The sequence below is a fragment of the Cervus elaphus genome, chromosome 33 (assembly GCF_910594005.1).
Source record: "Cervus elaphus chromosome 33, mCerEla1.1, whole genome shotgun sequence".
In the NCBI taxonomy this organism is placed as follows: Eukaryota; Metazoa; Chordata; class Mammalia; order Artiodactyla; family Cervidae; genus Cervus; species Cervus elaphus.
The window spans coordinates 30,277,630-30,421,808 of NC_057847.1; the positions used below are offsets into that span (position 1 = coordinate 30,277,630).

The 144,179-nt window shown below is 38.8% G+C and overlaps 3 protein-coding genes and 1 non-coding gene across 8 annotated transcripts in view; 2 read left to right on the forward strand and 2 right to left on the reverse strand.

Annotated features, from left to right (window-relative positions):
* Window positions 1-1,678: 1,678 nt before the first annotated feature.
* Window positions 1,679-104,252, forward strand: ABCB11 (ATP binding cassette subfamily B member 11). Of its 3 annotated transcripts, XM_043894849.1 has the most exons (28): window positions 1,683-1,765; window positions 21,870-21,977; window positions 23,440-23,461; window positions 24,315-24,366; window positions 25,144-25,382; window positions 36,341-36,428; window positions 37,685-37,818; window positions 40,774-40,945; window positions 44,591-44,715; window positions 46,678-46,852; window positions 54,617-54,730; window positions 57,225-57,335; window positions 59,622-59,747; window positions 61,470-61,673; window positions 63,521-63,691; window positions 64,182-64,383; window positions 65,613-65,688; window positions 70,102-70,204; window positions 77,363-77,527; window positions 84,390-84,494; window positions 84,582-84,743; window positions 87,952-88,155; window positions 89,871-90,112; window positions 93,912-94,068; window positions 95,209-95,406; window positions 98,845-99,051; window positions 100,823-100,969; window positions 101,799-104,252. In XM_043894849.1, exons 2-28 carry the CDS (start codon window positions 21,902-21,904, stop codon window positions 101,997-101,999), a joined length of 3,978 nt encoding a protein of 1,325 aa, XP_043750784.1. In that variant the 5' UTR covers window positions 1,683-1,765; window positions 21,870-21,901; the 3' UTR covers window positions 102,000-104,252. The 3 variants fall into 3 exon arrangements, with proteins under 3 accessions (XP_043750786.1, XP_043750784.1, XP_043750787.1); XM_043894851.1 differs by lacking the exon at window positions 54,617-54,730 and having other exon boundaries at window positions 1,679-1,765; window positions 21,871-21,977; XM_043894852.1 differs by lacking the exon at window positions 1,683-1,765 and having other exon boundaries at window positions 21,913-21,977; window positions 25,116-25,382.
* Window positions 104,253-115,275: 11,023 nt separating this feature from the next.
* LOC122688826 lies at window positions 115,276-115,382 on the reverse strand. The gene has a single exon (XR_006339572.1). It is a non-coding gene; the product is annotated as a U6 spliceosomal RNA (small nuclear RNA).
* G6PC2 (glucose-6-phosphatase catalytic subunit 2) lies at window positions 115,358-121,943 on the reverse strand. 2 transcript variants are annotated; one of them, XM_043894364.1, is made up of 5 exons: window positions 121,655-121,943; window positions 120,970-121,079; window positions 118,931-119,042; window positions 116,828-116,943; window positions 115,358-116,025 (listed from the first exon to the last, which is right to left on the reverse strand). In XM_043894364.1, the coding sequence occupies exons 1-5, from the start codon at window positions 121,870-121,872 to the stop codon at window positions 115,514-115,516; spliced, it is 1,068 nt and encodes a 355-aa protein (XP_043750299.1). In that variant the 5' UTR covers window positions 121,873-121,943; the 3' UTR covers window positions 115,358-115,513. The 2 variants fall into 2 exon arrangements, with proteins under 2 accessions (XP_043750299.1, XP_043750300.1); XM_043894365.1 differs by lacking the exon at window positions 116,828-116,943 and having other exon boundaries at window positions 121,655-121,913.
* Window positions 121,944-135,653: 13,710 nt separating this feature from the next.
* The window catches only part of SPC25 (SPC25 component of NDC80 kinetochore complex), a 14,988-nt gene continuing 6,462 nt past the window's right edge, over window positions 135,654-144,179 (forward strand). Inside the window, exons 1-5 of one of the 2 annotated variants that reach the window (XM_043894366.1) lie at window positions 135,654-135,797; window positions 136,805-136,957; window positions 137,060-137,125; window positions 142,105-142,251; window positions 143,700-143,804. In XM_043894366.1, the coding sequence (XP_043750301.1) occupies window positions 136,819-136,957; window positions 137,060-137,125; window positions 142,105-142,251; window positions 143,700-143,804 (457 nt within the window). In that variant the 5' untranslated portion in view covers window positions 135,654-135,797; window positions 136,805-136,818. Of the gene's footprint in view, window positions 135,836-136,804; window positions 136,958-137,059; window positions 137,126-142,104; window positions 142,252-143,699; window positions 143,805-144,179 lie in introns of both variants that reach the window. The other variant, XM_043894367.1, reaches the window with a different exon arrangement.

A 144,179-nucleotide genomic window follows, 5' to 3' on the forward strand; every position in this document is an offset into this window, starting at 1 on the left:
TCCTTACTTCTCATCTACGGGATGAGGGACTTGACTAAAGTATCTGTGATCTTGTTTCCTGCTCTAAAACTCCAGACTTTATCTTCCTCCAGTCTACATGCCCCACAAAGGGAAGTTTAGGACAGTAGGACCAGTGAGAAACTCTGCCCAGTTTTCTCCTTAGCATTTTCCTCCTTTGGCTATTGCCAACAATTTCACCAAAACAAAGCTAGCAAAATTCTGCTGAGAATCTTCTCCCAATCAAAAGCATGATCCCACAGCAGGGCTGCCATTTTGGTTTTGTGTCAAGTATTTTTTCCTGTGTCCTAACTGATGCCACACCCAACATTATTCTATCTTCATTGCCTCAGAAGTCAACCCACTCCTGGGATTTTCAAACCAGTTCAGATAGGGGAACATCAAGAAATCTTTCTCATCTTTGCTGACCTTGATATATTGAGATTTTAACACCTAAATATAATAACCCACAAAATTTGGGGCTAAATCACAAACTGTCTTATGTATAGAATCCAGTAGAGACAAACAGTAGTGGAAACTGAATTTCAAAGGAAGCCTTATGGCAGAAAAATTTGTAATTTAAAAATGTTGATATTATCATTTAATTTGATCTTACTTTCTGCAAACTGAGAAGCACTGGTTGGTCCACAGCATTTCAGAGTATGGGGTGGAAGAGGGTTAGCTTAGAAGGGTGAGGAGCATAGGTTCTGAATCCACTGGTTATAAGAACTTGTGTGGATTATTCACTTCTCTGAGTTTCAGTTTCCTCCACTATGAAATGGGGATGGTGATGACAGCACCTAACTCCTATGATTGTGGAGAAGTCCAAATAAGGTGGTACTCTTAAACTCTTAAACCAAGCCAGGTACTCAATAAGGGGATGACTAACGTTGGCTATTACTATTCATTGCTGAAGGTCATAGTGAGACGTGTTTAGGAAAGTGTTTGCTCAGGAGAGGGAGAGAGAAGACATAAGAGCCTTTGAGAAGATGGAAGGACCAACAGGAAGGGAAAGGAACAGATATGGGTGGCAGCACAAAGCTGTTGGAGAAGCTATATGTATTGATTTGGCTTGGTTTTCCATTCATTTGAAACTTTAAAAAAGAAAGCCTTACACAGGGCTTCATTTGGAAGGTAGAGCCTGAGGTTATTGACTGTTCAGACCAGGGTGCAAGGGTCATCTGAGCACTCAGTTGAGCAAAAGTCTGTTTCAGGTGTTCTTTGAGATTATCTGTTTCCATGAAACTCTGGGGTTGGCGGACAGTAATATCAGGGCCCTGCACAAGGATTTTCCAAGAGTGATCTTTCCAACTGCGGAGGAAAATTTCAAGGTGTTGTTTTTTTTTTTTTTTTTTTCCTGCCTTGTTATGTTTTTAAGTAACTTTTCAAAAATAATGGTCTATAAGAGAAGAGTTGGACACAGCCAGAATCACAGTGCTCTCCCCGGGCACTCCAGCTCCCTTCCTTCGAAGCCAAGTCAACACAGTCCAAAGCCAGTTGACACTGTCAGAGAGCTTCCCAAGAGCGTTGTGTTTGCGGTTATTATTTTAAATGCGCTCAACTTTTCCTCAGGTGTCACTGAACTCTGCTCAGTCTGGCCTTCGGGGCATTCACCCTTAAGCAAATAGATAGTGTTTTCAAAAAAGCTTGAATTCTGTTCAGTGCTTCAAATGAGGAAAACTGGAGTTGGAACAGGTTGGAAAACCTTTTGACTCTCTACTGTGGAGTCCATTGTTCCTTCTGGCTTCTTCAAGTTAATGTTCCCAGGTAAGTGACTTATATGGTCTAAAGGATTTGCAGACTATGTTCTGCGAGTCCATTTCCTTTAAGTCTTGCTTTGTGGCATGTTGTGTTTCTGACTCATAAAGGCTGGCATCTTGGTATACAATAACAATGCTACAAGGCTTGGATAGGAACTTGCAGAATACATTAATGATTTCATAATATATATAATACAGATGACTATTGTTTTCTATCTCATTTATAGTAATGCTTTGTAATGCATCAATTCTCTTGAGAATATGTGTGTGTGTATGTGTGTGTGTGTGTGTGTGTGTGTGTGTTGGGGGGTGGTGTATGGGAGCATATGGTGCAAATGGGTGAACAGATTGAACAATCTGTCCAAATTATAAATGCTAGCAAAATTTTTAAACTTGCCTTTATGAAAGTGCAGTTCTGTTTTGCCCTGACCACCACAAAATCTTACCCCAGAAAGTTGCTGCTGCTTTAGTACAGAACTATACCAACTCCATTCTCCTAGTTTTCAATAATTTAGATACTGAACTCTGGATTCATGGCTAGCAGTGGAAAAGTTGGATTCTAAAGTCTAATTTCCATTTTTCAGTTTCCTGAGCCAGTAGAAATCACATGCTGCTGCTGATTTGATCAAATATCATTTACTTTAAGACTGAGTATGAAGTGAGGCATTTCTAAATATTTTGAGGGGGGAAGAGCCTTCTAGACATTTCAGAGGCAAATTATAATGATTGTCCTTAGAAATTTTAATATTGGAAACTGATAGTGGTTATTATTAAGCTTTAAAAGTATTGACTTATTTATAGGCTTATGCTTAATAGACGTTCTTTCTGTGTGCATCCATCCTCACCCCTACTCCCCAAACTCCAGACTTATACTCTGCCCTGTAACACTCCTGTTGTTATCTGTTTTAAGCTTCCATCTCCCTGCCTAGGGAATTATACTCCCCTCCCCACCCCACTCAATTGTAAGCCCTTGAATAATTTGTGTATCCTACTACGAAGAGTGACGGTGACAAATATTTGCTGATGAATGCTGGAAGTGGACTTGGAAGCAATTTAGGAAGAAAACATTGCCCGCTTTGTGGTTTTAGAAGACCTTGAAATTGCTAGAAAATGCCAAGTCCCATTTTGGTAATCAAGTATTAGGGTTATGTTGCTTTATGAAGGTGAAAGAACTACACATGTAGAGTTGAAGTGCTAGGAGGAACTTTGGCGTTAAATCCTATTTTCCTCAAGAGCAGTTCATTAGTTCTCCATCTGAACTGTGACTCCATGAAGCAGGGTTACCCATGTGCACCTCAAGAATCCCTGTGTATTTCTTTCCTTTCTCCATGGGCTGTAGCCTCCAGGGCTGAAGGGCCTCAGTTTCATTATCCCTGGACAGTGTCTTTACTTTATTGACACACACTGTCACCCCACAACCTTTTTATCCGCAAGGCAGTATTTTTCTATTTTTCTTGCTTTTTAGTATAAATCAGTATTTCTTTCCTCCTCTAATGATCCTTGGGAGAAAGAAATCACTGGCTGGGTTTGATAATAACAAAGGGTGACCTTCCTAAATCACTACATGTCAGCAGTGAAAGACATTTCAAGGGCTCTTTAAAAAAACTGGAATTTGTGGTTTCAAAAGGGACTTGAAAATTCACCAGGAGCAGGAGCAGCTCTGGTCTCTGAGCAGCTCAGGGGAGGGGAGAGCGTGGTGCCAGTGGCCTTGAATGGTCTTACAGAAGGGAGGACTTTATAGGAGAAAAGCCAAGGCCAATATTCATACTGGGATATGGGGTGAAGGAAGCATGTCTCACATCTCTTCTCTCCCCATCACCCCACACCTCAGCTCTCTAGTAGATGCAAGTGTGTTTAGATCTTCCTAATCATTGAGGCCTAAATGTGGAAAAACCTTTGCTTTTTCCTCCTGAACTCAGTCTAGGCAAGATCAACATGTTTTAAAAATAGCATTCTAAAGAAAATGAACGCAGAACAAATCTCCCTGAAGAAAATTTGAAGCCAAGCAGAGTGGTAGAGTTGAAAAGCCATGTCCTAAATTGACAAGAGCCAGGCCCTGTTAGCCTGGCTGTCCCATTACACAACCTGTTTCCTTTGGTCACCTCACGCCAGGTTGCCCGGGAATGAGGTGACCTATGTATGCTCTTGGCCTTGGTAAATGAGGGGGCAGCTCTGCTGGGTCTCGGGGATTTCTATCCTTCCCAGCCTTATGTCTTACTCTAAGAGTATGGATTTATCAGAGTGTTGTGGGTTTTTTTTAAAGTATAAATATAATTATATTCTTTCTTTGCCTAAAAGTCCTTATTAAAGACCCAAGTCCTCAGCATTATTAAGGATTATGATGTCCTGAGGAAAGAGGCAGCCACATTCTCCAGAGCTGTTCCATCCACCGTCCTTCAGACTCACTCTACACCCTTGGGTCCTTGTGTATTGTCTCTCAAGTCCAGGCCTTTGCATGAGCCTGGAACACTCCTCTTATCCTGTTTCCTTGGCTAACTTGCCCCATGTTCAAGGCGTCATCTTAAAAGCACTAGTTGCAGAGCCTTCCCCAGCTCTCCAGGTGGGGACAGGGGCCTGCTTGAGGGTCTTGGAGATGCCCACACTTTTTCTTTACTCCCTGTCATTGGGCTTATTTCTCATGTGTCATCTGTCTTCCTTACACAACGTGAGCTCTTTGAGGACAGGCAGGTTGGAGGGCCTGTGCTCTGTTAGATTTTTAGGTTGGTTAAATCAGGTTCTCAAAGGTTTCTCCCCAGGCTTCAGGCTGTTCTGAACTGACCTAATAATGCAGGGATCTGCAAATATATCTGTGAAGGGCTAGACAGTGGATATTTGGGGCATCAGTGGGAGAGTGGGAATCATCTCTGTCACAGTAGCTCTGATCTGCCATTGTAGCCCCAAAGCAGCCAAGGACAAAGCAAAAACAAGTGGGCATGACCGAGTTCCAATAAAACTTTATGTATAAAAACAGGCAGTGGGTTGAAGGCCTCTATTATTGTCATATCCTTCAGCCTGGAAGGATTCCAGCTCCCAGGAGAACTGTTTTTACCTTGACATTTCTCTTCCCTCCCTCCCTCCTTCCTTCCTTGCGCCCTCCCTTTCTTTCTCCCTTTCTCTCTTGCCTTCTTCTTTCCTCCCTCCTTCCCTTCTTTCCTTCCTTCCTTTCTTCCCCATTTTTCCTACACTGTCAATAGCCAGTTGCTAGTGTTGACCCAGTCTTTGGTGAAGGTCAGCCCACTCATCTATTGCTCCAGACTGGTGTCTTGAATTCACACCAGCAGCCTTGTTGGGCACTTAGGATCTTTGATTAGCTCCTGGCATGGCCTGTGGAAACTTGGATCTCCTCCAGTTTTGACAGCCTCAACCCCTGGGTCCACTGCCCCCTTAGCCCTCTCTCTGAGCTCTATCAATGTCCCAGGTTCTCTCGGGTGACCCATCCAGGTGCTTCCGTCTGCTTCCTCCCTCTCCTCCCTGGCAGTGGTCTTCCAGAATGTTGTTGCTAAAGTTCTAAGGTAGAAAAATCCTTGATGTGTATACCAAAGGGTTTCCCTTGTGGCTCAGGCAGTAGAGAATCCTCCTGCAAGGCACGAGACCTGGGTTTGATCCCTGAGTTGGGAAGATCCCCTGGAGAGAGTATTCTTTCCTGGAGAATCCCATGAGCATAGAGGCCAGGCAGGCTATAGTCCATGGGATTGCAAAGTGTCAAACTTGACTGAGCAACTAACAGTATGTCTACCAATAAAGATCAGGAGACAGTTCTCTAATGTGAATTTCTGGGTTGATAAGATTACACATTTTATCAAAGAAAAAGAAACTTCAACCCTGAATAGTTAAACAGAAGCACATTGTAGTATATGAGTCATAGACCACATGCCATTTGGCAGAGGGGGAAATTGGCATTGGCATGAGCAATTCAGAATTGTTGGAGGATTCCATGATTAGGTGGCCAAAATCTGCTGACCAGTGCTTAGAAATCTTGATTTCCCACTTTTAGCATCTAGAGTCTCTTAAGTTTATCAGAAGATCATATTTTTTTCTGGAAGACATTAAATACTCAGTCTGTTTTCAAAGAGATTTTTCAGAGATGAGGATAATTTACTACATAAGAAGGTGGAGAAAGGGACCTCCCTGGTGGCCCAGTGGTTAAAACTTTGCCTTCTGGTGCAAGGCGTACAGGTTTGCTCCTGTCAGGGAGCTAAGATTCCTCCATACCTAGTGGCCAAAAAACCAAAATTTAAGTAAAAGAAGCTGTATTGTAACAAATTCAATAAAGACTTTAAAGATGGCCCACATCAAAAGAAAAAAAAAATCTTTAAAAAAAAAAAAAGGTGGCGTGAAAAGGAAATAGCTTGGTACCTTTTAACTCTGAGTTCTTTGGTGTGAGTTAAAGTACAATTTTGTTATTACAAATTAAGAAACCCTAATTAAAGCTTCCTGTAATGTATGATACCCAAGTACCTTTCCCACACTTCAGGAAGCTCAAGAACCGATTGTTAGCTTAGATGCTATAGATAGTAGCTGAGAGAGTACAATTAGATGACTTGACATCAGTTTGCACTCTTAAATCATAAACCTTAAATCATGTGAGGAGGAGGCATATTCTCATTACCCTGTATAACAAATGTGTTTGTCACTGAAATCTAGGTTCCTGCTCTTTCCAGGGTTCAGAGACAAGCAGAGATGTGCTCCAGCATCAGCTATACGAGATTCCCAGAATCTAATCGAATAAAAAGGGAATTAATCAGTGGGAAAAAACATGATCTAATGATACATCAGAGTACACTTACAGTGATATGAGACCATTCATCTAATATCTAATTTTGGAAACATTGTTCCTTTTTTTTCTGGAAAATACCAGGGGCAAAGCCTTCATTTATTCTTTCTAGTCATTTTGATATCTCCTTGCACTTTTCCCCAAAAGTAGTGTTAGAAAACTGCCACTGTCTTTGTAGATGTATGCAAGTAATTAATAGTTTCTACACAGTGGCTTTTAAAAGCTAGCTCTCATTTCTTTTTTTTTTTTAATTTTTTTTAATTTTTTTTAATTTTTTTATTAGTTGGAGGCTAATTACTTCACAACATTTCAGTGGGTTTTGTCATACATTGATATGAATCAGCCATAGATTTACACTTATTCCCCATCCCGATCCCCCCTCCCACCTCCCTCTTCACCCGACTCCTCTGGGTCTTCCCAGTGCACCAGGCCCGAGCACTTGTCTCATGCATCCCACCTGGGCTGGTGATCTGTTTCACCATAGATAGTATACATGCTGTTCTTTTGAAACATCCCACCCTCACATTCTCCCACAGAGTTCAAAAGTCTGTTCTGTATTTCTGTGTCTCTTTTTCTGTTTTGCATATAGGGTTATCATTACCATCTTTCTAAATTCCATATATATGTGTTAGTATGCTGTAATGTTCTTTATCTTTCTGGCTTACTTCACTCTGTATAATGGGCTCCAGTTTCATCCATCTCATTAGGACTGATTCAAATGAATTCTTTTTGACAGCTGAGTAATATTCCATGGTGTATATGTACCACAGCTTCCTTATCCATTCATCTGCTGATGGGCATCTAGGTTGCTTCCATGTCCTGGCTATTATAAACAGTGCTGCAATGAACATTGGGGTGCACGTGTCTCTTTCAGATCTGGTTTCCTCAGTGTGTATGCCCAAAAGTGGGATTGCTGGGTCATATGGCAGTTCTATTTCCAGTTTTTTAAGGAATCTCCACACTGTTTTCCATAGTGGCTGTACTAGTTTGCATTCCCACCAACAGTGTAAGAGGGTTCCCTTTTCTCCACACCCTCTCCAGCATTTATTGCTTGTAGTCTTTTGGATAGCAGCCATCCTGACTGGCGTGTAATGGTACCTCATTGTGGTTTTGATTTGCATTTCTCTAATAATGAGTGATGTTGAGCACCTTTTCATGTGTTTGTTAGCCATCTGTATGTCTTCTTTGGAGAAATGTCTGTTTAGTTCTTTGGCCCATTTTTTGATTGGGTCATTTATTTTTCTGGAATTGAGCTTCAGGAGTTGCTTGTATATTTTTGAGATTAATCCTTTGTCTGTTTCTTCATTTGCTATTATTTTCTCCCAATCTGACGGCTGTCTTTTCACCTTACTTATAGTTTCCTTTGTAGTGCAAAAGCTTTTAAGTTTCATTAGATCCCATTTGTTTAGTTTTGCTTTTATTTCCAATATTCTGGGAGGTGGGTCATAGAGGATCTTGCTGTGATTTATGTCGGAGAGTGTTTTGCCTATCAATGGAACAGAATAGAAAGCCCAGAGATAAATCCACGAACCTATGGACACCTTATCTTTGACAAAGGAGGCAAGGATATACAATGGAAAAAAGACAACCTCTTTAACAAGTGGTGCTGGGAAAACTGGTCAACCACTTGTAAAAGAATGAAACTAGAACACTTTCTAACACCATACACAAAAATAAACTCAAAATGGATTAAAGATCTAAATGTAAGACCAGAAACTATAAAACTCCTAGAGGAGAACATAGGCTAGCTCTCATTTCTGACTGAGCAACTGAGGCATGTCTTATAGCACTGGAGTGTGTGTGTCTTTTAAAGTATAGCTCCTTAGAGTGGACTACCAAAGTTCAGAGTGATGCACTGAACACTTAGAAAGAAAACAAACAGAAGAACAGCTCCAGATATTTGGTAGCTGGCCTGGAACTCAGAGCTAAACTGTGTCATTCCCTTATTAGAAATAAACAATCTCTGTACATAATGTACATTGGAATGCTCCTATACATGTCATACAAACAAGTTGTACCTTCTTGCTTTTTTCCTCTGTGCTATACAGTGTTCTCATTAGCCATGTCTTCCATACGAGTAGTGTATATATGGCAACCTCAATGTCCCCACTCATCCCTTGGTATGCACATCCCATGTTCTCCACATGTGCTTTGCAACATCCCATGTTCTCCACCTCTGCTTTGCAAGCAGGTTCATCTGTACTATTTCTCTAGATTCCACATATATATATTAACATACAATATTTGTTTTTCTCTTTCTGCCTTATTTCACTCTGTATGACAATTCCATCCATGTCTCTGAATATGGCACACTTTGTTCTTTTTATGTCTGAATAATATTCCATTGTATGGGTGTACCACATCTTTATCTGTTCTTTTGCTGAGAGGGAGTTAGTGTTTAATGGGGACAAAGTTTCTGGGGATGGACGATGGTGAGAGTTACACAAAACTATAAATGTACTTACTGCCTCTGAACTGTACAGTGAATTATGGTTAAAATAGTATGTTTTATATTATGTGACTTTTTACCACACACACACACACACACACACAAAACATTAAAAAACAAAAGCATCAGGACCAAAAAAAGAAATAATTTCATAGAATACTCACTGTATCATTCAATGTGCTCTAAGGTAACAGAAACAGTAGGATTATATATAGATACATAGAAAAAAATTTATTGTGAGGGATTGAGTCACATAAATACAGAGGCTGAGGAGTTCTTGATCTGCCATCTGCAAGATGCAGGCCCAGGGAAGTCGGGGGTATAGTTCCAGTTCAAATCTAAAGGTCTAAGAACCAAGGGAGCTGTTGGCATAAGTCTCAGTTTGAATCTGAAGACCCAAGAACCAGGAGAGCAAATGTTGGAGAGCAGGAAAAGTTGGATGTCCCAGCTAAAGCAAATGGGCAAATTCACCCTTCTTCAGCCTTAAAAAATTAAGGCTGACATATAACATATGCTGCTGCTGCTGCTAAGTCACGTCAGTCATGTCTGACTCTGCGCGACCCCATACATGGCAGCCCACCAGGCTCCTGTCCCTGGGATTCTCCAGGCAAGAACACTGGAGTGGGTTGCCATTTCCTTCTCCAGTGCATGAAAGTGAGAAGGGAAAGGGAAGTCGCTCAGTCGTGTCCGACTCTTCATGACCCCATGCACTGTAGCCTACCAGGCTCCTCCGTCCATGGGATTTCCCAGGCAAGAGTACTGGAGTGGGTTGCCATAGCCTTCTCCCATATAACATATATGTTGGCATATAATATTATGTCAGTTTAAGGTGTATATATAATAACATGTTGATTTGACACATTTATATTTATTACAATATAATTACCACTATACTTTTAGCCAGTAACTTTATCACATCACATAATTATTATCATTATTTGTTTTGTGGTGAGAGCATTTAAAATCTAGTCCCCTAGCAATTTTGAAGCATACAGTACAGTATTATTGACTGCCACCACTGTGCTGTACATTAAATCTCCAGATTGTAAAATGGAGATCACAAAAATCACTATATTCAGAAGGAAGTAAAAGGCAAGCAGACCTCATATGAACCCGAATGTATAGAATAGCTGGGGAAATAGGGAGAATGAGAGACCAGATTGGTTTATTAGCTTCTGCTTAACAGATGATCTGAGGAGGGCAGGTGGTGATGGGGTGGGGGAACTTGGTTGCCAAGCCTGAAGGGCAAAGGGAGCTTTCTCTGCCTTCTCCTTTTGGGACAGCTGATGTACAGACTCAGTTTCCTGTCCTTTTCATACCTGTCCTGCAAGGTGAATTTTACCACCATCACCATCATTGCCTGACTTAAAAGGTGAAGTCAGGGCCCAGAGAAAGGTTAAAAAGCATATCCAACAACACAGAGTGAAGCTGTAGGCAGTAACAGAATCTGTGAAACTCCAAAATCCACAGACAAGACACTACACCAATGGCCTCTAAACACTGCCAAATATTTGCACACCACTGGAAAGAAATCTTTCTAAATGAAGCCAGGAAAAAAAATTAGAGACTGGATTTTTTCATAAAAGTCTTATTTTAAAATTAGGAAATGAAATCTTATAACCATTGTTAAAGTTTTTACATTGTCCCCTTATCAAAGAGTATCTTAGCCTCTTGAAAAAGTTTTTGGTCAAAATTTTGAAAATGGTGTGACCAGAAAACATTGCAGACTGAATGTATTATTGCTGTAAGTAAAGAAATTTTGTTGTTGGATAAAAGAATTTTGAATTAGGTATTTTTTTTAGTATTTTTTTTTACTGACCTGATAAACTAGGTAATTAATGTTTCTCACTCTACTTCTTAATATTGAGTTTATTTTTAATTTTTTTTATAAATCATGCTGAAAGGTACTATTATCTTGATAGTACTTTTGATATGATGTAATGAGGATACTTTGCCTCCGTGATCTTCCTCTCCAAAACACACAACCCTTGTCTAATCATGAGAAAAACAGCAGATAAATCCCAATTTAAGGAACATTCTACAAAACAACTCCTCAGTACATCTCAAAACTGTCAAGATCATCAAAAACAAGAGATTTGTAAGAAATTGTCATGGTTAAGAGAAGCTTACAGAGATTTCACAACTTAATGGAATGTGTTTATAGCTTCACAATGCTTTGTACTATTGGATATTTAATCTTTGCCAGTATTTCAGTGAGCTTTTTTAGTATTTGTCATTGATCTGTATCCAAATTTATTCATTGGATTACAATATAATGATTTTTTTCTAATTTTATGAGCTTTTAAATTTCAGGAAAGGATATTAATTCTGATTAAATATCTTTTTCATCTATCAAAATGATAGATCAAAATGTTTACATCAAATGTTTACATGTTTAGATCAAATGTTTACATCAAATGTTTCTATCATTGCATTCCGGGTATCAACATTTCTCACTATATTTTTTTCATAAACTGCTAAATTATACTGAACATATTTAGTATTTTTAAATCTATTTTCAAAAGTAATTATAATCCTGTTTTTTTTCCTTATAACATTTTTGTTTGTTTTGATATCAAGGTTATACTTGTGTTACAAAATGAATTAGGTAGCAGATTCCCTGGTCCACGCTGAATTTGCCATATTCTGCATCTAGTGGCTGCATTTACAAAGGAGCACTGACGCCTACCCACAGTATTTGACAGTATTTGGCTGTCATTGGCCAGCTTCACTGACCCAAGAATGTCACCAGTGGGTTGTGCCCATCTACTGGTTTTTAGTTTTACTCACTTGAAAAATCAATCAAATAAACAAGCAAGCACAGATAAGAAGAAAGAACAAATAAAAAACAGCTATCCACCTATCAACCAGAGAAACCCATAGTCAATGGCTTGGGATTATTATTTCCTAATAATTAGACTCTTTCATGGGATTATCAACTAACTAAAAAGCCTGTTTTTGTCTGAGATTGTTAGTTAAGGACATTTCTTGAACCCAATTGTTCTTCTGTTTGGCTGCATTGATTAAAGATGAGAAAATAAATAATAATTGCAATGATTCTTTTTTTAAAAAATTTATTTTTAATTGAAGGATAATTACTTTACAGTATTGTGTTGGTTTCTGCCATACATCAACATGAATCGGCCATAGGTATACATATGTCCCTCCCTCCCATCTCCACCTGATCGCGGCCCTCCAGGTTTTTACAGAGCACTGGTTTGAGCTCCCTGAGCCATATAGCAAATTCACACTGGCTATTTATTGTACATGTGGTAGTGTGTATGCTTCCATGCTACTCTCTCCATTTGTCCCACCCCTGCCTTCCCCCACTGCTATGTGCACAAGTCTGTTCTCTATGTCTGTATCTCCATTGCTGCCATGCAAATAAGTTCATCAGGACCATCTTTCTAGATTTCATATATATGCATTAATATGTGATATTTGTTTTTCTCTTTCTGACTTACTTCAGTCTGTATAAGTAGACTCTAGGTTCATCTTCTTTTTAGAACTGACTCAAATGCATTCCTTTTTATGGCTGAGTAATATTTCATTGTATATATGTACTACAGCTTCTTTATTCCATTCTTCTGTTGATGGACATCTAGGTTGCTTCCTTGTTCTAGCTATTGTAAATAGTGCTGCAATGAATATTGGGATACATGTCTCTTTTTCAGTTGTGGTTTTCTCAGGGTATATTTCTCAGGGTACTGGTCTTCCAGTAGTGGGGCTGTTGGGTCATATGGTAGTTTTATTCCTAGTTTTTTAAAGGAATCGCCATACTGTTCTCCATAGTAGCTGTATCAATTTACATTCCCTTCAACATTGCAAGAGAGTTCCCTTTTTCTTACACTCCAGCATTTATTGTTTATAGATTTTTGGATGATGGCCATTCTGACTGGTATTAGGTGATATCTCATTATAGTTTTGATTTGCATTTCTCTAATAATGAGTGATGTTGAGCATCTTTCCATATGCTTATTAGCCTTCTGTATGTCTTCTTCATTGAAATGTCTGTTTAGGTCTTCTGCCCCTTTTTTGATTGGGTTGTTTGTTTTTCTGGTATTGAGTTGCATGAGCTGCTTGTATATTTTGGAAATTAATCCTTTGTCAGTTGTTTCATTTGCTATTATTTTCTCCCATTCTGAGGGTTGTCTTTTCACCATCTTTATAGTTTCCTTTGCAGTACAAAAGTTCTTAAGTTTAATTAGGTCTCATTTGTTTATTTTTGATTTTATTTCCATTACTCTGGAAAGCGGGCCATAGAAGATCTTGCTGTGATTTATGGCATAGACTGTTCTGCCTATGTTTTTCTCTAAGAGTTTCTGGTCTTACATTTAGGTCTTTAATCCATTTTGAGTTCAGCTTTGTGTCTGGTGTTAGGAAGTGTTTTAATTTCATTCATTAACATGTAGCTGTCCAGTTTTCCCAGAAGCACTTATTGAAGAGACCATCTTTTCTCCATTGTATATTCTTGCCTCCTTTGTCAAAGATAAGGTGTCCATAGATGTATGGGTTTATCTTTGGGCTTTCTACCTTATTCCTTTGCTCTATATTTCTGCTTTTGTGAAAGTACCATACAGTCTTTATGACTGTAGCTTTGTAGTATAGTCTGAATCAGGCAGGTTGACTCCTCCAGTTTCGTTCTTCTTTCTCAAGATTGCTTTGGCTATTCAGGGTCTTTTGTATTTCCATACAAACTGTGAAATTTCTTGTTCCAATTCTGTGAAAAATGCCATTGGTGATTTGACAGGGATTGCACTGAATCTGTACTCCAGTATTCTTGCCTGGAGAATCCCAGGGACGGGGGAGCCTGATGGGCTGCTGTCTATGGGGCCACACAGAGTCGGACACGACTGAAGTGACTTAGCAGCAGCAGCAGCAGCAGCACTGAATCTGTAGATTGCTTTTAGTAGTATAGTCATTTTCACAATACTGATTCTTCCAACCCAGGAACATGGACTATCTCTCCATCTGTTTATGCTGTCTTTGACTGCTTTCATCAGTTTCTTATAGTTTTCTGTATACAGTTCTTTTGTCTCCTTAGGTAGGTTTATTCCTAGGTATTTTATTCTTTTTTTTTTTTTTTGCAAGGGTAAATGAGATTGATTTCTTAATTTCTCTTCCTGATTTTTCATTGTTAGTGTATAGGAATGCAAGTGATTTCTGTATATTGATTTTGTATCCTGCAACTTTACTAAATTGACTAGTTAGCTCTAGTAATTTTCTGATAGTATTTTTAGGGTTTCTATGTATAGTATCATGTCTTCTGCAAGCAGTGAGAGTTTTACTTCTTCTTTTCCAATCTGGATTTCTTTTATTTCTTGATAATCTTTCTCTGATTGCCATGGTTAGGTCTTTGAAAACTGTGTTGAATAATAGTTGTGAGAGAGGGCACCCTTGTCTTATGCCTGATCTTAGGGGAAATGTTTTCAGTTTTTCACCATTGAGAATAATGTTTGCACTGGGTTTATCATATATGGCCTTTGTTATGCTGAGGTAGGTTTTTTCTATGCCCATTTTTGGATGAGTTTTTATCATAAATGGGTGCTGAATTTATTCAAAAGCTTTTTATTCATCTATTGAGATTATCATGGTTAATCATATGATTTTTATCTTTCAGTTTGTTAATACAGTGTATCATAATGATTGATTTGTGTATATTGAAGAAGTCTTATATCCCTGGAATAAACCCAACTTGTTAATGGTGTATGACCTTTTTAATATGCTGTTGAATTCTGTTTGCTAGAATTTTTTTGAGGATTTTTGCATCTATGTTCATCAGTGATATTGGCATATAATTTTATTTTTTGTGTGATGTCTTTATCTGGTTTGGTATCAGGGTGATAGTGGCCTTGTAGAATGAGTTTGAAAGTGTTCTTTCCTCTGCAATTTTTTGGAAGAGTTTGAGAAAGATAGGCATTAGCTTGTCTCTAAATGTCTGATAGAATTCACCTGTGGAGTCAATTGGCCCTGTGCTTTTGTTTTTTGAGAGGTTTTTTTTTTAATCAGTTTTGATTTCAGTGTTTATAGTTGGTTTATTCATAGTTTCTATTTCTTCCTGGCTCAGTTTTGGAAGGTTGAACTTTTCTAAGAATCCTGGGGTGGTCTTCCTCCAGCTTCACTGTCACCATCATAGGGCCCTGCTGACCCCATGGGGCTTGGAACAGCTGACCAGCAGACTTTCTTGTGTCCACAACCATCATGCCTGGAGTTTCAATTGAAGGCTTCTGAGGGCACCCTGGGGAATAAGAATTAAGTGATAAAGGGATACATGGCAAATATTTTGAAGAACCCACACAAGAAAGAAGATGACCTGTAACCAAGATAACTAATTTTATTAATTCACTAAATCCACAAATATTTTTTAGAAGCCTACCTTGCACAGAAACTGTTCAAGGTGTTTGAAACGCATTAGCAAAGTGTCCATTCTAGTTGAAACAGTCAAATAAACACAACCAGAAAAAAAAAGAATCTGTCCATTTCTTCCAGGTTGTCCATTGTATTGGCATATAAAGTTGCTCATAATAGTCTCTTATGATCTTTTGTATGTCTGCATTGTCTATCATAACTTCTCCTTTTTCATCTCTAATTTTGTTGATTTGATTCTTCTCCCCCTTTTCCTTGTTGAGTCTGGCTAATAGTTTGTAAATTTTGTTTATCTTCTCAAAGAACCAACTTTCAGTTTTATGAGTCTTTACTATTGTTTCCTTTCTTTCTTTTTCATTTATTTCTACTCTGATCTTTATGATTTATTTCCTTCTATTAACCTCGAGGGGTTTTGTTCTTTACCAGTTGTTTTAGGTGTAAAATTAGGTTGTCTATTTGATGTTTTTCTTGTTTCTTAAGGTAGGATTGTATTGCTATAAGCTTCTCTCTTAGAACAGCTTTTGCTGCATCCCATAGGTTTTGAGTCATCATGCTTTCATTGCATTCATTTCTAGGAATTTTTTTATTTCCCTTTTAATTTCTTCAGTAACCTATTCATTATTTAGAAATGTATTGTGTAATCTCCATGTATTTATGCTTTTTTACAGTTTTTTTTCCTTGTAATTGATATCTAGTTTCATAGCATTGTGGTCATAAAAGATGCTTGATACAATTTCAATTTTCTTAAATTTACTGAGGCTTGATTTATGACCCAAGATGTGGTCTATGCTTGAGAATATTCCATGTGCACTTGAGAAGAAAGTGTGTTGTTCTGCATTTAGATGAAATGTCCTGAAGAGGTCAATTAGGTCCCACCTGGCCTAATGTGTCATTTAACACCTTGTTTCCTTATTAATTTTCTGTTTTGATGATCTGTCCATTGGTGCAAGTGGAATGTCAAGTCCCCTACTACTATTGTGTTACTGTCAATTTCCCCTTTTATGTCTGTTAGTGTTTGCTTTATGTATTGTGGTGCTCCTATGTTGGGTGCATAAATACTTAACAATTGTTATGTCTTCTTCTTGGATTGACCCCTTGATCATTATGTAGTGACCTTCATTATTTCTTTTAATTTTCTTTATTTTAAGGTCTATTTTGTCTGATTTGAAAATTGCTACTCTGGCTTTCCTTTGATTTCCATTTGCATGGAATATCTTTTTTCATCTTCTCACTTTCAGTCTGTGTGTGCCTCTGGGTCTGAAGTGGGTCTCTTGTAGACAGAATATATGTGGGTCTTGTTTTTGTATCCATTTAGCCTGTCTGTGTGTTTTGGTTGGAGCATTTAATCCTTATGCATTTAAAGTAATTATGGATATATACTTTCCTATTGGCATTCTTCAAAATTGTTTTTTTTTTTTTTTTTAATTTTTTTATTAGTTGGAGGCTAATTACTTCACAACATTTCAGTGGGTTTTGTCATACATTGATATGAATCAGCCATAGATTTACACTTATTCCCCATCCCGATCCCCCCTCCCACCTCCCTCTTCACCCGACTCCTCTGGGTCTTCCCAGTGCACCAGGCCCGAGCACTTGTCTCATGCATCCCACCTGGGCTGGTGATCTGTTTCACCATAGATAGTATACATGCTGTTCTTTTGAAACATCCCACCCTCACATTCTCCCACAGAGTTCAAAAGTCTGTTCTGTATTTCTGTGTCTCTTTTTCTGTTTTGCATATAGGGTTATCATTACCATCTTTCTAAATTCCATATATATGTGTTAGTATGCTGTAATGTTCTTTATCTTTCTGGCTTACTTCACTCTGTATAATGGGCTCCAGTTTCATCCATCTCATTAGGACTGATTCAAATGAATTCTTTTTGACAGCTGAGTAATATTCCATGGTGTATATGTACCACAGCTTCCTTATCCATTCATCTGCTGATGGGCATCTAGGTTGCTTCCATGTCCTGGCTATTATAAACAGTGCTGCAATGAACATTGGGATGCACGTGTCTCTTTCAGATCTGGTTTCCTCAGTGTGTATGCCCAAAAGTGGGATTGCTGGGTCATATGGCAGTTCTATTTCCAGTTTTTTAAGGAATCTCCACACTGTTTTCCATAGTGGCTGTACTAGTTTGCATTCCCACCAACAGTGTAAGAGGGTTCCCTTTTCTCCACACCCTCTCCAGCATTTATTGCTTGTAGTCTTTTGGATAGCAGCCATCCTGACTGGCGTGTAATGGTACCTCATTGTGGTTTTGACTTGCATTTCTCTAATAATGAGTGATGTTGAGCACCTTTTCATGTGTTTGTTAGCCATCTGTATGTCTTCTTTGGAGAAATGTCTGTTTAGTTCTTTGGCCCATTTTTTGATTGGGTCATTTATTTTTCTGGAATTGAGCTTCAGGAGTTGCTTGTATATTTTTGAGATTAATCCTTTGTCTGTTTCTTCATTTGCTATTATTTTCTCCCAATCTGACGGCTGTCTTTTCACCTTACTTATAGTTTCCTTTGTAGTGCAAAAGCTTTTAAGTTTCATTAGATCCCATTTGTTTAGTTTTGCTTTTATTTCCAATATTCTGGGAGGTGGGTCATAGAGGATCTTGCTGTGATTTATGTCAGAGAGTGTTTTGCCTATGTTCTCCTCTAGGAGTTTTATAGTTTCTGGTCTTACATTTAGATCTTTAATCCATTTTGAGTTTATTTTTGTGTATGGTGTTAGAAAGTGTTCTAGTTTCATTCTTTTACAAGTGGTTGACCAGTTTTCCCAGCACCACTTGTTAAAGAGGTTGTCTTTTTTCCATTGTATATCCTTGCCTCCTTTGTCAAAGATAAGGTGTCCATAGGTTCGTGGATTTATCTCTGGGCTTTCTATTCTGTTCCATTGATCTATATTTCTGTCTTTGTGCCAGTACCATACTGTCTTGATGACTGTGGCTTTGTAGTAGAGTCTGAAGTCAGGCAGGTTGATTCCTCCAGTTCCATTCTTCTTTCTCAAGATTACTTTGGCTATTCGAGGTTTTTTGTATTTCCATACAAATTGTGAAATTCTTTGGTCTAGTTCTGTGAAAAATACCGTTGGTAGCTTGATATTCAAAATTGTTTTTGTAGGTCTTTTCCTTCTCTTGTGTTTCCTGCCTATAGGTCTCTTTAACATAGTTGTAAACTGGTTTGGGGGGCTATATTCTCTCAACTTTTGTTTATCTGTAAAACTTTTGATTTTTCCATCAACTTTGAGTGAGATCCTTGCCAGGTAGAGTAATCTTGGTTGTATATTTTCCCCTTTCAGTACTTTAAATACATCCTGCCATTTCCTCTGGTCTTCAGAGTGTCTGCTGAAAGATCAATTGTTAATCTTATGGGGTTCCTTTTGTATGTTACTTGCTGCTTTTCCCTTGCTGTTTTTACTATTCTTTCTCTGTGTTTAATCTTTGTTAGCTTGATTAGTATGTGTCTCGGCATATTTCTCCTTGGGTTTATCCTCTATGGGACTCTGTGCTTCTTGGATCAATTGACTATTTCTTTTCCCATGATAGGGAAGTTTTCAACTATAATCTTTTCAAAAATTTTCTCAGACCCTTTGTTTTTCTCATCTTTTTCTAGGACCCCTATAATTCAAATGTTAGTACCTTTAATATTGTCCCAGAGGTCTCTGAGACTATCCTCAATTCTTCTCATTCTCCTTTTATTCTGTTCTCCAGTTATTTCCACTATTCTATCTTCCAGCTCATTTATCTGTTTTTCTGCCTCAGTTATTCTGCTACTGATTTCTTCTAGAGTATTTTTAATTTCAGTAATTGTATTGTTTGTCTCTGTTTATTCTTAATTTTTTCTAGATCTTTGTTAAATGTGTTAATTGATCCTTGCATTTTCTCCATTCTGTTTTTGAGGTTTGGGGTCATCTTTACTATCATTACCTTGAATTCTTTTTCATGTAGTTTGCATATTTCCTCTTCATTTATTTGGTCTTGTGAATTTTTACCTTGTTCCTTCATTTGTGTAATATTTCTCTGTCTTTTCATTTTTTTCTAACTTACTTTGTCTGAAGTCTTCTTTCCCCAGGCTTTAGGGTCATATACCTTTTTCCTTCTGGTTACTGCCCTCGGTGGGTGCGGTTGGTCCAGTGGTTGTGTAGGCTTTGTGTCGGGAGGGACTTGAGTCTGCATTCTGGTAGGAGGAGGTGAGTTTGATGGACAGGATTGTGTGAGGTGGTAGGTTTTGGGGTGTCCGTGGCAAGCCTCTCCACTAGGTTGGGTCTGTGTTCTGTCTTACTTGTTGGCTGGCTGAGGCGTCTTGCACTGGGTGCTGCTGCCAGTTGGGTGATTCCAGGTCTTAGAATCAGGTGGCGGTCTTCATGGGAGTTCTCAATAATCAATACTCCCTGGTGTCAGTAGGTCTCTGGCAGCCACTGCCCTGGATTCAAAGCTTCCACTCCAAAGGCTCAGGCCCAGTCTTTGCCTGGGGAACTGACTCTCCACAAGCCATTTGTTATGCCATTAAAGTGGATTAAAACAAAAACACAAAAATAGCAAAACAAAATAAGAAACAAAAGAGGAGCCCCAGACAAATGGTAAATACAAAATCAAGCAAATAATAACAAAAACAAAGGAACACACATACATACACACACAAAACCCAAAATAGTCCAAAGACAAGAAAGTACAAGAGTGACTTGGCAAGCAAAGGAAACCAAAAATGATACCAACTGATTAAAAACAAAACTAACTAAAACACAAATCAGTAAACAAGACAAAAGCAGTGTGTCAACTGGAGAATAAGCAAAGAAAACAAAACAGACTAACAAACATGGTGAAATAAAGAAAGAAAAGGAAGAAAAGGAAAAAATAGAAAAGAAATAAAAGATTTATATATATTAAAGAATAACTATAGCAGGAAAAGAACAGTAAGAAAAACAAACAAAATTTAAAAAAGAAAAAAGCCCCACAGAATCACAAAAAACCAACGAAGAGGTGGAAGTATATAAAGGAAATCAAAAAGTGTGATGCTCTCAAAAACTTAGTTAATAGTAATAATAAAATAAACAACCATAGCAACAAAGAAAAACAATGAAGATAAAAAAACTAGGATCAACTACAGAACAAATTAAAATATATGAATAATAATAAATGTTTTTCTTGGATCTCAGCTGCCAGTGTCCTTTCCTTCACTGTGAGTCACAGTCCACCTTTGCCTCCCTAGGATGCCCTCCAATACTGGGCTAATGTCTGGGGCTGATGTCTGGACCTGCTGTGGGAACAGCTCAGACTAATCTGGCCCTATTCTTGCCTGCAATATCCACAGCTACCAGAGCTAGTGTGTTTTTTTGTGTGTGGGATAGCTCTCATTGTCTTTTTATATATTCCATAGACACAGTCTTCCTAATTGATCATGTGGTTTTAATCTGCACCTAGTACAGCTGGTGAAAAGGTTTTTGATCCTCTTCCTTAGCCACACTACCCTTGGAGTTCAACTGTGGTTGTATCCCCACCTCCGCATGTGGGTCATCCACAGGAGTTTGCTCCTGAGGCAGCCCTGGCAGACTTAGGTCTGCCTTAGTGAGGGCCTGGTGTGGAGGTGGCACAGTTGCTTGGATCACAGGGACCTTGGTGGTGCCAAGTGTGCAGAGATGCTGGTGGCCTCAGGCGCAGGAGCTAGGGCACTATTACAGTCTTTTTCTAGCCTCTGGCAGCTGGCATTAAAAGGCCTCTCTGGCTGGTTCTTCTCTGCTGTTTGGTGCAGCAGGCACTCAAAGGTCTCCACTGGCTGGGGTCCTCTCTGTTGCTCTGTGCATCAGACACTCAAAGGGTGACCCTCTCTGGAGTCTTTCTCTATTGGTCAGCTGCCAGCACTAGCATGTGAGGGAGAGAAGCTACAGTGATGGCTCCTCCCCCTGCACATGACTCAGCAGTATCGCTTTGCTTCAGTGGCTACTCAGCATTGCTCCAAAGGCATTCTCCACCATGATCTCCTCCCTCACGTCCTGTTGGGCTGTCTCCCAACAGTCAACAGCAACCCTCACCCTGGGATTGCTCTCCAGTCCCTATGCTCCAGCTCCCAGCCACTGTGTGTTTCAGGAGACTTGGGACCCTGACCAGGGTACATGGGGCTGCAGCAAGGATTGTCTGGTTCTCACTCCATTCAGACAGTCACAGATCAGCTAGCTTCATTCTCCAACAGCCTCAACTACTTCCCCTGTGTCTCATACAATTGCCTCAATTTGGGGATCTGACCCCTGCTTCAGTTCCCCAAACCCCAAGTGCAGGTCCAGTCCTGCTCATTCTCCTCTTTTCCCCTTCCTTCCTTTGTCCTACTGAGTTTTGGATCTATATATTCCTTTCCAGTGGTCAGGGACCCCTGTCTGCTCTCAGATGGTGTTCTGCAAGATCTTCTGCATCTGAAGGTGTATTCCTGATGTATCTATGGAGAGAGATGTACTGCACATCTGGCTAATCCTTCGAAATCTTGTCTTCCTCTGCAATCACTCTTTTCTTTTATTTTCTAGGTTTTTTTTTTTTTTTTTTTTTTTTTTTGCTGTGAACTGCAGTTGTTATGTCTGACTCAGTAATTCTTCGCAGTGTGAAGAAATTTGGAGAGGACAATCATGGTTTTGAGTCAGACAGCTCATGTAAGTGGCCTTTTTATCTTACTGTCTCTTGTACAAAAAAAGGTGAAAACAAAAGTGGAACAAACTAGTGAAGATATTCAAGGAGCAGAGAAAATTAAGCAATAATAAGTAGAACTATTACCTCATATTCTTCTTACACAACCTGGGTATTTCTCTCGAGAATACATGTAATATAATTGCTAAGAGTGCTAGGTAAGAATGCATAAATCCTGGGAGAGTGAAAGCATCTCACTATAAATATTTTTTCCCTGGATAGACTTGGGTTGTTTTAGCACTGGCTCAGATGGTAAAGAATCTGCCTGCAATGCAGGAGATCTGGGTTTAATTCCTGGGTCAAGAAGATCCCCTGGAGAAGGGAATTGCTACCCACTTCAGTATTCTTGCCTGGAGAATTCCATGGACAGAGGAGTCTGGTGGGCTACAGTCCATGGGGTTGCAAAAAGTCAGACATGACTGAGTGACTAACACTTTCAATACTTTCATTATTATTACCTTTATTCATATATTGTTATAATTGATTATAGTAATATGCATTTAGTGAGCATTGCTCTCTGAGAGGAATGGTACAAAGACACTGCTGGCCAGAGTGAGGTAAAGTGGATGGGGATCCATAGCACAAGTAACTAGAGTGTGCTAAGGGCAGATGATTCTATGCTATTATTATCTTCAAAAGTCCTATGATTTTACATTTTATAGAAAAGGAAACTGAGACTTAGATACATTGTCTTAAGCTTGACAAAGATTGCATGATTAATGATTAAAGGAGCTGTAATCCTAACCCAGTTCTGATTCCCAAATATGAGAGGTTAATCTTTATCTACACTATAATGCCTCTTACTCTGAATGAAATGAAATGAAAATGCCAGGGGAACCAGGCTGTGCTGTCCCATGATGATGGTTGACATTAAAATCCTGGGTTCCTTTCGCTATGGCTTCCGTATACCCATGACCCTGAACCCCCACTTTCACCTCTTCCCTTCCATCTGCTCTGACCTGTGCTGGGGAAAGTAATATGTGGCTCAATTCTATGGCTTCTAAGGCACAGGGGTGTCAGTGACATCTTATTGTCTGGTTGATTTATGGTCTGTATTTTAGGTAGATAAATTCTGATGTTTCTAAAAAACCAAACAATAAATAAGTATTCATTTTATTTGGTAGTTCAAAAAAATCAGATTTTTCTGTAACTAATTTACAAATTTTGGTCTTTAGTTAGCATTCAGAAGATAAAAAGATCTCATTTTCTGGAGAAAATGAAGTCAAGGCAGCAGTCCTATATGTGAAAGAGTGTTTTCTTCTATAATATAGAGGAAGAGAGAGAAAGGTGGAAAAGCAAATGATTATTTTGTATTGTTCCATGAATAAAATAATCATAGAAATGTTTTTCCAGAGCAAAATTGTTAATGATTATGTTTCATTTTGTCATTATTATTAACTGCTTTATGTATTGTTTTTATCCTGACAGATAACAATGATAAAAAATCAAAGTAAGTGACTGCTTCAACAATGCAACACATTTTGCAAATAATTCCCTAATATTCACATAAAAGACACAAAGCAGAAACAATATTTTCATATACATTGCACTGCCTACAAAATGGTATATATAATCCATTCTTTTTCTCTTTAAAACATTACTATAATTTGATTTCAAAAATCTTTGGGAATATTCCTTCTGGATTAGGTTCAAATATCCCCTATATGTCCAAGAACCCCACAGAATTTCTGACTTAAACAAGCAGAGGAAAAGTTGGACATGTAAGATTTCATGGTCGCAGAGGAGTTTTCTGAGGATATAGAAAAGAAAAAAAAATAGGTAAAAATCTCTGTCTTGAGGAACTTAACATGCCTTTAAGAATTCTCTCCTTTAGTGAGGGAGACATAGTAAACACCATAGATAAATAAAATATATAGCATGGTAGATAATGATAATTTATCATCCCCTTTCTAAGAAAAAACAATAAACATGGAAATGGAGATTTGAAATGATGTGGGGGGAGAGTTGAAATTTTAAAGACTTTGACCATGGATGGCCCATTGAAAAGGCAACTTTTGAGAGAAGGTATGAAGGAGGTGAGGGTGTTCTCCACTCTGTTATCTGAAGAAAGAACACTTCGGTGAGAGGAAATAGCAAGTGCAAACACCCAGGGGTGGGAACAGATTTGGTGCAGATGAAAGTCAGCAGAAAGGCCAGGCGGCTCGGGTAGAGTGAAGTAGAATTTCGCAGCCAGTGGGAGCTTTCATTCTTACTAAAGAATGACTCATGAAATCACAATTTAGGGAGAATTTCTCATTGTTTTAGAAAGGATGGTCTGTAAATCCCCATGTTTTTCTCCTTAGGTTACAAGATGAGAAGAAAGGTGGTAGCAGTCAAGTTGGCTTCTTTCGATTGGTAATAAAACTATGCTGATTAATGGCATAGGTTTTGCAACTGTGAGTTGTTCAGATCGTGGGGAAAATGTTAATTTTTTAGTCGTATTGGCAGATGATTAACTATAGTGATCAATTTTTCAGTACTAAACTTTGTCTATGTGACAACATGTGGATTAGTAATTAGAAATCTATTGCTGATTAAACACACAAATTCTATCTGGTAGATCAGAAAAGTGTTCTATAGAATTTGTGTGCCTAGTGATCATTTTAGTAAAAAAAAATTGTCACAGTAATCATGTTATGCATATTTATTCTTATGATGCCTTTAGAAGTTCCATACTGTAGGTATTTTCTTCAAATTTGCAAAATGGAGACATTTCTGGGCACAAGCAGATACTCTTCATTATCAATATCAGTTCTGGGAGACAATTTCTACTATTGCTGAATAAGCCATATGGAGAATCTACATGGCAACAGCATCAGGGTCAGTGATTGTTTCCCCCTTAAGTTGGGGATGAAAAGCTAAGAACTAAAGTCAGCTCTTGAGGTAAAGAGAATGAATTAAGAGGCTAGGAAAGAAAGAACATGAGTTAACAATGTAAGAGTTTAATAACTTAGATAATTGATGCACCGTTTATTTCAGTGTTAGTGAGAACTCTCCATTTCAATTAAAACGATTCCCTTAAGACTTGGTGTTGAATACTATTTATCAGAATCTAGTAACTAAAATTAAATAGTCCTCCTACCTCTCCTGCTTTTCACCCATAGATGATCTCTGAATCCTTTGTTTTTCAAGTTTCGATTTTCTTCAAAGACTGACATTTGCCTGATGTCTGTGGGAAGTTTATGTGCACTTCTCCATGGAGTAGCCTATCCAGGCGTGCTACTCATTTTTGGCACAATGACAGATGTTTTTATTGAGTATGACATGGAATTACAAGAACTCAGTATCCCTGGAAAAGCATGTGTGAATAACACCGTAGTGTGGACAAACGACTCCCTCAACCAGAACATGACAAATGGGACACGCTGCGGGTAGGCTGCTATTTGTTTTTACTTTTTTTGCTCATATCTTAGATTGTAATTCAAAATGTGTAAAGAGAACCTTATGGAAGGACCTGGAGTGGTATCTAGCGTGGAGTGAACAGAAACATAAATTTACACATGATTCTATAAATTACTCTGCCCTGAAGTTCTTCTTATTCCAGTGAGTTTTAAAATCCCAACAACAGCAACAAAATACAGAATTGGAAATTGCTCATTAAATACATACCCAAATTTCACACTTTGTAGACCGTAGGCTTGAGGATGACACTATTGATACTTAATATTGTTGGAAGGTGACTCATAAATTTTACTTGGGTCCTTGTCATTTCTCATATCTGAGACTTCCTTTTCCCTTCCTCCCTTTTTCTTTCCTCCTCCCCTCTTTCCTTCCTTCCTCTCTTCTCTTTTGTCCCTCAGCTTCTGTGGCTGTGGCTGATGACCCACTTGACCGCCAGTCTTCTCTCTACAATGGGAATTTCATCATTCCTGTGCTCTCGGACTTGGAGTAGGGGTCACTGGCCTCAATTAGCAGTTGAGCTGCTGTGAAAGAGTGACGTGGTGCTATGAACAGAAGACAGCCATGCAGAATTAGCCAGAGCTCACTGTGCTCCTGTTCTGTCTGTGATAAGCCCGACAGGCTGCCACGTAATCAGTGAGTCTGTAGTATACCCAGGGTTGACTCACTGTCATAGCATGGACTTTGCAGCCTGCCTCATGCTGCCTCAGGGCCAGAACAAGATCATTTTCACATATAAACTCACTCAGGTTCAAGAATCAAGAGCAGGGCCCATCCTGGCTAGAGAGACACTTGGAATGGCTCCCTCAAGTGATTCATATTTTTCTCCAGCATTTAAAAATTTTTCTATAGGCTTGATTCCAGATTATGACAAATCCTTCTAAATTACTGATGTTCTTCCATAATATTTGTTGCTAGCATCTTTCATTCATCTACTCATTCAACCAAAATTTTTGGAACACCAATTATGTACGAGGAAAATGTGTAAGCATAAAGGCTACAGTGGTATCTTATGAGTGATCGTCCTTATCTTTGTGGAGCTCATGTCTAATTGGGGAGACCATCATGAAATCAGTGACCATGCAGATATGTATATAGTTATAAACTGGTTAGCACTTGACAGAAAAGTACAGGACAACATACAATGTACAGAATTATCCTTAAAAAATAAGCCTACTCATAAGAAATAAATTTCCAACATATAATGTGTATATTTCTCTTCTAAATTTGGAAGTAACATAACAATTTGTATAAAAGAGAGGCTGTCTTCAATGATAGTCTTTAAAATATTTTTACTTGCACCATGTAGCTTACGAGATCTTAGTTCCCCAACCAGGGATTGAAACTGAGTCCTCTGCAGTGTAACTGCAGAGTCCTAACCACTGGACACCCAGGGAATTCACAATGACAATCTTTTATTTTCTTTCATTTATGTTGGAGAACAGAAGACCTGAACTGATATTTACAGAGTGATACGACTATAAAATGTGAACTAATCACTTTCCCCTTTGGGAAAAAAATCCATTCAGACTTACATATGTAAAAAGACCCCAGTTGTTAATAACATCAGTCAATCCTAAAGGAAACCAACCCTGAATATCCATTGGAAGGACTGATGTTGAAGCTGAAACTCCAAAACTTTGGCCATCCTATGAGGAGAGTTGACTCATTGGAAAAGACCCCGATACTGGGAATATTGAGGGCAGAAGAGAAGAGGGTGATGAAAGGTGAGATAGTTGGATGGCATCATCAACTCAATAGACGTGAGTTTGAGCAAACTTTGGGAGATAGTGAAGGAGAGGGAAACCTGACATGCTGCAGTCCATGGGGTTGCAAAGAGTCAGACACAAATGAGTGACTGGAAAACAATAAATCAATAACACTCATGAAAGTAAACTCTTCAAGTGAAAGATCCTGAAGTATATCCTATAATGCCTTGAAAATTGGAAATAAATGTTAGAGGGACCAGTATTTGAGACATATTCAAGATAACAAGTGCTCATAAATATTTATTAGATAAACTGAAGAATGAATATGCCCTTAATGTCTGCATTACTGGCATCCGATAGAAAGGATGGCTACCCATTACTCACTGGGCTTCCCAGGTGGCACTAGTAGTAAAGAACCCACCTGTCTCCTATGCTAAAGACATAGATCTTATGGAGGAGGGAGTGGCAACCCACTCCAGTATTCTTGCCCGAAGAAAAGCTCATGGATAGAGGAACCTGATTGGCTCGCAAAGAGTCAGACACAACTGGGGCAACTTAGCACATACCCATTATTCACACTTTATTGATTCTTACTGGGTCATATACTTGAAGGTGAGCAAATCATTCAAAGTAAATAAGGGCTTTCAGAAATTCCTTGGCTTTGGCTGAATTCACATGATACCAAGCATGTAAATAGATATCTGTCCTTTTTAAAAAATTTTTTTCATATGGCTATTTGAAATTGTGTAGACCACACCTTTCTTAGGCCTTTACCAGGAGCTCAAACTGAAGAAAATGTGAGTTATTATGGTCACTAACAAGAATACTGCTAACTGAATAAATGTTTGTTTAGCTTTCATGTGATAAGATCACTGTGAAAATGAACTTGGGTGGGACAGAAGAGAGGCAGGGGATGTTTTCTTACCAGTAAGTAGTGAATGTGCCTCCAAAATTACCCAACTCTTTCACAGATTTCTTTCTTGGAAAAAGTACAACATTAAAAGTACAATGTCTCCACCTACTATAATCAGTGTGCTAGTCTTAGACTATACAAGAAACTCAATGATCTTATCAACATAAACATGCATGTACAATGTAGGAACTGATTTTTCTCTTTCATTATATTGATTTCAACATATCAGTTATCATCCATTTGATGGAATTTTAGGCTGGAGCCTTCCAAATGGCTGAGTGAATAAGACTGAGAAGGATGGCAGAACATTAGGCTTTCTGACTAGCTTCTCAGAATTTATTTGCTCCAAGTAGTCAAATAATAAGGTAATAGAATGAAAGAAGAAAAAAAAAATCACAGTGCAGTTTACTTAAAAAAAAAAAATTCAATTAAAGTGTAAAAACTCAAATGGAAGCTACAAAGCCCTATAACTTAATTGTGGAAGTGACATACCATCATTTCTGCTATTTTCTGTTGGTCACACAGACCAACTCTGGTGTAATTTGGGAGAGGACTACACAGGAGTGTGAATACCAGGAGGCAAAAATAATAAGGGGCTCCTTGGAGGCCGACCCACAGCCATTGGGAAGTTTGTCCTTACCTGCTTGACGTGGATGTGTTGATGCAGAAATCTAAGTCTGTATTTCCTCTTGGATTTCAGTCTATTTTCTTAGCAATATACATTTATCTTATGCACTCAAGTACTATTTTGAAGTTAGACACTGAAGACCAGGTACTTTGAAAAACAGTTTTATCAGGATTTAATTCATATATCATAAAATTCACCCACTTAAATACCATAAAATTCACCCACTTAAAGTATCCAGCTCAGTGGCTTTTAGTATATTCACAGAGCCAATTTTAGAACATTTTTGTTATTTTACTATCACCTAAATTTCACTCCCCAGTTCCCCATCCTCCCCTCAGCCCTAGACAACCACTAATCTACTTTCCATCTCTGTAGATTTGCTTATTCTGGACATTTCATGTAAATAGATTCATACAATATGTGGGCCTTTGTGACCAGCTTCTTTAACTTAGCTTAATGTTTCCAAGGTTCATCCATGTGGTATTAATAGCATAAATTAATACTTCATTTATTTTAATTGCTGAATAATATTTCATTGTATGAATATAATACATTTATTGTGTGGATATAATGTGTGGGTTTATCCATTCATCAGTTGATGGACATTTGAGTTGTTTCCTCTTTTCAGTTATTACAAATGCTGCTACGAACGTTTGTGTACATGGTTTCCTTTGGACATATGTTTTCATTTCTCTTGAGTAGATACCTAGGAAGGGGATTACTGGGTCAGATGTTAATTATACATTTAACCACTTGCAGAATTTCCAGACTGTTTTTCAAAGTGGCTGTACCATTTTATGAGCTTCCCGAGTGGCTCAGACGGTAAAGAATTTGCCTGTAATGCAGGAGACCTGGGTTCGATTCCTGGGTTGGGAAGATCCCCTGGAGAAGGAAATGGCAATCCATTCCAGTATTCTTGTGTGGAGAATTCCATGGACAGAGGAGCCTGGTGGGCTACAGTCCATGGGGTCACAAACAGCCGGACATGACTGGGTGACTAACACTTAACAGGTGTGAGGGTTCAAGTTTCTTCACATTCTCACCAACACTTGTTATTATCTATGTCTTGACTGTAGCTCCATGCATGCATGCGTGCTCAGTTGTGTCTGACTCTTTGCCACCCTATGAGCTGAGATTTCCAGGCAAGGATACCAGAGTGGGTTGCCATTTCCTCCTCCAGGGGATCTTCATGACCCAGGGGTTGAATCTGAATCTCCTGCACCTCCATGCATCGGCAGGTGGATTCTTTACCACTGAGCCACCTGGGAAGCGCTGACTGTAGCTCCAGTAGGCTGAATAATGGCCCCCAAAGAGATCTACAATATTCCTGTGAATGTTACCTTGTATGGGAAAAAGAGTCTATGCAGATATAATTAACTAAAATATCTTGGGATTGGGGAGATTATACTGGATTACCCAGGTAAGCCCTAACTGCAATCACGAGTATTTTTTAAAGAGACGGTTACTAAAAAGAGGCAGAAGGAGATCTGACTTTAGAGAAAAAAAGAGACAAAAGGTGCCTGTAAGGGACTGAAGTGAGGTCCCAAGCTCAGGAACCCCTGTAGCTACCTGAAGCTGGAAGAGGAAGAAACAGATTCTCCTCTAGAGTCTTTGGAGAAAGTGCATCCCCACCAGCGCCTTAATTTCAATCCTGTGAAACTGATTTCAGACTTCTGGTCTCCAGAAATGTGAGAAAGATGGAAATATGTGTAGACATCAAAGGGTGACATAAGGAACCTTTGAATGAAGAAAATATTCTGCTCTTTATTGTATCAAAGTCAACATCCTGGTTGTGATAATGTCCGATAGTTTTGCAAGATGTTACCACTGGGAGAAAACTAGATAAAGGGCATGCATAATCTCTCTATAATATATCTCACAATTGCATTAGCCATTCTGGCAACGTGCTAGCATAGTGTGAGGGTATTCTATAAAGCAGCTTTACCTAGTAATAAATCATTTGTCCATAGGTCAATGTCCCACACATTGAGGAATATGGACCCTTTGATATTTTGGAAGTAGGATATGCATGCATTTCTACCAGTTGGGTTGCCACTGATATTCACTCTAATGCAACAGTTCTCAACCTTCTTGGCACCAGGGACTGATTTTGTGGAAGACATTTTTTCCCCATGGATTGGGTGTGGGGAGGATGGTTTCGAGATGATTCAAGTGTATTACATTTATTTTACACTTTGTTTCTAACCTAATGCTACCACTGAGCTAATGGGAGGTACCCGTATGTGGCCCAGAGGTTGGGGACCTGCTCTAAGGTGTCAGTGCTACTGAGTCTACAGTCCATTAGAACCCCTATGAACCCCTACAGTTCATAAAAACCCTAGTGAAAGGAGAGCTTCTGGCGAGTCAATGGATCTTGTCATAAAGATCTCCTAGGTATCTTCAATGAGAAACCTAAGGCTTTAGTACATCTGAAACCTTGGTATACATTGCTGTTGTTCAGTTGCTAAGTCGTGTCTGATTTTTTGTGACCCCATGGACTACAGTGCACCAGCCTTCCCTGTCTTTCACTATTGCCTGGAGTTTGCTCAAACTCATATCCATTGAGTTGGTGATGCTATCTAACCATCTCATCCTCTATTTCCCCCTTCTCCTCCTGCCCTCAGTCTTTCCCAGCATCAGGGTCATTGAGTGATTCAATTTTATTTATCTTATTTTTCATAAAAAGCAAGTCAAGAATCCTCATATCATCCTAAAATCCTCAAGAATCCTCATATCATCTATTTTACCTTTTCCCTCTAATTGATATTTTTCTCCCCTCTTCTCTCTTTGACAAATGTGTCAGGGCAATCTTAATTTACTCAAGTAGGCATATGTCAGTTTTGCTGTTAAAAAGAAAGACACTCAAATCACCTATAAACTTTATAGAATACTTTCTAGGATTTTATAGTCATGATAGTTTTCCACCATGCAGATGACAAAGAGTCTGATGTGCAGTCAAAGGATCCAAGTCAATCTCCTGTTTTCCTTCCTAACAGTTTTTCTGATAGGCTTGCCCTGTTGTCCCAGAAATATTCCAAAATAGTCTTTAAAACTCTAATGACTCTTCCCAGAATAAATAAAACTGAGTTAATGATTCATCTCTGGGGTGCCTCACGAGTGAGAAGAACCACAAACCACACATGTTCCTATCCACACCCCCCAACAGTGATGCAATTCTCCTGAACTTTGCTCCAGTAAATCCCACAGCTGGGTCAATGCTCGGCGCCCTTTGTCCATGACTGGCAGCTGCATTTTTCATGACAGGCACTCTCTCACCTCTGCTTACATAGTCTGTAGAATAAGTGCATCCCAGGGAATCTAAGTAAAACTTTTTGACAAATGCTCATAGTTTTCTGTTTTGGGGACACACAAATTTTATTTCACAAACAGAAAACTAAGAGCATGCACTCATTTATACATTAGAAATCTTTACTCATCAGTTCCGTTCAGTCTCTAAGTCGTGTCTGACTCTTTGTGACCCCATGACACCAGGCCTCCCTGTCCATCTCCAACTCCCAGAGTCCACCCAAACCCATGTCCATTGAGTCGGTGATGCCATCCAACCATCTCATCCTCTGTCATCCCCTTCTCCTTCTGCCCTCAATCTTTCCCAGCATCAGGGTCTTTTCAAATGAGTCAGCTCTTCATATCAGGTGGCCAAAGTATTGGAGTTTCAGCTTCAACATCAGTCCTTCCAATGAACACCCAGGACTGATTTCCTTTAGGATGGACTGGTTGGATCTCCTTGCATTCCAAGGGACTCTCAAGAGTCTTCTCAACACCACAGTTCAAAAGCATCAATTCTTTGGCACTCAGCTTTCTTTATAGTCCAACTCTCACATTCATACATGACCTCTGGAAAAACCATAGCCTTGACTAGACGGACCTTTGTTGACAAAGTGATGTCTCTGCTTTTTAATATGCTGTCTAGGTTGGTCATAACTTTCCTTCCCAGGAGTAAGTGTCTTTTAATTTCATGGCTGCAATCACCATCTGCAGTGATTTTGGAGCCCCCCAAAATAAAGTCAGCCACTGATTCCACTGTTTCCCCATCTATTTGCCATGAAGTGATGGGACCAGATGCCATGATCTTAGTTTTCTGAATGTTAAGCTTTAAGCCAACTTTTTCACTCTCTTCTTTCACTTTCATCAAGAGACCCTTTAGTTCTTCTTCACTCTCTGCCATAAGGGTGGTGTCATCTGCATATCTGAGATTATTGATATTTCTCCTGGCAATCTTTTTTTTTTTTTAATTAGTTGGAGGCTAATTACTTCACAACATTTCAGTGGGTTTTGTCATACATTGACATGAATCAGCCATGGAGTTACATGTATTCCCCATCCCGATCCCCCCTCCCACCTCCCTCTCCACCCGATTCCTCTGGGTCTTCCCAGTGCACCAGGCGTGAGCACTTGTCTCATGCATCCCACCTGGGCTGGTGATCTGTTTCACCATAGATAATATACATGCTGTTCTTTTGAAACATCCCACCCTCACCTTCTCCCACAGAGTCCAAAAGTCTGTTCTGTACTTCTGTGTCTCTTTTTCTGTTTTGCATATAGGGTTATCATTATCATCTTTCTAAATTCCATATATATGTGTTAGTATGCTGTAATGTTCTTTATCTTTCTCGCTTACTTCACTCTGTATAATGGGCTCCAGTTTCATCCATCCCATTAGAACTGATTCAAATGAATTCTTTTTAACGGCTTAGTAATATTCCATGGTGTATATGTACCACAGCTTCCTTATCCATTCGTCTGCTGATGGGCATCTAGGTTGCTTCCATGTCCTGGCTACTATAAACAGTGCTGCGATGAACACTGGGGTGCACGTGTCTCTTTCAGATCTGATTTCCTCAGTGTGTATGCCCAGAAGTGGGATTGCTGGGTCATATGGCAGTTCTATTTCCAGTTTTTTAAGAAATCTCCACACTGTTTTCCATAGTGGCTGTACTAGTTTGCATTCCCACCAACAGTGTAAGAGGGTTCCCTTTTCTCCACACCCTCTCCAGCATTTATTGCTTGTAGACTTTTGGATAGCAGCCATCCTGACTGGCGTGTAATGGTACCTCACTGTGGTTTTGATTTGCATTTCTCTGATAATGAGTGATGTGGAGCATCTCTTCATGTGTTTGTTAGCCATCTGTATGTCTTCTTTGGAGAAATGTCTGTTTAGTTCTTTGGCCCATTTTTTGATTGGGTCATTTATTTTTCTGGAATTGAGCTTCAGGAGTTGCTTGTATATTTTTGAGATTAATCCTTTGTCTGTTTCTTCATTTGCTATTATTTTGTCCCAATCTGAGGGCTGTCTTTTCACCTTACTTATAGTTTCCTTTGTTGTGCAAAAGCTTTTAAGTTTCATTAGATCCCATTTGTTTAGTTTTGCTTTTATTTCCAATATTCTGGGAGGTGGGTCATAGAGGATCTTGCTGTGATTTATGTCAGAGAGTGTTTTGCCTATGTTCTTCTCTAGGAGTTTTATAGTTTCTGGTCTTACATTTAGATCTTTAATCCATTTTGAGTTTATTTTTGTGTATGGTGTTAAAAAGTGTTCTAGTTTCATTCTTTTACAAGTGGTTGACCAGTTTTCCCAGCACCACTTGTTAAAGAGGTTGTCTTTTTTCCATTGTATATCCTTGCCTCCTTTGTCAAAGATAAGGTGTCCCTAGGTTCGTGGATTTATCTCTGGGCTTTCTATTCTGTTCCATTGATCTATATTTCTGTCTTTGTGCCAGTACCATACTGTCTTGATGGCTGTGGCTTTGTAGTAGAGTCTGAAGTCAGGCAGGTTGATTCCTCCAGTTCCATTCTTCTTTCTCAAGATTACTTTGGCTATCCGAGGTTTTTGTATTTCCATACAAATTGTGAAATTATTTGTTCTAGTTCTGTGAAAAATACCGTTGGTAGCTTGATAGGGATTGCATTGAATCTATAGACTGCTTTGTCTCCCGGCAATCTTGATTCCAGCTTGTTCTTCTTCCAGCCCAGCATTTCTCATGATGAACTCATATGCATGTATGTTAAATAAGCATATTTCTTTGCTTATTTAAGCAAATAAGTTAAATGTTTGCTTTTAACTTATATAAGTTAAAAGCATATATGTTAAATAAGCATATAAGTTAAATAAGCAGGGTGACAATACACATAATACTCATAATACTACATTATACACTGTATCTTTGTAGGTATTTAGTTTTTGAAGAGGCCTCTGATTGTGGATACTTGTATATAAGTTTATGATTTTCTAGATCTTGTTCACTCTGGGGGTCCCCTTAAATCATCATGAAAAATTAGGAATGTGGTAAACACAGACATATTAGTTGGTTTGGAGACTGTCAGAAGGTAGACTAAGGCAGTTGTTTCCTTCCTTTTTAGTATTTTTCAAGTGAAAGAAAAATCTAGAAACAATTGAGTACCTACTATGTGTAAGGTATTGTATCAGGCCTCAGCAGTGAAAGCAAGCAGTCTTTTCTCTCAAGTCACTTGCAGTTTACTAGCAAAAGAAACATGAATATACTCAAAATAAATATATTCAATAAAAATATTGAATAATAGTGCAAAATGGCAATAAAATCTGCCATGGAATAATAGTTTGTTGTGAATTAATAAACTATAATTAAATACTTTGTCTGAATTCAGTAGAGGGAGAGAACAATTCAAACTTGGGTCAAAAGGGAAGGCTGATAGATAGCAGAAAGCTGGTAGAATAAGAACATCTAGGCTAAAGATGCTACTTTCTGATTCTCTAAAGAAATGCACATCTAGTTTGTCTCCATGGCTCAGATGTATCATCAACCAATGTGTTAATTTTCCAGTGACAAAACTTATTTCCCAAAAACAATTTCAGAATCATTTTTTTCTCCTCTTCCTGCCCCTGCCAATTCCAAACCCTGTGTCACAATATGATAGCTGTGATGGAAAATGCTGTATAGCTTTTTTGCCTCCTCACAAGTTCTTTGACTTCAACCTTAGAGATTGTCCTAGAGAGCAAAGCTTTCTGGGCTGTGGTCAGCAGAAAGACTTGGAGAAGAAATTGTTTTTCTCTCCCTATGGGAAGATGTGGCTCAGCAGTAAAGAATCTGCCTGCCAACACAGGAGACGTGGGCCCACCAGGCTCTTTTGACCATGAAATTTTCCAGGCAGGAATACTGGAAGGGGTTGCCATTTCCTTCTCCAAGGGATCTTCCTAACCAAGGGATTGAACCCACGTCTCCTGCATGCTGATTTACAGCACATATCTCTCTACCAGTGCCTTTGCAGACACTGGTCTGGCTTTTTGAAATCCTTCTACAGCTGTGACTGTGCTTTCACTAGTAATGACCACGAGTGAAAGGGGCCTCAGTGGACAGAGCTCTAGGCTGCCATCTAGGGTCCCTTGTCTTCCCACAACTGCCTATTAGTTACTACGCAACCCTCACATCTCTACCTGTAAACACGAAGGAGGTAGGCATGTTTGCTATGATGGGTACCGTGAGGTCTGTTTGGGGATTTGGATTGATTGTAATTCTACACAGATAAAATGCTTTATCCATTTTATTTGCAATATGTACATAACATACAATGCATATATTTTAAATATATAATATGTGTATTTTAAAATCCTCTGTATGCACAAAGCCAGTCTTTGGTAGCTAGATCCTACCTGTAAATCTTACCATTTTTTCCCCTCTTTTGAAGGTTTCTGGACATTGAAGCTGAAATGGTCAACTTTGCCAGTTACTATGCTGGCGTCGCTGTTGGAGTGCTTGTCACAGGATATTTTCAAGTTAGTGACACCTGCCTTTTATTTATAGATCAACATCTGGGTTCAAAGACATGACAGTGAAATGCAAAATGTGTTCTTTAAAGTTATTCAGAAGCCCCAAGGGCTACAGTTTTATTTCAGGGGGATGAAGAGGATGGGAAAGAATTTTTCCTCTCAGCTGGGGAGGAGGATATGGGCACTTGCGTAGAGAGGTAGAGAATAGACATTCAGCTTCAGTGTCTTGTCCTCCCCTGCCCTCCCTGCTTCACTCTCTCTTCTAAACTCAGAAATAGTGGAGGATGTTTTCAGAAAGGGAGGCTGAGTCCCTGTGGAAAGCAGATGTGGGGAATTGGACGAAAGCAAGCTTGACTTTCTTTTTTCTCTTGAATTCCAACCCAAATTCTGTAAACCAAACCCATATTCTAGATTTCAGTTATGGGAGGGCTTGGTGTTATTTAACTCTTACTAAGGAAGAAAAACATTTTATCTTTTGCCTTTTCATGTAGAGAAAATAATAAATTTCCCCTACTCTCCATTCACTTATGAATTCCAGGAAGTTAGTTTTAGTTATAAAGAGAAATGAGTTAATCCTCACCCCCCCACCCCTCCCCACTATCCTGGCACTAAAGCTTTAATGACAGGCTTCTTTTGCTTGGGAGGGAAACTGTAGGCAAGATTCCCTGCTTATGTCATAATTTTTGTCTTACATTTTTCTGAAAATCATTGTCCAAGAGCTTGAAAACTGCAGCATTCATATTAAGTCATTTCAGTCATGTCTGACTCTTTGTGACCCTTTGAACCATAGCCCACCAGGCTCCTCTGTCCATGGGATTCTCCAGGCAAGAGTACCGGAGTGGATTGCCATGCCCTCCCCCAGGGTTGAAAACTTGGCATGCATGCTTATTGGCAGGCCTCTCAGGAGAAAACTTTACTTGGAAGTGGCATGCAAAATTAGTGATTTAAGAGCAATAATTTACTTTTGGTGTGATAAGCCTTCTTTTACACATGAGGAGAGTGATAGTTAATAAGGTTAACTCTGGAAGTGGTCAAGCTGGATTCAAACTCAAGTCTCTGGCTTCCCTGTTCACAGGGTTCCACTTGTCTCCACTCTCAGCTGCAGATGTCAGAGCTTACACCTTAGTTCTGAACAAGAGGCATGTTGTGAATTACTTTCCTTTTTTTTACAGCTGTTCTAGTGAAAGTATTTTCTAATGAAAAGAGAAGGAATTAATGCCTGTTCTTATCACAATGCTAAACATTCCTTGCTCCATTTCCAGATATGCTTTTGGGTAATTGCTGCAGCTCGTCAGATACAGAAAATGAGAAAGTTTTACTTTAGGAGCATAATGAGGATGGAAATTGGATGGTTTGACTGCAATTCAGTGGGAGAGCTGAATACAAGATTTTCTGAGTAAGTGGCTGGTAGGATTTTTTTCTTTTTGGCCTGCACCACAGGACATGTGAGATCTAGTTCCCTGACCAGGGATTGAACCTGTGCACCATGCAGTGGAAGCATAGAATCTTAACCACGGGACTGCCAGGTAAATCCCTGGTAGGATGTTTTAATGGATGTGTGATTTTTCTCTAATGAAACTTTTGTTTCTAAATTAATGACAATTGGAGAAACATTTTCAGTTCTTTTTGCTGCATTTTGTCTAAGTTGGGCTTTTATAGGTAGCATGACTTTTTCATAGATAATGGTTTATTAAATATAACTATTAAAAATTGAAAGCTGGGATATGACAGTTTGGTTTGTAGGTCCTGGATTAAAATATTAGAAATGAAGTATTATGGAAGACAGTTTAAAAGAAGTAGGGTCATCTGGCCTTGAAAGGAGAAACAGGGATGTCACAATCTATGTCCCCATAAGGAAAACAATGCAATCAGAATGAATGATTAATATCTTGTTTTGTCTGTTGATGTAATTTCTGCACATAAAAACAAAAGCAAAAAATTCAAAATAGTTTGAGAAAGATTTAAACTGAAAACTGGAAAAAAAAAAAAAAAACAAAACCTGAAAACCGAATTTAAATCCAGTTTATTTCTAAATACTTTGTTGTAGTTTAGTCACTAAGTCATGTCCTACTCTGTGTGACCCCCTTGGACTGCAGCCCGCCAGGCTCCTCTGTCCATGGAATTTCCCAGGTAAAGTACTGGAGTGGGTTACCAAGCCCTTCTCCAGGGGATCTTCCTGATCCGGGGATTCAACCTGCATCTCCTGTATTGGCAGGCGAAATTTTTTACCACTAAGCCACCCACAAAGCCCATACCTAAATATTAGTTTGGGTCATTAATAGTACCCCTCAACCCCGTGTAATTTTTGAATGATCCAAGCCCTGAGTAATGAGAACTGTTGAATCTTATTGAAATTTGAGGTCCCGTGAAAGATAGTTAGCAGTGTAGTGACAATAAAAGCAGATTGAATATCGGGATCCCTAGTCTCCAGCACTGATTCTGCCTTTACTTATTTTGACTTTGAATAGATACTTATCCTTGTTAGAATACAATTGTCTAATCTCCATGTAATATCTTAGATCCTTTTGCTATTAAGTCCTGACCCTTGTTTGCTCCATCTGGACAAGAGATTATGGAAAGTTTGCAGGAATATGAATTTAAAGTAATTATTGTCAACCAATACTCTGGAGCACTTACCCTGTGCAAGGCGTTAAGGTATACCACAGAACTCCTGATCTCAAGGAACTTACATGGCAAATAATAAGAGCTAATATATATTGATCACTTACAATATGCTAGGCACTGTTTTACATACTTAACATATATTAACTAATCCTCATTGCTACCTATTGAGGTAGGTTCTGTTATTATCCACATTTTATAGATGAGGAAACCGAGACACAGAAAGATTAAGTAACTTGCCCGAGAAGAGCTTGTGTTTAAATTCAGAGCCTGGCTCCAGAGTCAGGACTGTTAACCACTCTCCTATACTACCTATAAGCAGGAAGCAATAATAACATACACATACAGGAAAACATGTATACAGATTAATTGGAGGCTTCCCTGACGGCTCACCAGGTAAAGAATCTGCCTGCAATGCAGGAGACGCAGGAGACACAGGTTAAATCCCTGGGTCAGGAAGATCCCCTGCAGGAGTAAATGGCAATCCACTCTAGTATTTCTTGCCTGAAAAATCCCATGGACAGAGGAACCTGGTGGGCTATAGTTCAGTGGGTTGCAAAGAGTCAGTTATGACTAAACCACTAAGCATACACACAGAGATTAACCACATTGCTATGGAAACACCGGGAAGAAGATAATACTTCTTCCTGGAGGATTATGTAAATTTTTATGAAATAGGTGGTATGTGAGTAGAACTTTGAGACTAAAAAGATTTAGCATATATAAAGGAAAGAAGGGTTCTTTATGTCAGACCAGGATGTTAGCTTTCAGTTCAGTTCAATTCAGTCACTCAGTCATGTCCAACTCTTTGCAGCCCCATGGACTGCAGCACACCAGGCTTCCCTGTCCATCACCAACTCCCAGAGCTTGCTCAAACTCATGTCCATCGAGTTGGTGATACCATCCAACCACCTCATCCTCTGTTGTCCCCTTCTCCTCCTGCCTTCAATCTTTCCCAGCATCAGGGTCTTTTCCAATGAGTCAGTTCTTTGCATCAGGTGGCCAAAATATTGGAGTTTCAGCTTCAACATCAATCTTTCCAATGAATATTCAGGACTGATTTCCTTTAGGATGAACTGGTTGGATCTCCTTGCAGTCCAAGGGACTCTCAAGAGTCTTCTCCAACACCACAGTTCAAAAGCATCAATTCTTCGGTGCTCAGCTTTCTTTATAAGTCCTACTCTCACATCCATACATGACTACTGGAAAAACCATAGCTTTGTTAGCAAAGCAATGTCTATGCTTTTTAATATGCTGTCTAGGTTGGTCATAACTTTTTTTGCAAGAAGCAAGTGTCTTTTAATTTCATGGCTGCAGTCACCATCTGCAGTGATTTTGGAGCTCAAGAAAATAAAGTCTCTCACTGTTTCCATTGTTTCCCCATCTATTTGCCATGAAGTGATAGGACCGGGTGCCATGATCTTAGTTTTTTGAATGTTGAGAAAGAAAAAGAAACAAATAAGATGGTTTCCAAACGCCTTTGCCTATGTTGAGTGAACATCAGTTGGGAAAACTGGATTAAAGGCAAACTCTCTTGGCTATGAGGGGAGAGGCTTAATGACCTTCCACACTACAGCAAATTTTCCAAGACATGAGAAGCTACTAAGTTTCCCAAGGGCAATGGGATACAGAAATGGAAACATTTAGAAAAAAAAGGTTAAACTTTCTGGGCAAGATATTTGAATTGATCAAATTCAGTTTTAGTGATCAAAGCCTCTTTTGTTTCTAGTGATATTAACAAGATCAATGATGCCATTGCTGACCAAATGGGTATTTTCATTCAGCGCATGACCACAAGCATCTTTGGGTTCCTGATGGGATTTTACCAGGGTTGGAAACTGACCTTGGTTATTATCTCTGTCAGCCCTCTCATTGGGATTGGAGCAGCCATCATTGGTCTGGTAAGAATGTCTTCTCACTTCTTTCCATGGGAAAACCTTTGCACTGAGAAACAGCCAAAAATGTGAAACTTGTTTCCCTTCTCCTGAGTGTGTTTAGTTAACATCATTACCACTATATTCATTTATTTTGTTTGATTATTACTCAGTATCAAATAACATTTCATTATTAAAGGTGACTGTTTTAATAACATACATATTATTATATTAGTAATATTAAAAATGTGCTTAGACATTCAGTCATGTCCGACTCTTTGTGACCCCATGGACTGAAGTCTGCCAGGCTTCTCTGTCCATGTGGATTCTCCAGGCAAGAATACTGGAGTAGGTTGCCATGGTCTCCTCCAATAATAACTGTATTAACTGGACATTTACTATTTTGCCAGGCATTATTAGGAGCTTCATGGACATGATCTATAATTTTACAACAATCTTATAAGGTATTAATGCCATTTTAAATATAAGAAACGGAGGCTCAGAGAGGTAAAGGGACTTTTACAGAACTGCACAGCCAGCAAGAGACAGAACAGGATTCGAATTCAAGGAAGCCTGATTCCAAATCCCCACCCACTGTCTAGTATACATATGGCTTCCGTGGTTTCCCAAGTTTAGATGCTTCCCTCAGAAAGACCCAGCAAATATACCTGCATCAGTAACAAGCACATACAAGAGATTTCTGCAATCACATTGTGTTCTCCATCCCATGTGATCAGTTTCAGAGAGGTATCTGACCCATTCAGAGAAGTATCCCAGTCAGTTTCCATTCCCCAGGTATGCAAGTCAGGAAAAAGTGTAGGAGTAGGAACTTAGGGTCACCCCCCAAAAAACACTCCCAAAGGTTGAGAAATTATTTCATTTTACTTTCAGAGCAGTCATATGAGATAACACATCATGGGATCTGGCACACTAATAATTTGCTGTAAACGAGAATAGAGTTTGAAAAACTGCACATATATTCACATCACTCAGCAACAGGTACCAATCTCCATGACTATATTTTCTAGCAAAATATTCTCTACCCTCCACTGGCTATATTACTCAAACACATCCCAGGTAATATAGAGTGACAATAGTAAAGAGCTCACTCTACTTAACTAGGTCACCACCTGGCTCTATCACTTGGCTCAAGAAAAATATGTTTAATCTGTGAAATGTCAGTTTCCTCCTTGTTAAAATAAAGTTAATACCCCACAAAGTCATTGTGATGACTCAAGGCATTATCCATGTTATGCACTTAGCACAGCAGCAGGCACAGAATTAATTGCTAAACAGATATTAGCTTTTATTTTTTTCTCAATCTACTGAATCATGCAAGCCTTACAACAGTTTTTCCTATCAAATGCTTTCCAGTGGCACTCCAGGAAAACCTCAACTTTTCCAGAGGGTTGTTGGGGACTCTGCAAACATTTGATTCAGCATTTTCCCCCTCTAAATGTATTTGATCTCTTACTTCAAACCCACCATAGATTAATAATCACCCTCAAATGGCTCATGTGTCACATTTTAACATGATGGAGACCAGTAACATAGCCTGGCTTACTTGGTCTCAAATAGGCTCAAAGCACAGTTTCTCTTGTCATCTCAGTGACCATATTTCAACTTCTTGTAAATGTGTCACCAATTTGGAATGTTGTAGTTCTGCACTGGTTTCTTCTTGAATTCAGGTCTGTGCATGTTTGTGTAAAATGATGTGAGCAATTTTACAAAGCTCAACTCAAAAGCAGAACAGAAAAAGGTAGAGGGGGCAATATATGACATATTAGAAATGATTGTGGGTCTTGTATGCCTTTTCTGACTTTTATATTTACTGTAGGAAACATGGTACTGCCAATATGCATCTTTTAAGCTCCTATATCAGTTTAGCTGGGGTATTAAGAGATTCTTTAATGTGATTTCCTGGTGGCTCAGATGGTAAAGAATCTGCCTGCAATGCAGGAGACCAGGGTTTGATCCCTGAGTTGAGCAGACCTCCTGTAGAAGGGAATGGCCACCCACTCTAGTATTCTTGCCTGGAAAATTCCATTGACAGAGGAGCCTGGCAGGCTACAGTCCATGGGGTTGCAAAGAGTTAGACACAGCTGAGTGACTAACATTTTCACTTTTCATTTTACAATAAAAACTGATAACATTTGCAGCTACTTAATTTTCTCATTACTATGCTACCTATCAGCTTCTCTGGTGGCTCAGTGTTAAAGAATCCGCCCACCAATGCAGGAGACACAGGTTCAATACCTGTGTTGGGAAAATCCCTTGGAGAAGGAAATGGCAACCCAATCCATTTTTCTTGCCTGGAAAATCCCATGGCAGGCTATAGTCCATGGGGTCTCAAAAGAGTTGGACACAACTTAGCAACTAAACAACAACAACATGCTACCTCTATATATTTCAGAAGTAGATTAGAAGAGGATTGTGGTAAAAACTGCAGTGGCATCCATACTAACCAAATTCAAATTTTAATGTTGACAAAAATATTCTCACTTTCCTTTATTGTTGCCTTTTCAGTCTTGTGAAATAAATATACTGGAATAAAATACTACTTGTATGCTAAAATTCTAAGATTTTGTTTGATAAGAGTTTTGTTGCTAAAAGTTTGGAAAAACTTGGAATATAAACTCCCTTAGTCTGGGTACCATATATATTTTTTAGATTTCTGAGTCAGTTACTCTTTCACAACATTTGCTTTCTCCCCTTCTTGTTTCTTAACCTGTGTCAGGGAATTCTTCAGTGGTTGATTCTAACTAGGACTCAATTCAAGTCCAATTTTAGAAGAAGTAACTTGTTTAATATTAAGTGAAGTCTTTTTCTTTCCTTTTGTGAAAAGCAAACCTAGTTAGATGAACCCCTATGGTAGAGTCAAAGTTGTGTAGTATTTATCTGAAGTTTTCTCGTTTGGAATTACCTCTGCATATCATATCATGTGTTTGGCTGCTCAGAACCTCTTTCTTATTCTATCTTTTAACCAATATGATGCCTCTATGGGCCGTGGTCTTTGTATCTGGTATTTGTAAACTGTAACATGGCCTTTGGCCAATAGTAATGAAATGTGACAATTTGACTTGAAAACATCATTAATATGATGACTGAAATGCTGTGGTCCCACAAAATGCTCTATTTGGGACTTAATCTGTGAGAGGTTTTTTGAAGCTGACTTTTAATGGAATTATTTTGATATGTCAACAAACATCCATGAATGAGGCTTGGTGGTGGTACTGGTTTCGTTGCTAAGCCTTATCTGACTCTTTCGTGATGCGGTGGACTATAGTCTGCCAGGCTCCTCTATTCCTGGGATTTACTAGGCCAGAATATGGGGGTGGGTTGCCATTTCCTTCTCCAGAGGATCTTCCCAATACAGGAATGGAACCTGAGTCTCCTGCACTGCAGGTGGTCTCTGGCATTGTTGGTGGTCTCATGCATTGCAGGTGGCCTGCATTGCAGGCAGATTCTTTACCGACTGAGCCACCAGGAAAGCCCAGATGAGGCTTAACATGGCTCAAACTTGGACCAAATTCTTTCTTTGTTAAACACTGTTCCAATAGGAATCTAGTTTTGTCTTAAGCCATACCACATGCTAAATGAACCACTGAGGGACAAGATGACTTACCTAATTAATCTGGTCTTCACATTTTATTTTCTTCTTTTGGATTTCAGAGTGTGTCCAGATTTACCGACTATGAATTAAGGGCCTATGCCAAAGCCGGCTCAGTTGCTGATGAAGTCATATCATCTATCCGAACAGTGGCTGCTTTTGGTGGTGAGAAAAAAGAGGTTGAAAGGTTAGTTAATTGAGGGACTTCCCTGGTGAATCAGTGGTTAAAACTCCGAACTTCCAATGCTGGGGCTGTGCGTTCTACCTATCCCTGGTCAGGGAACTAAGATCCCACATGACTCGCAGCAAAGCCGAAAAATAAAATAAAAAGGGTGTAAGAAATAAAAAGGAAGAAAGAAAGAAAAGCTAGTTAATTGAAATGTCTGACATTTCCTTGGAGTTTGTTGATCTGCACACTACCCTGAATCTTCCCCCATTTTGTATAAAGTGGCAGATTCACCTTGCTATGGTACCCACAGGGAGCTTTTGTTCAAGAAATAGCTAAGCAAAGTAATAAGATTGGTGAAAACACTTACAAAAGACTCCCAAATCTTTAGCTCTGTGTTTTTGAAGATGATGTAGTTGGTGGTTTTTAAAAAGTCATTTTAGTTTGGATACTTACTGCAAACTCTGATGATGATGTGTGTATACACCCCACACACACTTCATGCCAGTCTAAACCACTGTCTTCTGCCATTAAGGAAAAGCCTACAAGATTTAAAATGCAATTCTGCACATTTTTATTGAATAGCTTTTTATTCAATGTGTTTTACTTAGCTACTGTATGCTCATTTGAAGTCCAAGATTTCCATTCAATCAAAAAAAATTTGACATTGATATATTATAGACCATCATTCTAGGAGATAATAACTGTTAATGAATATCAAAACCTAAATGGCCAAAACAACACAATTGTTAAAACTTTGACTTTGTTTATTTTTCCATTTATTTAGTATTTATTGAGTGTTTATCAGGTTCTAGGTACTGATTCTATAAAATAGCCACCAACTTAATTAAACTCTTATTTCATATGTTGTAGATCTAGCATGATCACATTCTCAGTTGCTACCAAATTCACCAAATGAAAAATAAAATAGGATTTACAATATCTAATTATCCTGTTTTCTTTTTTCTCTTTTGCTTCTTTTGGTTGTGGAAAAATAAGCTTACCTTATTTCTCATAAAAAATTTCAATAGCCCATTTCCTCCACCATGAGAGGTATTATCTTTCATACCATATGACTTAATAAAAGAATTTAAACTCAAATAGTGTTGCAGTGAAAAGTAAAGAAAAGGAATGAGTTCTTTTCTTTTTCTTTCCTGAGGACAAGAAGATAAAGAGAACAGTGAGAAGACCAGAACATTCCTAGTTTTTTTTACTTTAACTGTTTCTAACTCTGCGTATCTATAACTAGGTTTGCTTTTCCGCTCCCTTACTCTGCAAGAGTTGCATATCACACCTATTATCCTTTGCTTACCTTTGCAACAACCTCTTCCCCTTGTAGCTCTTCTTTTTACATATCAGGAAGAAGGCCACAGAGCCACGGAACTGCCAAACTCAAATACTGGGTTATTGACGCTAGCATATGTTTCTGAACAAGATCCTAACACCTTTGTTTCTCACCACTGGCTCCTGACTGCAAGCCCTCATCTTACATAAGCCCCTAGACTCCTCATGGAGGGGGTCACAGTTCTTGAGGCTTGAGCCTACTATGTTTCTCTCTCTGCCGGCTGAGAATTAAAGGCAGCTTTCTATGTCCTCCAAGCTCTGTCTCTGTATTTTCTTATTCAGCTCCAGTTGGCAGATAAAGTGACGATTTTGGCCAGCAACAACAGTACTGGATCTCTCATGTCTAAATCTTTTTGTTGAAAATTCTTTTCTCCTGGGGGCAAAACGCCCCATCATACTCATCCAAGAAGTCATCAACTGTGAGACTTTCTTATGCAACATCTATCATACATTGTCAATGTCAGCTTGAAACAAATTTTAAGAAACTACACAGATATGATTATTTTCTTTCTCTACAGCTGCTCTGTGTTTGGAGTGATTTTATTATCATTGATTAAAACCACTGCATTGTGGCCTGTTATAAACATTTTACCTTAAGCTGCTGTTGCTAAAATAGACTCAAATGTTTTCTCTTCACAGGTATGAGAAAAATCTTGTGTTTGCCCAGCGCTGGGGAATTAGAAAAGGGATAGTGATGGGATTCTTTACTGGATTCATGTGGTGTCTGATCTTCTTGTGTTACGCGCTGGCCTTCTGGTACGGCTCCAAACTTGTCCTGGATGATGAAGAATATACACCAGGAGCTCTTGTTCAGGTACTTCCATCTTGATGACCTAGACAGAACATTTCCTGCCTGTATCTTGGAAAAGTCCACAGAGAAGGCATTTTGTTTATTCCATTAGTGTCTGAGAGAGGACAGCCTCGGTGATTTGATGGAGTCCATCTGCCGATACAAGCAATACTTATGACTTTTATAGTAGAGGGATGTTGAGCACTTGAATTGATAAGATTCGCAATTTAATGCTTTTCAATCAACGGAAGATTCTATAGCTGTGAAACAATGATTTTTCTGAGTCCAAAAGATAATATGCCATGAAAATGGAAAGTCAGGGATCTCTCAGCTAAAAATTAACAGTTTATGTGGTTGAGCTTAATAATAGCATGAGATATGTGCTGGACATAGTTGTGAAATAAAATGAGTTACTAAAATATGAAGCCAATAATACCCTCAACTGAACAGGTAATACAGGCGTATTTTATTTCTCACTTGCACTGTAGCCAAGCTATAGCTAATGCCTTGGCTACTTTAATTTCCAATATCTTTTCAGTTGTTCTTTCAAGAATTAATTATTGAGCATCTACTATATGCCAGATTCATACAAAGTGATTCAATAGTGAGCAAAAGAAGTGTGATCTTTGCCTTGATCGAATTTACAGTTCAGTGGGGGCAGGTTAGCAATAACTAAATAATCACATCACTGTGTAATGACAATGGTATTATATACTACAGAGGACAGAGCCCTCGACTGTGAAGAGCAGGGTAACCAGGTGTGGCTGGGGTCAGGGAAAGCTCTTCCTCTTGCTTGCTATCCCCAAATCTTCCCGCCCTGCCACCTTTATAGCTCCTGTCCTTGTTCAAATTCTTAACTGGATGGCACTTCCCCAGTCAGGTGTTCTATGATCATCCAATCTTTTTGTTTTTTTTAAGTGTTAGCCTTTTCTTGGGGCTTCCATGATGGCTCTGTGGTAAAGAATCTGCCTCCTAATGCAGGAGACCTGGGTTTGATCCCTAGGTCACGAAGATCCCCTAGAGAAGGAACTGGCTACTGTCTCCAGTATTCTTGTCTGGGAAATGCCAAGGACAGAGGAGCCTGGCAGGCTACAGTCCTTGGGACAGTATGGGATCTTTAGTTTACAAGGCTTTTATTTATTATTATTTTTTGGCTGTGCCCTGTTGCACGTGGAATCCTAGCTTCCTGACAAGGGGCGGAACTTAAGTTCCTTGCAATGGGAGCTCGGAGTCTTAACCACTAGAACACCAGGGAAGTCCAGTCATCCTATCTTTTATTCTCTTGCATGTCTTTATGAACTTTTCCTTTAGAGTCCTTGAATGCATCTAAACACTTGCATTTACTTATATTTGTTCCAGTTCATTCCCAACTTCACACAGTAAGCTCTATGAGGTCAGGGAGATAAAGCAAGAAATATATGTTTCATTTGACCTATTAATTATTCAATAAAGTATATTAATTTAAAAGGCATGCAAGTGGTTTCATATAAGATTTAAAACAAATTGGTTCCAGATTCTTGTAGGACAGGCATAAATTAAATAACGCAAAATACCAAAATCTTGTATACCAGAAATTTGCTAGCCAGAAGACTGCAATTTGAAACCTACTGCTTTTGTACAAATACATATCTAGGGAAAGTTGAATAGAAATTTTATTTGCAAATAGAAATGATTATTAGAGGTCAGGCCATAATCATTCTAAGCCACTGACTTTATTTCATTAAGAACCTGATAATACACTAAGAATGACTTTTTAAAAATATATTTATTTATTATTTAGCTGCACTGGGTCTTAGTTGTGGCACATGAACTCTTAGTTGCAGCATGTGGGATCTAGTTCCCTAACCAGGGGTTGAACCTAGGTCGCCTGCATTGGGAGCTTGGAGTCTTAGCCACTGGACCACCATGGAAGTGCCATTAACGATGACTTTATAAATTTTAGTTTTTTCTTTTAAAGATAAACAGTTGGCATCACTTGAACTTTGTTTAAAAAAATTAAATATGATGAATCACGTTAAAATGTTTTGTAAACCTTAAAGGGATAGCATAGATGGAAAGTGTTACTATTAATTTAAGCACTTACTTAATAACTTTAATACAGCTTTGCACATTTGAAAAGCCAGTGAAACTACTGCAGGTCTAAAATCTGACTGTAAAGTCTTTTTCTTTATTGACCTAATAACTCTTAAGAACTTCTAGCTTTACAGAACTAGAAATACCTGTAGTTTACTTCAGTCTCAGCAGCTTGTATCTGCTCATTCTGCAGAAAGGCATTCATTGAGAAAAGACATTCTTCTTATGCTTCCTTGACTGTGAGTAGAGGAGAGAATTGTTCACAAATAACAGTTTCAGAAGGAATAATGAGAAAATGGTAAATTGAAAATACATAATTTTAGTTGGAACCATTGAATTAAAAAAAAAATCCTTGGTGAATCTCTCTAGAAAAGATCCAATTTTATGGTTTTGTTAAAAGAGAAATTCAGGCGTATTAAACTTTTTAGGAGTTTATTTGAGCAAATATAATTCCAGTTGGGCACATTAAACCAGGAGTAGCTAGAGGGGTTCTATTAATAGAAGTTAGGGAAAAGACTTAAACAGAGAGGAGAAGAGGAGGAAGCAAAGCCAGGAAATTATTGGGCTGGCTGTAGCTTAAGTAATTGCCTTATTTTGTTGTTGTTTTAGTTGCTAAGCTGTGTCCTACTCTTTGCCACCCCATGGACTGCAGCACATCAGGTGATTAGATAGCATCACCAGTTCAATGGACATTAGTTTTACCTAACTCCGGGAGCTAGTTGCCTTATTTGGGAAAGCCTCTTTGGCTGTTTGTGATTTAGCTTTGTCCTTAGGTTTTGATTTCTTAGCCTTGAGGCATTCAGGCTTAGGTTTTGGTGGCTTACATAAGCTGCTAAGGCATTAAGGCTACTTCAGTCTAATGGCAACCTTGTTTAACTCATTTAACAAGTTTGCACCTTGAAGTTTCCTGCCCAGTGGATTATAGGTTACTGTATACCTTCTATAAAGAATTCATTCTCTCAACTGATATTTCTTGAGTACTTACTATGTGCAGACATGGTATGTAATATGTCTCTAACGTTTAATCATAAGTTACTAAACTTACCTCTTACTCCTTGTAATATCTTAAGAAATTTTTCTTTGGGAAGATGAGAGACATTCTTTAACAGTATAATCATTGGTAAGCATTCCCTTTCTAGTTCTTCCTCTTTCTTTCTCTTGCATGTGCATGCACTTTATTGGCCATGCTCTGAGCTGCAAACTATTAAGGCTGAGTTTGCAGGAGCTGAGTGTTTTTAATCCACTAAACTAATTAACAATTAGGTTAATCTAACACATTTTGTGATGCACAAAATCATTATTGGCTGCATGGTAATTGGGCCTAAATGGTAAGTAGTTCACATAAATGGCTGTAATTAGTATCACTTGTACATGGACAAAAACCACACTCTGTGATCTATTACAAAAAAAGATAAAAGGGAACTGAACTGAATGGTGCTGAAGTCTGCTCTTTCATGCCCCTTTTAAGTTTCAGGACTCAGTAATGAAAAAGTAACAGCAGTAATAGAGAGGAGCATTATTTAGTGTATACAAGGTGTCAAGTACTGAGTGAAGTATTTAGTATAATTATCATGTGTAATATTCACAATTTCACTCTGTAACTGATGCCATTATGCCACCACTTGAAAATGAGTTGGAGCCACGAGGTGAGAATTATATGCCAAGTAGCAGAAGATGGGATTTGAGCCCAGATTTCTGCGATTCTGCGACCCGACCCATTAAGTACTGTTTTCCTGTTTCTGAATCTCTTCCAAAGGGTCACAGATTCCATTTTATTTTATTTATTAATTGAAGTACAGTTGATTTACCATGTTGTGTTAGTTTCAGGTGTATAAGAAAGTGATTCAATTATACATATATACATATACATATATTCTTTTTCAGATTCTTTTCCATTATAGGTTATCACAAGATATTGAATACATTGATAGTTCCCTGTGCTATGCAGTGGGTCCTTATTGTTTATCTTTCTATATATAATAGTTTGCATCTGCTAGTCCCAAACTCCCAATTCATCCCTCCCCGACTCCCCTCTCCTTTTGTAACCACAAGTTTGTTTTCTGTGCACAGATCCCCTCTAAAGCATAGCGCACCCTCAGATACACTGTTCCTCAGAGGCTTCTTTTGCCCACCTTCTTCCCACACTACTGTTTACAAGGCTAAAGAGTGTGATATTTGGAATGAGAGATGATGGTCTACCAGGAGATGTGCTAGCTCCTGCAATGGTATTAGTGCCTGCAACGCAGGAGACCCAGATCGGATCCCTGGGTTGGGAGGATCCCCTGGAGAAGGGAGTGGCAACCCGCTCCAGTATTCTCATCTGGAGAATTCCATGGACAGAGGAGCCTGGTGGTGGATGGCAGAGGGGGTGGATTGCAGAGTCAGACACAACTGAGCAACTAACACTTTCACTTTCTGTCTGTCTCACTCACTCTTCACTTAAGAACCCCAAGAGAGACGTTCATTTCAGGCAATGCTTGCAAAAACCAGGCTGATCAAGGGTTTGACTTCAAACTTCAGTTTAGGCCACTAGTGAATTGGTCTAGAATCTAGACCAGGGGTCAGCAAACAATGATCCGCAAATCAAATCCAGACTGTGGCCTGTTTTTGTAAATAACATTTTATTGGAACATAGCCACAGTCACTTGTTTCCTACTGTCTATGAAAGCTTTTGTCCTACATAGTTGAGGAATTGAGTTGAATAACTGCTTCAGCCCATATGGCCTGAAAAGCCTAAAATGTTTACTAACAGGTCCTTTATGGAAAATGTTTACCAACTCTTGAACTAGGACATGTGGAAAATTAAACCAAGAGCAAGTACTGTTCTGTCTGTTCATCTTATCACTTCCTATGTGGAATCTCACTTCTTTCATCACCATCATCACTATTATTTTCGTAGCTGTCATTAGATTATCATCTCTACACACATTATCATTTAATCCCTGTAAAAACTCCTTGACATATATGCAGTCATTTCCCCCGTGTTATCAATAATGAAATCAGGGCTTGAGAGATTATGTAATCTGCCCATGGGAGGAATACTTGCCATAATTAAGGAAAAGGACAGATGGATAGGTGGAGGACAGATGAAGAGAAAATGTTTGTCTCCATGCATAGCCTAGGGAATTCAGGGAGAAGTCAAGAAGAAGCTGGCCCACAGCATCATGATATATAGAATAGAGAGGATATTAGAGAGGGAGGAGATGGCTGACAGGCTTTGAGAAGCCCCACGGCCTAGCCATAAGGGAAAAAGAGAATGGGGAGGAATTTGGGGGTATTTTTTTCCGATGTGATATAATCTATGGGAAGAATCCAGCTCATGGAACTACCACAGACTAGGATCACTTGATTACCTGAAAAAGACTACATTCAAGCAGGAGTCAACCTTTATTTTAGCTCAGCAAATAGCTCGAATCCTCAATAGATGGAGACCAAGGAAACAGCCTCCATGTGAGTCACGTGACAAACAATCATTCTTTGGTTGAAAGGGTAGAGAGAAAGAATCACGTGCCCATCCTAGAGGCCAGCTTGAGGAATTGCCTCTTCCTTTACAAATAGCACTGATGAAAACCAGTGCTGTTGGCTAGGAACAACCGTTCATGATCAGATAGCCTTCCTCTAACTTAGTGAGAGGGCCAGGTTTATGAGTCAAAGGACGGCTTCCCCAGCTCTATGCAGGAAGCTGGCCACTCCACTTGTGTGCAAAGCAGCAGATGAGCCTGACAGCTGGACAAAATGTGAATGGAGAAAGTGAAAGTCACTCAGTCATGTCCGACTTTTTGCGACCCCATGGACTATACAGTCCATGGAATTCTCCAGGCCAGAATACTGGAGTGGGTAGCCTTTCCCTTCTCCAGGGGATCTTCCCAACCCAGGGATCAGACCCAGGTCTCCTGCATTGCGGGTGGATTCTTTACCAGCTGAGCCACTAGGGAGGCCCAAGAATACTGGAGTAGGTAGCCTATCCCTTCTCCAGTAGATCTTCCCAACCCAGGAATTGAACCAGGGTCTCCTGCATTGCAGGCGGATTCTTAACCAACTGCACTATCAGGGAAGCCCTGTATTCAAATAGTGCTCTACCAGTTAATATACATTGAGACATTACGTAGTTAGGCTGTCTCTATACACCTCTGTTTTCTCTATTATTGTAAGGATTAAATGAAATAATACAAGTAAAGAACTTAGAAACAAGTAAAGAAAATACCTTATTATTGTTGTTATTATTACTGGTGGTAGTAATATAACTGTGCATGCGTGAGTGCTAAGTAGCTTCAGTTGTGTCCAACCCTTTGTGACCCTATGGACTGCAGCCTGCCAGGATCCTCTGTCCACGGGATTCTCCAGGCAAGAATACTAGGGTGGGTTGTCAAGCCCTCCTCAATGGGATCTTCCCAACCCAGGGATCAAACCCTCTTCTCTTACATCTACCTGCATTGGCAGGTGGATTTTTTTTTGTTTTTTTTTTTTTTTACCACTAGCGTCACCTGGGAAGCCAGGTATAGCAGTAGTTATCCTAAAAATTAGTTCACTAGTAGCAGGAATATGGGGCTTCCCTGGTGGCTCAGGCAGTAAAGCATCTGCCTGCAGTGCGGGAGACCTGGGTTCAATCCCTGGGTTGGGAAGATCCCCTGGAGAAGGAGATGGCAACCCACTCCAGTACTCTTGCCTGGAAAATTCCATGGACTGAGGAGCCTAGTAGGCTACAGTCCATGGGCTCGCAAAGAGTCGGACACGACTGAGCGACCTCACTTCACTTCACTTAGCAGGAATATAGCAGAAGCAGTAGGCACATATTGCATGTAACAAACTCTAGGACAGTCAAGCTAATAATAGTGTCTTTATTGTTTCAGCAACCCTTTCACCAGAAAACCATGGTAAGGCTGTTTATATAATGAATCAAATTCTTGTGTCATGACTCTAACCCACTCAGTGTCTATATGCTGCCTTACACCTCTTACTGACTTAAAAACATGTTATTCTTTGTAGAATAGTGATGTGCAATCAAATATAATGTAGTCTTTTAAATCATAACAGTAGAAAAATTGGAGATACTTTACAGAACAAAAGCTATCCCAAGTGTTTCCAAAGAGTTATTTAGCTTTCAAACTCCCACAGAAGGAACTTCCCTGGTGGTGCAGTGAACAGGAATCTGCCTGCCAATGTAGGGGACATTAGTTCAATCCCTGGTCCAGAAAGATTCCACATGTTGAGGAGCAGCTAAGCCCATGCGCCACAACTACGAGCCCATGCTCTAGAACCCAAGAGCTGCAACTACTGAAGCCCTACTGAGCCCATGTGCTGCAACTACTGAAGCCCGCACAGCTAAAGCCTATGCTCCACAACAAGAGAAACTACCGCAATGAGAAGCCCGCACATTAAATTGAAGAGCAGCCCCCATCCTCGACACATCTATAGAAAGCCTGCACAAAGCAATGAAGACCCAGTGCAAAAAAAAAAAACTAATTAATTAAAATAAATAAAATTTTTAAAAAGCTGTGTTGTGAGCTGTCCTATAGAGAGGACCATGTGATAAGGACTGCATGTCTCTGACCAACAAAGACCTAAGGTGGTCTGCTCACAGACATTAAAAAAAATAAATAAGACTCCCATAGAAGAATATTTCTGAGAAATTTTTGAGTTCACATGGATAGCCCAAATGACAATGAACACTATTTACAAACTGATGAAAACTATGTTTATCTCTTTTTATTTCAGATTTTCCTTAGTGTCATAGTAGGAGCTTTAAATCTTGGCAATGCCTCTTCCTGTTTGGAAGCCTTTGCAGCTGGGCGTGCTGCAGCCGCCAGCATCTTTGAGACAATAGACCGGGTATGTAAAAACCAAAAGTAAAGGCCATTAGCAAGTTGAGGGTGGGGAGAGAAATGAACTCATGAGGAATTTATCCTCAGTGTTAAAAAATATGAGGAACTATCACAATGCCCTTAATTCAGCAATACTTAATAAGTACTGTCATGAGCCAGACCACAGTCTGAGATGGGAGTGCAAGAGTGAAATACAGCAAATAAGGCCCTTCCTCTCATATCATATGGGAAATAGGCATTAACGAAGTAGACATATCCAAAGATAGGATAATATTTGACAGTGAGAAGTGCAATGGTGCCTCAGATGGTAAAGAGTCTGCCTGCAATTCGGGAGACCTGGTTCGATCCTGGGTTGGGAAGATCCCCTGGAGCAGGGCATGGCAACCCACTCCAGTATTCTTGCCTGGAGAATCCCCATGGACAGAGGAGCCTGGCGGGCTACAGTCCATGTGGTTGCAAAGAGTTGGATGCAACTGAGGAACTAAGAAGCAGCAGCAAGTACAGTAATGGAAATAAAACAGGTCACTGTGATAGTGGTTGGGGTAGCGGAAGGAGACTTTATATTGAGTGACAGGGACACCAGTTATGAACTGAGAACCAAAGCAGGTGAGTTAGCCATGCAAAAAAGTACTCGGGAGAGGAGTGATGCCTGGGAGGTAAGAGCAGGGAGCATGTTCATAGGAGAGACCTCCAGGTTGGGAAAGGGCTTGGTGAGTGCAAGGAACTAAAACAGTCAGTGTGACTGAACAGAGTAAGCAAGAGAGAAGCTGAAGAGATGGGAAGCAGCCAGATCATACTGGGTCTTTAAGACCCGGTTAATAAGATTAGATTAACTTCTAAATGTGACAGAAAGTTTACAGGCTTTGACCCTGGTAGCCTAGCTAAGATTTTCCTGATTAGTCTATTGGAGCACACTGGACGTCAAGATCAGTTCAGTTCAGTTCAGTCACTCAGTTGTGTCCGACTCTTTGCGACCCCATGAATCACAGCACGCCAGGCCTCCCTATCCATCACCAACTCCCGGAGTTTACTCAAATTCATGCCCATCGAGTCAGTGATGCCATGCAGCCATCTCATCCTCTGTCGTCCCCTTCTCCTCCTGCCCCCAATCCCTCCCAGCATCAGGGTGTTTTCCAATGAGTCAACTCTTTGCATGAGGTGGCCAGAGTATTGGAGTTTCAGCTTCAGCATCAGTCCATCCAGTGAACACCCAGGACTGATCTCCTTTAGGATGGATACAAAGGTCAAAATCCAAGAGCATCTTCTCTGAGAAGATGCCCAGGACTGAGTCAGAAGCCCTGGATATCCAGACGTACATTGTGGGTCCCTACATTGTAAGTGCTGGTGAGATATAGAACCTACCTGAGGAAACTGTCCATCACTTTATCTGTTTTATATTCTGGGGTTTCATTTATTGGGCTATAGAAAGATAGTTGAAAACCATGTAGAGATATCCAAATTCTACCTCATTCTTGGCATTGTTGTATGCTCAAATAAGATGTGTCTAAAAGTTCCTTGAAACTATTAAAAAAAATTAAGGCATTTAAAAATTATTATTTTTACTATAGAATAAAGAAGGAAAAATAGATGACACTGTAGCCCCCAAAAGAGGTAGGATGATGAATTTCTCTCACTAGGGTAATAGAAGGAAGAAGTTGACCCTGAGTGTTCTGGTAGCAGGAGATAACCATCACTCTGATCTGATTATCCACCATGGTTAAGTTCTGAATTAGGCTCACTACTAACAGCCATGGAGGTGAAATTCGCATGTCGATTAAAAGTTGGTGGCATTTGAAGACATCACTTGAGGACATTCAGTTAGTGTCAATCATCATTTACAATAGTCAAATGTAGGGTGCTTTTGGACTTTGACCACTTGAGACTCCTCTACTTCCTCAATGTACAAATGTGTATCATCTGTCAAGTTAGGTTATGGTGACAATCACATAAAAGAGAAAAACATTAAAACACCTGTAGATTGTCTTTTTGGGTATCTCAATATTATAACACTCCATAATAATATCAATATATTATATACTAATATATTAATTACTGATTAATACTGTATATTGTATTGTGATATTTTCACTATATAAAATATATCACAGTAATATAAAATAAATACTAATTAAATTAAATTAATGTGATAATGTTTTACACAAATTATGTGATCATTGACAGTTTTAATTATAATTAATTATACATTAATTATTTATGTAAGTTAGGTTATATATAAATCTACATATATGTATAATATATAATATATTTTAATACAATTATATAGCAGTAGTAATTACACAGTAGTAATCTCAACACTAATTTCCCAATAAGTGTTAGTGAACATTATTACTATTATTAATACAATTTCATGTAGAAGCAGCTTATCTTTGGCAATGTTTAGCCTGATTGCTGTTATGTGTTATGAATAAATTTAAACTGAGATGGACAGTAAATGCATGTTATACATGCTATTGCTCTATCCCTTTTACATTCCACTTCAGAAACCCCTCATTGACTGCATGTCAGAAGATGGTTACAAGCTGGATCGAATTAAGGGTGAAATTGAATTCCATAATGTGACCTTCCACTATCCTTCCAGACCAGAGGTGAAGGTACGTGCCAATCTTTTTCCAGTTTTCTTCTTTGATGATTCATTTCCAGAGCCACAGATTATTTGTTTTTCTGAAGCATGACTCATTTTCCAGGAGCACAGAGACATGTTTCTTTGGAAGTGTCCTCAGGTCTTGTTCCTTAGGCCACTAACCACATTCCTTGTGCTAATAATAATAATATACAAATCTCTTTGGTAGGAACAGTTTGGTAGCACATTCCGGTTAAGTCAGCTGAGTGACACTCTTGAAATGAGCGGCAGGTCCTGTCACTGTGAGCGCAAGCTAAACAAACTGCAAGGCAATCAGAACAATCCAGGACAGTTGTGCCAAGTATCTCTTGGAGGCTGCAGGAGGTAGAACACTGCATGGGTGGGGTATGAAGCGGCAAAGGAAAGCGGCAAAGGAAAGCTGCCGTCTGAAATTTTTTACTTCCTATCCATGTTTGCAAGGATCATTAGATCAATCCTTAGAGGAAAGGTAATTTTCTAATCTTATAATCACTGTCTTGTACTATTCAACTGTTCTGGGCACAAGGTGAAGAAAATTTACAAAAAAAAAAAAAAGAAAATTTATACTATTCCCACACCTACTGAGCAAGTGTCTTTAAAGGCAATTTACCCTACAGGAAACTTAGAATCTACTTCTCTAAAAGAACTGGCTTTGGAAGGAGAGAAGACTTACTCCTCATTTTTAACAGAGTATCTTTAGCCACCCTTTCTTTTCATTTATTTACTTTTAATTGAAAAATAGTTGATGCACAATATTGTACTACTTTCAGGTGTACTGCATAGCAATTAGATATTTGCATACATTATGAAATGATCGCTGTGGTAAGTCTAGTTATCATGTGCCCCTATCCAAAATCATTACAATGTTATTGACCATATTCCGTATGCTGTATATTATGTCCACGTGCCTTATTTATTTTATAACTTCAGGCTTCTACCTCCTTAACCCCTTTACATATTTTCCCCTCTGGAAATCACTCATTTGTTCTCTGTATCTCTGAGTCGGTTTTCATTTTGTTTTGCTTGTTCGCTTATTTTAATTTTTAGATTTTACATATATGTGAGATCATACAGTATCTGTCCTTCTCTGTCTGATATTTCACTTAGCATAATGCTTTCTAGATTCATCCATGTTGTCACAAACAGCAATATTTAATTTTTTATGTCTGAGTAAATTCCTTTATGTGTATGTGTGTATACATATGTATATATATACATATATATATATTCATCAATAGATAAATGAGTATCGAAGACATATATATATATACCACATTTTATTTACTCACTCATCTATTGATCTATTTAGATTGCTTCCATATCTTGGTTATTGTAAATAATACTGCAATGAACACTGGTATGCATGTATCTTTTCAAATTAATGTTTCTGTTTTTTTCTGATAAATACACAGAAGTGAAATTTCTGGATCATTTGGCAGTTCCATTTTTAATATTTTGAGGAAACTTTGACTGTTTTCCATAGTTAGCTACCCTTCCTTAATATTTCTATTATCCCCACAGAGGTCATGGAAATGCAACTTAATTCTAATACTACATAGTTGTAACATAAGTAAATTTACATATATACACATACAAACAAATATACATCATACATACATACTTATTTATATAATATAGGTACATGTATATTCTGATATTTCTGAAGTATATTCTTGATTATAACACACATACATATATAAACATTAAATGTAAAAGTGCCTTGTGAAATATAAATAACAAGGTAGTACTTACTCAGTAAACATTTTTAAATAAATGGCTAAAAATTTACTTTATAATATCTGTTCAGAGACAGCTGTTCAACAAACACCAGTTTGAACTGAAATACATTTATTTCATTTCTGTTTTATCTTCTATTCTCAATGCTAGTAGTTTGCTTTAACAAAGTCTCCTACTGCTAAGTGACTTTTTCCCCTAAGGTAATTGGGACAGTCTCCTTGAGGTATCCTGGCATGTCAGAAAAGTTTTAAATTAGATTTTGGAACATGGTTTTCGAGGTGGGCCTGGCTTATTTACTTCAACAGTGTTACCACACATCATTTTATTTGTTGGCTATGGCTATTAGTTTATGACTAAGTAATATGCTAAATGCTAAAACCACATCCTAGCACAGTTTACTAATTTTTCTGGTTATTAATAGAAATCAATGGATGTTGCTATGAGGGTGTAAGTAAACACATACACAGTGTCCTAACAAAGTGTTCTAACTTGTAGCCTAACTGAGGACAACCTGAACATTGTTCTTTTCTTTGCTCTGCAGATTTTAAATAAACTTAGCACAGTTATTAAATCAGGGGAAGTCACAGCTGTGGTAGGATCCAGTGGAGCTGGGAAAAGCACGGCGCTGCAGCTCATTCAGCGATTCTATGACCCCACTGAAGGCATGGTGTGTATCTTCCAGAAACTTCTTAATACCTGGAGATGTGTGCATGGATGCTCAGTCGTGTCCAACTCTTTGCAACCCCATGGACTAGCCCACCAGGCTCCTCTGTCCGTGGAATTTTCCAGGCAAGAATATTGGAGTGGGGTGCCATTTCCTCCTCCAGAGGATCTCTCTGACCCAGGGATGGAACCTGTGTCTCCTGCCTCTCCTGCATCAGCAGACAGATTCTTTATCAGTGAGCCACCTGGGGATAGTAGGTTGAAAATGGTGATATATTGGTCAAATACAAACACCTAGCAAACACAGACAGCACTTTGACATCTGCATAGTTCAGTTAATGATTTGTTTGGTTTGGTTTTTTGGCTGTAACCTGCCGCAGGTGGGATCTTCCCTGACCAGGGATCAAAGTCTGACTTACTGATTTGTTTTGACTAAACCAAATGGACTAATTCTCTCCATAGTAGTTGTGTTCGATGAATAATCAGTCCATCTGCTCAGTGATGTAACTGAATGTACAGATACATTCAAAAAGGTATTGCTGCCTTTTCAGTGAGGGAAAATTTCCATTTCTTTCTTTGTATTATAACAAAATTGTTATTATTCCTTAAAGTTCTCCAAACACTAAGTATAAGAAAGCTTACATGGCCAGAATTAAGAGAGAACAGTTCTTGATTGTTACTCTGAGATGTTAGGTCTAAAAATAATTACATTATTTTTGCAAACTACTTAGTCTCTTTCTCCTTGTGTTTGTCTGACTGTAAATATAGACTGAAACTAAGAAAAAAATTAATAATTGCTATTTATCACATATTGTATGTCAAGTACTTTATAGAAATCATTACTTATTTTCACAGCAACTTCCAAAGATAAATATTCCCATTTTACAAATGAGGAAGCAGAGAAATTGAGAGTTGCCCCAGATTTGAACCCAGATCTGTTGGATGTCGAAGGCTATGCTCTTTTCACTCTGCCTCATAATCATTCTTGTTAACATCTCCTTGATTCCTTGAGATAGAATCATTTGACTGTATATTAAATGACTTTTTCCATGCAATGAGCTCTATATAATGCAGGTACTGTCAGAGTGACATGGCAAATGTGATAAGGTTGTCTTTTTTCACAGACACTTTATTCTCTGGGTATTCTTTGCTACATACCATTATAATTATACTCTGAATATATAGAAATCATGTTTTTTATATAAAATGTTTATATTTTTGCTAATAGTAATGGTTATTTATTTATCCCATTTATAGTTTCAATTGTATTTGAACACCTGAGTGTAATTTGATGAATCAGGCTAGAAAGTAAGATTTTATTCTAAAACATACACATATATGCAAGATAGAGACCATTGGTCATTTTCTTCATATCTTTCGAAGTTCATTTTGGCTTCAAGTCAAAAGATAGAAATATTTAAAGTATGATGAATAACTGACTGTACTCTTTATTGAGAAATTAAAGCTTTTTCTATTCTTGGGCCAATCGAGCTAAACTAAGTGACCTTTATATCAGTTGTGTTTCTACAATGAACTGTCCTACAGCCCTACTTGATTTCAACTTATGTTGTCATCCTTATATTAACAACCACATTATAAGAGGAATTGTTTTACACAATCTTGTAGGTCTCATTTTTTCTCCTCATAGATCAAGTACAGCACAGTAGTAGTACTCAGAATCTTGAAGGATTCCAAGAGAAGTGATGTTATGGTTTTTGTTCTCTAGGTGACCTTGGATGGCCATGACATTCGCTCTCTTAACATCCAGTGGCTCAGAGCTCAGATTGGGATAGTGGAGCAAGAGCCTGTTCTGTTTTCCACCACCATTGCAGAGAACATTCGCTACGGCAGAACAGACGCAACAATGGAAGATATAGTCCGAGCAGCCAAGGAAGCCAATGCCTACAACTTCATCATGGACCTGCCACAGGTACCCCTAGCCTCTCATTCCAGAGGGAAACCCAGAATTCATAGAGGGAAAAAAATTACATAGTAATATACATTGCTTTTCATTTGAATTCTAAATTATCAATGTCATGTTTTCATCTTGTGCCTGGAAATGTATTTTGAGTTCCCCTCTTTGTCTGAAAATATGTGTGGTTAATACATTAAAATCTACCAAACTGCAGCACCCTTTTTTAGAAGCTCGCTTTAACATACCTACAATTTCCTTATTCCATCTATTTAAACATTTGTCTAAGCAGATGATAAATTTGTCATGTGGTGGTAACTTTCACAATTCTCTTTTGATGTCTGCAACTGTTACTGTTCTCAAATTTTCTTGTGTTTGAGCTGCTAATACTGTGTCTTCAGTACTATGTCTCACATATTCAAAATTTCCTCGTTTATCTTCATTTTATATTATAGCAATGACAAAATCAACTCAGTATTATACTTGTATGGATTTCTTGGCCAATGGTCTGCTAAATCAAAGAAGAATTATTATTACTATTTAACACAAATACAGTACTTACTACCGGAGAAGGCAATGGCAACCCACTCTAGTACTCTTGCCTGGGAAATCCCATGGAAGGAGGAGCCTGGTGGGCTGCAGTCCATGGGGTCGGGCAGAGTCGGACATGACTGAGCGACTTCACTTTCACTTTTCACTTTCATGCACTGGAGGAGGAAATGACAACCCACTCCAGTGTTCTTGCCTGGAGAATCCCAGGGACGGGGGAGCCTGGTGGGCTGCCATCTATGGGGTCGCAAGAGTCAGACACAACTGATGCGACTTAGCAGCAGCAGCAGTGCTTACTACATATCAGGCACTTTTCTAAGCACTTCACATCTATTAGTTCATTTAATTCTCCCAATCATCCTGTCAGGCAGCTATATTATTATCCCCATCTACAGAAGGAAAATTGAGGTTCCAAGAGGTCAAATCACTTGCTTAAGGCAAGGTTCTCATCCAAGGTAGTCTGGTTCCACAGTCTGTGCTCTAGAATACGTCCTTCTCAGCCTTCCAAAATGCCTGTATGAATAGGATCGCAGATGTGTGTATGATATAGTCTAGTAGTTAAACAATATAAAGCTTCAGAATCAGACCGCCTCTGGACAAATCCCAGCTTCTGCCCTTGTAAGATTCATGAACTTGGGCAAGTTACCCCCTCAGACTGCAACATTACTTTATCCATCAAGGAGAATAGTAGTACCTGCCTCATGGCACATCAGTCAGGACTAAATGAGATGATATGCGTAAAGAGTTCAGATCCACGCTTTCTACATGGTAGATGCTCAACTCATGTTGCTAATATAAGTGAGATAAGAGACTGACCACATCACTCCCTTGTGAGATTCCAGTGTAATACTGGGCATGCAAGATAGTAACTGTTTGCTGTTCATGGTAGTGATTACAAAGCTACTTTGATCTTTCATTCATAATATATAGACAACTTCAGTGTTGTGTTTTTCTGTGTTCAGCTAGAAGAAAGAGACAAGGAATTGACATATGCTTTAATCCTCTAAAATGGATTTTCAGGATGTTGATTAACTTTTATTGTGGTGGAAACATTTTACTTGAAGTTCAGCTAAAAAGAAACATTTTTATCATCCAGAATGAAAGAATAAATCAATATCTTTATTTTATACACAAATATTGATTAGATAATAACCTGTTTCAGGAAAGGTTTTTTTTTTTTTTTTTTTTAAGTGAAAGATGGATGTGTGAAAACTCATGCTTGAGAAGGAAGCTAGAAAGGACTTTTGTGATAAATGGATCACTGTCAGGATCCATCAGATTCTTGCTGTTCATCACTGATGTGGCTTTCTTCCTAGCAATTTGACACTCTTGTTGGAGAAGGAGGAGGCCAGATGAGTGGTGGCCAGAAACAAAGAATAGCCATTGCCAGAGCCCTTGTTCGAAACCCGAAGATCCTGCTTTTGGACATGGCCACCTCGGCACTGGACAATGAGAGCGAGGCCATGGTGCAAGAGGCGCTGAGTAAGGTTTGTTGAAAGTCTAAGTTCCTTTGATAAGTCCGTGTGGAAATCCTTGTGTTGTTGTAGGAAAGGCTTCTGTGAAGAGAGGAGGAAGAGAAAGAGAGACAGAGAGAGACGGACTACAGGGGTCATTGTATCTGTTTGGAAAATATTGGCTCACCACAATGTTCCTCACAGTTGAACAGAAGACATATGATTTGCTTCTAAAGGCTGCACATGCAAAATTGTAAATCTTGTTAAGTCTAACTCACAAGAGGTAATTTTAAAAATTTACATTTGGTTTTAAGATGTTGATTAATAGCAGCAACTGGAGCAACGTATGATGTGTTTACTAGCCACTAAGAAAGCATGCTGGCATTTTCTAATGTCTGTTTAGCCTATTTACGAATCTTCTTGGGGAGCGAGCCTCTGCCTTACTTGTGGATTCTGAGACAGTCCAAACGCCACTGTCAGCTTTGTCTTACAGTCTGACTCAGTGCACCGTACATCCTCACAGGTTCAGCATGGGCACACAATCATCTCTGTCGCTCACCGCCTATCTACAATTAGAGCTGCAGACGTCATTATTGGTTTTGAACATGGTACAGCGGTGGAAAGAGGCACCCATGAAGAACTGTTAGAAAGGAAAGGCGTTTACTTCACTCTAATAACTTTGCAAAGTCAAGGAGACCAAGCCTTTAATGGAAAAGACATAAAAGGCAAGTGCCTTTTCAGTTATGCTTATACATTATGTTAAATAGTTAGCATATATGATGCTTTTGGATTACCATGCATTTTAATATATAGTGTCTTAGTTGTTCTCCTCAAAGCCCTGGGGGACATTACATATATGATAAAGGAAAGAACAGATGTTCGGGAGGTTTAGTTATTGATCAAGTCATAGGGCTAAAACCCAGGTCTCCTGTGGAAGAAACTTCAACTCCATCCCCTTTTTTCCCCTCACACTTTGCAAATAAGAGAGTCTTCCTAGAATGTCCTGTACTCAGTATGAGCTCTCTTCTTGTTGGTTGAGTGAATTAAACAAGGACTAAAAAGTTTTATGCATATTTTCTTTAATGTAGGTAGATACTTCATGTCCTAATGTACTTTCTCCTTTACAATCTGAATTTTCTTTCTTTTTTTTTTTTTTTTTTTGCCACATCATGTGGCATGTGGGATCCAATTCTCTGACAAGGGATCGAACCCATGCCCCCTGCAATGGAAGCATGGAGTCTTAACCTCTGGATTTGGTGGTTTACCTAAACCTATGTTAAGCATCCATTACAAACTTTCTCTCCCATATCAAATCTGGATTTGTTAACACTATTGGGTAAAATGACTGTATACATTGAACATGTGATTTATTCTGAAAAGATTTTTTTTTAAATTTGGTTCATCTACTACTTTTTTTTTTTTTTTTGCCACCTCTAGTGGATTTCTCAGGCTTCCCTAGTGGCTCAGAGAGTAAAGAATCTGCCTGCAATGCAAGAGTCCTGGGTTTGATCCCTAGGTCGGGAAGATCCCCTTAAGAAGGAAATGGCAACCCTCTCCAGTATTCTTGCTGGAGAATTCCATGGCTACAGTCCATGGTGTCAAAAAGAGTTGGACACAGTTGAACAACTAATGCTTTCACTTTTCTTTTCAGTGGGTTTCTCACAAGATTTTTTTGTCATTCATATCAGCTATAGCTATAGGTATCTATTTCTGTGGTAATATCACATGGGCTATCATTTAATTCAAAAGATTCAAACTTGATGAGTATTTTTAATTTTTTTATTGTTAGAATGTGCTGGACAAGTGTTAGCTTTTAGTTATTGCAATAAGGTTAACAGGTTGTTTGAGATCAGATATAGTAACAATATGCTATGCAAATATAGTAAATAATCTTATTTTGCTTTGATTCTGCTTATTGTATACACTAAGGGATCACTCGTGTTGTATTGAATAGGAAAGGATGAAACCGAAGATGCCTTACTTGAGAGAAAACAGACCTTTAGCAGAGGGAGCTACCAGGCTAGCTTAAGGTAAGCTCGGGCAACGGGGCAGATTTTAAAGTTTTCAGATGTTTTCAGGAACCCTCTGCAGCTAAGATCTTCTGGCAATATCTCAGGTACACTTGGAAAGCCCGTAAATACAGCCCCAGGTCTTGTGTAATATGAACATGCAAGTGAATCGTTGGTTGCCATATTGACATTTCTGTCTCCAATCCATAGAGGTTTCTTAAATTTGGCTTCTCATTTTATTGAGGGTAGGGGGTCATGATAAAGATGTTCTGTAGTTAAAATGTTGTTTATTGAGCTTAGAAAGGGGATTTTTAAAAAATCTGTGTTTAGACTTGTCTCCCAGAATTAACTGTGGTATGAAGCACTGTCTTTTTTTTTTTCCATTTATTTTTATTAGTTGGAGGCTAATTACAATATTGTAGTGGTTTTTGCCATACATTGAAATGAATCAGCCATGGATTTACATGTGTTCCCCATCCCGATCTCCCCTCCCACCTCCCTCTCCATCCCATCCCTCTGGGTCTTCCCAGTGCACCAGCCCGAGCACTTGTCTCATGCATCCAACCTTTATCTTTCTGGCTTACTTCACTCTGTATAATGGGCTCCAGTTTCATTCATCTCATTAGAACTGATTCAAATGAATTCTTTTTAATGGCTGAGTAATATTCCATGGTGTACATGTACCATAGCTTCCTTATCCATTCGTCTGCTGATGGGCATCTAGGTTGCTTCCATGTCCTGGCAATTATAAACAGTGAAGCGCTGTCTTAAATGGAAGTCAGATTCATGCCTTCAGCTCCATTCTTTAACCTACTGAGCTGCAATTGAATTACAAATATTTCTGCTCCCAGAGTTCCCCATCCAAGGTCAAATCATTCTTTAACTAGATGAAGTATGAGATGTGTCATCTAACACTCAAAGCATATTTTCCTAAACATGAACTTTTGAGGGGGGGGATCATTCTGTGGGTATTGATTTCCAAAGCATATTTTTGGGGCATGCTGTAGCAAGACTATAAATTTAATCTTTCATTATGGTTTAAAAGTTTTAAAAAAAATAGTTCCTTTAATGTTAAAGGTCTGTATATTAAGAAAAATTCTGCCCAGGAGTATTTATGTGTATTTGTGAAAATGTTTTTCAAGATCTTTTTTTCTTAAGTCCAGAGACTATTTGTAGGCAATAGACTGACATTTCTCTACCGTGTCCCTTATCATTTCTAGGATATTTGATTCAAGACTGTGCTCTAAACAAAGGCTCAATTTATGACTTGCTCATTCAAGATAGCTAATTGTTTATTGAAAAATGGTTAAAGAGGCTTAAAACATAATATTCTAGAAGCAACTCCAAGTAATTCAAACACAGATTTATTTACTTTTAATATTCAAAGACTAATTCACTGGGTTTTATGCTTAGGGGTTTTATTTTTCCTTTTAAGGACAGGTCTATTCAGAACATTTCAAGAAATGCTAGTTTCATTGAATTTTTTCAATTTGGAAAGTAATAAAGCAATAGTTCAAATGTAAAAGCTATAAAAATTGCCTAAATTGTTAGGTAATTTTTAAAGACATCTGGCATTAATTATTTCACCATGTTTTTTTCTGAGTGGAAGAAAAAGATTATAAAGGTCATCAGAATCATGGTCTGAAGGTATCAACTAACTTCTTAAACCCAGAAAATGACTAGGCATCTCTTTTGACCACTAAGTTAAAGCTTGCAAAGAGGAAATGTATCTCATGGTGAGGTCAAAAGGAAATAAATATTTTCTTAATTTTTCAAATGAACAGAATTTTTCCCATTCTAAGTAGTTTACTTACAGTTTACTATTAGGCCCACATAACAGTTTTAATATAAACATTTCTTATTTGGCTATTAGCTCTTGCAAATTCTACATTTTAGTGACTAGGGAGAGAAGCCCAGAAATACAACCTGTACACCGAAAGTAGCTATTAACCTCCTACAGAGAAAGATTTATAGGTTTGAGTAAGAAGATCTGTTAAAAATATCTTATTGTGTAGGCTGACAGATTGTTTTTTAAGAGGACTAATTGAAGTGTTAATTTGTATCTTATTTCCTCGGTCTGATGCCTAAGTCTCTCTTTAGTAATATATTTTAGATTCAAGAACAATTTCCATGGATGACAATAATTTCCTAAATGATCATGTTGAGAGAGAGAGAGCACATATTCCCAAATTAGCTGTTTTTGTTTCCGATGAGAAGTGGTACACAGCTTCTGAGGAAGGGAGGGGGAGCTGTGTAGGTTTCTGAGAAGGGGAGTGACAGAATCCTCATGCTGCTGTTCGTGGTAGACCAGAGCGGCAGGTCAGGCCCCTGCCTCGCACCCTTACTGTTCATGGTCTCCTTGGGGCAGCTTATGCTAGAAACTTGTAGAATGCTGGATGAATGGGCAACAGGGAACGAGAGACAGAGAGATTTAAGAAACGTAAGATTAAAGTAGTAGAAATTTGAGGGAGTAAGGATTGATGTCTTCCCTGCTCAGAACTGGGAGGTAGTCAACTATATTTTGATGCCCTCTTCTCCACATACTCTTCCTTGTCTGCCAACACTCTGAGTTTCTTTTTCAGGCCCCTAACCTTCAGTCTCAGCCCTCTCTTGCACTCAGTTCTCTCTAGCTGACACAGACCTATCCCTCACACCTTTGGGAGTTGAGCTCTTGACCTCAGTTACCTAACTGAAAGAAATGACTCTATTGCTGCAGAGTTTCAGGCCAAATGGGACGGGCTTGGGGTGTCACAGAAGCCAGTTTGGTAGCAGGAAGTCAGAGGGGGGTGTGGTTTCATGCCTGATCACAATGAGAGTTTGAGCAAGAGGGAGGACTTGACATAAATGCACCTGTTGAACCTGGTGACTAAGGAAAAAGATGCCATCAAATGAACGTGGGATAAGTGAGGGTCATGAAGCTGATGCATTGCTGCCTTCTCAGGAAGGATAGATGAGCATCTGCAATAGGCAGGCGCCACCTGGGTGTTTGTTTTAGTCTAGCCTAACCTGAAAACAGATGACAGGAGACTTATGAATAACACCATCTGGATCTCTCTACCACAGCTGACGCAGATCTCCTCATCACTACAATCTCCCTCTTTTCACTGTGTTTCTTCAGACCAAGTGCTTTGAGAATGTAACTTCCATCCTTTCAAGTCTTCAGGATTACCTTTATCACTTAGCAGTCTATTTGCAAATGGCTAAAAAACCTCAGCCAACCTGGTTTAACCTTTAAAGGGAAAGAATAAAAACATTACTAAATAGTTCAAAGGGGCTTTGGCTTCAGGCAAGACTGGGGCTTCAATGACTTGGTCAAGATACATACAGTTTCTTTTTCTTCCCTTCTCAGCTCTACTTTTTTTTCAGTATTTGTTTTTTAGGAAGCTTCTTTTCTTGACATAATTGCCAACAGTTTCCAGTGTCACATACTTTCAAATTTAACCTAGAAGAAAGTAGAAGTCTCCTTCCCGGAAACCTCAGGGGAAAACAAAACAGCTCGAATCACTTCCTATATCTGCTCTATACTAAGTTTCTGTACCTAGTAACCCTATCTCCATACTTGTCTTTATACTGTTCTGTCAATCAGCAATGCTCTTTCCTCTAGCCTACAGATACCCACAGCCTACCTTAGCCACCTCCTCCATGAAGCCTGTCATGGTAGCACCTGACATATGTTCTTTTATCCTTTAAATTTCCATACTGTTTATTTAAACCTGCTTTATAGCACTTATAACATTCTTCCTTATATTAGGGTTGGTTGCATGCATTGTTCTTCTATAAAACTTTAAGCGCCTTAGGGGAGAAGACTGTAATTGTCCAGTCTTTGTGTCCCTTCACAGCACCTAACATTGATTCGTGTGTTGTAGGCGCACAATCTTCTTCTGTTGAATGAATCAGTGAACACATCAAGCTAAATTATATTTCAATAATATATTTGTTAATTAAATCCATCCCTAAAGGCAGTACATAGCCTGGAGAAATTTCCACTAGGGTTCCTATTTCCTCCTACTAGTCTATTTGTGTCCAGGCAGAATTATGCTAAAGCAAACATCAGGGAGAGAGAGAAAGAGAGATATCAAAATTTATCGTACAATCCTAAGGGAGGTAATAGTGATGGGCCATTGCCATTATAGCAATAGCAGAACCATGTGGGTTTGGGATAGATTTGAGTCTTGGATGCTTTTTTTTTGGTGGACTAGTGAAACAACTTTGGCCTCTTCTCTTCCTCCCTCTGTGTGTGTACTCTGAATCAGGGTTTAGCTTGGCACCATAGCAACCAGACTGATAGTTCTATCAAACCCACTCAGGAAGGTCCCGTATCCAGTTACCGTGTAAAACATTTCTGTTCATTTGACACAGGTGATGTAAACTTGGAACCAGTTGAGTCCTGTTCCAACAATCCACAGACTAATTCATCTTTCTTTTTACTTACAGAGCATCCATCCGACAACGGTCCAAGTCTCAGCTTTCTTACCTGGGACATGAATCGTCATTAGCACTTGTAGATCATAAGTCTACTCATGAACAAGACAGAAAGGTCAGATACTAGTGGCTCATGGGGGGTGGAAGAAGTCTCTCCTGGGGACTGTCGTATGCCCTTTAAGCTTAGAATATGAGTTTTCAAGGCCTTTATCTAGTAATGTTTCTCTAAATCGAACTAAATGGGAGGCTCCATTAAGACCTGAATGAAACTCTAAATTTTATATAATGCTTTACATAATATTTTCAGAGATGCATAAATAAAATATTTTAAGAACACATGGTAACTAAGCTGAACCATTAAAAGTTCACTGATAATTCTCTTTTTCAATATAAATTTATTTATTTTAATTGGAGGCTAATTACTTTATAATATTGTATTGGTTTTGCCATATGTTGACATGAATCCGCCATGGGTGTACATGTGTTCCCCATCCTGAACCCCACTCCCACCTCCCTCCCCATCCCATCACTGATAATTCTTATGTGAGCCATTCTAATAAACATAATTACATGTACTTAGCAGACTATTTGATTATGCAGGAATCCCTTTCAAGTTCTTAAGACTATCTGAAAACCTTTCTTTGTAAAACTTTAAATCTCCTTCTTAAATGATTATAATAATTATAAAGTGTTAGATACAAGTTATTGCAAATTTTAAATTAATGGGGCCTGATTAGGTTTTATGAACATTTGTTTACTTAATACAATTTTATAATAATTGTTTTAGGGTACATTTAAAATTAACTTTAACACTATTCAAAGCAACATAAAAATGAAATAGATACGAGAAGAATCAACACATACAGCAATAGTCAACGTTGTTCATCAGGATATCCACTGCTGCAGTGGGCACAGTCTAACTTTCACATAAGGTGACCATCCCTTCTACTCAGAGCCTTTCTTAATCACTGAACTTTATTCTTCAGCCCTGATCCTCTCCTTTGCAATCCCCCATTACTCTTCATTTCAGTCTTTTCATGGCAATTTTCTTATTGAGGCTTATTTCAGATCATGTTTTCTTATCCTGTTACTAAATTACAAGCTTCTTAAAGTTAGTGACTGTTATTTGTGTTTGTATCAACGTGGGCTTCTTGCTTTGCCTGGAAACTCCTTTATCCTTTACTATGAGACCTAGCAAACATTCCTGCTTATTTGTCACATGTAAACCTAGAACCAGCCGAGTCCTGTTCCAACCTGCTGATAACCTACAGACTCTTTCATCTTTCTGTTTAGTTACAGAGCTGCACATGGTAGGACATCAAGTGACTTTTAAAACTAGGATGAAAAATTAACTTTTTATAGTAAAATAAAGTCCAAACCACAAGATTTATCAAAGAAAATGAGTCAGAGAATATTTTAATTACAAACACATCCATTATGCATGATGTAATTTCAAATTATCTTTAAAACATTTCAGTATGAGAATCCTTTTGGGGAGTAATTATAAACACTGATTCACAATGCCAAATTTGGAATAAAGTACTACGTATGATTTTATGACTATGATGGAAGGATTATTAAGGCTCTCTTTTGGTTTTAAGATATTAATAATAAATAGCATTCTTAATTATCTAATGTTGTTATTGTTGTTGTTCAGTCACTAAGTGGTATTCGACTCTGAATAGATAGCGTTCTCAGTATCTAATACAGCTGGTTTAAATAAACTTCATAGAGGAACACTGTCTCAGGAACAGCAGGGTGGATCCAAGGAGAGAAAATGTTTAGCAAGCCTGGTTGCTTACTGCATCTTGCCATTAAGGACTCAGCACCTCTTCTCATTCTAGAAATAGTTTCTTCATTTATGTCTGTGGTGCTGCCACCCGTAAGTACAAGATGTTTAATACAAGGAGTTTAATAAGCTTCAAGGAAGAAAGAACCAAACACTACAGTGGCATTTCAAACGTAACAGCACCAATTGTATTCAATTTTTTGCATTTTTATTTTTTCCCCTAGTTTCTGGGAAAATGTTTGACAATAAAAACAAGAGAGTTAGGAAGGAAAAGAAAATCCAATTTTGTTATTGTTGAAGCTGGTAGATGACTCAGCACTGTTGCAGAGAACAATCAGATTTCCTGAAGATCAGGTTCCCTGACTTCTGATGAAGGGAAAACTCAGAGGGGAGTTATTTAAATAAAAGGAAATCTAAATCAAATACAGAGAGTAGTTTCAGAGAAAACAAAACTACTCCCTAAGTATTCTACTCATCAGCATTGCCAGTTAGAATACAATAAATAACTCAGTTAAATGGAAACCAAGAATCTGCCTGCAATGGAGACCCAGGTTCAGTTCCTGGGTGGAGGAACAATCCCTTGGAGAAGGGAATGGCAACCCACTGCAATATTCTGCCTAGAAAATCCATGGACAGAGGAGCCTGGTGGGCTACAGTCCATGGGGTCGCAAAGAATTGGACGTGACTGAGCATCTGAGCAGAGAGAGTGTAATTTTAAAAAGATGACACTTTTATTTCTTTCTTTAGTTAAGGGAGGAAAAGGAAAAAAAGTAACAGAGCCAATGTGATTCTGCTAAAGATAGAAGTGAAACAGGCCTTGTGCTTATATTAATCCTGCTCATTTGTATGATTATCTTTTTTGATTTAAAAATTAAATATTTTAAAAAAGGAAACAGAAGAATCAGCATTGATAGAATTTAATATAAGGACTTCCTAATCAGAGTAAATTTTAAAATATTTTAGATATTTAGGTTATTCTAATCCCAAGTAAATTTTAAAGTATTTTGATAGTTAACTAAATTCTTTAAGATCAAGCGCTGGTAAAAAAAATTTTTTTCATATTTTGATGAAGAAGCTCTAACCTGACCTGTTGTTTGGGGGATGTTTTATTTTGTGTGGCAAGGCAAAAACGTTTATTTATATAAAGGCGTTATCTCCACCTTGTGGTCTCTTCGAGTTTTGACTCTGAAAGCTTAGAGGAGATAGTTTCAAGTTTGTGCTTCCAGAGTGTAAGTGGGCTGTCTGACCCAATGTTTCATGGTTAGCTGGTGACAGAGCTAAGACTATAGCCTGTTTTCTCTTGGTTTCCAAGCTATACTCTTGGCTTTCATAAATCAAATCACAGTTATAATGCTAATAAAATTGAGATTAGGATTAGGGGAAAACTGCAGGCTAAAGCTTCCAGTCTTTGATATCTAGGCACCTCTTTCAGAGGAACTAAAAGGTAGAATATGTATGAGATTGTGTCAAGGTCAAATATTAAAAACCCATCACTTCATCACAGCTAACTTATAGTAGGGTTTAGGCATTGGTTAGGAGATAGGACAGGGTTTCCCAGGTGGCTCAGTGGTAAAGAATCCACCTGCCAATGCAGGAGATGTGAGTTCAGTCCCTGGGTTGGGAAGATCCCCAGGAGAAGGAAATGACAACCCACTCAAGAATTCTTGCCTGGAAAAATCTCATGGACAGAAGAGCCTGGTGGGCAAGGTCCATTGGGTTGCAAAGAGTCGGACACGACTGAGTGACTGCACGCGCACACACGTAGGAGATAAGACAGGAGATCTGTAGAAATCACTACTAGTATTTAATCATTTGGAAAGTCCCTGCTTCTTGGTCATAGTTACCATTTCCTATCATCATATCTTAAAGTTGTCACCAAGGCAGGAGACCGCCTATGGGTTGGCATGGAGAATTCGATGTAACAAAATATAGAAATCTGGACATGAGATTTAAGTAGGAAGTTATATTTTCACCTGAGCTACACAGGATATGGATGGAAGGAAGCTGGGAAAAGCCCTTTGTTTAGCATTTAATCATCTACCTTGTAAGTGTGATCAGTATTTTTTAAATAAATGTTTTTTTACATTTATGCACCATGAGCATAAAAGCTTCATTCATTCTTTCATCCAATAAGTATTGATTGCACACATAATAAGTGCCAGATATTGTCTTAGGGATGCAAAGATGAGCAAGAGCACTGTTCTTCTTCCTTCACTGGAGCTGCTGGCAGGATACTTCTTTAAGTATGATAAATAAGTGAGCACTATGCAACTTATCATCGACACAATAGAGGCAGGAATTGCAGTGAGGAAGCGTATATAAACTTTTATAATTTTGTCTCTCTGTGAGTTACTGGTTTGCTGTGAATTTATTATATCTATGTATATATACTTATCTTTTATATATATACATATTTATATTATATCATATTAATATAAAATATGTAATATAATATAATATTAATTATAATATTATACACACACACACACATGTTTTGGGGCTTCCCTGATAGTTCAGCTGGTAAAGAATTCGCCTGCAATGCAGGAGACCTCAGTTTGATTTGTGGGTCAGGAAGATCTGCTGGAGAAGGAATAAGCTACCCACTCCAGTATTCTTGGGCTTCCCTTGTGGCTCAGCTGGTAAAGAATCCGCCTGCAATGCAGGAGACCTGGGTTTGATCCTTGGGTTGGGAAGATCCCCTGGAGGAGGGAACAGCTACCCACTCCAGTCTTCTGGCCTGGAGAATTCCATTGAGAAGTCCATGGGGTTGCAAAGAATCAGACACGACTGAGCGACTTTTGCTTTAATACATATTTTTAGCTTTTTAGCTTTTTTTAGATGAGTTAATTTGTCTTTAGCTTTGCAAAATCCCAGAGGAAAAAACCTTTCTGTACATAATGACTTGCATTTTCTTTTGTTCTTATGCTACTTTTAGTTCAATTCAGTTGCGCAGTCATGTCCAACTCTTTGCATCCCCATGGACTGCAGCACGCCAGGCCTCCCTGTCCATCACCAACTCCTGGAGTTTACTCAAACTCATGTCCATTGAGTCAGTGATGCCATCCAACCATCTCATCCTCTGTCACCCCCTTCTCCTCCTGCCCTCAATCTTTCCCAGCATCAGGGTCTTTTCAAATGAGTCAGCTCTTCACATCAGGTGGCCGAAGTATTTGAGTTTCAGCTTCAACATTAGTCCTTCCAATGACCATTCAGAGTTGATTTCCTTTAGGATTGACTGGTTTGATCTCCTTGCAGTCCAAGGGACTCTCAAGAGTCTTCTCCAACACCACAGTTCGAAAGCATCAGTTTTTCAGTGCTTAGCCTTCTTTATGGCCCAACTCTCACATCCATACAGGGCAAAGGCTAACAGAGTTTTGCCAAGAGAAAGCACTGGTCATAGCAAGCATCCTCTTCCAAGAAGCTATCAAGTTAGCTTGACACGATTTTATGGATGCTGGAGCATACATAAGAGCTGTGTCAGAGATGAAAGACTTTTTACTCAAAGCACGAGCAGGAGCCAGTGCACACATTTCCACTGATTCCCCAGCCTACCCCCACTTCTCAGCTGATGAAAGAGAAGTAGGTGATTCCAGCAAATGAAGGGGAAGAGGAAACCCAGGCTTGAGAAACCTGGTGTTTTTATAATGGGCAATAAGCCCTTTTCTTAGGATGGAAACCCTATCCCTCTCCTCCAAGGCTATTTGCTTGAGAAAACAGCCTCAACAAAGGTGGGCAGTGCCTCTGTTCACAAGATGTGCAGAAACACGAGCGAGCCATAGAGAACTTTGTCTATCTCTTTCCTTTTGAGGAGGAGGAGGCAACTGAGCCCCAGAGAGCTGAAGTGCTCTATGATAAGTTCCATTAGTGGCCACGTGGGGCTCATCCAAGAACCACGTTCTTTCCACAGGCCTGTTTCCCTCACGCTTTCACAGGCACCTTTCTTCCTCTCTGCATTGATTTCCTAGAGTTGAGTAAGACATCAGAGATGAAATCATTGAAGGATTTGCTACATGAGTGAGTAGCAACTATTGAGGGCCGACCAAGAGAAAACCTGAAATGGAGGCATTGACAGATCCATCACCAAGCAAGCTCTCCCTCCATCCTATTTGGCTTGCAACTAGAATATGGACACCAGGCTTTTATTTCAATTGAATTGGTATTGAAATCTTTGACTTTGGAAGCAAAAGGATAGTATCTGAAGTTCCTTACTGTTGTCTGTTCCTGATGGTCAGCTCCTGAAGGGGCAAATAACTGTGTTAATGAAATAGAACACTAACAATTTTTTATTCAATTTGCTGTAGACATTTTTAGTATATTTTAATAGAAAAAGTAAAAAAAAATCAATACAGATCTATATAAGCCACCTAAAGTCTTTTCTCAAACAAAGTGGACAATAAATTTAGCAAATTATTGAAGAATGGGCCTAACGACCAAGCACTGAAGAATACCATTAGCAAGGAAAAATGATGGTAAAAATGATGAAGTTCTGAATATAATTTTTGCCTTCAAGAGGCTAAAAATTTGCTAGCTCTGACACTTTAATGGCAATTAAAGAAATTGGAATGGGGAAATTTTAAAATAATTTGTACTCCTTGTAAAGAACATGCAGAATTTAGAAATCCAAATTGATTACCATTTACTTCTGGGCACTAATTAAAGAAAACTTTCACAGAAATATGCAATTGATAACCATTGTCACCAGTTAATACATTTTAAAATTTATTTTGCGTTGTTTAGATCCACTGGCCTGCCTTAGGGCTTGAGGCAGTCACTAGACTTTGACATTTATGAAGGACATATCTTGAAAATTTCACAAATCCTCGAATATGTAAATACCACTCACCATAGCACAAAGGGTTGCAAAGAGTCGGACATGACTGAAGCAACATAGCACTCACGTACTCACTATAGCACAAACATGTTTTTAAACTGGGAGTTATTTTTCTTATAGATCCAACTTATTTACTACTCCCCAAGTGTTAATACCTATGCAATTGTGAAAAGAGAACTACCAGCTCACCTTCAGATGAGCAGACACTCTAAAATCAATCCCACCCAAGTCATAGCATGTTGTTTAGTCCCTAAATCATGTCTGACTCTTCTGTGACCCCATGGACTGTAACAGCCCACCAGGCTCCTCTGTCCCTGGGACTAGCGTAGCAAGAATACTGGAGTGGGTTGCCATTTCCTACTCCAGGGGTTCTTCTCGACCCAGGAGTTGAACCTGTGTCTCCTGGGTCTCCTGTACTGGCAGGCAGATTCTTTACCACTGAGCTACCAGGGACGCCCAAGTCATAGCATGGCAGCAAGCAGTTCAGAACCATCTCTCACAAAATATCGTATCACCCTGTTTTGTAGATCTTTGAGGTCATGTATAACCAATCAAACCATGACTCAAATCTGTGAATGCCAAAGGGTCAACTGTATAATAAAAGAGTATATGCAAACACTTAAATGACTAATGTAACCTCCTCTCCCCTCAAGGACAAGAACATTCCTGTGGAAGAAGAAATTGAACCAGCCCCAGTGAGGAGGATTCTGAAACTCAATGCTCGAGAATGGCCCTACATGCTGGTAGGGTCTGTGGGTGCGGCTGTCAACGGGACAGTCACACCGATGTATGCCTTTTTGTTCAGCCAGATTCTTGGGGTAAGCAAGCAGCTGGGCCAGCTTTATTCTCCTCCTACCTTTTGTTTGTCTATCAGTGGATATTGTCACTTTTGCTAGGTTGGTTCTTTGTTGTAATGTATTTAACTTTTTTTTAAAAGTTTTTTTTTTGTTGTTGTTCTTTTAGTTCTTTTCCCCCCTCTCATCTCTAAAGAATTAAAAATGTCTCAAGTCTCCATCAAACAGGAGGTGAGAAGACAAAGCTGAGACTCTCATTTGGGCTGGCAGCACACTCTGATAGTCATTGTGTCTGTTAAAAAAAAGAAAAAGACACTATGGCTGCAAACTTAGTGTCAAAAGAGGGCAGTTTACCCATATGCAAACCAAGTAAGAATGCAAAGCAAGTTCATTGAATGATATAAAAGGATTTGGGGGCCATTTCGGTCTTGCTGATCAGCTGAGGTACAAAGTTTGATTTGTAATAGCAAGTGTTCATGCATGTTGTATAATACTCTGCGCTTCTGCTCATTGCACCATTGAAATGGGCAGTTGGGGAAGAAAACAGGAAAAGGAAGAGAGAAGTAAAATAAGGCATGTATAAAGAATAAACTTATTTCAGTTTTTCATCTCCTAGGAGTTTTAATATTCTCCATCTGATATTATTGCTATAAAATAATAATAATAATATTGATGATAATAATAAGTACAAACATTAATTAGGCCCTAAGAACTTTATATATAATAGTTCACTAAACTTTCCTAATAACCAGCTGTGGTAGGTATTCTTATTGTCCCTATTTGACAAAGGAGCAAACTAAAGAGCTTAGAGGAGTAAGTGGTGGATCTGGGATTCAAATCCAGGCAATGTGACTGCAGAGCTGAGTTCCAATAAAATCTTATCATTGCGAAGTCAGTTCTCAACATGTTGTCATATTTTCTTAGTTGAAATTCACACACACACGATTCCTATGAGATCAACAAGGAGGAAAACCTAGAATCTTGGAGAGCTTATGAACTTGTTCAAGGCAACACAGGGTCACAGAAGGTGGTGGGACCAGCCCTAGAACCAGCTTTTCTGAAGCCTAGCCTAAAGGATGTGTAAGAGTCCCAAGTTTCAGTTTCCCCCTCTACTTTTCTTTCACTTTTATGGTCTGTCTGGCTGAGATCCTGACCAGAAAATTGTCCCAGCAGGCACGAGTTATATAGAAAGACAAGTAGAGTTCACAAACCAAATCAAATCAATCCTATAGGGAGCGCCCCGGCCCTTGCTTCAGTTTTCACACTGCCCCCTTGTGGTAAGTGAGGAAATTATCATAAAGCCAGGAAATAGGAAACACAGAGACCAACTCTGGTAAATGAAATTTCTGCTTATGCTGAAAACATCTTGATAATTAATTTATATTCCTTAATATCTAGGAAGTACAGTATCCTAAATATAATAGCAATGTCCTTTTATTCACTTAACAGATACTTGTTGATTATCTCCCCTGGACTAGGGACTGGCATGTTAGTGGGTGCCTTCCCTAATGGAGTTTCCAGTCTATGAGGAAGACAGATGTAAAATTGAAAAATCCACTCACATTCACAAAATAGTTATTGATCACTTACTGTTTCCCAGGCATTGTTGCTGGTATTAAGAGTACAGTGAGGAATACGAAAACCAGAGCCTTCCCTGCTCTCAGAAAGCTAACATTCTACTAGGGAGAGGCTCTGGAAATGCATTCACTAAGCAGTGATGTAGATGCAGAGGGTGTAGGGGATGGCGTTGAATCTGTTAAGACCCAAGGCCCTAGGTGTTTGCTTTTAAATTAAAGCCAGGATTCAGCTCCTTTGCTGATCATCTCTTTTTCTCATGAATGCAGAGTAAGGAATGTGTTCACTCAGCTTCAAACCCTGTATATGAACTGCTTTGGGAAGAGTCCTGGATTACCCTCCAGGAGACTTCTTTACTGCCCTGGAGTCACACCATGCTACTTCTTTCGTGATGTCTCAGTTTCCTTAACTATAAAAGGAAGGATTGACAAAGAGGCTCTGTAAGATACCTTCCAGCTCCTGTGGGCTATCGAGTGGCCAAGTCAGAAAAAATTTGATGATTCAAATTATAACACCTGCCCTCCAACAGCACCCACTTGTTTACTGATGGTGAGAATATTCTCTGTGGCTCTTTTGGTCACAACCAGAAAATCCTAGCCTAAGCAATTTAAGTTTTAACCTAAGGACCAAAGGATCAGAGTAGCAGGATGAAATCCAAAATCTGTTCATCACTGATGTTCTTACAGGGTTAAGTTTGCTAAGAGAATAAAGCTTTATTATTTTTCTTCTTTGATAAAGAAGGTTGTTTTTGTCTCTTAGCATAATTATCACAGATTCATCAGTGGGTTCATGATGCTTTCATCTCATAGGGTATAATCATGAGTCAGATAATAGTCTGGTTTTAATTGTGCTATTGTCATTCTGACATATCTAAAGGGCATGATATTCACATTTGGTATTGAGACCATAGTTTGGAACAAGGACACAGCAAAAAATTGGGCATTAGGAGCCTGGTTGCTAATCTAGTGAAGCCTCAATGTACACGTAAGGCTTACTTTCTCTTGTTCACTTTCACTGGGTCTGCTTGACTTGGAACAGTAGTTTGGATGTAGCATGCTGGGGAAAGGGATTCCCAGATAGCGCTGATGTTAAAGAATCCCCCTACCAATGTAGGAGATGTAAGAGATGTGGGTTTGATCCCTGGGTTGGGAAGATCCCCTGGAGGAGGGCATGGCAACCCACTCCAGTATTCTTGCCTGGAGAATCCCATGGACAGAGGAGCCTGGCAGGCTCCATAAGGTCACAAAGGGTCAGACCCGACTGAAGCGACTTAGCAGGCAGCACACACCCATGCTGGGGAAAAGCATGAATGTTGGAATCAGCCAGCCTTGGATCTGCTGCATTCTCTGCTCCGTACTGTTTGTGTGTGTTTAGGCAAGTGGCTTCTTCTTGATGAGCCTTAGTTTCTTTATCTGTATTATGGGACAAGAAAATCTACCTCACCGGGCTGTTTTAAGAATCCCAATTTTAAGGAAATCCTCATTTAAATTAAAGTAGATTAAGTAACTCATTTGTATCTAGTAAATAGCAAGAATCTAATGAAATTTCATTTTCTCCCTAAACTCACCTTTACAAGATGGTGTAGATGTGTGCGCAAACTATAGCTGGTCTAAAAACAGAGAAACCTATGGATGGGCAGCCCTTTGGGGTGCATTTCAGTAAGAATGTACAAAGGACTCATGCAGTAGAGTTTAGGGGTAAAGATTACAGATAGATGATGCCCAATCTTGAATTTAATATTAGCCAAACATTCTTCTTTTTAATACTGAGAAGATGGGTATTAACCCAGAACCAACAGAGTTGTGCCCAGAAAAAAAACCATTGCACTGGAATCTGGAAAATAGGCATTTCCTTCAGAGCATCTTGAAGAATTATGGATGGAGGTTCGTGACATTGTACAGGAGGTGGTGATCAAGACTATCCCCAAGATAAAGAAATGCAAAAAGACAAAATTGTTATCTGAGGAGACCTTACAAATAGCTGAGAAAAGAAGTGAAAGGCAAAGGAGAAAAGGAAATATATATCCATCTGAATGCAGAGTTCCAAAGAATAGCAAGGAGAGATAAGAAAGTCTTCCTCAGTGATCAATGAAAAGAAATAGAGGAAAACAACAGAATGGGAAAGACTAGAGATCTCTTCAAGAAAATTAGAGATACCGAGGGAACATTTCATGTAAAGATGGGCACAATAAAGGACAGAAATGGTATGGACCTAACAGAAGCAGAAGAAATTAAGAAGAGGTGGCAGGAATACACAGAAGAGCTATACAAAAAAGATCTTCATGACCCAGATAACCACGATGATTACTCACCAAGAGTCAGACATCCTAGAATGTGAAGTCAAGTGGGTCTTAGGAATCATCACTACAAACAAAGCTAGTGGAGGTGATGAAATTCCAGTTGAGCTATTTCAAATCTTAAAAGATAATGCTATAAAAGTGCTGCACTCAATATGCTAGCAAATTTGGAAAACTCAGCAGTGGCCACAGGACTGAAAAAGGTCAGTTTTCAGTCCAATTCCAAAGAAAGGCAATGCCAAAGAGTGTTCAAACTACCACATAATGGCACTCATCTCACATGCTAGCAAAGTTATGCTCAAAATTCTCCAAGCCAGGCTACAACAGAACCGTGAACTTCCAGATGTTCAAGGTGGATTTAGAAAAGGCAGAGAAACCAGAAATCAAATTGCCAACATCCGTTGTATCATCAGAAAAGCAAGAGAGTTCCAGAAAAACATCTATTTCTGCTTTGTTAACTATGCCAAAGCCTTTGACTGTGTGGACCACAACAAACTGTGGAAAATTCTTACAGAGATGGGAATACCAGACCACCTGACCTGCCTCCTGAGAAATCTGTATGCAGGTCAAGAAGGAACAGTTAGAAATGGATATGGAACAATGGACTGGTTCCAAATTAGTAAAGGAGTATGTCAAGACTGTATGTTGTCACCCTGCTTATTTAACTTAATATGCAAAGTACATCATGTGAAATGTTGGACTGGATGAAGCACAAGCTAGAATCCAGATTGCCAGGAGAAGTATCAATAACCTCAGATATGCAGATCACACCACCCTTATGGCAGAAAGCAAAGAGGAACTAAAGAGCCTCTTGATGAAAGTGAAAGAGGAGAGTGAAAAGCTGGCTTAAAACTCAACATTCAAAAATCTAAAATCATGGCATCTGGTCCCATCACTTCGTGGCAAATAGATGGGGAAACAATGGAAAAAGTGAGAGACTTTATTTTTGGGGGCTCCAAAATTACTGCAGATGGTGACTACAGCCATGAAATTAAAAGACACTTGCTCCTTGGAAGTAAAGTTATGACCAACCTATATAGCATATTAAAAAGCAGAGATATTACTTTGCCAACAAAGGTCCATCTAGTCAAAGCTATGGTTTTTCCAGTGGTCATGTGTGGATGTGAGAGCTGGACTATAAAGAAAGCTGAGTGCTGAAGAGTTGATGCTTTTGAACTGTGGTGCTGGAGAAGACTCTTGAGAGTCTCTTGGACAGCAAGGAGATCCAACCAGTCCACCCTAAAGGAGATCAGTCCTAAACATTCTTTGGAAGGACTGATGCTGAAGCTGAAACTCCAATACTTTGGCCACCTGATGCAAATGGCTGACTCATTTGAAAAGACCCTGATGCTGGGAAAGATTGAAGGTGGGAGGAGATGGGGACGACAGAGGATGAGATGGTTGGATGTCATCACTGACTCGATGGACATGAGTTTGAGCAAGCTCCAGGAGCTGGTGATGGTCAGGGAAGCATGGCGTGCTGCAGTCCATGTGGCTGTAAAGAGTGGAACACGACTGAGCTACTGAACAGAACAGAACAGAGCAATGACCACCAGCTAAACGAGCCTGGACAGAGGACTTGAGCTTGTGGGCTTTAGTTTGCCATGTGTAAAATAAAAGTTAAACTGGTTAATCTGTAGTGCTATAGTCCATGATTACAATAGAGAACCATGTGGAGGAATGAGAATTATGGCATCACAATTTGGGGTTTGGGGGGATTTGTATAATGTTTTTTTAAAACCAAACTGAAATATAAGTCCTTTTATTTATAAACTGTAAAATAAACTTACATGAGTTATTCCATACTGGGATGAATGACTGTGGCATCTTCTGAACCCACTTCATTCATTAGGAATGAATATATCTTTTATTACTAAGAGCTATAAAGGCCCCAGAAACTCTGTCCTGAAAACAATACACCTCATTAATTTAGAACACCTCCTCCCACTTCGAAATTTGTGATGATTTCAATGGGTTACTTCTGCTTTACAAAAAAGGGCTTGTTAATAGAGAAGTAAACATTGCTTTCAGGAGATTTATTTGGCATATGGCAGGCATTCGAATATTTATTGAATAAATGGTTTCCTTTGAGCAACTGCTTGCTGACATTGTTCTAGTTATTCAAATTAATGCAGAGCAATCAATAAAGATTTATTGTGCAGTTCTCTAATGAATAGTCTTTCTGAACTCTCACAGCTCCCTCACATAGTCTGAATTAAGAAGGTTTTGTTGTACCTAAAATCTACTGTAAGGTGATGTTATTGAGAGTATGCAGCTGTTCTTTACATTTTCTTGTTGCAAGAGCTTGGGCTGTTGTCAGTTACTTGAACATGTGCCTCTAAGTTCAGAATATACTTATGAGTATAGTTTGCCACTTGTTATAGCCTGAAAAAAAAACCCACTCATAATTTCCATAGTTTTATTTGAGGGGAATGTTTTCAACTTCTGATGATTTAGAAGCAGCAACTTCAGCCTCTGATGGATGAAGGCTTTTCTGTCCTAAGCCAATCCCAGTCAATGCCTTGATAGCTAGTTGCTTTTGTGTGTGTGTATGCCAGCTGTTTTTTTAATGATGCTATTATTTGTGTGTGTGTATATATATATATATATATATATATAAATACTATAAAACTAATACTAGGAGAGAATAATATTCTTAGATTCTCAAGTAACTTCCCCACTTCTTTCCTTTTCCCCTTACCTTATTATGTAAAGAATTTGAAGCATCTCATCATATTTTTCATCTGTATCAAAGAAAAGTCAATAAAATTGCCTACAGCAGGCAAAGAAGCAAGGTAAAAATTCTTTAACTCATAACTACTGGTTTCCATTCACCAGCCTTCCTTCTTCACAGATAAAGTACACATATTCATAGTTAACTTTGGTTTAATACTAGTATGTTTATAGTGAACTTGTTTTTAACCCAATGCCTAAGAGAAATTCCTTTTAAATTTGAATTTATTTCTTTTACTGTTGTTTATAATGAGTGACCTCCTTGCTTACTGTCTTGCAAAGACTTTTTCAATTCCTGATAAAGAAGAACAAAGATCACAGATCCATGGTGTGTGCCTGCTCTTTGTAGCAATAGGCTGTCTCTCTCTTTGCACTCAGTTTCTGCAGGTAAGGAATTTTATTTTTCAGTAAGCAATTTAGCTATTTTCTGCCATTTCAAGTTAAAATATCACTAAAAATTCCTTTATGTTTTAGGGATATGCTTTTGCCAAATCCGGGGAACTTCTGACAAAAAGGCTACGTAAATTGGGTTTCAGAGCAATGTTAGGGCAAGACATTGGCTGGTTCGATGACCTCAGAAATAGCCCCGGAGCCCTGACAACACGGCTTGCTACAGATGCTTCCCAAGTTCAAGGGGTAAGCCATGGGGGAAACCAGGGATGTAGCAACTGGAGTAGACTTTCTTTCCTTTGCATATTCTGATAATTACATACGTTGTTGTTCAGTCACTCAATCATGTCTGAACTCGTTGCGACCCCATGGGCAGCAGCACACCAGGCTTCCCTGTCCTTCACCATCTCCCAGAGCTTGCTCAAACTCATGTCCATTGAGTTGGTAATTCCATTCAACCATCTCGTCCTCTGTGGTCCCCTTCTCCTCCCACCTTCAATCTTTCCCAGCATCAGGGTCTTTTCTAATGAGTCAGCTGTTTGGATCAGATGGCCGAAGTATTGGAGTTTCAGCTTCAGCATCAGTCCTTCCAATGAATATTCAGGATTGATTTCCCTTAGGATTGACTGGTTTGATCTTCTTGCAGTCCAAGGGACTCTCAAGAGTATTCTTTAACACCAGAGTTCAAAAGCATCAGTTCTTTGGTGCTCAGCCTTCTAAATAGTCCAACTCTCACATCCATATATGACTACTGGAAAAACCATAGCTTTGACTATACGAACCTTTGCTGGCAAAGTAATGTCTCTGTTTTTTTAATACACTGTCAAGATTTGTCATAGCTTTTCTTCCAAGGAGCAAGCGTCTTTTAATTTCATGACTGTAGTCACCATCTGCAGTGATTTTGGAGCACAAGAAAATAAAGTCTGTCACTGTTTCCATCATTTCCCCATCTATTTGCCATGAAGTGATGGGACTGGAAGCCATGATTTTAGTTTTTTAAATGTTGAGTTTTAAGACAGCTTTTTCGCTCTCCTCTTTCACTTTCATCAAGAGGTCCTTTTAGAATTACGTAGGTATTTCCTATGAAATGGGAACTCGTGGGACTAGGGTATCCCAGAGCCACATTTTCTCTCATTTCCAAAGCTGACAAACAGGAGTGAAAGCAAACTGTCTCCTCTGCAGTGCCGAGAATCAGTGTTACAGCATGAATCAAAATCTGTCAGGGTTTCGGATTTCCTGCAAGTTTAGTAATTGAGAACTTTTCCAAGTCTCCTTTCTCAGATTATTTTTAGGCCCAGAGGCTCCGATTCCATGGGACTTAATAGCGTCCCCCAGGGGGGTGTGGATAAAAGCCTTCTTCCACAGGTGTCGGGGTTATAAATTAGTCTTAGGAAAAGAGAAGTTGTTCTGAGCAGCCCAGGAAACCAAGGGAAAGATGGAAATGATTGCTATCTAGAATCTTGACACATTCCAAAGTCTGTGTATCTGAATAATGGAGACTAAGCTGTGGTTTCTAAACCCCAGAACCTGTTGCCTTGTTCAGGAGACTTACCCAAGGTACAAGATGTACCTTGTAAAGGTGAGGCTACACCTTTATAAAATCAAGCATTTGGATTAAAGCGATGAGAGCTCAGCTTGCCTCCCAACACCTCTATTCACTTTCCATGATAAAAAGGCAAAGAGGAAAAAAAGTCATGGTTTGTCTGTGAGGCTCTTCCTGGAAGAAAAAACTTGCTGGATTGTTGGTGCCTTACTGTATGTATATCTCAACTCCTACCAATTCAACCAACAATATGGACAATGACATGGAGAATTTCAAAGGAATACAGAATCCTTTTACTGCGAGGAAAGTCCCTGTAAATTCTTCACATTGATCATTCTAGGCTTTTTCTCTGGGGCTTCCCTGGTGGCTCAGACAATAAAGAATCTGCCTGAAAGGGGAGACCCAGGTTTGATCCCTGGGTCAGGAAGATTCCCTGGAGAAGGGAATGGTTACCCACTGTAGCATTCTTGCTTGGAAATTTCCATGGACAGAGGAGACTGGCAGGCTACAGTCCATGGGATTGCAAAGAGTTGGACATGACTGAGCAACTAACTCATGTTTACATAGATTTTTTTTCTGTGGAAATGTGTTTCTCACAGTCTTTGGGTTATACTCTACATATTATTTTGTAATCTTTCTTTTTTTCTGTCAAGTAACTTGATGTGAGCATATTTTTGCCCTTATATATTCTTCTGTGATGTATTTTTGATGACTATATAGTTCATTATTTTTATATATCACAATTTCTTTAAGAATTTCCCATTTAGGTCTCCTCCTTGTAAGTAATTTATATAATTTTACATCAGGCTTGGCATATTCTTGATTATTTTTTTGGTTTTTAAAATATAATCATTGGATCAAAATGTATAATCATTTTGAAAGATTTTAATATGCATTATCTTGCTGCTTAAAGAGTTTATACCAATTTTACTCTTATCATCTGAGTTTTCTAGTGTCTAGTTCACCTTATTCTTGACGTTAGACTAAATAAATAAGCCATAAGCTCATTTTTACTGTTTTCGCAACCTTCAATCTTCAAGGAGTTTTATAGGTTATTCATTATCACTAGAATTAATCTCTCACTGACTGCTCTAGCTCTGAAACCCATGAAATGAGATTAGTCAATAGATGAGCTCCCAAGAAGCTGTGAATAAGATGTAATACTTTTATTAATCCAGTGTTCAAATGCTCTATGGGGGTCTCATTATGTAGAAGAATCTCCCTTTTTTAAACACAGAACTACTATATGATCAGTGATTTCAATCCTAGGTATACAAACCCTAAAGAATTGAAAGCAGGGACACAAACAAATACTTATACACCCATGTTCATGTCACCATTATTCATTATGGCCAAAAGCTGAAAGCAACTCAAGTGTTTATCAACAGCAATGAATAAACAAAATATGGTATATACTCACTATGGAATATTGTTCAGCTTTAAAATAAATAAAATTCTGATACCTGCTCTAACATGGATGAACTTTGAAAACATTATGCTTAGTAAAATCAGCTAGACATAGAGGGATAAATGTTATATGGTTTCACTTGTATGTGGTACCTTGAACTGACAAAGTCACAGAGACAGAAAATAGAATAGAAGTTAGCAGGAGCTGGGGAGAGGGAAGAAGGGGTATTAATATTGGTTGGGTATAGAGTTTTTGTTAGGGATGATGAAAAAGCTTTGGGAATAAATATGGTGATGGTTGAATGGCATTGTGAAGGTATTTAATACCACTGGCTTATACTTTTAGAAATGGCTAACATGATAAACATTATGTTATATATATATATTGTATATTACGATTTTATCATAATAATTTAAACAATCTATCTTTTTGCTATAAAACAACCTTCTCATGATGTTTAGTCAGAGACTGCATATCTGAGATTGATTGCATTTGGCTTGCAGGCTACCGGCTCTCAGATCGGGATGATGGTAAACGCCTTCACTAACATCGCTGTGGCCATGATCATTGCCTTCCTCTTTAGCTGGAAGCTAAGCCTGGTCATCGTGTGCTTCTTCCCTTTCTTGGCTTTATCGGGAGCCATACAGACCAGAATGTTGATGGGATTTGCCACTCATGACAAGGAGTCTCTGGAGACTGCGGGACAGGTAATCTCCCACACCCACTTTTCAGGCTGCTTATGGCTGAGTGGCTATCAAACTGCTAAGAAGGAGTAGTGCAAACAGGCCTAAGAAAGCTGTCAGCCTGCAATCATTCATGGTTACAAACTTCCCATTAGCCTTTTTCATATATGCCTCTGATGCTGAGGTTGAGCAGATGTGGAGAAATAGTGGGGCAAACACAGAGGTCACATGTTCAGTTTACTCCTAGACAGTTATCTTTTTCACATCCCAATTTGGCATAGTATCCTCCTTTGCAGGAGTGGATAGCTACCTTTATTGTCTGTTCTTTTTTTTTTTTTTTTTAGCTTAATGATTTCTCCAGGTCATACTACCGACATAGAAAGGAATTACCATCTTTTTGGCACACACTTTTAACTTTCACACTTCAGTGTCTGCTAGACTTGTGGAAAATATCTTTCCCAAAGAGAACCATGAGATACATACAGTTTAGATCTTGAATACATTTAGGCTGCAGCTATGCACTTTTAAGACTGTTCTAATTAAATCTGGTTACCAGAGATAAGTGAAGAGATGATGGCATAGACATTTATCAGGGACAAGAAATCATCCACACACACATATATACACCCTCCCCTTTTAATAAATTTACTATCAACTAAGGTTTGTCTCTTTGAAGAGGAAAAGTTAACATAGCCCAAGTAGGCAGAAGCCAAAAGGATTTGGTATGCCAATGGTAGAAAGTAGCCCACGTTTGTATCTTTTTTAGGATAGGACCCTAATTCAGAAATAGTAATTATTTACCCTGGAGTAGGGATTGAAACAAATACAAATTCATAGTATAGACTAAAAAATAAGCTTTATACTTAATTTTTCTTACATAATATTTTGTCAGAATAATTTTTAAGAAATAGAATCTAATATTTTAAATTTATATTATAAAATCTTCTGTCTCAGACACATCTAAAGAAACCATTTTGGACATTTCAAATGAATTCATAAAGAGAGCCTTCTGTGCCATTTTTCTCCCTCTCCTCTCTTCCTCAACAATTAGAGGCAATGAAGCCATGTTCAGTTCAGTTCAGTTCAGTCACTCAGTCGTGTCCGACTCTTTGCGACCCATGAACCACAGCACGCCAGGCCTCCTTATCCATCACCAACTGCTGGAGTCTACCCAAACCCATGTCCATTGAGTCAGTGATGCCATCCAACCATCTCACCCTCTGTCATCCCCTTCTTCTCCTGCTCTCAATCTTTCCCAGCATCAGGGTCTTTTCATATGAATCAGCTCTTTGCATCAGATGGCCAAGTATTGGAGTTTCTGCTTCAACATCAGTCCTTCCAATGAACACCCAGGACTGATCTGCTTTAAGATGGACTGGTTGGATCTCCTTGCAGTCCAAGGGACTCTCAAGAGTCTTCTCCAACACCACAGTTCAAAAGCATCAATTCTTCGGCGCTCAGCTTTCTTTATAGTCCAACTCTCACATTCATACATGACTACTGAAAAAACCATAGCCTTGACTAGACGGACCTATGTTAGTAGTGAGTAGAACTTGAACTGATAGGATGTCTCAGGGTCTAGTCAAGTTGATTTCCAGCAACTTCTTTGTGTTCCCAGAAGATGTGATGTGTATTGCCTTCTGCCATTTGTACTAGATCTAATCCATGTAACCACTGAAAATGGCATGAAAGTAGTTACCTCTGCTCTTTTATTTCTAATGCTCTTTTTCCTTCTTCAGATTACAAACGAAGCCCTCAGTAATATCCGTACTGTGGCTGGGATTGGAAAGGAGAGGCAGTTTATAGAAGCGTTTGAGGCAGAACTGGAGAAGCCATACAAGACAGCCCTCCGAAAAGCGAATATTTACGGACTCTGCTTTGGTTTTTCCCAGTGCATCGTGTTTGTTGCTAATTCTGCTTCCTACAGATACGGAGGTTACTTAATTCCCAATGAAGGGCTCCATTTCAGTTATGTGTTCAGGTGAGGAATATCTGGCTAAAATCATAAAAGATCAACATTCTAGGGAGGAATAGTCTAGTCTGATTTGTTAGTGGCTGCCATTTAAAGCATCCCAAACTTGGTGTCTTAAACAGCTGAAATTTATCATTCCTTAAAGATTCTGTTGGTTTTCAGGGTGGCAGATAGTTCTGGACTGCGCTGATTCAGTTAGGCTTCTGAGTGGCCTTCTGTCTCCATGCGGCCTGTTAGCAGCCTGTTTTCTTTGCTTTGTGCTCTTGGAATTACAAGTTCAACAGGAGATTGCCTGCCCCAACGTGCATGTGCTTGCCAAGTCTCTGCATGCCTCACATTTTCTAATATCTCTTTAGCCAAAGAAAGTCATATACGACAAAGCCCAGACTCAAAGAAAAGAGGAATGTAACCCATCTTTTGATGAGAGGATCTGATAAATGTTTCTGCTTTATGCCCACACTGCTATCACACAGCACTGACACTGGATGGATGCCCTGAAGTTCAGTTTATTCTGACACTATTTACCTGGAGGTAGCATTGGATCCTCTCACAGGTTAAGGACTCAGTCCTACAGGACTGCCTCTCCCTCAATCCTCCATACCAATGCAAGTCTAGGTCATCACCTGTGCTTCTCACCAACCAGCCAGAGACTCACGGTTCCCATGACATCGTCTTCAGCTTTGATTTATATGCTAAAGTGTTTCATAGAACTCAGAGGAACATTTTACTTCCTCGAGAAGGAAATGTCAACCCACTCCAGTATTCTTGCCTGGAGAATCCCAGGAATGGTGGAGCCTGGTGGGCTACCGTCCACGGGGTCGCAAAGAGTCAGATACGACTGAGCGACTTCACTTCACTTTACCAGTTCATTGGGCTTCCCAGGTGGCGTAGTCGTAAAGAATCTGCCTGCCAATGCAGGAAGATGCAAGAGATGTGGGTTCAATACCTAGGTGGGAAGATCCCCTGGAGGAGGAAATGGCACCCAACTCCAGTATTCTTGCCTGGAAAATTCCATGGACAGAGGAGCCTGGCAGGCTACAGCCCACAGGGCCACAAAGAGTTGGACATGACTGAGCACATACAGCATAGCACAGCTGAGAAACAGCCAGATGGGAGAGACCCAGAGGGTGTGCTGTGTGGGGAGGGCTTGGAGCTTTCATACTGTCTCCAGGAATGCCACTCTCCCCAAATCTCCACATGTTCTCCAAACCAGGGGCTCTATGAACTCTGTCTTTGGGATTTTTATGGAGGCTCCATCTTGTGAGACCTGATTAATTAAATCATTGACCATCCAGCCTCTTCCTTTCCCTGAGGTCTGAGAAGGGACTGAAGTTCCATCTCTCTAACCACATGGTTGACTCTCCTGGCAACCAGGCCCCATCCTTAGGTTGTGTGTGCGTGCTTAGTCGCTCAGTCGTGTCTGACTCTTTGGGACCCCATGGGCTGTATCCTGTCACGTGCCTCTGTCCATGGAATTTACATGGAAAGAATACTGGAATGTATTGCCATTTCCTACTCCAGGGGATTTTCCCAACCCAGAGATCGAACCTGAATCTCTTGCCCACATCTTTTGCACCTCCTGCATTGGCAGGTGGATTCTTTTCCACTGTGCCACCTGGGAAGCCCATCCTTAGGTTATCCAGAGTTTTTAGAAAAGCCAGTTCCTTAACATAACACAAGACACATTGATCCTCTCAAAATTTGGGAAAATCCACAGTTTTAGGAGCTCCAAGCCAGAAACTGACAGAAGACCAAATATGTATTTCTTACTATAAGTCCCAATATCACAGAGGAGTAAAAAGTCATATTGCAAAGGGATGTATAGATTTCAGTTCCGTTCAGTTCAGTTGCTCAGTCATGTCTGACTCTTTGTGACCCCATGAACTGCAGCACGCCAGGCCTCCCTGTCCATCACCAACTCCTGGAGCCCACCCAAACCCATGTCCATCGAGTTGGTGATGCCATCCAACCATCTCATTCTCTGTCATCCCCTTCTCCTGCCCTCAATCTTTCCCAGCATCAGGGTCTTTTCAAATGACTCAGCTCTTCGAATCAGGTGGCCAAAGTGTTGGAGTTTCAGCTTCAACATCAGTCCTTCCAATGAACACCCAGGACTGATCTGCTTTAGGATGGACTGATTGGATCTCCTTGCAGTCCAAGGGACTCTCAAGGGTCTTCTCCAACACCACAGTTCAAAAGCATCAATTCTTTGGTGCTCAACTTTCTTTATAGTCCAACTCTCACATTCATACATGACCTCTGGAAAAACCATAGCCTTGACTAGGTGGACCTTTGTTGACAAAGTGATGTCTCTGCTTTTTAATATGCTGTCTAGGTTGGTCATAACTTTCTTTCCAAGGAGTAAGCGTAATAAGATTAATTAAGCATTTTCACAGTCTACCATATTGGTTAATGCTGAGAAAACCTAGAAGTCTAAAATAAAGATGGTTCATAGATCTACTTTATTTGAACGCTACTTCTCGCTAAGAAGGCAAGTCTCCAGCTGACTCTTCCTAGGTGGAGATATCAAAGACCCAGTCAGGGGAATCATGTTCCTTTCTTATAGCTCTTCTATAAGCTCTTCTAAGAAGATTAGCTTTGAGTCCAGTTTCTCACATTTCCAGAGCCTGAGGGTGTCAGGGTACCAAGGAACTGGGTGTACATGCATATGAGTGTGGTGTGATGGGGTAGAGCACCTTGAAAAGATGAGGGGGAGATGGTCTGAGAAAACCCTGGAGGACATTAGGAAAATCAGCCCTAGTAAAAGTCTGTTCTCAAGTCATGAACCAGTTCTGTCTTCTTGCCTTCTATCTTCTCCTAGAAATAAAGGAAAATTTTTCTTCTGCCCCACGACACCCCCTACCAGCCAGAAAGTCTCTTTTCTAAATTTTTGCATATTTAGAGCTACTAACCCCAAATTGGAAATCACAAACTGTTGACTTATTTAGTTCAGATAAGATTTTTGAAGAATTATTTGCCAACATGTAAAAATCAGAGACTATATAAAACTCCCAATTTCTGGCTTCTCTTTAGAAACTGAAAGATGACCTTCCATCACTTCCTGTTTTATTCCAGGTGCTTGTCATTGCTTTAAGCTTTAGACTGGGATCCTGGAGATGTTTGGGTTTGCAGGTCTGCCCTAAAACCATTTCTGCTTATAAACTCAGCAGTAAAACACACAAAGAATCGGGCACAACTGAGCGACTAAGCAGCTCAGCACAAGCACACACAATTTCCATAAGCTGGGATGAGTAGAAGGATTCAGGTGATCACATCTTTCTCATGCAGTCTGAAGCATGAATTACATGCCTGCTTGGTACAGAATTGATGCTTATATTGCCAATCATGTCTTTCACACACTGATCATAGATTCATAGAATGTTCACATTGTATTGGATTGACCAAAAAGTTCATTTGGGTTTTTCCATAACAGCTTTGAAGAAGTTCCAATGAACTTTTTCACCGGCCCCAATAAAAAAGTCCAAGGCAATCTGGTGGTCTTTCAACTACTCTCTTTATTTCCCCAAGAACTCTTTTTCTCGAACAATTTTTTTAAAAGGCTGCTCTACTTGAAGCTGGGTTTGAAGGTTTGAACCCCCCTTGTGCCATCCTCACCTCACCCTTTCTTGTTAGAACACAACTTAAACAGCGTTCATCTCCCCAACTTCCCATTCCCAGATAAGTCTAAAGAGACCTGTTCAAGGCTGCCCAGTCCTTTCCAAGACTAGGCCCCCCCAAACTCTGGCCTCTTAGGCCACCACACCAACCACAGTGCGCCCTTCCTAGCTGGGTGTCTGTCTGATTGCAGGGTGATCTCTTCAGTTGTCCTGAGTGCGACAGCTCTTGGGAGAGCCTCCTCTTACACACCAAGTTATGCCAAAGCTAAAATCTCAGCTGCTCGCTTTTTCCAACTGCTGGACCGACGACCCGCAATCAAGGTCTACAGCAGTGCAGGTGAAAGATGGGTAAGTACTGGAGGTGGGGGTAAGGAGTGCAGTGTGTGTCTCCTGAACAGCCATTGGGGCTGGTTATTTAAGACCACTTAGCTTCGAAATTCTGCAGTATATGGGTGCATTCATATGCACTTAGAATGAGCAGATAGTAGATTTATCAATGTAAAGGAATGAAGTATGTTAGCATCAAAATTATTCATAAAGCTGGCATTTGAATAAGGCAATTCTATCTAGTGAATACTTGTTTTATAATACACAGTTACTATAAAACACACTTAGTTCCAGAATGAATGAGGCTATAAGTCTTTGAGACTTGTGCAATCACCTTGATTTTATTGCTGTTCTGCTATGGAATGTAGAAAAACCAGTTTCTCCTGTCCGGTAATACTGACTTATTTCATGTTTATCTGGGTTCCACATGCCTTCATGTGGACACTGAGAAAATCAATTTGATCTTAATGAAATATCAATTTTTCTAATTGATAGTCCCTACAGGTGTCTTTTTAGATCTTCCTTGCTTGATTTTTAATATCCCAGTATGTTCAAGAGAGCAAAACAACCTAAACCCCAGTAAAGTTAACTAAATTCAGAAATCTTAAAATTGGTCAAATGTCCAATTTCTCCTTCAGCTCAGTAAAAGGCAAGTCTCTGTGAGGTTTATTAAATGTCTATCCATTTCTAGAGTTCACATGTCAGATAGAACAACTGGAGGTTTTCACCTTTGCAATTCAGGGTTCAGGTAACTTTCTGTGGAGGTCATTTCAAGTGTTAAATTATTATTTTAAATTTTCAGGGGAACAGAACTGTAGGAGTTTGCATAGTTACTGGCGTCTGTGATGTAATCATCTCTTCTCTTCTCTTCCATGCAGAACGTCAAAGACTGACAAGGAAATCCCTTTAGGTTAGAGCGGGGAATATTTGATCTCCTGATCAAATATCCTTAAATTCAAAGCCCCACCCTCCCTGTATTCTACATCTGTTAAAGTAGGGAATAGAATGCTTTTCATTAAGTTGCTGTCCTTATACTTTGCATTTTGGCAGCTTGGTGTTGAAGGTATCTTTAAGCAAGGATTTAAAACTCAGACTTAGGTGCATTGTCAACAGTCTAGATTCTAGTAGGAGAATATATAATTCTGATCTTTCCATCCACAGGACAACTTCCGGGGACAGATTGACTTTGTTGACTGTAAATTTACATATCCTTCCCGACCCGATGTGCAAGTTCTGAATGGTCTTTCAGTGTCTGTTGGTCCAGGGAAAACCCTGGCATTTGTTGGGAGCAGTGGATGTGGTAAAAGCACCAGCATTCAGCTGTTGGAACGTTTCTATGATCCTGACCAAGGGAAGGTGGTAAGCAATGCAAATGCATTTGAGAATTTAGCTTTCTGCAGAGATTCTCTAACTTCTAAAAGGGGGTCTTCAAAGTTGTGCCTTACCAGACTTATTCTGAAGCGCTTGCCTTGGGCAGTATTCTCCAGTTCTAGTCATTTGCTGCTTGACCTGATTCTACCTCACAATTTCTAATGTTAGATTCATTCTTCCCAGTTCCAGATGGTCTCCTGACCAGATAGGCAAAGAAAACTGCAAAGCTGGAGATGAGTGCACTTAATAGAAGCATTCACTTACCTGTAAATGGGGCAGAAAGTGCAGACTAATCAGGAAACTAATGACTGGGAACAGAAAAAGTGGGGGTGATGAGAAACAAAATGATAAATGAGTTAGAAAGGGAATTTAATATTAAAAATCTGAGACAATCCTGGTTCAATAAGCTAAAGTCTAAATATTATAAGGGTCTCAAATTGGTAGTCATGTGCCTTAAATCTTTGGTAAAGATATTTGAAAAATTGGTGGCTTGCTTTTTTGCTTAATTTCCACAAAATTTCTTTCTCTTCTTTTCTTTTTCCTTTCTATCTTTCCAAGTAATATATGCAGAGGAGTACAAAGTAAAATAAGAAATATTTGTAAAAACACAGCAAAACAAAACAAAATCAACCTTTATTCCACCATTTCCACCCCACCCCCCTTTTTCTGCTCAAAGGCAACTATTTTTAATCACTTGATGTTTTTAGATCTCCCAACAATTACCTCAGTGTCCCTAAATAATATGCACGTGTTGCTATTTCATGATTTAACAAATTTAGACCCTCTGTTGATTTATTCGCAAGAGATGGAAATTAAGCTTACCCTCCTCCTTTCCCCTCCTTTGACCCACCTCCTCCCAATATGGTTATATTACTTTTAAAAGCTCCTGTTTTTGTAAATTTAATTAATACAGTTCTGTTGCTTTTCCATCACCTGTAGATAACATCTCTTGAATTCTCATTTTCTAAGATGAGATTAGCAATTCTACCTCTATTTTTACTTCTTCCTCCCCGCCCCCTTTTTTTGCCACTCAATCCCTAATAGCTACACTTTTATTTTATCAAGAATATAAAATGCTCTCTTTTTATTTATACTATTTACTGTCTTTCATGCTTTTCCTCTAGGCTGATTCTAAAAGTTGAAAATCTATTAACTTTTATTATGGCTATGGAAATATTGTTCATCACATAGTTAAGTAGTGAGGTACATTAGCATCACAGTTTCCTTTCTTGCTTTTCTGAAAGACTTTCTTTTTTTCTTGTATTCTCTGCCTTTATAAAATCTTTAGGTTCTTCCCATGTTCTATACTGACACTTACTCTGAGGAACCTGGTTCTTTCCTTTCTTTCTGCCACAGCCCGGACTAATTACATCCTATATATGTTAAACAATTGTCAATCTATGAGTTTCCCACAGTATCTTTTGGATTAGACCCATTATTTCCTAGTTCATGTATTTTCCTCTTTCTTTAGCTTCCCCTCTTATTTTGTTGGAGTGCATCTGTAAGTAGTTTTCTAAGAAATGATTCAGAGCTGTAGGTCTGATTTAATCCACATATTTTGAAAAAAGACTCTTTGATATCCCTGAATAATGTAATTGTCTTTGCAATGAGGATAGATAACATGATGAGGAGAAATGCTGAGGGAAATTTGAAAGAGGTAACTAAAGTTTCCTTTGCATAAAGCAAAACAGGGAAACAAGCAAACCGATAATGGGAAAATCCAGGAAATTATGAAAATAAGGAGTAAGAGTTGATTATCTGAAGATTATAATCACTTCTCTTATTAATTTTAGGTATAGGGATTTTATTTGTTTGAAATTATTTGGTGGTTGATGACTCTAGAAAGTACATGGCACTGGGGGTCTGATCTCTGCAAAGGAGAGGATCCAATTTAACCAAATGTCAGATCTTTCATGACCATCACCTGGGTAGACTGTGAACTACATGACATGCAGGAATTCGAATCCTTCATGTTCAACTTCTTTAACATTAACATGTATATTAAGCATATTTCTCTGAATGTACTCAGTGAATGTTCTGGTCACAGGTAGAAAGCATTGCCCAAGAGAAAAATGTTTCCTTGCATTTTATAGACACAATTTATATTATCATTGTAAAATGTTATTACAGACATTTTTCAGTTAGAAAAATACCACCTTTAATGCAATTTTAAAAAATCCTCTTTGCTTTTAAGGAAGCTAACAAATGCAGGCATTCAATGTTTTTAGCATTTAATTGGGTACCTATGATGTGCCCAGATTAGTTCCTGTGGGGAATTCTAAGGAGCATGAAGCATGTCTTCTGTCTTCTGGGAGCTTACAATACTCGCACATAGACAACAATTAGCAAACAGTTCCAGTACTTAATTATTAGTGCTTTGCAGTGTATAAGTACTATGGAAAATGTATAAAGGAAGAGGAGCAAGGGTTAATTGTTGAGGAATGCCATATACTTTTTCTAGTAGTGTTTGTGTTTTATGCTGCCAAAAAATTATCTAAAATATAGTATATTCATACCACTTAATGTAATCTTTTTCTGAAATCATGGGGCTAAATGCTTTATAGTAGTATGTTAGACATACTGTCCTTTTACTGTTCTAGGTCTCTTAAGTGAAAGGGCTCAAATGGTAGATGTTTGAATTCCTGTACTCAACTGCCTAAATAAATAGTGTTGTTGTCATTGATGTTCAGTCACTAGGTTGTGTCCTACTCTTTGCAACCACATGAACTGCAGCGTACCAGGCCTCCCTGCCCCTCATTATCTCCTGGAGTCTGCCCCAGTTCATGTCCATTGAGTCCATGATGCTATTCAATCATAAAAATAGATCATAAGTTCCTAGAAAATAGAGTTTTTTTTTCTATAGCATACTAAAGACTGCCTAGCATGATGCCTCTGTGGCAGGTTATTCTGTACATGTCTGTTGGTTGCCCAAGTGAATAAATGTACTCCTTTCTTACTGGGATTCATTATCTTCAGTCATTCAGAGGTTGGTGTCATTGAAATCAACGGGGTTGATTCTTATATTGTCCAGTAGCTTTACATAGAAAACCCCATTTCATAACCCATGGAGTCTCAAAATTGAGCAATTACGTGTACTTGGAGAGGATGTGCTACACCAGAAGATAAGGGAAGTTTTTGTTTTTTAAACTAGATACTGTCTTGAGTGCCTTTCTTGTTTAATACCACCTGCAGAGCTAGAGTTTGGGAAGCAAACAAACAAAACCATGTCTGATCACAACTTTGACACCACTTCTGGCAGACACCACCTCCAGATGTCAAAGGCAACATAATTTCTTTCCAAGAATCCTGAGTTTGTTGTCTCTTGAGCAAAGCACGCATCTTGCATAACACTAACTCTAGGATATGAACTTTCCTCACTGCTGGAATTCTAAAATTCAGTGCCCTGGTTGTCACCTCTGTTGGCAGATGATAGATGGGCATGACAGCAAAAATGTAAACGTCCAGTTCCTCCGCTCAAACATTGGAATCGTTTCCCAGGAACCAGTGTTGTTTGCCTGTAGCATAACGGACAACATCAAGTATGGAGACAACACCAAAGAAATCCCCATGGAAAAGGTTATAGAAGCTGCGAAGCAGGCTCAGCTGCATGACTTTGTCATGTCCCTCCCAGAGGTAGGTACCCAGTCAGAGTCATTCCTGGTGGGAGACAGGGAGGGATAGAGGTAGAATGACCAGAAAGTCATTATGACTGTGGCTCAAGGAGAAGGTCAAAGGCAACACAACTTATTCCCCAGTGCCCTGGGATTGTCTCAGCCTTTTATGCAAAATAAATGACCTTCATCAACATAATCTTTAGAGCGTTATAAAATTTTTTTTGATGTGGACCATTTTTAAAGTCTTCATTGAATTTGTTACAATATTGCCTCTGTTTGTTTGTGTTCTGGTTGTTTGACCTTGACCGAACCCACAATCCCTGTATTGGAAAGTGAAGTCTTAACCACTGAATTGCCAGGAAAGTCCCTAGTCTTTAGTTTTGAACAGTATTATATTATCCAATGCAAGGTATGTTATAGAACTTGTTGTACAAAAAGTAATACCACATTGAGCAGCAGCTTGCGTGTGTGTGCTTAGTCACTTGGCTGTGTCCAGCTCTTTGCGACTCCATGGACTGTAGACTTCCAGGCTCTGTTCATGGGATTCTTCAGGCAAGAATACTGGAGTGGGTGGCTGTTCCCTTCTCCAGGGGATCTTTCTCACCCAGGGATCAAACCCAGATCTCCTGCATTGCAGGCAGATTCTTTACAGTCTGAACCACTAGAGAAGCCCTGAGTATCAGCTTAGCATAATGAAAAAAAAAAAAAAAATCCTGAGATTTGGAGCAGACGTTGATTTGAATCCAAGTGATGTCACTTTCTAGTGTAAAGTTATTTCTGTAACTTTGGGATAACTGCTTTTCCTTTCTGAGACTCAGTCATTCTACAAAAAGGTAAAAGATAACTTAGAATGAAAGAGTATACAAAACAGCCACACAAAGAAAGCTGCTTCTGTTATTACTGTCATTGTCATTCCATTACTTGGCAGCAACTACTATACATGTAGAGTAAGTTGCACTTGGTTTGGAGTAAGCCTCACTTTCCCAGAGCCAAGTCTGAATGCAGTGTAACATTGACCCTAAATTTTTCCATCCAACAATGGTCTTTCTTGGTGTTCAATCACAAAGAAAATGAAAACATGGAAACTGAAAAATTTTCAGAAAAGAAACTGAAAAATAGGTGATAGGGAAAAAATTATTTCTGTGAACATTAAATGATAATCTGGCTAGAGTAGTTAGTAACATACCTGATGCACAGTAAATACTCTGTGAATGTAACTTTTTTTACACAAGCATTCAGCAAGGGATTCTCTTCCATAATTTCATAAAAATTACAAATATGTGAACTAGTTATCAATATCTGCATTTTCAGGTGAGTTTGCAGCTCACAGAAATTTAAAGTAATTTGTTCATCATCACAGAGCTAGTATACAGCAAGAGTGAAATTCAAAGCAAGGCTTGCATTCCAGAACAATGCCACCTCAACAAGGGAATGGATGAGAAGATCTCCCAAAGGTCCTGACATCCTAGGACCATTCTGTCTTGGAAAGATATTCCAGACAGGAGATTGGAAATCAGGGAATCTTACATCAGGGAGGATCTCATACACAAGGAGAAAGAGATTAAAAAACGAATACAGAGAAAAGGATACAAAGTCCCCTCGTTTTCCAGCATGAAAGGTCACAAATGTCATATTTTTTTTAGATCCTAGATGGAGTTGAAGTCCTTTATAGAAATGATTCACAATTTCACAAAACAACAGATTGTTTAAATCCTGAGGAGTCATTGATGGGGGCTCCATAAAGCACAGGAGCATGCTTCTGATTCTTAAATTTACCATATGTTTTCCAGAAATATGAAACTAATGTTGGGTCCCAGGGGTCTCAACTCTCTCGAGGAGAGAAACAACGTATTGCTATTGCTCGGGCCATCGTACGGGATCCGAAAATCTTGCTACTAGATGAAGCTACTTCTGCCTTAGACACAGAAAGTGAAAAGGTAGGTATTGATTTTCTAAGGCTTAGACCATTGTAAATGAGTCTCTTGCTGTAATATTTGTCTTTATAAAATGGTAGTGTTGTTAATTTTCTGATTCATTAACAGTAGAAATGGCTACTCCTTTGAGGAACCAAAAGACATTAGTTTAGAAAAAGGATTTAAAATTGCTTCAAATAAAAAAAATTTAACTTTAAAATAAGAATTGTTTTTAAAATTGTTTAGGTTAGGTGACATTTTTTTCAAGGGCAAATGATTAGCTATCTTAAGTAAAATAAAATAATCCTGGCCATCTGTTAGGCATTTCATATTTTACAGTTCTAAAGTTCTGTGGCAGAGCAGATGGGAAGCATACAAAACAAAGTAAGAGGTGGTTTCTGACGTGCATTTTGCATAAAAGTAAATGCAATTGGGCAAAACACAATTATGAAATTTACCATTTATAATTAACTCCTTAAAAATTAGGATTCCATTTTGGAGACAGCTAAATTGTCCTCAGTGAAGAATGGTAGGGAATGACCACCTACCTGCTACCTTACATCGTTTCCCTGGTTTCATTTCATTAATAGTAAACTAGCCCATTGAGTAACGTAAAATTACTTCATGGTCTCGTAGTTTGGTTCATTATAGGTTCAGTGAAATTTTTCAGCCTGTGGACTGCAATTTAAGTCATTGATGCGTTGCATTCAGCAAGTATTTCTTTAAACCTCTCTCTCATATCAAGCCCTGAATATAGTGATGTTACTCAGGTGATATGAAGCAGAACTCAGGCAATAGTGGACCAGGGAACAAATATATGTCTTTGTACCAACTTTCCATCTTCTCTTTGTAGACGGTGCAAGTCGCCCTGGACAAAGCCAGAGAAGGTCGAACCTGCATTGTCATTGCCCATCGTCTGTCCACCATCCGGAACTCAGATATCATTGCTGTCATGTCACAGGGGGTAGTGGTTGAAAAGGGGACCCACGAAGAACTGATGGCTCAGAAAGGGGCCTATTACAAACTTGTTACCACAGGAGCCCCCATCAGCTGACCTCACTTGTGAGATTCTACGCACAGACGGTACACCAGTTACAGGAGTGCCATGGACTGTTTTTTTTTTTCTTTAAGCAAAAATGATGATATTTTACTTTTACAGATATACATTGGACCTGAGCTAGTTTACCTTCAACAATAATTTAGTTTTAAATGTCTGTACATAGAAAATGAAAGAAACCAGGGTCATTGGCAATAAGAATCCAATGTCAAGCAGCCATCATCCAGTGCTTTCACCAGTCCCAGTTACTCCATGGGAATTAGCGAGACATCGTGATGTGGAGGAAATAAGACTTGGAATTCCCCAGGGGTAGAGAACCATCCTTTGCATTTTGAACACTTGGGGTTCACAGAGCCTGGTCTAGACTAGTCATTTGACAAATATCTACTGAGCTGGACCAAGGTCATATGGATAAGAACAGAAGGACTGAAGACTGGCTGTTTTTTTATTTAAGTTTTCTTGCATGTGAAAGCAGATCCATCCATCTCTAAGGATGAGGAGAGAAAGCAGGACTTATACTTTGGGCACTCTCAGACTGAAAGGGGCAGAAAAAGACAGGTATTAAAAAGGGGTTACCAGTCAGGAATGTTGATTTGTAGATTCAAGGTGTAGTGCGGGGGTGGTGAAGTCCTCATTTACTGGACTAGATTCTGCCGTACGGCTGGAGCGGGGGGCTCCATCCTGGGTCTTGTACTCCTCTTCACCCCGTTCACATTGCTTGCTGTCCTTTCTTTCTCCAAATCCCAGCATGAAGTGAAAATAGTGGATTTTATCTTGTGTAAGTGTTTTCTTCCCATGGCCAACAAATGAAATTCTGCCTACAAATTAAGCCTGAGCTATCATATCATGGTATATTATTTATGTCTCTGGTCCAGTGTTTCCTGGTGAATAACCACGCAGGTGGTTTAACAGGTTAACTAGTTAGAACAGAAGAACTGATCGTTCTGAAGTCAGAAAGGGAGAGGGTAGAGGGCAGCATTCTACTTGTGACAAATGGCAGTGATAAGTAAGTTGCAGAATAAAGATGCCTTCAAGAAGGAATTAAGCTTTGTAGGAAGCACGTGCTTATCCTGTAACACTGAAGAAAAAAGACCAACATCCATTTGTTTTAAGTTTTTGTTTCAGAGGAAGAACATAAGCTATGTGGTGGGAGGCTGCCAGTTTCCTGGAATAGAATGGATGATTAAACTATTTTTGAAATAAGATACTTGAAAGTTATTGATGAGAGGGAAGAGCTTGACTGGAGATTGTTTGAAATGATTTGGGAAAACACTTGAATTACAACTTCAAAAATACAGAAGTAAATAAAGTTGCAAGTTTATTTTACAATGTCAGGGATTGCCAGTGTCTTCATTTTTGCCATGTATCCTGTACCACTCATGAAGATTTGGTTTCTACAATTTTACATTATTGTTTCTCAGGTGATGGAAAGACTTGCTTAATCTGTTGTGACTGACACTATCTTAAGTCTTTCTGTAATTTCTAATGTTTTCAGGATGGGTTCTGCTGTGTTCAAACTCTTTCCATAACCCCAGTTAATAAAATTTTATGGAAGAAAAAAATACAAGGACTGGAAGATAAAGTTGGGAAAATTTCTCTGAGGGTAGGACAAAAAGACCTGAGAAGTAGAAAAAGACTTAGAGGAACAATCCAGGAGATGCAATAATTAGCTAACAGCAGCTCTGGAAAGAAAGTTCAGAGAAAGCTTCGGGGAAACATGATTAAGTAGTCCCAGAATATGTCCTATAGATGAAGGATATGAATTTTCAATTTGAAAGGGTTCACAAAGTGTCAAATATAATAAATAAACAAAGATCTTACCTGGGCACACCATTATGCAATTTTGGAAGACTGAGGCAAAGGAGAAGATACTAAAAGCTTCCGAGAGAAGGGGAACATATAATAAAGAAGCATAATGACATAGGACCTCTTGACTGGGACACTGAAAGTCAGAAGACCTAAAGATTTGTCTTGAGAATTCTGAGGGAAAAATTATTTCTGTTCTGGAATTTTATTCCCAGCAAACTATTCTCAAGAATGAGAGATGCCTAAAGAAATTCTGCCGTTTATGAGTTTCAAAATTGTATGGAAGCAGGTGCCTATAAACCAGAAATGTTACTATTTGAGAAAAAAATAGAAGAGTTGGCCTCCAACTTTTTGTCTAGAAACACTTTTTCATGTTGTTACTCTAGGTCTATTCTACCTGTGCTCTTGGGAAATTATTTCAATAAAAAGACATTTTGAATTTAATGATGCAGTCATGCATACAATTTTTGGCAATCATACGCTCATTTAAAAATGTAAATCCAGTAATATTTTGATGTTATGTCCTTAAAGAGGAAAATATATAGGATCATAATTAGGTATAGTTCACCACATATTTTTTAACGCATTAAAGATAAGTTTCCTATCTGAAGAAAATATCAGAATATTCTCATCAGTCTGTTTTAGGATCCCACATTATATTTCCGACTAATGAGTTGGATTTATTAATATGTCTTATGCATGTAGAATTTCTCTGCAATCAGATCAATAAGGATATTAGTGGAGATAAAAAATTGCAAATTTGGCTCCTCTTTCCAAACACATTTTGAGATAAATTTACATATACGTGTGTACTATTACAAAATAAGCATTATGTCCATTTGTATTGCTGTAAATTTCCAGGTCAAGTGAACAATCTCACCTGCCTATAAGAGATGGCAGGTGAAATTAACTGAAATCCAATTCCAATTTCTTTCACACTGTGTTCAGTGAAATACCCAATTAATTTAAATGGATAGACTGTAAATAAAGCAATGCACATGATTATCATCTAATTAGCACTGGCCAGCATTATAATGTGCTCATTAGTGAGTTGTATGGGATCCTAAGGCTTATAATGAGTAATCAGGGTACACGTGACTGGCATGTAGCTGTCTGGATGCAGCTACTAAACTCAATAAACCAGCACTAAGATAGAATGTGCAGTAGAAAAAGGAAGAAGAATACACAGCCAGACAGTGAGTTGGCAATTTCTTTCTTCCTATAATACAGGTATAGCTCCTACTCTCAGATGCAAAGAGATAAATGTGAGGACAACAGAACAGCTGGGAATAGAAAGGGAAATGTTCACTCAAGGTGATCCAAAATGAGTATCTATAATAATTAAGAATGAGTATAGGCAAGAAAGAAAATTGTGCTATCTTATTGGTTGAGAGTATATATTTCTTTTTTCTTTATTCTTATAAAATTTATTTATTTTTTAATTGAAGGATAATTGCTTTATGGAATTTTGTTGATTTCTGGCAAACATCAACATGAATCAGGCATAGGTATGAAAGTATATATTTCTGATAGATCAAGTATGGAATCAAACTAACGGATGAACAGTGTTTTCATAAAATTCCTTAGAAGTTGAAAATTCAATGGATCATTTAAATATACCCTGTAATAACATTCACAAAGCATTTCATAATTTAGAAGCCACTTCGCCTTCATAATTCTTGTTATTGTGAAACCATTTCGTAGGTTGCAGAGGAGGAAGGCAGCTCTAAGTTGCATTCATTGTTATATACATAAGGAGTTAAGTTGACACCCAATCCTACACCCTTTCCCCTTGCATGCTTCTGTTTCAGAGGTCAGAAAGCAAAATACTTAGCTTCCCAGACTCTTGCAGCTAGAGGAGACCCTGTGACTACTGTGGTCAACTAAATCCAGGCACAAGTCTCTGTGGAGGCTTTCCTTCTGGAATAAAGCCTGGGTTGAAGAAACCACATTTGCTTTCCCCCTTTCTTCTTTCCTGGATGCACAGTGACCATGCTGTGGCCACTTGGACAGAAGCCATACACTGTGGATGGCAGAGCAGGAGGACAGGCTGAGACTGATTCTTGGACCTCGTTGAGCAGCTATTGCAGCCTGACTGCCTCCCCCCAGTCATCCTGTTAAACACAGACAAAACACCTCTCACTTGTTTAAGCACCGAAGTGGTTTGTTGTAGTTGTAATTGTTGCTGTTAATTATAGATAACACACTCAGTAGATAGAGTTAGATTTTTATTAATAAAAAATGTTGAAACATACATTTAAAGATAATAAAGCAATGTTGAAATATTGATGTATTCACAGATGACCTCAAAATATGACCTTTAAATCCAGAGGTATTCCACAAACATTAAGTGAAAGAAAGAATTAATATGTCTTTTTGCAAATGTCACTGCTATGAGAAGGAAATGTCAGTGGATGGATGTCCTTTGTAGCTCATTCTAGTTGGTTTCTAGAAACATTTCACGTACCCTGGCCTGCTTCATTTTGCTTTAAGCAAAGGAGACATTTACTTAAACACTTGGTTCTTTGTGACTAAGCTTTCTCATCCTCTCATATTATTAATATAAAATTGGTGCCAGACTGGGAATGGCCTCACTTCCACGGGCAGGATATAGCCAGACTTGAAAAGAAAGTGATTCAAGGAGATGAATTTGAAACAGAATGGACTAGAATAGATGGGAAATCAACTCACCAGCTAATTTGTAGCTGGAGACAGTCTCAACCCAATTCTTCCAAGCCCACAGGCTGGAGATATTCCAGGCTATCCAGAGCCTGGACCCTTTGGGAAATCTCCCCCAGGAAAGGCCTATATTGAACTCAACCTTGTTTCTCTATCACCAAAAGGAATTTAATAAGTGTTTGTCAGGTGTTGGGGGAGGGGGGTGGAAAAGTTAGAGAGGAAAAAAAAAAAGAAAGAAGGGGCCCTGTTTGAGCCTGAGAAGATTTTTGAAGCTATGTGGAACTGAACCTCTAATTTAATTTAGTGTGGTCATCCTCAAAAGTCTTGGCATCATATAATTTGATGTTAGAGTTGTGTTGTAGTCAAGAAGTACATTTCAATAGCCATAAAGAATTATTAAGTAAACGTTATCTTTATGTGTTTGTGCTGTGCTGTGCTTAGTCGCTCAGTCATCTGACTCTTTGTGACCCTATGAACTGGAGCCCATCAGGCTCCTCTGTCCATGGGGATTCTCCAGGCAAGAATACTGGGGTGGGTAGCCATGCCCTCCTCCAGGGGATCATCCCAACCCAGGGATCGAACCCAGGCCTCCTGCATTGCAGGTGGATTCTTTACCATCTGAGCCACCAGGGAATCCCAAGAATACTGGAGTGGGTAGCCTATCCCTTCTTCAGGGAAACTTTCTGACCCAGGAATCAAACCAGGGTCTCCTGCATTACATGTGGATTCTTCACCAGCCAAGTTACCTGGGAAGCCCCTTATGTCTTTGAGAGATCTGTAATTAGTTCACAACAAACTTACTAAAATGCTATTTCAAAGTTCTAATCACTTTCCTCATATAGCAGAGTTGGTTAAGTACCTCCAAGCCTTCTTCACACAAAGAAACTTTTCTTGTCCTTCCCCTTCTTCTCAGTCAGCCTGTTACCATACATATCCCACTAGTATTTCTCCCAGCAAGAAGAAGATCCTCTTTAGGATATTAAGGAAAGGGAAAGGGAGCTGGTGATTTATTACAGAATCCCTTTTGTAAGTAGGGGCTTGCTTTCTTTTTTTTTTCTTTTTTGTCAATTAATGTATTTTTTATTGAAGGATAATTGCTTTGCAGAATTTTGTTGTTTCCTGTCAAACCTCAATATGAATCAGCCATGCTGCTACTGCTAAGTCACTTCAGTCGTGTCCGACTCTGTGCGACCCCATCCCTGGGATTCTCCAGGCAAGAACACTGGAGTGGGTTGCCATTTCCTTCTCCAATGCATGAAAGTGAAAAGTGAAAGTGAAGCCAGCCATAGGTGTACATATATCTCCTCCCTTTTGGCCCTCCTTCCCATCTCCCTCCCCATCCTACCCCACTAGGTTGATACAGAGAGATGGGTCTTTCCTGGTGGTTCAGATGGTAAAAAAAAAAAATCTGGCTACAATGAAAGAGACCCAGGTTTGATCCCTGGGTTAGGAAGATCCCCTGGAGAGGGAATGGCTACCCATTCCAGTATTCATGCCTAGAGAATTCCATGGACAGAGGAGCCTGGTAGGTTGCAGTCCATGGGGTCACAAAGAGTCAGACATGACTAAGAGACTAATACTGTCTTTCTTATGTAAGATAAGCAAGTAGGAATTCTGTGAATATTTTCATGTGACTATTTTTGGCCTCAAACATCAGTTACATTATTTCACATCTCTATGCATCTCTTTTCATAGTGATAAATTCAGATTCTAATTGGAATAGGATGTTTTAAAGACCAAAATGTATTATATAAATCTAAACCTGTTTATTAAAGTATCATATTATAAAATGGAGCACACTTTCAAATTTACAGCCTTGTTCATTGCAAGTAAGTAAAATTTAATGTGAGGGCTTCCCAGGTGGCTCAGTGGTAAAGAATCTGCCTGTAATGCAGAAGAAGCGAGTGATCCCTGGATTGGGAAGATGTCCTGCAGCAGGAAAGGGCAATCTACTCCAGTACCCTTGCCTGGAAAATTCCATGGACAGAGGAGCCTGGTGGACCACCATGGGGCCACAAAAAGTCATATATGACTGAGCGACCGCGCAAACAACATTTACTGTAATTGGCTCTTCTTCCAGTTTTATGGAATGAGATCCTCAGAGTTGCAGAATTTCAGAGCTAGAAGGAACCTTTCATTCTAAGTCCATTTTAAGTCTCTCATCTGAGAAACTGGTCAACTGAATCTACCAACATTAAAAGGACTCCCAGCATCCCAAGAGTTAAACACAGAGACATGTTAGACCCGAGTCAAACGACTCGATCCAGGGTACTTGCTGCCAAGCTCCACAAAGTCTTTCATGCATCTATCTGTCTGTGAATCTGCTAACACCTGCCCCCTTGAGTTCTGACACCTTTGGGGATCTAAACAGGGACATGTGGTACCGCTTTTTGATTGGCCAGCATGAGCAGGGCATCAACACCTCAATACTAAAAAAGTTAGACTCACACAAAAATTTCACAAACTCAGACAGGAATATTTACTTCCCCCTTATTAAGTCAATGCAATCTTCAAATACAAAGACAGCAAGGCCTCTATGATTTCTTTCACTCAGAAAGAAATTATAAAAAGGCAGAATTCGGAATGATTCTGAAGAAAAACAGATCTCAAGGGTCAGATGTTTTCAATGCACAATTGTTGAGCCTGAGGGCAAGGGTGGTGTCTAAGAAAGGCAGTGATGGGCGAATGCAATGTCCACCTTTAGAAAACCTCTTCCGTCAATGGCAGGGTATGTGAGGAGACATCACAATCTGGCCTGTACTGTTCCTAAGATGCAGACCAAATCCAGGGCGAAGTCAAGTCCTTGGCCAGAAGTTGGTGTATGATTGGCCCACTTGATATGAAAGGCAGAGGGGAGCTGGAGGAGAAAGGAAGCTCTTCATCTTAACCAGCTCTGGGTTTCTTTCCCAGACACACATGAGCCTGCTCCTCCTGAAGAGTGCCCAGACTGTCCCAGGGCAGAGGTTGCTGCTCCCACATGCACCAGCCCTGGAGATGCGCCGAGGTGGGTGGCCGTGATCGCTCCTGGGGGCAGCCCCTGGTCTGTGCCGCAAACCCTGCTAGGCAGGAACACAGCTGCCACCCTTCTCTCCTTACCCAGTCTGCTCCCCAGCAGCTTCTTTAGAACATAGTGGTCTTTGGGGAAAATAATCACAGGTTTTGAGCTGAAGACAAATTCAGAAATCTTGTGGCAAAATCTTCAAAGAAAAATTCGAAGACATTTAAAAATTCAAACAGAAAATAATTAATCGGTCTTACATTAACCTTTATAACCTCAATCTTTGAACTTCCTTCCTCTTTGAATGCAATCACATCTGTGCTGCCAAAAGAAACAAGATGTGATTTCTTCCGGGTCATCACTGTGACCACCATCAAAGAATAGCAAAGACAGTAATTAGTACTCCACACCAAATCAGCCTGAGATTTGACATAAATTGCATTTGTCCTCTGCAGAGCTAAAAGGAAGCACTTATATTTCCTAGAGTTTTCTAATGAGTTGCTGTCATTTGGCAGAAGTTTCTGAAATATTGCTTCTTACAGACCTTTCTTGCCATTAGCATTTTTTAAAAGAAAAATCAAAATGAAGATTCAAAAAAACAAGTACCACTGCTTTACCTTCAGTATGGAATCAGCCTCAGAAAGCTTTAAAGGTAAGGGGAAGGAAAAATTAGGAACACTACCTTATTTCCTTGGAAACTTTGAGGTCCATTTTTCCAGGAGGCTGTTTGCAATTTCCACAGAGGCTTGGACAGTCAGTCAATGAGGGCCAAATCCTCAGGTGCAACTAGACATCAGCGATTCTTTTAAAACAGTTTCTGAATATCTTCAGAAGTACTGGTATCCAGAGTATAGGCATGACAGACCCAGCCAAGCAGGAAAACTTGGTCAGGAAGTCATCCATCCATGAGAATATTGGATAAAGTTCCACTCAGTTTGTGACCCTTTAAGGGTTTCTGGGGCAAAGAGGGAGGAAAAATCCAGACTCTCTGGTCTGAGGTAACAGAGCTAAGAGTACTGGGAGACCAAGGTGGTTCCAGTCCACAGGACAGAGTACGACAAGAGAGCTCCACAGAGAGACCCCCAGATCTGCAGAGGATTTTCCTCAAAATCACAGCAATGTACTATTAGCTTTTTAAAATTTCCTTTTAAATGTGTAAAGATGCTCAACATCGCTCATTATTAGAGAAATGCAAACCAAAACCACAGTGAGAGATCACCTCACACCGGTCAGAATGGCCATCATCAAAAAGTCTACAGACGATAAATGCTGGAGAGGGTGTGGAGAAAAGGGAACACTCTCGAACTGTTGGTGGGAATGTAAATTGAGACAGCCACTATGGAAGACGGTATGGAGATTCCTTAAAAAACTAGGAATAAAACCACCATATGACCCAGCAATCCCACTCCTAGCCATATACCCTGAGGAAACCAGGGCTGAAAAAGACACATGTATCCCATTGTTCATTGCAGCACTATTTACAATAGCTAGAACATGGAAGCAACCTAGATGTCCATTGACAGATGAATGTATCAAGAAGTGGTGGTACATATACACAGGGGAATATTACTTGGCCAAAAAAATGAACACCTTTGAGTCAGTTCTGATGAGGTGGATGAACCTAGAACCTGTCATAGAGAATGAAGTGAGTCAGAAAGAGAAAGATAAATATCATATTCTAACACATATATATGGAATCTAGAAGAATGGTGCTGAAGAACTTATTTACAGGGCAGCAATGGACAAACAGACATGGAGAATAGACTTATGAACATGGGGAAAGGGGAGGAGAGGGTGAGATGTATGGGGAGAGTAACATGGAAACTTACATTACCATATGTAAAATAGATAGCCAACGGGAATTTGCTGTGTGGCTCAAAAACTCAAACAGGGGCTCTGTATCAACCTAGAGGGGTGGGGTGGGGAGGGAGATGGGAGGGAGGTTCAAAAGGGAGGGGATATATGTGTACCTATGGCTGATTCATGTTGAGGTTTGACAGAAAACAACAAAATTCTGTAAAGCAACTATCCTTCAATTAAAAAATTAATTAAAAAGAAAAAGCAATAATTATTTTTCAGGGAAAAGTACTGTGTGATTTGATCTGTGTAGGCACAGATGTACACAACTATTTAACTTTAACTAAAAATAAATAAAATTTTAAAATGCAATTCCTCAGTTGTGTTAGCTGTATTTCAAGAAAGTAATGAAATGCATTTTAATAGCCATACATGGCTAGTGGCTACCACAATGGACAGCACAGACAGAGAACATTTCCATTACTGTATAAAGTTCAATTGAAGTGCTGGAATATGGAATATACAGGCTTCATATCCTTAAGAAATGAATAATGTCTTAAAAAACAAGTCATTTGACTTTCTCTTATACCAGGGTTTTTTTGTTTTTGTTTTTGTTTTTTTGTATGCACCAAATTTATTTACAGGGTGTGAATAAATATAAAGCATTGAGAGGTACAACTTTGAGCTTCAAGGGCATCTTATAAGAATTTTTAAAATCATCCTTCTGTTACACTGAAATAGGCATAGAGAATGCACCAACTTAACCATAAGAGGCAGACATCCTTTCAATAGGTTGTCAAAGGAAAGAGATTCAACACTCTTCTTGGTAGCTATTTTCAGCAATAATAAATTAATTTGCATTCCTTTCAAATGTATGCTTGATTGGACAGTTTCTCAAGTTCCCTGTCTAGATTTCTCATCTTGAAAACTCATATTGACATTTTTCTTCTGAATATGTAGCTATGTAGACATTTTGAATATATGGTTAAGTTACAGTAAGTCAAATGAACTCAATTTCCCTTACTTTTGGCAAATAATTTGGAACCAGTAGAGTCTTTTCCATCAATATTAAAGGCAGGCATTTTCTCCAAGGCAGTGAGAAGCTCTTCCTCTAGCTGTCTAAGCAGTTTCAATTTGCAAAAGCAGCTCGCCACCATATGAATCCCTCCAGGAGACTTCAACTAGAGCAAAGAGGGGAATTTCATCACATGGGGACTTTAGGATTTTATGGCAGATGGGGTTTGAGCTGTTGGGGATTAATTATAGAAAATGAGCCCATACCTCATCCTATTCCCCTTCTGAGGATCGTGCATCACCCCACAGACAGGACTTGCAATGTGGTGGCTGAAGAGAACTTCTCTGTGAGAATTAAGAAGGGATTTGTGGTGGAGTCAAACATTGTAGCAGAATCCCACTGGGTATCAGTACCCCACTTTCCTCAGGCCTTGGTGACAGCAGGCTGATGCTGTGTCGGGATGGGTGATTCTTCAAAACAAACATTACTAATTTCAAACAAAACTTTGATAAAGGGCTCTCAGATAGGAATGAGATCTCTGACAAGTGCAGCAGTATATGTAATGAGGCATGTGTGCTTAGTCACTTCAGTCTGACTCTGTGCTACCCATGGACTGCAGTCTGCCTGGCTCCTCTGTCCATGAGATTCTCCAGGCAAGAATACTGGAGTCGGTTGCCAGTTCCTTCTCCAGGGAATCTTACTGACCCAGGGATTGAACCTATGCTTCATAAAGGATTAAAGGATTGATGTGACTTTCTACTGATCAACAGTGGGGTGAGGTGGGAGGGATTGAACTAATGAACAAGGGGCAACATCTTCAGTATCATCCTACTCTCTTTCACCCAAAGGCCCCACTGACATGAGACAAATTTCCTTCTTAACATAATCATTCATCATCCTCACCTTCTTGCTTAGTAATCACTCAACGTCGGAAACCAAGTTCAGTTACCTTTTTTAACAAAAGCTATTACAAATTGTGTTTTGTAAAAGTAACAGCTTATACTTAGTAAGTACACTTAGAAAGGAACAAATAATTACTTTGATTTTGAGAGGTTTTGTTAGTGTCAACTAATATTTTGTCAAATAGCACTTGTTAGAACTGGTGTTTTCATACATATTTATGGATTATTTAATATAATATCTAAAATAATTCATATATTGGTATTCTTCAGAAGAGTTACATAAAGCATTGTGGTAGATCACAAGTCACTACAATATGTAGCAAAATCTGACTCAGAATGTACTTGATTGAAATGAAATAGTTATCAACTTAAAGTTTAGAATTACTAGGTCCAAGAAAGGGGAAAGAAATTTACTGAAAAACTTTTAGCATGTTAGCATTCCATCAATAATAACTTTCTAAAGTAAAGCTGTATATTTTCATCACAGTTCAGTATATGCAGAACTCAACTAATAAATATAAGCATTTCATAATTTTCCTGGGTTAGAGCATGACCTACAGGAAGGCACTCGATTTCCCTGGTTTTGAAAGATTAGCTCCTACAAATAACATATAAGGATGACATAATGAAGAGATAAACCTTTGGGGTGGAGTAAATAATGTTCTAAGCAGAGAGTCTTCAGAAGAGTTTATTAAAATGTTGGAAAGCACTACCATAAAACAGAGACCAAGAGTTAAGAAGAGATTCAAGTCCAGAAAGTAACCAAGCCTATATCCTTCCCTGTTGATATGTAACTGTAACGAGAGCTACTGCTAGCCCCATCCGTACCCAGCATACTTGGTATAAGTTAAACAGGATATGACATTTTAAGGTCATTTCTGGAAAAATTACTGACTTACATGGCAACCATCATAGAACCTATGTAAAAGCATTCATTCCTATCGATTTTTACCTCTTGAAGAAACAAAATACAGTGTCATGTAAATAACATGTCAGAAGATTGGGTTCTATTGTTCTGATGGTGGTGTGATAACAGTGAGTTTTTTCACCTGAATAAACCTCCATTTCCTTATCTAAACACTGAGGGGATCAGATCTGACTGCCATTAAAATGCCCACAGGAGCCAGAAGCACCCTGACTTTCAGATGATAAAATTTTCTGATACTGGTGGTTCTGTGAGGTACCGAAAACAGCGGCAGCATGCGGAGTGCATGTCTCCTACTGGTGACAGCCGGCTACAGTGGATTGTCTCCAGGTGGGAATGCAGGCCCTGTGTTACCATCCAGTCAGGTTATTCGGGAAAATACAGAAATTCAAACTTTTATGTCAAATATCCTGGTTTTGAAATACTGGCAACTAATCTAAAATTAGGGCTTCTCTGGGGGCCCAGGGCTAAAGAATCTGCCTGCAATGCAGGAGTTCCAGGGTTCAAACCCTAGGTGGGGAAGATCCTCTGGAGAAGGGAATGACTACCCACTCCAGTACTCTTGCCTGAAGAAGAATTCCACTGGACAGAGGAGCCTAGCAGGCTACCATCCCTGGGGGTCACAAAAAGTCAAACAGGAATGGTTGACTAACATACACTCTAAAGGAGCGGGGAACACAGGCAACTCTGAAGGCCAAACTAAACATATATGTGAATGGACTGGGTCTTTTTTTTTTTTTTTTGGTGCAATAGATGTCATGTGAACACAAAAACTGTCCATTCCTGTATCTATTTTCACAACTGATTTATTTTTTATTTTTTTATTTTTTCAGTGGGTTTTGTCATACATTGACATGAATCAGCAATAGATTTACACGTATTCCCCATCCCGATCCCCCCTCCCACCTCCCTCTCCACCCGATCCCTCTGGGTCTTCCCAGTGCACCAGGCCCGAGCACTTGTCTCACGCATCCCACCTGGGCTGGTGATCTGTTTCACCATAGATAGTATACATGCTATTCTTTCAAAACATCCCACCCTCACCTTCTCCCACAGAGTTCAAAAGTCTGTTCTGTATTTCTGTGTCTCTTTTTCTGTTTTGCATAAAGGGTTGTCGTTACCATCTTTCTAAATTCCATATATATGTGTTAAAAAATATGGAACGCTTCACGAATTTGCGTGTCATCCTTGCGCAGGGGCCATGCTAATCTTCTCCGTATCGTTCCAATTTTAGTATATGTGCTGCCGAAGCGAGCACTGGACTGGGTCTTATGGCTGCCATTTGTGACCTCCCACTGAAAACCTCCAGTTTCTCTCTGCCCTGCTGGTCCTATGTGAGGATGGGTTAGCGTCATCCTGGGGCCACAGGCACTAACCCTCCACACAATTCTAATTAAGCTTTTTTGCATTTGGTTTCATTAACATATGAATACAGTAGGGAATCAGGGCAACCACAGTCAGTGGGATGGACGCACTTTTACAGAAAGACAGCACGTAAAACAAATACTCGGTGTCAGTGGGGATCTTGATGAAATGGTAGAGCTGCAGGGTGGTCAACGAGGCCAGGGCACAGAGCAGCCGGAAGCTCAGCCTGTAGCCGTTTTCTCCTCTACAGCTCCTGAGGAACATCTCTGAGTGAATCGCAAAGCCCAAGCCAAAGAGGACCCCGAGGTTTCTCACAAGTCCGGCAAAAGGCGTGGTGTCAATGTGGATCCAGTCAGGATTGGCGCACCATTTCTTGGCTACGGGCACGGACCACAGCAGGTCAATGTCAAGAAGTCTGAGAAGCAGGTAAAAGCCAAGTGCAAACAGGAAGAGGAACAGATTGGTCTTCAGGTATGCGCTCAGGCTGGCTGTTTGGATACCTGGAGTGTATTCAAAGACCTCCGCTACCAGGACGCCTGGGGATTGGAAAGCAACACTGAACAGAACTGTGTGCCTTTGAGATTCTCAGGAATCATTCCTTTCTGAATTAAAGAATTTAGCCATAGTTTTCAATGATAAAGGGCTGTAGAAACCTAGGTTCTATCCATTTTCCAAAGCCTGTTTTGTAAAGGCAGTAACTGAAACCTCACTTTTCCCATGGTCTTTTACCCATCCACATTAGCACAGGGGGGATCTTTCAGGAGTCCAGGGCACTGAGTGACAACCCACTTTATAGGCAGAGCACTGATCTAGGTGCTTGCAATTAATATTTCAATTGCCACAGCCAGTTAATGTAGACAGCCTTTGAAAGATATGTGGAGTTGAAAAGCGGAAACTCGATCATTGTGAACGCTGGTAGAAATACAAAGCAGCTGCTGAATGAAGTCCACAGTTAGGTAATAATCACTGCAGGTGTTTCAAGAGAGTGACATGGTGTGCAGGTTGGAAGGCCATTATTAAGTCTCCCAAACCAAGACACAAGCACACTGTCCTTCATGGTGGTTCGGGAGTTGGACTCAACACTAGTCACACTTTAGAGAAGCCCAACCGTGTCACTAAGAGGTTATGCGCTTACACTTTTGAGTGAGAATGTGCCATTGTCTGTATGGAGGATTTGAGAGATATGAAGAACCACTTAAGCTCCTAGGGCAGCATTAAGTTATCAGTGGTTTGATAGAATTACCCGAGTTTGGGGAACCAATTAGCAGAGAGAATCTGACAACATAAAGGACACTAACGCTTTCAATGATACAACAAAAGGTAAGTGATCATATTTACCACCAATTACTCCAAGAATAACTTGATGAGGAAAATGTGTTGCTATGAATACTCTGGAGATGCAGACACTGATTTGAATCAACCAAAAAAGACTCCAAAGAAATGACCAAGTCAGTCTACGATGGAAAAATAGAGACAAGCATAAAAAGCAAAGAAATTGTATCACTCATAAAAATGGGCGGGGGGTTGAAACCAGGTGATCTTTGATAGAGGTATCTTCTAGCTGTGATGTAATATCATAATTCTAGAGGGTCTTTCAATTTTTTTTGCACTCCATAGGATTTCAAATGTTTTAACAGATGTTTCTATATTTATCGATGCATTAAACTGAACCAGTGCTAGGCTATATCGTGAAATTTTAATAAATGCTTTAAAAAGAAACCAACTTGGCATCCTGATAATTATTCTAATGAAGGGAAATTCAAGTTTGGGGGAATTATTAATATCTACAGTGATCTAGAATAAATTATATATATTTTTACTCCCTGTCATATGTGCTTCCTCTTTCCTCTCTCAACGTCTCTTTGCTTGAAGAAAACTCACAGAAGAGGCAGCTGCCAATCTGATGAAAAGCACACAGGCATTCCATCAGGGCGAGTTTTCACTGGGTTTAATTTCAAGACTCTCAAGCTCTCAAGAGTCCTGGTTCCTTGGTTTTTGACACGTAGAAAATAAGAAACAGAAAGTGACCTATGGGTTATATGTGTTGAATTAGAAGCTGTAGTATGCAGAAAACTTATAAAAATACTTAAGTCCAAGCAATGTTCATTATTTTAATAAAATTTATTAGCAATAATGAGTTCTAGGAATCCTTGACGGTTCTGAATGATTTGTCCCTGATAATTGGACTAAATTTTGGATATTGAAAAGTTAAGGAATAGAGAGAAACAAGACATTCAAAGAGAAAGTAAGCAGGGGTTGTCCATATAGAAGAAGAATCAACAAGGATGTGGTAATATTTAGATAAGGTGTGGGCACTCAGTACATTTTGATGGATCAATGAAATGATGCAGTTATAAGAATCAAAGGAGAGTCGAGAATTTTTTTTTTGGAAGGAACAATTTTCCAGATTTGAGAACTGGAGGAGAAAATTAACTACAGAGAAAAGACAAGGCTTATCTAGATTCCTACTTTGAAAAATTGTCTATGGATAGAAAATGCTAATTTTAAAAAATTACAACATGTTTTTACCATTGTTGTTTTGGATTGGATAATGAATACCTTAAGGCATACAGGTCACAGTCTCATTAGGATAAACTTTAAAAATGCCCAAGTTCCTTTGGTTATTTGTTTTGTATATTGCCCAGTATTACTCTAAAAAGTGGAGTATGAGAAGAACCTTGGAAATTCTTTATTATAAAGAACTTCCGTGTAATGGTGTATCTTATAGTATCTTTTATGCAATTAACTGGAGAATCTTATTTCAGACTGCCTAATAATTTATGATTAAAGTGATGCTCAAAATTGTTTTAATGATAGTTAAAGTGTATCAGGAAAGAAAAAAAGGAAAAAGTATAAAAATTTTGAATAATTTAAAGGTCTAGGCCTTTTAGAATGTTATGAATCTACTAACATTAAATCTACTAACATTAGAATTTAAGTTTGCTTCTGGATGTTTTAGATTAAAAGATTGCATAATATTTAAAGCTAGAATATATGTTATTTATTAGTTAGTCAAAGAAGAAAGCATAATTATACTAAAGTAACCAATGCATTCTAGGGAAATGAGGTTTCTCAAAAATTTCTGTTTAATCTTAAAGTAAGGGAATATGCATGCAAAAATACTTCCTTATATAATTTTAGATGACTTATTTATGAACTACCAAAGTGAGTATAGTATTATGGGAACCCCAAAGGCACATTTAAAAAGTCATTAATCAATTAAACATTTCCAACCCTGTAATGTGGTAATCACTGTGAGTTAATTAGGATATTATCTTAAAGCAAAATATTAATCTTCTATTCATTTTGCTATACTGGCTATGACAGAATTGAATAAGCACATTTCAATAATTAAAAATACACTAAACTGAAACTTTAAAAAGACTTTCTGTGTTTAAAACTGTCACGTTCCAGTGCTACAGAAATTGGAGCAAAACTGACCTGTGCAGAGTGATAAAAGACTTGTCCATCTGACTGATGGTGTGGCTCAGGGCCGCTGTCACCATGACATACCAGACACACGATGAACCCATTGCATGGCCAGATGGACTTCCTGCAACAAGACAGTGGCAATCCATTTGGAAGGTGGTTAATAGAGTACAACTATCGGAAATGGACAATAGAATAGCATATTATATATTACAAATAACTCAGGAAAAAACCATAGGACATAGGCTATTTGTAACGCTTAGTAATGGGTAGAAATAAAGAAAATTGAGGCAAATACTATTTCAAAAAATTTCCCCGGGTTATTCAAGTTCATTGAAGTCCAGAAATCAAAATGCTCAAGTCTAATTAAGAACTCAGGCTGTTTCATCAAAAAATCTGCCACAGCCTTAGTCATTCTTCATATCTAATTGTTTTTAACTGATGATAAAATTGAAGTACTTAGATTGAATCTTGAATCAGCTTATTTTCCTTGGGCTGAAAAGTCAAACGTCTTAAAGCTATCACTGCTATGTCTCATTTACCAACTAACTGCTATGTACTAGCTACCCCCATGCCCATCTTGTGACTGGTTGCTGCACTAGGAGCCTTTGTCATTAAATGGAAAGGGGAAGCTACAAAGTGGTATCAATCCTAGCAGAATAAATCTGCAGACAGGAAGCCTTTCTACTCCCAGAATGTCTTTCCCATGTTGCTAGATCTTTTTTTTCAAAAATCACTTTGTTTTGATGTACTCCTTGAGTTTTTACCAAGTGGAGATTCATTGAGCTTAAACATCAGTCTCTTTTTGAAAAACACCAAGTTAAATAAAGACAAATCTATTACTTATGGATCTGTTTCTTTCAAATCAATTTTTTAAACAGAAATTTTCACGGCTTTTTATATGTTTCATGAGTTGAAAAACTTCAAGGAGTGAATATAAAATGTAGTATTTCTTTTTTTCTTTTCCAGAAAATGTCTCATAAGACAGAGCGTGTGCTGGGAAGTTCTGGGATAAACCAAAGTAGCATTTCAATTGTCCCAAATGCTATCCATCCATCCATCCATCCATCCATCCATCCATCCATCCTGCATTGTTTTAACAAAGATAAAATACATACCACCCCTGACATGATGGAATGCACAGTCTGTTGGAGGAGTTAGATAATAAATAACTAATAATAGTATAGTGTGATAAGTACTATAACAGATGGATGCCTACTTTTTTGGTAGCAAAAAAAAAAAAAAAAAGATATTCCAAGAACTTATTAGGAACTTACACATTCACTGTATTCAAGGTTAGTCTCAGGATATCAAATGCCAAGAATTTTAAGCTATGTAACAAATTGGAGGTACAATATAACACAATCTTACAAATTAAAACAATATGCAATTTACCTTATGTATATATATTTAAAACTTTTTATAATCTTAAACTCAACTCTCATAGTAAAGATTTTATACTCATACAAAATCTTACTTATGAGAGAGTGGACCAAGAAGTCTACTTATATACTGTATACACAAGAGAAAAAACAAAGTGGAAAGAAATAACTCTAAGATTAGAGAGAATTTCGGCAGGCAATAGTAATACCAGGAAGTCTTTACCTTTCTTACAGAAACCCTGTCTATTGTCTCATTTATGTGATTCTCAGAAGATCTATAATAACGTTGAAAGATGCACAGCATCAGATAAATCAGCATTTCCGGTATTTTAATATATATTTTTTAAAATTTGTTCTAGTTAATTGTCTTTTGTTTGTTTCTATATCAAACCATGACCTTCTTCCAAAAAAAAAAAAATGCCAAGAATAAAATCATTTGGGGAATATTCTAACTTATCCTTTTACAAATTTTTAAAAAATGAAATTTTCTTACTCATAAAAGTTTTACCCTTTTCATTAGCAATTTTTGTTCATGAACTTTTAGCATCCTCACCCATGCAGTTTCCTTTAAAACCCTCTATGATACTGTGTAGTTATTAGGTGATAATTATGTATAATGGCTATCTGTTGGAATATCTTTAGTAACCTGAGGCTGCTTTAATAGCTTACCTGGACCAGTTTCACATGTAGTGGGGAACTGTTCAAGGCATGGACTTGAGTGATTTGGGTAAATCTGAGTTTCTTGGACCCACCAGTAAGGCCGATGACCAAATAATATCCTGTATTTAAAGAAATACAAATATGCATATATGTTTAAACACACAGTTATTACTTAACTGGAGACTAACTATTCTCTCCTATAAAAATGACTCAAGCAGACTGTTGATGAGGAAAGCTCATTATTGAGAGACTTTGAAAGAACTTGAGTTCTGGTCTGTCTCTCATTATAGAGGATGAGTCATATGGAGTTTGGGCATCCTAGTTTCCAATAAAAACAGGGACTTTTTTCCTTACAAGGGAAGTCTTTCAGTGCTTTGGATATTTAGACTGAAAATACCAAAGTGGTCCTTGGAATTATTAATCTGTTCATTATGGTGCAATTCGTTTAACTCACTTCTTGGTTAATCACACCATATATGTTATAGGCTTTTGGAATTTACTTCTAAGTCAGATAAATTATAGACTTCTATGCTCTTTTGTAAGTTCTGTTTACAAATAGGTGTTTCTAGTTAACCCGTATGTTGGAAAGATTTTCCAAGTAAAACTATACACATCTGAAATGTGAGCATTAAGCCAAAGCTACAAATTTTAGAAGAAGCTTTATGAAGAATGAAACAAAACAGAACAGGCTTACCATTTAAAAATAAGATTGAACCAATCCCCAATGACTGCTACCCATATCATCTTAGTTCCAACTGTCTGATTAAGTTGAAACCAAAGTGGAAAATAAATGGAAAAGATATTCCGGGGATCTCCAACATTGGACATAAAATTTAGAAAATTGTAGTAAGCTCGGTAGTCCTTCTGCAAATGCTGAATAACGAGCACTCCATTCCTATGAAGGAAATCCATCTTGAAAGAGAGGCAGTTCTAAACATAGAATGAGTGGAGCTGAAGCGCTCTGAGTTCTACCATTTTTATACGATACGGTCTTGGCGTTTTTTTACTGTGACATGTGATACTGACCATCTGTGGAGAGGGCATGTCTATCCTCCTCTGCTGAAAAGTTCATCTGCTTTATGATTTTAATTGATGCCAAAGAGGTGAAGTACATGCTGATCTGTGTGGCAAGTCGAGGGGAAATTTGGGTAGAGACACAATGCATTTCTTACACAGTCTGTCTTTTGTGTGAACAGTTGGATCATGTTTGCTTGAAATTTTTGCACAGTTCATTTCCTTCCAGGCAAGAGACATTAGCAATTTCTGTGCTTCACTAGAAGACTATGTAAATAATTACTGCATGTCAAATAGCCCTTAAAGCAATGCATTTTAATTTAAAATAGACTGTGGCTCTTTGACTATTATATTGGGTCTTTCAGGAAAACGGATGCGTAAGTATCTAGGCATGAAAAATTTATATGGTATGACAGTATTTTCTGATTGCAGATGTTTAAATAAAAATATTTTGATATTTCCTTATTAGCAAAGAGAATAATATGAGAGATGTGGAACAGAGAAGAAAATACATGGAGTATATTAAACCTGGAAGGAAATGTGTTACTTTTCAACTGTGAGTCCACAAAGCAGATATGGAGATTACTGAGAGGTAGGTCTACTAGATGGTAGAACTGTTGGGAATGAGGCATATTTTTATTGGCTAGCGAAAACAATTGAGAGCATGGGAGAGTTGCTCATGTGAAAGAGCCCAAGAAAATAAAGTCTGTCACTGTTTCCATTGTTTTCCCATCTATTTGCCATGAAGTGACGGGACTGGATGCCATAATTTTAGTTTTTTGAATGTTGAGTTTTAAGCCAGTTTTTTCACTCCCCTCTTTTGCCTTCATGAAGAGGCTCTTTAGTTCCTCTTCACTTTCTGCTATAAGGGAGGTGTCATCTGCTTATCTGAAAAGTGAAAGTGAAAGTTGCTCAGTTGTGTCCAACTCTTTACGACCCCATGGACTATAATAGTCCATGGAATTCTCCAGGCCAGAATACTGGAGTAGGTAGCCTTTCCTTTCTTCAGGGGATCTTCCCAACCCAGGGATTGAACCCAGGTCTCCTGCACTGCAGGTGGAATCTTTACCAACTGAGCTATCAGGGAAGCCCTGCATATCTGAAGTAATTGATATCTCTCCTGGCAATCTTGATTTCAGCTTGTGCTTCATCCAGCCCAGCATTTCGCATGATGTACTCTGCATATAAGTTAAATAAGCACTCAATATGCCAAGAAATTTAGGAAACTCAGCCGTGGCCACAGGACTGGCTCCATCATTTAATGGCACCTTATTATGGGGATCCAGTGTCTACAGGTACCTCCCCAGGCTCTTTGCTTCTCTTGGAGGAAATGTTTTGACTGACCAGTCTTTTAGGGTGCTTTTTAAAAAATGCCATGCCTTTCCCAGATAAATGGAATTTCTGGTTATGGAAGTTAGGCATTAGCATTTTAAAAATACTTTCCAAATGATTGCAATGTGCAGTTAAGGTTGAAAATCATTGATATAAAGCAATTCACCCTGGAGAAGGAAATGGCAACCCACTCCAGTATTCTTGCCTGGAAAAGTCCATGGACAGAGGAGTCTGGCGGGCTGAAGTCCATGGGATTACATGACTGAGCATGTGTGCACAAGGGTGGAGGGAGATGGGTTGGTAGCAATAAAGTGGTAGAACTAAAAAAATAAATAAATAAATAAATAAAGCAATTCATAGCATAGCTTGTTCTCCTTTTGGCCTTAAACCCCTCCCTCTGCCAAAAGTCTACTTGAAAGAAGCTTCACTGACATTTAATATGTCAACTATTGGGCTTAATTGGATTTTCCATTACATTCGATTTTTGCACTAAGTGATGTATCTTGTTGTCAAGTCTTTGGAGACTCTATCCCTAGAATGAAAGAAAACCCTAATCTCCAGAAAGGGTGAAGCAATGGAGGTAATTGAAGTGCACTTCTCATAAAATAGGGCGTAGTGGTGGCAACTTTGCTCACTGAGTTTTCTGCACTTCTCTCCCAAAAAGAACTTAAAATACAGCCTGGCTTCTATGGATAAAAACTTGGGTCTGACAGTCACTAAGTAGGCAAATGGCATCAGATCATTTTTCAGAAAGTGTCTTTAAATGTCTTCCAGGAAATGAATTTTAATCTCTGTCCATGGTGAGAACAACCTCACAGTCTCTTTTATTATCCTTACTGCGGTGGGAGAAGAGCCAGGAAGTAGTCAGCCAGCACTGGCTCTCCCCAGGTTTTGCTCTCCCCTTGGGCAGACTACAGACTATGAATTATATTCACTCTCATTCTCCCACCACTGTGCTAATCTGATCTGAGGGATGTTTGGGATAAAATTAATTGTGCTGAAAGCTCAGTTGTGCTTTAGAATGTCTTGCATTTATGGTCTGCCAGTTATTTACCTTTAAAAATACTCCATCTTGGGACTTTGCTGGTGGTCCAGTGGCTAAGACTCCGCGCTCCTGATGCAGGGGGCCTGGGTTCAATCTCTGGTCAGTGAACTAGATCCCACATGCTGCAACTAACACCTGGCATACCCAAATTAATAAAATATAAATTTAAAAAAACACTCCATCTTATTATCCAATTTTAACTTCACAGATCTTTATTTTAGGGATGAGGAAATGAACAAGTAACTGCCCAGGTCATGTTTTTAGCATGGGAGGCCTGCTTGGAAATGAAATTTTGTTTCCAGAGCAATGATTTTTCTCAATCTAAGCCTTGTCTTGGTTGCTTAAGGCCAATATTGATGAGATTTTTAAACAGCTGCAAAATGAATAAGAGCTAATGCTATAACCAGCTTGTTTCAAATGTTTTCAACCACCCAGACCTCCAGTTTCCCTGTATCATGATTGGTTGACACCGAACCACATCTGTTCAGCTGCTTGATCACTAAGAGGACTTCACAGATACAGTCACCACTTGGAATTGTTGGATGGCTCATCCCATCATTTGACAACAGGGACACAGTTGTTGTGGGTACTCAGGGGCTACTGTTAACTTCCCTGTTGCTGACAACTTCCCTGGAGGAAATATAAAGTGGCACAAAGACGGGTCCCTCCAGAGCTTATGCGGAGCTCTGATGCCCATCTGCTGCTGATGGCCCTGGGACCCAGCATATGTTTTCTTCTCTGAGAATAGTCATGTATGGAAATAAATTGTTCTGTGTTAAGTTGCTTCAGTAGTGTCTGACTCTTTGTGACCCTGTGGACCTCAGACTGCCAGGCTCCACTGTCCATGGGATTCTACAGGCAAGAATTCTGGAGTGGGTTGCCATTTCCATCTCCAGGGGATCTTTCTGACCCAAGAATCAAACCCGTATCTCTTATGTCTCCTGCATTGCCAGGCAGGTCCTTTAAGACTAGCACCACCAAATAAATTAAATTTACTCAGATGAGAGCAAACGAAGATTATTTATTCTGCTTGCTATAGCAAGAGCGAGCCACCATCTCATGCATCTGACAAAAACACAAAAGTGGACAGAGGATTGGAAACACTATATAAAAAAAAAAGGAAGGGAGGCCTCAGGGTTGCTCTGATAGAAGGTGGTTGGTGGCGTGTGTAATCTGGAGATGAGCTTCTAGAAGTAGAGCATCTAAGGTGATCGGTTTGGGAAACCATTTGGCTTTCTCTGGTTGGTCCTGAGTTGAAAGCAGGGGCAAGAAAACTGGCAGTCATTGACCAAGTTCTGAGCACCCTGGGCATTTTGCTTCAGATGTTGTGGATCAGAGTTCCGTTGTTACATTTGGTCTGGCCATTGTCCATTTGTATACTCTGTCTTTCACAAGACAAATTGAATAAGCATATGTCAGAAGTAATTTATGCAGCATCCCACCAAGAAATAAGGGACTCCCTGTGATTCTGAGTCTATAATTCTTATTTATTAATATTTATTTATTTGGCTGCGCTGGGTCTCAGTTGCGATACTTGGGATCTTCTATCTTTATTGCAGTTTGGAGGATCATTAGTTGTGATATGTGAAATTCTTAGTTGCAAACTTAGTTACAGCGTGTGGGATCTAGTTCCTTGACTAAGGATGGAACCTGGGCCCCTGCATTGAGAGTGCAAAGTTCCAGCCACTGGACCACCAGGGAAGTCCCTATAATTCTTACTATTAATTGAGTTAAAATGGGGATATGTGCTTGCTTGCCAAGGACAAATCAATTTATTCAGGTATATCATGACTCTGTGAGGCATCGGCCTTAACTAATCAGAGTCTGTACTCTTGGCCTCTTTGTTTTTGCATAATCAGGTTCTATAATTTCCATAATCTCTCTAATGAACCATGAAGAAAGACATTACTTTGCTTTATTCTTTTTCTAAGATGTGTTTGAGCCATATATCTTATCATATTCTTTCTTCAGAAACTTCCTTAAATTATAATGTGAATGATATCAAATACATTTTGTCTTACAATTAAAAATTTAACTTCTTATTCAGTACTTCAGAGTCTGTGAGCTGTGAGGAAGCTGGTGGCACATTAGATTTTCATCTTAGGTGGATAATTTAGAAAGACTGTCTCCAGAGGACTCTCTGCTTCTGTAGACTGTGGGATAATTAACCACAGCAAAGCACCTTGATTTCTTTTGCCTCTTAACAGGAACTGCTAAATCTGTTTCTTTCCCATAGTTTATCATTTTTTAGCTTTCCCTATTTTAGCTTGTATATACGTTCTCGGCATTGCCTCCTCCAACCAGCTCCCTCACCATTCCTGTAATAGTGCTTTGTTTCCAACACTCTTTTCTTTTAGGGATTTTATTCCTCTGCTAGGAAAAGCAGTATGTCAAGGCTGTATATTGTCACCCTGCTTATTTAACTTATATGCAGAGTACATCATGAGAAACGCTGGGCTGGAAGAAGCACAAGCTGGAATCAAGATTGTCGGGAGAAATATCAATAACCTCAGATATGCAGATGACACCACCCTTATGGCAGAGAGTGAAGAAGAACTAAAGGGCCTCTTGATGAAAGTGAAAGAGGAGAGTGAAAAAGTTGGCTTAAAGCTCAACATTCAGAAAACTAAGATCATGGCATCTTGTCCCATCATTTCATGGGAAATAGATGGGGAAATAGTGGAAACAGTGTCAGACTTTATTTTTTGGGGCTCCAAAATCACTCCAAATGGTGACTGCAGCCATGAAATTAAAAGACGCTTACTCCTTGGGAGGAAAGTTATGACCAACTTAGACAGCATATTAAAAAGCAGAGATAATACTTTGCCAACAAAGGTCTGTCTAGTCAAGGCTATGGTTTTCCAGTGGTCATGTATGGATGTAAGAGTTGGACTGTGAAGAAAGCTGAGTGCAGAAGAATTGATGCTTTTGAACTGTGGTGTTGGAGAAGACTCTTGAGAGTCCCTTGGACTGCAAGGAAATCCAACCAGTCCATCCTAAAGGAGATCAGTCCTGGGTGCTCATTGGAAGGACTGATGTTGAAGCTGAGACTCCAATACTTTGGCCACCTGATGAGAAGAGTTGACTCATTGGAAAAGACCCTGATGCTGGGAGGGATTGGGAGCAGGAGGAGAAGGGGGCGACAGAGGATGAGGTGGCTGGATGGCATCACTGACTAGATGGACATGGGTTTGAGTAAACTCCGAGAGTCAGTGATGGACAGGGAGGCCTGGTGTGCTGTGATTCACGGGGTCGCAAAGAGTCAGACATGACTGAGCGACTGAACTGAACTGAACTGAGGGCTAGTATATGCAGTACCAGACTGTGAGGTTTAGATAACAGAAACTGGAGCCCACATGTCCAAGATAAAGGTGCCAGCAGGGTTGGTTTCTTCAGTGGCCTCCATCCTTGGCTTGCAGGTGGCATCTTCTCCTTGTGTCCTCACATGGTGTTCCTGCTATGAAACTGTGTTTTAATCTCTTTTTATAAGGACATTAGTCACATTGCATTAATGCCCAACTCTAATGTCCTCATTTTAACTTAGTTACCACTTTAAAGACCCTAATTCCAAAACAGTCACATTTGCTAGTACAGTGGTTTAGGACTTCAATTCAGAGAGGTGGGGTTGGGGGATGCAATTCAACCCATTAACAGAGACATGATTACAACTTGTGATTGTATATTCATCTCGAGTGTCTGTGTTTAATCTCTCTCTCCTGCACCACAGTACAAGTCCCATAAAATAAGGGATCATGTTTTCTGTGTGTATGAACCACCAGTATAGTCCCCAGCACAAACCCACACAGGATCTGATTTTCCATGATGCTAGAAAAGCTTGCATGGGTCCCGCCATGGCAATTTATTGCTGAGTGATGATGCAAGTTGTAATAATACCAATTTTTTATTCTTTTTCTCAAAGAGAGGATCCAATATTATAGGAGTTTTAAAGTCCACAAAATCTGGAACTAACCCTAGGTCTATTATTGTTATTTAGTAAGTATTTCTTGGGGCTTCTCAGGTGACTCAGTGGTAAAGAACCTGCCTGCCGATTCAGAAGAAGAAGGAGACGAAGATTTGATCCCTGACTCAGGAAGATCACTTTGAGGAGGAAAGGGCAACACACCTCAGTATTCTTGCCTGGAAAATCCCATGGACAGAGGAAACTAGTGGGCTCCAGTCCATAGGGTTGCAAACAGTCAGACACAACTGAGTGGCTGAGCATGCATGCAAATGTTTCTTAAATGAATAGGTTATTGAACAAAACTTGATGTGACTGCTAACTTAAAAAGAGGCAGTTAATCTAAACTCAAATACTTTTTCTTCCAGAGATGATATTATAAAGTGGCCAGATTAAGAAAGCTTCTTTAAGGTAAAGAAACTTACAGATAATGTTTATCTAAGAAAAAAGCAATATATGTATGCATCTGCTTATGCTTAAAGATAATAGGAAAATAAGCAGTTTAAAATGTATTAAGGTTATCTATAAAGAAATGAAGGGAATACAGTGTAGGGAGTGGGAAACACTTGATTTCTTTTTTTTTTTTTTTCCATTTATTTTTATTAGTTGGAGGCTAATTACTTTACAAAATTGTAGTGGTTTTTGTCATACATTGACATGAATCAGTCATGGATTTACATGTATTCTCCATCCTGATCCCCCCTCCCACCTCCCTCCCTACCCCATCCCTCTGGGTCTTCCCAGTGCACCAGTCCCGAGCACTTGTCTCATGCATCCAACCCGGGCTGGTGATCTGTTTCACCCTTGATAATATACATGTTCCGATGCTGTTCTCTCAAAACATCCCTCCCTTGCCTTCTCCCACAGAGTCCAAAAGTCTGTTCTGTACATCTGTGTCTCTTTTTCTATTTTGCATATAGGGTTATTGTTACCATCTTTCTAAATTCCATATATATGCGTTAGTATACTGTATTGGTCTTGATCTTTCTGGCTTACTTCACTCTGTATAATGGGCTCCAGTTTCATCCATCTCATTAGAACTGATTCTTGATTTCTTTAAATACTCTTATTTTTTAGATTTGAATTTGAAATCATGTAAATAGTTAACATAATTATAAAATTTAATTGAATTTTAAAACCAGTTCTTGCAAAAAAAAATTTCAAATTGGACGAATGATGAAAAGGAAAACAATGCTTACTTGACCCATTATACCTGAAAAGTTTTTGCTTCCAGCTCTACAGTACTTATATGTGTTTATGATTTTGTTCCTATGGGAAATCTCTTTTCAAGCATTTCCTTAGTCCTCCTCAGTTTGCCATCTTCCACCAGTCGCTTGGGGTGGAGATGCTCCCCAGAACTTACCCTGTGTGGGTCATAGCAGGAGGGAGATGAGGAGGTTGGTTCTTTTCAGTACTAATGATCTTCAAATGTATCTTTTCCCACCAATAACAGAGCCTTCTTGATAAACTGGGTCATTTCAAAGTCAAAGATAGTAGAGTTCAAGGCTTCTCCCAAATTGATTCACCAAATAAGAGTCACATTATTATTTGTTTGTTTATTTACTTATTTTTGGCTGTGCTGGGTCTTCATTGTTGCATTGACTTTTCTCTAGTTGCAGCGATCTAGGGCTACTCTTTGTTGTGGTACAAGAGCTTCTCATTGCAGTTGCTTCTCTTGTTGCAGAGCATGGGCTTCAAGGCTTCAGTAGTTGCAGCTCCAGGGCTCTAGAGTGCAGGCTCAATAGTTGTGGCCCACAGGCTTAGTTGCTCCACAGCATTTGGGATATTCCCAGATTGGGAATCGAACTTGTGTCTCTTGCATTGGCAGGCGAATTCTTTACCACTGAGCCATCAGTGAAGCCCAGTAAAGCCATTTCTAAGACAATTCACAGGAATCCCATCCTGTGGCTGTCCACGGTGCTTATGCCCAGGATCCCTTCATTTCCTCCGTCTCTTCAGAGTTATCATCAATCTTTCAGTCTCCTCAACACAATTTGTCCTGATAACATTTTTCCTCTTAATGTCTGGATTAAAAACATTTCTTTTTGTTGGGGGCAGAGACAAATTACAAGTTTGGGATTAACATATACACAATACTGTATATAAAAAATAGATAAACAACAAGGATAAACAAACTGTTTAGTACAGGGATAAACAATGATAAACAAATTGTATAGTACAGGGAACTAAACTCAATAGTTTGTAATCACCTATAATGAAAAAGAATTTGAAGAAGAATGTATCACTTTCTTGTAACTTGAAACAAACACAACATTTTCAATTAATTATACTTCAATAAAAAAAGATCTTTTAATCTTGTAGCCAGTCTCAAAATCTTGTACTGTTGCCTCATTTTTAGTTAATTCCAACAGTTGAATGATTCCAGTTCTACCCAGAACTTTCTTCTTCTGACTCATTTAGATTTTCTTAAGATTTGGATTTGCAGTAAATCCTGCCTATTTTACTTAGATTACAACTTGTAGGCAGAGACTAGAATTTTTGCAATGTGCTTTGCCATGCCAAATATGATATAATCACAAGATATATTCTTATAATGTGAACCATTCATCTATGAGTTATAGCACTCACTGTAATACAACATCATTCAGAGATATTTGACTTAGTTTGTGTCACTGGTACAGTGGCAATAAGCAAAAATTTATTTTGGAGGTATTGACCTTTAATGTCTCTGTATATGGTCATTATCTTTTTACCACAAGCTTATCTGCCTTCTCAAAAATAAATTGTGTTTGAGATCTCTCCTGTGTCACCTTGCAATGTAAAATGAATTATTTCAGACTGAGTTTATACCCTAGTGACTTTCAGAAAATAATTACCTCCACTCTGGCTAGCATCCCAGGAATATTGGCATTCCATAATGACACCATTATCAGTGACCCAGCCACAGATGTTCCAGGTACATCCTCCACGAGTCTCATTATGCATTCTTTTCAAGAAATGATCATGACCTATACATCTATAATCTGTTTCCCTGGATCACCAAAGGACCCAATGGAGTTGTCCATTGGGCAATACTATTCATGTTCTCCAAAGTAGAGTTAAGAAACTTTATAGCTGGATTCATATTTTATAGATGGCCTAAAGAGTTTCTACTATGTACTCTCAAACTTTATGGTTTAGTCATTAAGTCGTGTCCGACTCTTGTGGCCCCATGGACTGTAACCCACCAGGCTCCTCTGTCCATGGAATTTTCCAGGCAAGAATAGTGGAGTGGGTTGTCATTTCCTTCTCCAGGGGAAGACAACTTTAGTGTGAATCAGAATAACCTGGAGGGCTTACTAAAGCACTGATTACTGGGACCCACATCCAAAATTTTCAATTCAGTAGGAATGGAGGTCAGTCTGAAAATTTACATTTCCAACAAATTCCTAGATGAGGGTTTTGCTATTGCATGAAGAACATCACTTTGAGAAGCACTAGTGGTATATGACACGATTCTTACATGTACTGTTCACGACAGGGATAACTCACAACTCAAGGAGTTTGTAGTCTCATCAGGAAAATATTTATGTAAATAAATATCATAAATAAATAACATACTGCCCTTAGGGGCTAACAGACAAGTAAATCGACAAGAGGAAAAGCAGATTTAACCTTCTGTTTATGAGGTTAGGGAAGCCTATGTGGAGGAGGTAGCAAGTGACTGAGTCTGGATCAATGGGTGGAATTTAGAAATGTAAAGCTGTAGGATGAAATGGAGAAATATATTCCATTGAAATATATTGTGTTTAAAAACTGTAGAAAAAAAATCTCCATTTTTATATTTACGAGACAATTCAAAGTGTGAAACTTTAAAAAATTTTCAGTTGTCTCAAAAATGTCAAAATTGTGTTTCTAAAACAGATTTTATGCAATAATGTTAATCAATTAATAGTAATGTTTTTAATGTGCTAATGCTGTTGTGGTTATGTCAAAATGAGTTCTTATATTTTGGAAAAGCATACTGAGATTTTTGTGGGTGAAACAATACATTGTTTGGGAAAGTGGATGGGGTCTGGATAGGGCAGGGTTGACCAATGGTTGATGGTAGCTGGGGCCCTGTGACAGGTACATGAGAGATTCATTGTATTACTTTGTTAACTTTTGTGTATATTACAAATTATTTAGAATAATTTTCTGCCCCAAACAGAAACTATATGAGCAAAATTAAAGAAGTATAGGGCTCATTGTTTATTTCTATTAAAATATAAAGTAAACAATTGAACAATAAGGGTAAATGGTAACTTGAGACCATTTCATTCAATGATTTGTCCTGAATGCCACTAAGGAGTATGGACTATATTTTTAAGATAATGAAGGAACACAGAGTGTTTTGAACAGGGAAATAGTATGCACTTTGAGAATATTATTGTGGCATGGTAGGCAAAACAGATCAGGAGGGCAAGAGTCTGAAGGTAAGAACCATGTAGTAAGGGTCTAAATAGAGATTTAGAGAATAGAAGAAAGGGAAGGTGAGGGTGGTGGAATATAGGTGAATCTGTAGGCATTGGTGGGCTTCGTAGGTGGCGCTAGTGGTAAAGAACCCACCTTTCAATGCAAGAGACTTAAGAGACATAGGTTCGAACCCTGGGTCTGGAAGATTCCCTGGAGAAGGGCATGGCAATCCACTCCAATATTCTTGCCAGGAGAATCCCATGGACAGAGCAGCCATGGGCTATAGTCCATAGGGTTGCTAAGGGTCAGAAACGAGTGAAGCAACTTAGCACCCACGCATGTGGGTGTTGGCAACCAGTTAACCATAAAGGAATCATGGAAGATCCCAATATTCTGAATTTGAGGACTGGGAAAACACCAGTGCCATTAAAAGAAAGGGAATATTTACCAAGAATTTAATAAAGTTTGTTTTTAAAATATTACTAGTGAGGGATTTTTGTGATCTGACCAGGAGATAGATAGAAATATATGATTAAAGTGCAGAAAAGTAGTCAAGACAAGATGAATCTGAGAGACATCCATGTGAGATCAGATGAGATTGCCCTGGAAAATAAGTTGGTGGGAAAAGTGAGTCATGGACTTTGGGACGCATCTAAATTTCAGGATTAGGGAGGAGAATAGGAACCAGAGAAGGGACTAGTAGAGAGGTAGAAGGTATAGAACTTCACATTCATGTAGGTATTTTTTAGCATCAACTATTCTGCCCAAAAAAAATTAGACCAAAATTTAATTATGAGAAATTAAAACTGAATATTCTTTGTACACCTATGTTCATAGCAGCATTATTCAAAATAACCAAAAGGTGGAAACAACCCAAATAATCATCAATGGATGAATGGAGAAACAAAATGTATATGCATATGTATTAGTCAGGGTGCTACAGAGAAAGAGTACCAAGAGGATGTGTATACATATATAACAAGGAATTTGCTTCTGTGAGGATTTTCTGGATGTTCCTGCCTACTCATACTAGAAGTCAACCTAACAAAAATATTCCATTAAAGAGAACAAAAAATAAGTCAGCTATAAGATGTTCATCTTACTGGAAGAGATGTAGTTGTAGACTGCGTCAGTCTTGAATATCTCAAAGCCTTGCTGATGAGCTCTTTCCAATTTGTTCATGGATCAGTCATGTATGTCTAGATTTCATCAGAAATGCATTAGAGAAATGGTCCGAGTGTTATTTCAAGCTGAAAAAATAATTTGTTATCTTGAATTAGTCACGGCCTAAAGAAATTGCTGAAACTGTTTTCTCATTATTGTTGAAAATTTAGTTTCCATTGTGCTGAGATTAAAATTGTACTTGTGAAACATTGGTAAATTATTAAATGGATAATACTAATTAATTCAAGTTGGATTGGGGTGGAAGGGATGCATCCTGTATTTATCCGGACATAGCATGTTTCCTTAAAATCAAAATTGTATGAGTAGTGTGATTGTCTTGTTTTGGGAGCTATATGCATCGAATTGCAACAATTTCTCTACTTCTTTGCTATTGTAGATTTTGTCCTATTTAAAGTCTTATTTATGTGTGTTTAAAAGGATAGTGTATTGTACAGGAAGTGGGTAGAATATAAATCACAATAATAAGAAACCATTTTATGTCACAAGGACCTAGTCCAAGGTATTCTCATTTACTTTCTCTTTTAGTCTTCACATAGGGTATATGAAGAAGATATTATTATTATTATTATTACCCTCACTTTACAGATAAGGAAACTGAGATTAAAGAGACCAAGGAACTTGCCCATAATCACACTTAGCAAATTGGTGGAGCCCATCATCACATTTAACAAATTCAAACCCAGGTAGTCTTATTGCAGAGTTGAAACGTTACCCAATCTGTAATTAATTGAAGAAATAAATTGACTGCAAGACATTAGTGCTTTGTTAATATCTTCAACAATATTCTCTCAAACTCAACATTTAAAATTATAACTCATGATGCATCTTCCTCCCCACAACACCTCTCCCTCAACACACCAGATCTGCTGAAAAGACAGCTTCAATTCTGCCATCAGCAGCATCATTGTCTCAAACCTTAAATTACCTCTGACTTACTACTCTCCTTTTCACATTAGTCTACAATACAGCCAATCAGAGACAGCAGGTAGCAAGAATCCTGGCTATTAAAAGTTTTTTATGTATTATTTTTCACTGAAGTATAGTTGAAAATACTGTAAATCAAAACTATATTAGCTTCAGGTATACAATGGTAATGCTTCAATATTTTTATAGATTATATTCCAGTTAAAGTTATCATAAAATATTGGCTATATTATCTGTGCTATATAATATATTCTTGTAGTTTATTCATTATTTACATAGTAGTTTGTATTTCTTAATCCCCTACCCTTATCTTGCCCATCCCTTTCACTATTAAAAATTTTGTGTTGCTGTTTCTACTGGGGCAGGGACTACCAGTATTAGTCACTGCCTTTTCATGTCTCTGTTTTAATTCACAGGGTTAAAATCAGAGTCAAGAAATTTTGGAATTTGTTATTATTATTAGCCAATAAACAGTAATATTTCAGCCACTAGACAGACTAAGCAATGGTATTTTTATAAGCTTTATTAGTTTTACTTAAGCTACCTGTAGTATTAAAGAAAAGGCTATATACTTGGCAACAGAATACAATTAAAGTTCAATACTTATATTTTTTTGCGGAAACCTTTATCTGAAAAGGATGAATGGCCAGTCAGGCGAGTTTTCCAGGAACTGTTAATACATCCCTGAAGTAGAGCCGACGAGGTCGGCTGTTCTCAAAAAAGAACTACCAGTCCCAGAATGCCATTTCCTCTATCTTTCTCGCGAGAATCCCAGCTAGATCAACCAATCCCTTCATAAAAGCGCTTACACTATAAGCCAATAAGAAGGCGTATGGGAGCCCGAAAGCGGGAGGCGGAAGGCGCCCTAGGTTTGAAATAGGAAAGTTGGCTAGGCTGCGGTAGCGGATCTTGGAGTTCGGCTGTTGGTTGAAATCGATTCAGGTCTTGCGGGGCAGGTGGCTGGGCTCAGGCCTGCCGGAGAAGGTGGGAATTGACCTGGGCTCCGAAACCCGCCTGTCGCGGTAGGGGAAAGCGGGTTTGGAGGCGGAATGAGTATTTTGGGGGCGGAGTCTGAAATGTACGTCTTGTTGCTGTTTGGGGAGCAGAATGGGCAGCCCCAAGGCAGAGGGGTTTGGGGTTTCACCGAAGACAAGTCTGCGAATTTTCTGGGGAGAGTTTATGTCATTGGGAAGGTTGTAGCGTTACAGAAAACTGATGGGACCTGGGATCTTACAGAGCATCCTTTCACAGGGGAGGAACTGAGGCCTGGAAAGTCGAGGTTACTTGTACAGGTCCTGGACTAAACCCATTAAACTCTCCTCTAGTTTCCATTTTACTGTCACTTTTCCTAATCTGGAGGTGGAGGAAGAAGGAGTGTAGATATGTGGGATCTTATCCCATGATAGGGGCCCCGCCTTCTGGGGCCTGGCAATCCAGGCCGGAATCAAAACGGTCAGAGTTGGAAGGAGTCTTAGCAGTCCCCAACTTTACTTGTGAAAAAACGGAGGCAGAGTCGTATTTCCCGGGGTCAGAGTGAGTGTTGTGTGGGTTACTACTAATGAATTCCTAGGGAGTGAGGTGTTCTGATTTCCTGCTGCACCTATACCATAGTTAAGTTTAGGTGGCTTGATCTGCCCTGGGATATTTAGAGTTAAAATTAAGTTGCTATGGGAGTAGGGGTATAAGGGATGCACATTACCGTATCAACAAGGATTTACTGTATAGCACGGTAAATTGAAATCTTGTAATAAACTATAATGGAATCGAGTAGAAAAATAGAATATAGATATATACATGACTGAATCACTTTGTTGTACACCTAAAACTAACACAGTATTGTAAATCAACTATACTTCAGTGTATTAAAGAAAGTAAGTTGCTAACCATTTTCTAACAAATTTCAAACTGCCAAAATATACTTGACTAACATATGTGGCTCATATGGTTTCAGTAACTTAAAAAATACAGTATGTGTCCTATTTGTTTTGTAGCCTTGTCTTACAAAATGGTAGAGGATGAACTGGCACTATTTGATAAAAGCATAAATGAATTTTGGAATAAATTCAAAAGCACTGTCAGTGACACCTCCTGTCAGATGGTGGGACTAAGAGATGCCTACAAGGACTCAATTAAAGCATTTGCAGGTACCTACATTTAACTCATAACATGCTGTTATTCTTTGTTGTTCTTGCTTGGTTTTTAGTGTAATTTCAGCTAGTGAAACTTCAACTCCTTTTCTCTTTCAGAAAAGCTGTCTGTGAAATTAAAGGAAGAAGAACGGATGGTTGAAATGTTTCTGGAATATCAAAATCGTATGTGACAAACTGTAGAAATAGATCATAGAGATTTTTTTAGATTAAACATCTTCATAAAATCCCTCATACAAGTAAAACAGTGTGTTTATATATATCAGTTCAGTTCAGTTCAATCGCTCAGTCGTGTCCCACTCTGTGACCCCCATGGACTGCAGCACATCAGGCTTCCCTGTCCATCACCAACTCCCAGAGCTTGCTCAAACTCCTGTCCATCGAGTCAGTGATGCCATCCAACCATCTCAACCTCTGTCATCCCCTTCTCCTGCCTTCAGTATTTCCCAGCATCAGGGTCTTTTCCAGTGAGTCAGTTCTTTGCATCAGGTGACCAAAGTATTGGAGCTTCAGCTTGAGCATTAGTCCTTCCAATGAATATTCAGGACTGATCTCCTTTAGGATGGACTGGTTGGATCTCCTTGCAGTCCAAGGGACTCTCAAGAGTCTTTTCCAACACCACAGTTTAAAAGCATCAATTCTTTGGTGCTCAGCTTTCTTTATGGTCCAACTCTTTTATATATATATATGTATACACACACACAGCTTCCCTGGGGGCTTAGTGGTAAAGAATTTGCCTGCCAATGCAGGAGTAGCAAGAGAAGTGGGTTCAATCCCTGGGTTGGGAAGATCCCCTGGAAGAGGAAATGGTCACCCACTCCAGTATTCTTGCCTGGAAAATTCCAGAGGAGCCTGGCAGGCTGAAGTCCATGGGGTCACAAAGAGTGGGACTGAGCACACATGCACACAATCCAGCTTAATAACTATAACATCCTGTGTTATACTTTCCTCTTCTCTCACCGTCTAGAACTAATCTGTCAGTATTTTATTTTAGTATTGAGGATTTGAATGTTACATATGTGGCAGCATTGTGTGTTAATATATATTCTGTCCCTTTTTCACTTAGCATTTGCTCGTGAGATTCATCTTCACTGATGTATAAATGCCCATATTTTAAAAAAATGAGTTTCACAGACTAGAATACAAAATCCGTACATAACATGTTCATCACCCTTATGTTTAAATGCCCACATTTTTGAAAAATTAGTTTCACAACTTTGAAAAACTGGAGTTCTCTCAGCTCTTTGGGTGTAGGTTTAAAGTCTGACAGTTTTTCTCTCTATATTTTTATTGTTCCTGCCTTTATTTTCTACCACTGTGCAGATTGTCCAGAGTGGATTAGCAGCTTTTACTGAATTCTCACATACAGACCACAGGCTTGTAGCCCCAGGCCAAAATCCACTGGAGATACTAAATTTTGCCAAATCATGTTTTGAACACTGTCAAATCAGAGTGTCTTTACATGGGACACAGGTACTTAATGTGCTACAGTCCCTGATTGTTTCTTCTGCTTTGCTTTGCCCTGACCACTTCCTTATTATCTGGCCCCTGAAGGCATGTGATTTTGGAACTCCTGGGAGGCTGTTATAGAAGACTTCTACCCGTGTCCACTTTCTTAGCTGCCCTGAAGCTTCCATGCCCTTTTACTGCTTCTCACTCCCTCTGTAACCAGCAGCAGGAAGGAAAACCATACAATCCTTCAAATGTTAGAATAAAAACACTCCTATACATGGTATTTATGTACCACTTACTAGCTTAAAATTTTTCATACCATCATTAGATACCCTAATCCTGTGGGGTAAATAAATGGGACAGCCATTATTATACTTGTTTTTTGTTGGTCAGTTGCTCAGTCGTGTCTGACTCTGCAGCCCCATGAACTGCAGTATACCAGGTTTCCCTGTCCTTCCCCATCTTGCGGAGCTTGATCAAACTCTTGTCCATTGAGTCGGTGATGCCATCCAACCATCTCATCCTCTGTCATCCTCTTCTCCTCCTGCATTCAATCTTTCCCAAGGTCTTTTCTAATGAGTCTTTCTAATGAGTTGGCGCTTTGCATCAGGTGGCCAAAATACTTGCTTTACAATTGAGGAAAAGAGGACCCACAGTTGTCATTGGATCAAGGTCCTTGGGTAACAACTGAGAAGCCAGATGGGAACTGAGGACTTTTTAAAAACTTTTGAATCTGCATCTCTTTTGCAGTAAAATTCTACTTAATTATCCTTAAAAAGTAGCATTTTTTCTTGTAATTCTGATGTTTATTTTTAAATGATGTCTTATATGATCCAATCATGTTCACAAAGTCTTAGAAAATACAGAAAAGTGTGTAATTGGTATGTTACTGCTTTATTTGCATTTCTGTGATTACTGAGTTTAAATTATCTTTTGTATTTGTTAACCATCTTCATTTTGTGTTTCCTCTATTTATTACTTTGTCCTTTTCTTTCGAATTTATATTTGTGTCTTCTTTAGATTAAGAATAATAACCTTTGCTGGGAGAAGATAGTTTAATGGTTAAAAGCTTGACCTTTGAAGTTAAGACCTAAGTTTGAATCCAGGTCTTACTGTTTATTGCATTCTAGCAAGTAAAGCTGTGAGCAAGTTATTGAACTGCTGAGACTTCTTTTTCTTCTTCTTTGTTTTAATTGAAGTAACGGTTAGTTTACAGGGTGTTAGTTTCGGGTATACAGCAAAGTGATTCAGTTATATATACATAGTTATTGATTTTCAGATTTTTTTCCCTTACATGTTATTACAAAATATTGAGTAGAGTTCCCTGTGCTATACAGTAGGTCCTTGTTGATTATCTGTTTTATATATATTAGCTTTTTTTCTTTTAAAAAAGAGTCAGATGTCCATCATAATTGTATTATTGTGAAACTTGACTAAATTAAGAGCAAGTATCTAGCTTATAGTAGAGTTTTTATGCTTATTTGATTCAAATATAAGTTTGTCTGCTTGCCTGCCTTCTCTTCAATTTCCTTTTGCCTTCAATAGAAAGATCTTTCCCCGTATAGTTAATTTTCTATTCGCAGATACTGCCTTTTAGGTTTCATAAAGTTTCATTTTACATTTAAATATTTAATAAATGTGGATTTTATTTTGGATTTCAGCACTGTTTGGGGAACAGGCTACCTCTTCATTTGTGATATTTATCGTATTAATTTCCTAAATATACCCATATTTGTTTGCAAACTTTTGTTTGTTTAACTGAGTTATAGTCAATTACTGCACCACTATTGTGTTAATACTGTCATAGTCACAGTTGTTAAATCTGATAGGGCAAGTCCCTTTTCTTATTATTTTTCTCACCATATTTCCTAGCTGTTCTCACCTGTGTAATTACTTTTGTTGGATCTTCCCTTTCTCTTCCCTCCAAATTCCACCGGGGCCTTATTAAATACAGAAATAGGTTTGGGAAATATTTACATCTTTATAATATTTAGAAGCTTAAAATGTCTCTCCATATAACTGGGTCAAATGTATGCCTGAGACAAGTTTTGCATTTTTTTCCCATGCAAAGCCTGCATATGTCTTGATCTAGATTATTCCTGGATGTCTTATTTGTATATGTGATTTCCCCCTTCCTTCTTCGGTTCAGTCAGTTCAGTTCAGTCGCTCAGTCATGTCTGACTCTTTGTGACACCATGGATTGCAGCACGCCAGGCTTCCCTGTCCATCACCAACTCCCGGACCCTACTCAAACTCAGGTCCATCGAGTCAGTGATGCCATCCAACCATCTCATCCTCTGTCATTCCGTTCTCCTCCTGCCTTCAATCTTTCCCAGCATCAGGGTCTTTTCCAATGAGTTAGTTCTTCACATCAGGTGGCCAAAAGTATTGAAGTGTAAGCTTGAGCATCAGTCCCTCCAATGAATATACAGAACTGATCTCCTTTAGGATTTACTGGTTTGATCTCCTTGCAGTCCAAGGGACTCTCAAGAGTCTTTTCCAACACCACAGTTCAAAAGCATCAATTCTTTGGCACTCAGCTTTCTTTATAGTCCAACTCTCACTCCTGATTTGGAACCAGTCTGTTGTTCCATGTCTAGTTCTAACTGTTGCTTCCTGACCTGCATACAGATTTCTCAAGAGACAGGTCAGGTGGTCTGGTATTCCCATCTCTAAGAATTTTCCACTGTTTGTTGTGATCCACATGGTCAAAGGCTTTGGCTTAGTCAATAAAGCAGAAGTAGATGTTTTTCTGGAATTCTCTTGCTTTTTCTATGATCCAAGGGATGTTGGCCATTTGATCTCTGGTTTCTCTGCTTTTTCTAAATCCAACTTGACCTTCTGGAATTTCACAGTTCATGTACTGTTGAAGCCTGGCTGGGAGAATTTTGAGCATTACTTTGCTAGCGTGTGAGATGAGTGCAATTATGTGGTAGTTTGAACATTCTTTGGCATTGCCTTTCTTTGGTATTGGAATGAAAACAGACCTTTTCCAGTCCTGTGGCCACTGCCGAGTTTTCCAAATTTGCTGGCATATTGAGTGCAGCGTTTTAACAGCATCATGTTTTAGGATTTGAAATAGCTCAACTGGAATTCCATCACCTGCACTAGCTTTGTTCATAGTTAGGTTTCCTAAGGCTCACTTGACTTCACATTCCAGGATGCCTGGCTCTAGGTGAGTGATCACACCATCGTGGTTATCTGGGTCATGAAGATCTTTTTAATATAGTTCTTCTGTGTATTCTTCCTTCTTCACTGCCTCCTTACCTTCCTGTCTTCTTTCTTCTATCAATTTGGTATATTTCAGAATATACCAGATATCTAGCATTAAAATTGGGTATTTCTTCAAAGCATCTGAAAAGCCATCTTTAGAGTTTGTTCATCTTTGGTGGTGTTTTCTTTGTGTACTTATTTGAAGGGGAGAGCTGCAAAGGTCATGATCTTCTGATTTTGTATTTCTTGGTTTAATTTAGCATTCTCCTTTAAAAATGCATTTTTTGTCTCCTCATTTTTGTTTTCAAAGACAAATAGGAAAGGATAAGGATTCTTGTTCTTTTACAGTTTTTTTAATCATCAGGATGCTTATCAATTAAAACATTAATTTTGTGAAAGTCAGTATTTTGCTCTTTTTATAGATACATGTTGATGAGCAAAGCATAAAGATTCTAGCTAATACCTTGTGCTTCTTATAGAAATCTGCAGACAGAATAAACTCATTCAAGAGAAAAAGGAGAATTTATTAAAGCTGATTGGTGAAGTAAAAGACAAAAAACAGGAAGTGGAGGCACTGACTGCAACTATCCAGGATCTTAAGGAAGAATATGCTAGGAAGAAGGAAAGTAAGTTTCCAGTTGTACAGGTATTTAAAACAATCTAAATTTCAAAGTAGTGATGGCTCACAGTTATGTACATTTTGCCTTCTCCCCAGTTCTGTTGCCAGAAGTAGCTAACATACTTTAAGGCCATTGCCAGTCCCTCACCTTTCTCTGCAAGGTGTCTGTGAAGTTTGCTAAGTGGGTTTTAATTTTCCTTCTTTTGCTTAAGGGGAATTTTTTTTCTGTCTTTTTAAAAATTTATTTAGTTATAATTGAAGGATAATTGCTTTACAGTATTGTGTTGGTTTCTGCCAAACATCAACATGAACCAGCCACAGGTACACCAGCATCCCGCCCTCTTGAGCCTCCCTCCCTCCTCCCCCATCCCACCCCTCTCGGTTGTTAGGGAGCCCCAGTTTGAGTGCCCTGAGTCATGCGGCAATTCCTGTTGGCTGTCTGTTTTACATATGGTAATGTATGTTTCCATGGTACTCTCTCCATAAATCCCACCCTGTCCTTCCTAACCCCTCTCATGTCCATAAATCTGTTCTCTATGTCTGTGTCTCCATTGCTGCCCTGCAAATAATTTCATCAATACCATCTTTCCAGATTCCATATATGTGCATTAGTGAAGACTGATCCTTTTGATTTCTAATAGAACCAGAGAATAATGAAATTGATATGGGAGTTTAATTAAGCAGAGTGGGAGACAGTTTCACTAAGTAAGATATGCCTGGGAGAAACCATTGTGTAATTTATGCAATAGATTCATTGATCACGCATCCTCTGCCAGGAACTATTAAGCATGTTCTTCGTGCTGTAAAGCCTCTTTGTCTAAGACTTTTATATATATATACTTAAAGGTGCTTCTTTTATATAGAAGCCATGTTTGCCCATAAATGAAATAATCAATTCTAAAATCTCTTGAAAATAGCAAAGTTTGTTTCGTGAATGCTTTTTCTTAAAGAGTTTGTGTATGAATCAACATTATTTTTTTCATCTCTTAAGTATTACTTAGGGAATATTGCATTAACTTTTGAAAAAAAGTTCTAAACTAGCGTGAAATAAGTCTGACTTCCTATTTAAAATAAAAGGATATTTTTCCAATGAAGCAATTGATACATTTTTGGCTGACTAAAAACAGCAAAATAGTGTACAGGAAGTCTTTCTATTTCTCTGCTAGCCTTGCAAGTCCTTAGCCTATTTATTCATGCTGCTTTATAATAAAATAGAACAAAACTTATTCCTCTTAATACTGGTATGTGTTTTTTCATGCAGTTTTTCCTTCCAGCTTGAATGAACAGAAACCCCTTTGCTAATTGGTGGAGATAGAAAGTGTAGTAAATGTAAGCTGATTTATTGCTTGGCATCATTTTTTGGTTGTTTTTAAATTTTTTAAAATTAGTTAAAAGAATATTAACTGAATGTTATTTAAAACATTCTATACTCATTGTCTGTGTTTTTAATCATAGCTATTTCCACTGCTAACAAAGCTAATGGAGAGAGGTTGAAAAGGCTACAGAAATCTGCAGACTTGTATAAAGACCGACTTGGACTAGAAATTCGAAAAATTTATGGTTAGTATATTAATGTAAGTAAGACATAGGAAATTTGAAAAGTCTGTCTTAAGTAGAAAAGAATCTTTAAAATATTTTCAGCTAAGATAATAACCACATTGTTAACTTTTTAAACAGTAGGAAAAAATTACAAAACTTTTATCACCCTAATGTAATTACTCATGCCTTGGTTATTTATCATCCAGTATTTTAGTAAACGTATTTTAGGCACAGTTGCCAGCATACAAAAAAATTTTCTGTTCCTTGTTCTTACTAGTACTGTATGATTAGTATTTTTCTAATTGCTATAGCCTTCATGATGGTAATTTTAACATAGTGGTAAGTGCAGCTTAATTTATTCAGTCTTTTATCTATTGTTTAACCCATTCCTTATTT

Bases quoted from the DNA above. Each gene is read 5' to 3' on its own strand.
- ABCB11 (XM_043894849.1), top strand. From the start codon at position 21,902: ATGTCTGACTCAGTAATTCTTCGCAGTGTGAAGAAATTTGGAGAGGAC. The intron at 46,853-54,616 runs GTACTTCCATCT...TTTTTATTTCAG, and splicing joins CACCAGGAGCTCTTGTTCAG to ATTTTCCTTAGTGTCATAGT. The intron at 84,495-84,581 runs GTAAGGAATTTT...TTTATGTTTTAG, and splicing joins TTTGCACTCAGTTTCTGCAG to GGATATGCTTTTGCCAAATC.
- G6PC2 (XM_043894364.1), bottom strand. From the start codon at position 121,872: ATGGATTTCCTTCATAGGAATGGAGTGCTCGTTATTCAGCATTTGCAG. The intron at 116,944-118,930 runs GTCAGTTTTGCT...TTTCCATCGTAG, and splicing joins TCTTTTATCACTCTGCACAG to ACTGACTTGGTCATTTCTTT. The intron at 116,026-116,827 runs GTAAATATGATC...TCCAATCCCCAG, and splicing joins TATTCTTGGAGTAATTGGTG to GCGTCCTGGTAGCGGAGGTC.